Raw genomic sequence first — 121,896 nt, 5'->3', positions numbered from 1 at the left:
ATTAAGCTATTTAAGATTTTAATCAACAGGTGCAGATAAATGACAAATAAGTAAAAACCATAGTAAACAACATATTTTCATATCTGGTAAACTTTATTCTTTTGCACAATGAGCTGCTGACTTCATGAGAGTCATCACTCCATATGTGGCAGATTGTTTTCTAAAAGTCCAACTCTAGACTCTGTTACTGTGTCAGAAAGGTGTTTTAAAACTGATTACTTTCTTATAGAAACACCAAAATTTGATTCCTTTATAAGAATATCAATATTTGTGTGTCTTCTGACATCAAAACATTATTAAAAAATTAACTACTTCAGTGCATTTAATTACAAAGTTGTTTTAGCTTCAACTGTTTCCAAAACTGTTGGATTGAGTTAAAAAAAAGAAGGAAGTCAGAAAACCACCACTTATCTGACTGTATATGTATATATTTGTATTTCCCAAAATTACTCTATGGTTTTGTTTAACACCACATAGTTGTTTATTACATGTGGAGTAAAGTGAATTTATCTTCTCTTTGTGTTTATTCCTACTAAAGTAAAATCTTTGCCAAATAAGCACACGATACTGAGAAGAAAAACACAACATAATGCAACCAACTTAAGCTAAATAAATGATTTATTGTACAAAAGAAAATGACAGTAAATAAACAACAAAAGGCAAAAATAATAATACAGTTATTCATACGCACATCCATTAAACTACAGAGATGGGGTGATTTCCTTTCTTTTTCACTACACAAAGAACAGGTATGAAGGGGAAAAGAGAGAGACAGTTAGAAGCGGCGAACCTGTCCAAAACATGATAAAAGTTAACATTTCGGTCGTATTTACATAGATATTTGTTACTCTCATATATTTATATGAAAACAAAACCAAAACTCTCAGACATACAAGTTTAAAAACACTAAAACAAAACTCTCAACAGCTTTGAACATAGTCAAACCCCAGAGGTGGGCACAGCTATTATTATTATTATTTTTTTTTTTTCCTTTGACCATGCATGACCGTCAGTCACTCTGTTAGCAACTTAGCCTGAACCTGAGAGCAAGGGGACCCTGTGCTTTACGTTGAAATTTTTGGAGGGGATGTGGCTCTTTTATGTGTTTTATGTTCACTCTGATTTTTCTGGAAGAAAAAAAATAATAAAATACTTGAAGACTAAAGTGAGGTAGACAGACTTGGAAATGCATTGTAAGTAATAAATAACCGATCAGTTGATTTTTTATTTATTTATTTTTTAACCACAGCCCCTAAACCAGCCTTTTCCTCCCTTTGAAGTGTTCTAGCATATTCCTGCAATCACAAAGGTTACGGCACATAACTTGTCGTCCTCTACTTTGGCTAACGATCCCTGGATACTCCCATTTTTTTTATTTTTATTTGAATGGCTGCTCTCACTTACAATACACATAAAAGCAAAAAAAATAAAAAATACAAGACAGATGACACGTTAAGTTAACAGTTTTCAATCTTTCTAACACAATAACAAATTAAGGTTGATGGGTGGGCCGTTTCCAGTTAAAGCATTTCCATAGATCCAGACATATATTACACACATGACGAGTGGGAACAGAGGCCTTTAAGGCTGCCGTTACAGTACATCCAGGTTCCAGATCGAATCAAAGTGTGTGGGTGTATGGACAGGCCCCCGCTTCAGACAAAGTCAGGAAAGTCAGTGATGGTATCAAAAAGAAGTGAAAACTTCTCTACTTTATGGTTTATCACCAGAAGCATGAATATTTATTTTATTTTTTATTTTTTTATCCTATACTGTACAAGCTCTCTTGTGCTTGGTAAAACGCAAACAACACTTCAGCTCCTCACGCCATGAACGTCCCATAGTGCAAAATTTATTGTTGGTAAGGTAGAGTGCCCCCCAAAAGGGTTTTTGTAACCCCCTTTTTTTTTTTTTTTAATATATACATATATCATTTATATATAATGTCAGAAGGCTCTCACTTTATCCAACAGCATAGTGCTTTCGTTTTTTTATAACAAAAGGATATCTTTGCTTCGACATCCAGGAGACAAAGACAAGCTTCGAGCATACTAATCTACTCTGTTTAAGCACTAACATTACTTTCTCCATTGTGACGATGACGATGACGTTGACGACGATGATGATGATGATGATGATGATGATGATGATGATGATGATGATGATGATGATGATGATGATGATGATGATGATGGATGGGGGCATTTCAAAATGCAATCCAATATGTTCTCTAAACAAAAGCTGGTTGTAAAGCCAGTATCTTGATTTTTTTCATTTATCATTTTAAAATGTTGCAGAACAGGTGGTTTGTTTATGTTTTTTTTTTAGTGATGGCAGTAATAACAGTTATAATAATTTTTTATAACAGCAGTACTGCTCACTCTAGCACTGAAGAAAAAATGTTAACAACTCAGGGGTAAAGTAGCTAATGCTCTTCTGTCATTTAAGTGTTTTTTTTTTTTCGTACATAGATGCAAACATGTAGAAATAGGTTTAACTTCTAGAAATAATGTGTTTATCAGCTGTTTTACAGTTGTATTTTTCATGAACACCGTGGGCGTGAATGTCACATTGATTTTCACGAATCATTTTCACTTGGCAGGGTGGATCAATTATATAAAAGACAACTTTAGTAAGTTTAAAAACAACAATTGGGTGCACAAATTTACATTTATTGTGAATTTTCTCAGAATTTACTGGCCCTGATATATCCCTACATTAATATTTGATTAAATCTCACTCAGCAAACTGTAGAGAAACTATATTGCTTCCTCTCGCCATAGAGCTTCTGGTAAATATTGGACCCCTCTTCTAAGCAGAATTGGCGGCGCTCATTTAAATTGGTTGTTTTAACCCAGAGTTTAAGCATAATTCATATATTTTCATATATTTTGGTACCAATCCAGAAGCCCAATGTAAGCCTTCTTTGTGTACTGCAGAACCATATTTTATGCGTGTTTTGGATCTTTGTTCTGTTGCACCACTCATTTTCTCCATGTCTCAGCTCTTTGACCCAGTCTGCCTCTGTCAGAGGAACACAAGTCAGAAAACATCAGCACAACCCAGGAAACACGCAAGCTAATTTTAAATGAGGATGCAGGAAGAGCAGCGCCGCCTTTCACAGAGTTTAACATCAACACAGTCTGAAAGGATGCTGACCGAGAAAGAAGCTCCAGGTTTGTCACCTTGAAGCTGAATTTGCTGTCGCCCACATCTTATTTTTGTGAAAGATGAGAAGGTGACTCCAATGACAACATTTTGAGGGGTAAAGGTGATCCTTTCAAAAGTTGAGGAAAAGGTACCGCCTGCAAAGCACGGTGGTGGCAGCATAAAGCCATGGAGTTGTTTCTGGTTCTGGTTCTGGGATAGAGCAGGCTAACTTTAGGTTTTTCAAATGGCTCGAACCGCAATACTGGAATGTAATAAAAATAAAATTAAAATAAATAATAGCTCCACTGATTGTGGTGAGAAGAGTGGTGTGGTTTTCTGCATCTTGATAAGGGATATTCAGCTAAACATTAGTGTGTAAGTACACATTTCACCTATTCATGTACAGAAAATACATGGACAGGTAAAACAAATTAAAACTTTGGCACTTATTTGTGTGTTAATGATCGGAATAATGAACTCCCACGTTTTTATAAGCTCCAAATTAACATGACATCCACACTCATGGTGAGTTCCTCACTGTAAGCAGAACTGTGTAATCGTGTTAATTTCACTGTGTGGTTAAATATCTATCTTTAACCATCTTTACATAAGGAAACAGTGCATTTATGACATGTCTTGGTTTTACAAAACAGAAGTTGACTGATATTTAATGTTGAAAAATCATGATCCTCCAAATCTACACCTACGTTTGCATCTACATGATGTTTTCTTTTTAGACTTCAATGAGTTCAAATATTATCTACTTTTATTGAGACTTTATTTACTTTGGGGGACAGAATTTAACCAGTTTAACCTTTTAGCTTTTATTTATTTCAAGATTACGTTTCAAAGCTATTTGTAGAAATCTTACTCTGGGGTTTTACACAATTATTAGCAGTTAATAATAGTTGGTTTGGTTTTGGGTCTTGACAACTTTCAGATTCTTCTCTAAACATCTATAAACACATTTTGGATTTGTCCAAATTATTATTATTATTATTATTATTATTATTATTATTATTATTATTATTATTATTATTATTATTATTATTATTATTATTATATTTAATGCGGCTACTGAGTTGTTGTAAAAATTTATGAATTGCAAAATGATTATGATCCTGCCCCCTTTTCTCTGCAAACACTTAAATGGATAAAAATATTTTCTGAATGTAAATGTGGAGCTGAAAATTAAATATATTGGAACGGCCCCTAAAAGCGGACGCTGCTTGATGAAATATACTCATGTCACCTGTCAACACATTCCACTAACCTGGACACTTCACAAAGATGCCATTTTAAAAAAATCACAAAACTAACATGTACTGTATAACATAATTTTGCCTCACCCTTTTCTGAGGCTGCTCCACAAGCAGACTCAAATCATTCATAATATACTGTATTTCCATCTTCAGTTCTTTTTTTTTCTTTTTTTTTGATTCTTGTTTTCATTTATAACTTTTTTTTTATACAGTTAGAATCAAATTAATTACTGGAAATAAATGGAAACCCAGCAGGTTGTTTCTGTGGCAGAGCAAAAGTGAAATCTGGTGCCGAGGGGAGAGCTCCGTAGGGGTTTTGGGTGGTTTAATGAGGGCTGAACGTAAGTGTGTGTATCTCCTTCTGCAGCCTAAGAGCACCCACATCGATCCACCACCATCCCTGGGATCTTGCCGTGAATGATCTGCTGCTTGTCGTTGAAGTAAAGCATGTTAATCGGGGACATCTTGGTCGGGGTGCAGCAGGGCCCCGCGGAGCCGCGCGGGTTGGCGTGCTGCACCAGGTGGGTGTGCGGATACTTCTGCATGAACATGTACTCACACTGGCCGGAGCAGTAGTTGGCTTTGTAACGCTTGGGGGCAATGATCCAATCCCAGCCGAACGCCTCGAAGTCCACGGTCAGCGGGTAGCGGCAGCAGCGGGACTCGGTGGAGTGCTCGTCGCAGTCCAACCCGAGGTTCCTCCGAGAGCGCTTGGTGGTCTCAAGGACCTTCACCTCCAGGAACGGCTGCTGGAATCAGGGGGAGGGAGGCAGGGAGGGCATGACAGACAGAATAATGGTTATAAGAGAACAACCGCAAGGTAACATACTAAAGAATGTGGCAAACTGTTGATGTCTCTATGTAGTCTGTGACAGTCGTCCACTGTAGGGCTGAGACATGCATCATGTTAGATACTTCATATCCATAAGTATTGGCTAGCTTTTTGTGCTTAAACCACCTGACCAAACGTCCTAGAGCTCAGCTTGGGTTGCTAGGTGACGGGCTGAGCTTAGCTGGGGATGCTAGGCAACAGGCTGGGCTTCACTGGAGGTTGCTAGGTGAGGGCCACAGCCTTCTGATTTGTTTTTTTATTTTTAAAAACTAAACAAAAAATGCATCTGTCGCTCTGTGGCTGGATTTGACAAAATCCAGCCTCTGTGGCTACAAACAATTGTAGCCACAGAGCTACAATTGTTTGTTTTTTTTTTGTTTAGTTTCTAAGTATTTTAGTTTACAAGTTTTTCCTCAAAATGATCATTTTGCTTCGCACTCTTTTATGCACTTAAAGTTGTTCGATTTCATGCTGCTCATTTACAAACATTGACTCCCTTTTCTGCCCCATTTGTCTTTTATCTGTTGTAAATTTTCTGCCTTCAAAACATATTTCTTTCACTTTCTGCTAAATGAAGCCAGATCTGGCTTGTGCATAATTGTTATAAAAATGTAAATCTCATGGTTTCTCCATGTTTTCCTTTACTCCATCTAAAAAAAAGGATGTGACATTTGAAAATATCTTTTATAAACTAGAATAGTAAGCTGTACAATATATTTGTAAATGCTTTTTTTTGTCCAAATGTGTGATTCCCATTTTTCTGCTAAAAAGTCAAACAGTTAACTAAATATCCTCCTACAGCATCATGCCTGACTATTCAACTCATTTCTTAAGCTTTCAGACAAATGCTAATTAAATAGTGATTGGATAGAGTCTGTTTTAGAAAATCCTTTGTTAAATGTATTGCTAAAATTAGGTTGGAAATGAGTCCCATGTTTGACTGATCAAGAATTAGACATACTGTAGCTGTACATCAGCCTGGCTGCAGGGTCAAAATACTTGTACTAAATAAATACTAAATACTTAGTCAGACCTAAATAAATATAGCACCTGTATGACTATATGAAGTTGGCTAGAAGAGCTAAAAATAAATACAACAAACTGTGAATTAAAGAACTTTGAAATCAACATTTTTTGTAAAGGGTTTCATATTCATTTTTAAGGCTTCAAAACTCCATCAAACCAAAGTGAGTCATTATCCACAAAGAAGCAAAACATGGAGCCGTGGTAAACGTCCCCTGAAGTGCTGCTCGACCAAAATAACTCCAGAAGAACATCAACAGATCATACAGGATCTCACAAAAGACAGAACAACATCTTTCAGACTTTCCTCTGTTAAGTTCAATAATAAGGAAGAGAAGGGGCAGAAATGGCCTCAGTGCAAAGGTCAAAACCATTGATTCCAATCCGAACACAAGGTTCATCTCACATTTACCAATAATTAATCCAAAAGCTGTTGGAAAAACATTCTGAGACTCAGTGAAACACTTATAATCATGCAGGGCAGGAATTTAAAGCAGCACCATCAAGTCCAGCTCTGAAAAGCAAAAATAAAATAAAATAAAATAAAAATATGTATCAGATTGGCTTAGTCAAAGTCCAGACTTAAATCTGATTGAGAAGCTGTGGCATGCTGGAACCAAAACAAACGAAGAGAGAGAGTCAAAACTCGTTCAAAGTCATGTTCATTTCCAAACATTTGATATCAGTTGATGCTGCCAACGAGGGAAAGTCAGACATGTTTACTTTCCTATTGTGCCTGAGGAAACTGATCCCAAAAAATATTTATCACTTAGAAACTACAAGAGCAAAAAAACACAGCACCAAACTCCAGGTGTGAAATCATTCACATGTCTGTCTGGAACAGCCAATAATGAAAACAAGCACAGTGCAACCCATTATTGGACCTGGCAGTGAAACTTCGCACCCATAAGTGGCAAAAGCTTCAGTAGCAGTAAAGTTCAGTCACAGGTCAACGCTGAATCACAAACAAAAACTGGTCCAATTCCACCATCCTCATCAACATGCACTGCAGAAAAACTCCTACCAATAGAAAACAACGGGATTATCCATCTAAAAACAGCAGATTTACTTTTATACATGGAGATTTCTTCCCATTAAACCTTTTAAAAAAATACATTAATTTAAAGATGGTGATGACAAAACTGAAAAACGTGTAATTTTTATAGATAAAATCTCTGAAAAGTGATTCTGATTATCTTAATGGGCTCGTGTATTGAGTATTTTTGAATTATAATCCGATGTAATGTTATTTTAAGGTTAGTATAATAAATGATGAGTCCATCATTTAGATTGATGGTTTCATTTTGCTTCTCATTCTCTTGCTTTTATTTGTTTAAAAAAAACAACTTAAAATGTATTTCCTATTCATTGGCAAAATTGACAAAATGTATAATTTAATCAATTCATGATTTATTTGTTTTTTTTAATAATCTGCTTTAGGGCTGATAGAATAGAATAGAATAGAATAAAATAGAATAGAATAGACTTTATTGATCCCCAAGGGGAAATTGCTTATTTGTTGAAAGCTACTCCATCTTAGGTGATATATACAAAGTTTGATACATATATACAGTATATATATAAGAGTGAATAGTTCAAAATGACTGGATATAAACAAATAAATAAATAAATAAATTAATACATTAATTAATAAATAAATAACAAGCAATCACATGCAATATATTAATTAGTAAATGAGCGCAGAATAAATTTGAATCGATTAGCCCAGACCTGGACATTGTAAAGCCTGACGGCAACAGGCAGAAGTGACTTTCTGTGGCGCTCTGTGGTTCACTTTGGCAAAATGAGTCTCTGATTCAATGGGCACTGACAGAAACTAGCTTTTACCCACACTAATGGCTCACTGTGTATGCTTGAGCTGACCTCTGACCCATAAGGTCATCTGCAGGCTACCATAACCTTGACCTCTGGGAGCAGCGAGCAGATCAAATATTTTACTTCAGCATGTTTGTTTTACAAAGTCTCCTTCTGCCCTCAGTGATTCCAGCTGGGCTGCAGCGCAGCTCTCTGTGATGCATTCAGGAGAGGAAATAAGCTGCTGGGGTGAAGCCATGTCGGCTTGGCTTTTACTGTGGAAAATCACTCAGAAGATCAAGGCGTGTTTGTCTCTTCGTTCTTTTCTGGGTTGTTGTGTTTGGTGATATTATCGTACACACCCTCCTGTGTTTTGGATTTAATTATTGTCTTTGGTTAAGAACAATAAAGCGCACTGCTGTGCGCTCATAGGGCAGCGGTTTATTGGCCAAGACACCAGAGCTGACCTCTAATGTTTTCTGGAGATCTGACCCAAATAACCACTTGGTAAATATTTGGCGTTGCTTAACTAGGGTAAGTGGCCTACATAATTCAACAAAGATGTTGTATTTAACTGTCAGGTTCAGTAACTCGAACTAGATTAATGGCTCACCGATGGCTTTTGCTCAGAGGCCGAAGTTTGAACTCATTTGTGCAGGCCCATTTATCATGCTGGAACCAGAGTTTCACCTTTTATAAAGCAATCTACAAATGCATCCAGCAAAACTAAGATTGTTTTCTTCATTATTCATTTGAGAGGTGAAGCAAAAAAAGAATCTACATGATAAAAAAGAAAAAGGGATTTAAATAGTTTCTATCCTAAACAAAGAATTTGTGATTTCAGTTTGGTCTACTAAGAATTTAAAATAGACTGAAGACTTAATTTATCTTTACAAAATGACAAAACATTTATAAAATAAACCTTTTTCCAAGTTCAAGTCAAGTCTTTTAGCTTAATGTTTCTAACAACCAAAATAAATATTTTGTCATTTGATTCATGCCAATTAGATCACTTAAATTTATGTCAACACAAACATATTCCTACATTTGGGCTGTTTTAAACTACTTTGCATCATTCTGTAATATTCACTAATTTAAATTGTAGAAAAGGGTTTACCATCAAACTACTGGATTGGAAATTATGAGACTAATGTTTGACACACATGAGCCACTGCTATGTGAGGCGGTTGGTAAATTTACACGCTTCAAAAAATTATGCTAAGAATCTAAACAATGTTTTCATATTAAATGTTAACGCTACATAAGAATATCCAATGGTGTCACGACTCACTGGTCAGTAAAACATTTTAATCTAAATAAAATGGCTTTTTTGTTTTATATAATATCAATAGAGTTAAGGGTGGCCATTATGTCAAACCTTTAAAAGAATAAATCAGTGTTTTATTTTTTAATACCTGCTTTCCTTTTATAGGAGAGTTTATAGACTGTGGCTTTATTTCACCCAGGCTACCACTCTCTTGTCTTCAAAGCAAGACGGAGTCTTTGAAATTCAAACTCTAGTCAAATAAAGTGTCTTTAAACGAGAAGGTCCATGACTTAATGTTTTAGAGTACTCCAGCTCAAGTCCAGCCTTGAGTCTTTAAAGCAGTGGTCCCCAAGCTACGGCCCGCGGGCCGGATCCGACCCGCCTCCACGCCACATTCCAGGTCGAATTCTTCGAAGCAATGTCTGTAAGTAGCAGCTTATACTTCAAAACGAGCCTTTATGTTCACATATGAGGAATTCATATGTTACTTTCCCTCAATGGAATATACTAGTCAGTCCCAGTGACCGTTTCACTAACGGTTTTTGCCCATGTGCTTTCTGGGTAAAAATTAATCGAGAAACGCAAAACTTATGTTGCGCGTTTATGTTGAATTTTTGCATTTGTAAACATTTAGTCAATCCACATCTTTAAACTATGCACTCATTAACTGTACATTACAAGATGGAGAATTGAGCTTAATTTAAAATGAAATGACCGTGTGCTGCATGACTTCATGTTGTATTGGTCTGAGAGAACTTAGTGGTCATTATTGTGATGTTACAAATACGAATGTGGATATAAAGCATTAAATCAAACAAGATAATTCACGAGACAATATTTGCATTTTTGTCAGAGCGATAGTCTCTGGTTTTGTTGATTTTTTTTTCACTCTGATTAAACTGGATGGAGGTTTTCAGAGTGTGAACGAGTCCAAATCAAGTCTCCGTTATTTAAAGTCCAAGCACAGATCCAGATAAAGTCTTGAGTATTTATAGAGTGTTGATAAAAGTTGAAATGTATTTTATGAATTAGGCCTCACAGTCTTTCCTGGGATTCAACATCTAAGCTTTCTTTGAGATTGTTTGACATTTTATCGTCATAATATCAGAAATATGTCAGACTGTCCATCTGTCCTTCTGGTTGTCACAAGATAGAAATGAAGATCAAATCATTTAAGTAGTAAATTTGGATTTTCATCATTAATTGCAGTCTAGTCTCATGTGAAAACATATAAGCTCATTAAGAATAACTATAATAATTTACAAGATGAATGCAAATGAGCCATTAATTAAAGATTTATCTTAACCCTTTCATGCATAGTGGTCACTACAGTGGACAGATGTCTAAAAGCCATTTTCTTGTGCTTCTTGTGGATTTTTATGTTATAAATGCACACAGACCTCTGAAGTGGACACTAATGCATCATAAAACACACTATCAACTACTGGCCATCAGCTGCAAATGCAAGAAGTTATTTTTATTAAATCCAATATGGCGGACAGATAAAACAGCATGCCAACCGACCCGGTCCCTCCTTCTACTGTAGACCACACTTGCAGGTAGAAATAAAATATTGTGACATCAGATAACCCCTAAAGAACAATACTACTGATGTATTTTTCAAATAACAACTTTGTATTTGGAGAAAATTACAATTGATCACCTAAAAAAAATATATAAATAAATAAATAAAATAAGTTTTCTCCGGGTACTCCGGTTTCCTCCCACAGTCCAAAAACATGACTGTTAGGTTAATTGGCCTCTCTAAATTGTCCCTAGGTGTGAGAGTGTGTGTGCATGGTTGTTTGTCCTGTGTGTCTCTGTGTTGCCTTGCGACAGACTGGCGACCTGTCCAGGGTGAACCCCGCCTCTCGCCCGAAACGTTAGCTGGAGATAGGCACCAGCAACCCTCCCGACCCCACTGAGGGACAAGGGTGAAAGAAAATGGATGGATGGATGGATAAATAAAATAAATTCTTCTTTACAAAAATTGTTTCCTACCTGTTTTTTTATGCCTTTAGAAAATAAAATAAAAAATTGGAAAAAAAAAAATCCTGACACAAAGGGTCATAATTCATGCATGAAAGGGTTAACTTCTGAGCAGGATGGAGGCTGCCTGTTATTTATATAAAAGTGAGCGGCAGTGAGGCCCCTCCCTGCTGTCCGGCCCTGGGGACAGGTCTGAGGATCCTTACCAGCCCCTCCTCCCCGGGTCGCAGCGAGGTAACGGCCAGGTCATTGCCGCTCTCGTCAAAGGCGTTGATGTCGATTCCCCAGTTGGTGTGGGGCTGCTTGAACCAGTTCTGCAGCACATGCTTGAAGTCGATGCTCTGCCAGTGGCCGGCCCTGGAGTTGAGCTCTATCTTCAGGGAGCGGATGCGGATGTGGCGGCTGCCCTGCTCCGTGACGGGCTTCAGTCGCAGAATCTGCAGGTAGACGGTGGAGGTCTGCTGCAGCGGCCGGAGATACACCCACAGCTGAGCCTTCAGCACCTTGGTGAACATCAGCTTGGGGCTGAACTTGAAGAAGCAGCAGCTGGGCTTCCCGTTCACCTGCACCAGGGGCTCCGCTGCCAAAACGAGAGAGAGACCTGGTTTTAATTGGCAAACTATGATGAAACACTCAAAGTGTAAATTATTATCAAATGGGGCTTGTACAATATCTAATAAAAGCTGATCAGGAGTTATTATTTGGATAATAGGAATCATCATCCATGTAATCTGGCATAGAAAGTTAACCCAGGCTGTTTGCAAACACAAGGGGAGCGTTGATCAGGAAGTCAGCCGAGAGGCGGATGGTGACTCTGGAGGAGCTGCAGAGATTCACAGTTCAGCTGGATCACTATTAGTTCTGCATTTCACTAATTTTAACTTTGTGGAAAACCAGAAAAAGTAATCGTCACCATGCTGGGAACAAAGCAAACATGTGAGGCCGAGTTTAAACTCCTAAGTCTCCATGAATAATGGCATGTCTGTCGGAAAGCTAACACTGCTTTTAATTTAACTCCATCCTCTCAGTGGAACCTCCTCCATGCTTTGGATTTGCTTTTCCTCTGCAGGGACAGGGAGGCTTTTCAACTTTGTTTGAAAATGGAATGAAATGCAGAAAAACTGTTGGTAGGAGCAGCAGAAAACCTGAGACTGTAAGGTTTACCTTTCAGTAGAACAACAGCCCTTAACATGCAGCCAGAGCTGCAGTGTTTTGATCAAAATATGGTCCAGTCAAAGTCCAGACCTGTATCACATTCAGAATCTGCAGCAAGACTTAAAAATTGATGTTTACATATTGTCTCCACATAATCTAAGTCAGCTTAAGTCACTTTGAAAAGGAGAATGGGTAATAATATTCGTCTCTGGATGTGCAAATCAGAAAATAAACACTTTACTCACTTTTTTCTATTTTTTCTTCACAATAGTTCATTGTTTGGCCAAACAGTGCAAAGCAGTACATCATTATGCAACCCAAAACAGCAGAATCCATCCACCCATTTTCTACATTAACCAGTCCATCACAGGACGATAACCAGGGATAAAAAACATCCACACACATAAAACAAATTAGACTTGCAACTAATTCACAACTAACCAGCTTTCATGTTCCCGTAGTGTGAAAGAAAACCGGAGACCATAAAGATATTAAAAACATGGAAACTCCTGCACAGCTGTCTGAGCGACATCCTCCTCTATAAAACTCTGCAGGAACCGTTAACAACGTTGTACGATGCGTTTTTCCCACTGTAGTAGTGTATCTGCTTTTCACTTATAAATGATAAACACAATGCAACCACGAGATCCTCCTCAATAACTGGAACCAACGACAAGATGTGCAAAAAAACCCAGCAATAAAATAAACTATTTTTTGTTAAGCTAGCTTCATTTCACAACGAAATAATCAAGAAATGCAACACAATATTCATCCAGACGGGTTAAAGTCGCATGTTAAAAAATATCAATACAAATATGTTTGTACTTCACGTTTGACTTTTTAAGTTGATTAGAACATGTATGATCTCTTTATCAGTATTTCATAACTTTTCCAGGGCAAAACTGTAATGCAACTCCAGGGTACATTTTGCTCAGTCACTCTTAAAAAATGCAAACGACAAGAACACTTGTTATTAAATTGAAGCCGATGTGTGCAAATCTTAAAATGCTGAGTTGTAACAGTAAGAATTTTTTTTATTTTTACCCAAGCTACAACCAGAGAAATAATTAGAGGTTAAAAACAAATGAAGCAGCGATTTAGTTCCTGTGCTTCCGGTGAGCTGAAAAGGTTTTGTGGACGATTTCATCATCCTATTTTCTGTTTTACTTAAATGCAACAAGTGTGAGATTTCAATCACTAAGAGCAAACAAAAAAAGGAAAAGTATTCGTTTTTGCAGGTTGATATTGTAAAACAGTAATGTATATTATTGAGAATACTATTTATATAAAACGCTATGCAGTATTTTGTCATTTTGCTCACTGGCTGCTGCGTCACAAGTGCACACTGCCTTGTATTTTGGCCCGTTCAGTCGGGGAACATTTGTGATTACTTGAAGGTTGGAAAACAACCATTTGCATATTAAAACAAGAATCAGTAATGGTGGCCAGTGGCCAGATGGTAACCTTCGATTCCCCTGGGTCAGCACTAATGAAATGGACTACCCTGAAATTACATCAAGCAGAAATAAAACATCTTAAGTTTTTTTTTTTTTTTACCATTTTTTCCCCTCCAGTGCCTGCCTTTTGTTGGAAATTAATTAAGGGTGTGAATTAAGAGTTATGCTGGCGGACACTTGAAGTTCACAGATTTATTCCTGTCATGATCCGCGGCTGTGATTTGTGTCAGATCTGCATATGGTTCATTTACATAGACCTCAATCTGATCTAATGTTATCCATCCGTTGAATTCAGACATTCATTTCCATGTAAAGTGTTCGTTTATTTAGGGAAATGTATTCTGTATCTATCTGGTATAATAATGTGGCAACACAGTACAATGGTCTTCTTCTTCTTCGTGTGAGAAGAGGGTGAGTGGAGAGTGGAAGAAGAGCGAAAGAGAGAGCAATTGTATTTCTACATCTTTGACTTTTTTCTTACTGTTTTTTCACTTGGTGTTTATGTTAATTGTTTAGTTGAGATTTTGTGTTAGTTTTGTCACGTTTTTAGGGGTTTTTGTTTGGGTTCGGGTGTGGCCGTCAGGCGTACCTGGCTGGCCGGCGTCTAACGACGCCATGGTGGTTGGTGGTGGTGGGGCTTTCTCCACGCTGACACGGAAGAACGGCGTCAAGGTGGGCGTTCTCCGTGTAGCGTGGAGGAAGTTTGTTTGGCTGTGGGAGAGGTGATTGGACATGGGTCCATAAGGTCTGCGGCTCGCATGAACGGAGCTGTAGTTTTGTTTGTTGAAAAAGAGGAGCAGGCTCAAAAGCTGGTGGAGGTAGGCGTTGCTGTCAACGGCCTGCTTTTACAAGTTTCACCGCTCACTTTACCTTCAACTAGGGTAGCATTATCAAACGTGCCCCCGTTCATTAGTGACGAGTTCTTGATTAGAGAGCTGTCTCGGCACGGTAAGGTGGTGTCACCAATCAGAAAGGTTACGTCAGGGTGTAAATTACCTTTACTGAGGCATGTTGTCTCTCACAGGAGGCAACTGTTTATGTTGTTGAACAGACGCGACGAGGAACTTAACCTGCGTTTTCATGTTAGATTAGATAACTTTGACTATGTGCTTTTCGCAACATCTGCTAGCATGAAATGTTTTGGTTGCGGTCAGGAGGGGCACATTGTAAAAATGTGTCCCGACAGGGCTGGCCCGGCCCCGCCAAGTACGGCGAAGTGAGCAGGAAGAGGCCTGGTGAAGCTGCGGCGGGAGAACCCGCGGTGGTGGTGGAGGGGCCCGCTGTCATGGTGGTGGAACCAGCGGTGGTGGCGGAAGAGTCAGCTACTGGAGAACTGACAGAAGGTATTGTTGAGGGTTCAGTAGTGGACGGTGAGGAAACTGTGAAAATGAGTGTATGTGTGAGAATGGATGGAAGCGCAGTGTTGTGTGGTGATGGGGTGAATGGTGGTGGTGATGGGGCGAATGGTGGTGGTGAGGGTGAAAGTGAAGTGGTAGAGAGGGATGGTGTGCAGGGAGAGCAGCAGGTGGAGGTGAGGGGCGATGAGGAGCAATTGGGGTGTGGAGATCAGGGAGGGAAAGGAGAGGTGCAGGTGGAGGGACAGAACAGTGCAGAGTTGTTTTTTGGAGCTGGAGTGGCAGGAGAGACGGGTGAAACAGAGGAGGCAATGGAACTGGAGGCTTCAGCCCCGTTAAAGAGGCGAAGTAAAAGGAGGAATGTGGTGACTGCTGTACAGTGCCAGCAAGCAGGCCTGCAAGCTGGCTGCAGAGAGGAAGGAGGTGTCGGACAGCAGCGACAATGAGAGCTGGTTCTCTGACAGCAGTGAAATATCTGTCACACAAATGAGTTGCAAAGCACCTAGATACCCTGTAGAGTCTTTTAGAACTTTTTTTAAAAGAAACTAAAGAATTCAGAGGAATAAAAATTGAAAGTTATTTTCCTGATTTAAAATAATTTTATTTCTCAGCAAGGTATCACATCAGGAACAAAGAGGTATCAGGTTTTGCAGACAGAGACGTCTATAGATTAAAGATTGACTAAAGTTAGAAAACAACTTTGATTTAAATGATGCACTGTAGCATTTTATTATTTTTTATAGTCCTTTGGTATTTCGTTTTTAGCTTCTTACCCAATATGGATTCTTTTAAAATAGCATCTTTGAATCTTAACGGGGCGAGGGAGGCTGGAAAACGAGCTTTGATTTATCAGATGTTGAACCAAAAGAAAATCGATGTAATTTACCTGCAAGAAACGCACAGCGATAAACTAATGGAGACAGACTAGGGCAGAGAGTGGAAGGGAGAGGTCCTTTTAAGTCACGGCACCTCCCAGAGTGCAGGCAGTGGCGCAAAAAGTGGGTATGCAGGGTATGCAACGCATAGGGGCGCAGCACCAGAGGGGGCTCCAAAACCCCGTCTGGAGGGGGTGGCGCGCCGATGATGTTTTCCCGTACATTTCTGCGCGCCTTACGCTCCTTCACATCGCGCACATAACGAGGTAAATGTAGCGAGGGGGGGGGGCTGAGTGAGCGTCGCTCCTTCACCCTGACGTTCCTTCCCTCGGTCGGGGGGAGGGGGGAGCGCCGATCTATGTTTTTGCATCCACCTGAATAATGTGTAGTTGCGCCACTGAGTGCAGGGGTGGGCTTCCTCTTTTCTAGAGCGTTCACCCCAAACTCAACAGAAGTAGAACATGTCATTCAGGGGAGGTGTCTTTTAGTTAAGACAAAGTTTGATCGTTTTAGTATAGTTTTTATTAATATTTATGCTCCTATCACCAATGCAGAGAAAGAACTCCACACAGCCCTCCTCAGCATGCAGGGCCAGAAGTCCCCGGGCATTGACGGGCTCACGGTTGAGTTCTACAAGGCCTACTGGGACATTGTGGCAAAAGACCTGCTCGACGTCTACAATGAAAGTCTGTCCACCGGTTCACTCCCCTTGTCCTGCTGCATGGCGGTCATCACCTTGCTGCCCAAAAAGGGTAACCTGCAGGACATCAAGAACTGGCGCCCTGTGTCCCTCCTCTGCACTGACTACAAGATCCTCTCCAAGGCCCTGGCCACTAGGCTGGGGAAAGCTATGGAGCAGGTCATCCACTGGGATCAGACCTATTGTGTCCCCAGCAGGTCCATGGCAGATAAGATCTACCTGATTCGGGACGTTTTGGAGGTCTCCGGTTCATTGGGTTTACAAACTGGCTTGATTTCATTAGATCAAGAAAAGGCATTTGACCGCGTTGAACACGGCTTCCTCTGGAAAACCATGAGGGGGTTTGGGTTCAGCGAGGGTCTCATTGCTAAGATCCAGGTACTATACAGTGACATTGAAAGTGTGCTGAAGATCAACGGTAGCCTATGTACTCCTTTTAGGGTGTGTAGAGGCGTTCGACAGGGCTGCGCGCTCTCGGGGATGCTCTACGCTCTCTCCCTGGAACCCCTCCTCCGGAAAATACGCTCGAGTGTTTATGGTTTGGTTTTACCTGGTTTTAAGAACAATATGGTTTTATCTGCCTACGCTGATGATGTTGTTTTTATAAAAAAATCAGCAAGATGTAAATGTTTTAACCAAGATCACAGAAAAGTTCTCTGCACTGTCTGCTGCGAGGGTGAACTGAGGAAAGAGCGAAGCCCTGGCTGTCGGCGAATGGTCTGCTGGGCTCCCGGTTCTCCCTCAAGGTCTTATTTGGAAAAGAGATGGTTTTAAATATCTTGGTGTGTTTTTAGGCAGTAAAGATATTGTAAATAAAAACTGGGAAATTGTCGAGCAGAAAATAAAAAAAAAATTGTCAAAATGGAGGTGGCTGCACTCCCAGATGTCATACTGGGGCAGAGTGTTGGTTTTAAATAACCTCGTAGCATCACAGCTGTGGCACAAACTCAATGTTTTAGACCCACCACATGGCCTGCTTTCAAAAATACAGTCAGAGATGGTAAATTTTTTTCTGGAACGGTCTACACTGGGTGCCACAGTCTGTGTTGTTTTTATCAAGAGAAGAGGGTGGCCAGGGCCGTGTCCACCTGGCCAGCAGAACAACTTTTCGTCTACAGTTTATTCAGAAATACCTGACAGGATCTCCTGTGTGGAGGGATGTGGCCAGCTGTATCCTCAGACGTGTTAACTTTCTGGGGCTGGATGCTGCTCTGTTTTTAACTGATTTTAGTCTTTTAAAGCTGAAAGGGTTGCCTCAGTTTTATCAGGGTGTTTTTTAAATCCTGTGCTCTTTTTAAATTGGAAAGAGCAAAAACGCATGATTCCCTGCATTGGTTTTTAGAAGAGCCTTTGGTCTGTGGGTCCAGACTGGACATGTGTCGCGGCACAATACCAGGACTGTCGGAGGCGCTGTGCAAGTCCAAGATGACGACCATGAAACATCTGGTGGAGGCAGCTGGACCGGATCTCTCCAGCGCCCAGGCCGTTGCTACTCTGCTGGGGGTCCGGTCCACTAGACTTGTGCAGCGCTTCCTGGACCGCTTGAGGGAGATGATGATGGCCGGGGAGAGGCATCTCCTACATCTCCTTCAGGAACAAAAGGCTTCACCGGATCCGACAGACCCGGTCCCTGATGTGACCCTGAACACCGGCTTTACAAACGACAGCGGTCCCCTACTAGCCAGCAGCGACTCAGATGAGCCTCCAGAGTATGGGTCCCAAAGTACTCTATAAAAACTGTGTCAAAGTCAAAAATGAAAAAACTCTACGAAAAAGACCAGTGTGCGTGTGGGCAGACCGCCTGGGAGGACAGACCCCTCAGTGGAGGACCCTATACAAACCGGCGATAAAAAAACGGACTGGCGACCTCCAATGGAGGATTTTACACGGCGCCATCGCCACCAACTCGTTTTTATCGGTTTTTAGTCCAGGGGTTTTAAATGAGTGTCCTTTCTGTGGTCTGTCTGAGAGTATTTTTCATGCTTTTATTAATTGTAAGAGACTGATGACATTTTTTAGTTTATTGATGAGTGTTTTTAGCTGTTTTGGCATTGTTCTTTATTTATGTATGGACTGCGTTTTAACAAAGCCAACAAACCAAAAGGCCAGATTTAAAATTTTTTAATTGCCGAAGCCAAAATGGCGATTTATTTATCACGAAGAGACAGACTCCAGGCTGGTCCTCGTCTTGATGCCGTGGCTCTGTGGAAGTGCAACGTCAAAGCTAGGCTGGAGTTTTGCTTCCACAGAGCCACTGGGAATATGAGAGCTTTTATACAGCTATGGGGTTTTAACGATGTACTGTGCACCATTTCTAATCAGGGAGAACTAAATTTTAACAAGCTGCTAATGTAAATATTTATTGTTTTTATTTGGTTTTCATTGACCTGATTATTATGTAACAGTTTATTGTCTAAATCATTGTAAATAGACGTTTTGTTAAAAATAAAAAAAAAATCATCTTCTTCTCACAGAACATTTGATTTGGATCAAAACAAACAAAAAAACGAAGAAAACAAAAGCAAAACTGAGCCGTTTATTTTGTAAAGTAGTTGCTTTTGATAATCTCATTAAAAAGCAAAGTGAAATCTGCGCGGATCTGTCAATCACGGTTTAATCCGAGGTTGCTCGGGCAACCTGCAAATGCTTCCTGGGTCAAAAGGTTATTTGGCACCTCAGTCTAGTTAAGAAATGGGATCAGGGGTCAAAACCGTCAGCCTCTTTACATCTCGGGGGTGTCGTGGGGGGGCAGTTCTAACAGCCAGATTGAGTTTGAAGGTCAAGGTCAACCCTATGGCGATGGTAATATGTCTTTCTTCACATCATGCCTGTTCGCTCAAAACCTTTTAAAAAACACAACAGCGTTATTTCAGCCACGTTTTGTTGTTTTGTTTTGATCAGGGAAGAGATTCGCCGGCCAATAGTGGATTGTTTATCAGGACAGAACTCGGCATCCAGCTTTCTTTGGTTGTTTTTTTTTTTTGTTTTTTTTTTAGCTAAACAAGTACTTGAAATACGGGCATCCATTCAGGGATATGAATTCACCACTCTGCACTGAATAAGGGCCAAACCCGGGACAGACGTGGCCCTTCAGCCCCTACCTCCAAGCACAGTCATTAGTGAGTGTAAATTATACAGTGTCTCACGCTGGACAAACAATATGTCAATGTTCTCAAATGTTAGCGGGTTGCTGAGGTCGCGGCAATTAACGTGGCCGGTGTTGTGTTTGTTCATCAGGACAAAAACTGGGAATTAATGATTCTGCAGTTTGCCTTTGGTTTTATACTTTTGGGGACTGGATCGCCTGCAGCTTTGGTCGCTTTCCCCGGGTTTGCAAAAAAAAGAAAAAAGGCAAACGGCGAAGAGACGGAGCGGTTCAGCTCCTTGTGAAGGAGTAACCTGAGAAAGCGGGGCCTGTTTTGTAGTAATCCAATTCAGGTCCCCGGTTATTAAACACACCTGCTCCACATATGAGCTATGTCATGCTAAACAATGACTGCATTGATATGGGAAATCAATTTGTGCCTTTATAGATCCTGTAAACGCACAGGCTGGAGGCACAGATGAATGCCTGCAGCTTAATTACACCCCACATCTTGGCGGCGCATGCCACTCGTGGCAAAAGAGCAACGTTAGCTTGTAAAGAGAACCGGGGGAACATTTGATCCTCACGTCTGAACATGCTCTCTTTTGCCGCAAGAACGTACATTCAGGGGAAAGCCAACTTTTTTATGGCTTAATTTCCTGCTAAATTTGTAAAGTTGCAGCTCAGTACTTTAATGCTTTTATTTGGGCCATTAAGCAGCATGTTCAGCACCACCTGCTGGATCAACATAATCTCTCTTCTGACAGGGGATATAAAACGTTTGCATCATAATTTTTGTGGGCAGCATCAATTATGTACATATAGTCAAAGTTTTGTCCAAAAGTTTCAAAAATGCCAAAAGGCTGAGGTAACTGAGACTGAAGCCAGCACCATAACTATTAACATCATTATTATCATCATTAATTGTATCAATACCAACAAAACAACAAAGGCATACGTCCTGAAAAAAATGTTGCTAATTTGAGGTCCACAAAGCATCAACCTGTGCCCACTGAAGATCTGAAAATTATAATTGTATTAATTAAATCATGAAATAAGACTTTTTTTGATAGCAGCAAACCTCCTTAGAATAGCTTTTTTTTTTTTACTTATGGCATGCATTTGCTTTACTTATTTATTTCAAATTAAAAATGAAATCAAATGAAAAGAAAAAACAATAGGGCTGAGAATGATAGTGGTTATTAACCTGAAAAGGAGAGAAGACTGATGGATACACTTTATGCATTATAAATGCTTAAATGCATTTATAATGCATTTAAGCTAAGCGACTGTTGCTTTTTCAAGGTAGCAGCTGACAGATTATGCAATGCTGAAGCAAAACTACCAGGGCGAGCTAGGAAATAAACACAGAAGCAGCACACTTTGAACTTTCTTTGAAAGAAAGTTCAAAGTTCAACGAGACAAAGATAAACTTTTTGGTGCCTCATTATCACGACTTTTATATCTTGCTATGAGATACTTTTATGTTTAAACAAGATACTTATGGATTACGGCTTCTTAAGGCACAAAGGGATTACTTCTGACTTTTCTAAATAACACTCAAACATCCTGCAAGGTGTTGCTGTGTTACTGTTGTGCTGAAAACAAAAACAAGCAAGATATAAAACTCGTTATAACTAGTTTTATTTTGATAATTTTCCTGCACTTATTTTCTACCTCTGGCAAGTCAACACTTTTGTAATGCTATGCTAACAGGAGCTTAACATGTCATTATTGGTTAAAACTCAAACATTAACATGCTAGCTATGAAGAGTGAACCTTTTCTATACTATAGCTGTATCATATGCTAGCACTGATATCATATGCTAACGTTTGTAATCATATGCTAGCACTGATATCATATGCTAACGTTTGTAATCATATGCTAGCACTGATATCATATGCTAACGCTTGTTATCATATGCCAGCACTGATATCATATGCTAAAGTTTGTTATATGCTAGCACTGACATTATATGCTAACATTTGTAATCATATGCTAGCACTGATATTATATGCTAACGTTTGTAATCATATGCTAGCACTGATATCATATGCTAACGCTTGTTATCATATGCTAGCACTGATATCATATGCTAAAGTTTGTTATATGCTAGCACTGATATTATATGCTAACCTTTGTAATCATATGCTAGCTCTGATATCATATGCTAATGTTTATCACTGCATATTAGCTAGCAGTAGCTAACAACATATAAGCCAACAGTTTGCTGCTATACCAGAGTTTTAATGCTAACGCTAAATGAGGCTAATAATATAAATGTAATAGATTGACTTTTATCTAACAGTTTTCATAGATTTGACAAGTACCTGTCATGTTATAGAGTAAATACAGACTGCAGTTTGAGAATACAATACTGCCGTGATTCAAACTCATTACTCTCATTACTAAATTAATATATCGATGTTCAAACTGTTGTATTTCAACAAAGAAGGGTCTGTAAGCCATTTTAATCAACTTTAAAACAGATTTTTTTTCCATTTCCAGTGCTTTGATTTGCATTATGAAGGTTTGCAAGGTTTGTGGGTCAAGACGCTTTTAGAATTTCTTCAGGCAAAACTCCGGTCCTGTTGGGCCAAACCAGGCATATCAGGTAGAATACTGGGAGTTCAGGAAATCTGAGAGGGTAGTAACAACTTAGACAGATCAGACCAGGCCTCTCTGAAGTCCACAAAGGTCCAGCTAAAACTCTCCTTACTTTGTCACCATATGTCACTCCCTACTTCTATTTCATATCTGTAAATATGTTATTTGTTGCTGATTTGCTTAAACCATACTATGTTTTTTTTGCACCAGTGAAATGCATAAAAATGCTAAAATCTCATGTGAATTATATTTCACTTGCATTTTGTTATCTTAAAACATTACTGGAAACATTATTACGACGACCTTATTCCCATTTGTTTTGGCTTTGATCCTGATTTGGATCAGTTGACAATATGACAGAATGAGACCCATAAGTGATTTCTTCCTGTTAAAGTATTTATCAGTCAGTTTTCCTTAGTGAACCATGAAAATAATACAGAAAGATGAAAGCTACCGAAGCAGATGTTGAAACTTATTCCTGCCAGGCAAGAAATGATGCAATGTCAGCAGCTACAAAAGGAACCAAAACTACAAATGCAAAATGGGGAAACAACCATCAGCTGTGCACTGAGCAGATAATTACTCACACTGTTATCTTTTGACAGGTAAAAAGGACGGGAATGTTCTCAAAATCCCTTCTTTGTGCAGTTAAACACAGCTAAATGTAACACTTTAGTAGCTGAAATCTGTCAGCTTCACTAAGTTATTGCTTCTGATGGATGATTAAAAGCCAAGACAGTTTTATTATAGCAGCCGGCATTCATGTTTAAATGAAAATATATTTTTAAAACTACAATACCAACTTCTGTCAATGTACACTAAATCAGGTAAATCAGGTAAATCCTTACTCTTAACAACACGGCATAAAATCTCAGTAAAAAAGTCAGAGCAAGTCTTCCCCCGACTGCTTTTTCTTTCTTTTCTCCGCCAAAGGAGCCGATTTGTTTGATATTCCTCCTCAAGTGTCTGCAGCCTGCTTCATTGTTGCAGCTGCTTATTTCCCAGTGGTATAATTGCAGCATATGCAGTGCATGAATTTTACTGCCAACACACGGTAGGCCTGCAGGTGGGCCTATCAAACATCTGGTTGACTCCCTGGGTACCTGCGTTCCATAGTTAGCCTCCTATACATGCATGCAAGGGGAGGCATATAGAATATAGGGGTTTTATTCACAGCGCCATCTGTTCGTTTTCATACAATCGCAGCCCATTTAAATGGTTTTAGCTGTAATGTCACTGAGGCGTAGATGAGAACGGAGCCAGTTAAACTGTTAAAAACAGATGGATGGGGGAAGCTGAGTAAAACAATGAATCGGTCAGTTCAAAAAGTGATAAATTCTTTGTTAATTAACTATTAATTAAAGTAGTTTTTTCCACAAGCTTTCTCACAGTTTACGTCACGCTGGCTGTTGCAGGGGCAAAATCTTCTGTTTCTGTCAATGTTTCTCAAGTAACCCAACGAAAACCAAAGAGGAAAATAAATTAGTGTCAGTGTGAATGATGAAGCGACTTCTACGTCAAGTAGATTCACATCTTAGCGCTGCGTTTTCCGCGCAACTGAAGTGCAGCGCGATGCAGTTTGAGCAAAGTTTGCATGACACACGGACACGAAGGGAAACGCCGGGCGAAAACAATCAGCTCAGATGGTGCAGGGAGGGAAACTCTTTTGTGAATGCCCAAATGGATGACGCATAATGGCACAAACCTAGATAGGAGTTTCATTTGCATATATATTTATAATTTCTTTTCTTAATGGGAAATGCAAATGTGCCATTTTGCAGCAAATGTGTGTGTTTGGGACTCTTCTCGTTGAATAAATGTGACTCTAGGGTATCCCCACGCACCTCGGCATATTAATCATCGTGACACGTTCACGACCCTTCTAATAAGACAGGGGCCACGGCAAACCCCCTCAAACATCCCATCCAGCCCCGGCCCCGCTCCCTCTTTGTCTCTCAGCCGGTCCCCAGGGAGCGGAGAGGATGGTGGGGGAGGCCGGGCTCGGGCTGAGGGCGGAGGGGGCGGCGGGGCGCAGGGGCTTGTGTTTGTGTGTGTGTGAGAGAGAGCGTGTGTGTGAAGTTAGACCCCTTCATTCAAAGGTCTCCCTCGGGACAACGGCAGGCACAAGACTCCTATTAGGACTGAGCACGGTAGCCCCCCAGGAGCAACAAAAGACACCTCCTAATGCTCCCTGTTCTAGCTCAGTGAACACGCACACATGGAACCAGGCAGCCCCACATAAACACACAACACACACGGCCTCCAAACTGCTTCGGCGGCGAACACACTCCCCGCTCATTGTTTTTAGTGTTACACATGTTTGCATTATGAGCGCGTTCGCCGGGCAGCGGGACGGGAAGAGCAGTGAAGTGCGATAAGGTGGACAGCTGGACAGCACGAGGCATGCCGGGTGTCACTGCTGCTGTTTGTGTGCGTCCACACATGCATGCCAAACACAATGTGGGTCTGTCGCAGCCAGAACCTCTTACGTACTTTACATATGCTAATAAATGACGAACACTTCCAAATGGTTTTAATTAAGCTGAATTTACTGACAGCACGGCTGAGGAGGCCGTCGGGTTTTAGGAAACGGTGTTTATTTTTTGTCAAATTAACTTAATGTTTTTTTTTTTTACATTTGCATTCAGTTAAACCAGTTTAACCAAGAAGTAAGCAAAAAATAAGATAATTTAGCTAAAACCAGCAGAGTTTTGTCGTGCATATATCTGATCTCTTCTGTGATGTTTGTGCTGCAGTAACAAAACGTGAATTTAATTTTGGTTTCAAATGGCATGCATCTTAATCATGCATGAATTATGATCCTTTGTCTCAGGATTTTCTTTCCAATTTTTTTTTTTTATTTTCTTAAGGCACGAAAAAAGGTAGGAAAAAAGAATTTTGTAAAAAAAAAAAAAATAATATTTTATGTTTTTTAGTTGATCAATTGTAATTTTCTCCAAATACAAAGTTGTTATTTAAAAAATACATCAATAGTATTGTTCTTTAGGGTTATCTGATGTCACAATATTTTTTTTACCCGCCAGAGTAAGAAGGAGAGACCGGGTCAGTCGGCCATATTGGATTTAACAAAAATAACTTCTTGCATTTGCAGCTGATGGCCAGCAGTTGATGGTGTATTTTATGATCCATTAGTGTCCACTTCAGTGGTCTGTGTGCATTTATAACATAAAAATCCAGAAGAAGCACAAGAAAATGGCTTTTAGACAGCTGTCCACTGTAGTGACCACCATGCATGAAAGGGTTAAAACTTCTGCATAACTAGCAACGAATCTCAATCCTGAATTTGATGCAGTTGATCATAAACTAAAAATGAGCAGGCTGTCAACAAAGATCACCTGGCGTTCCTCAGGGCTCTATTCTCAGTCCATATTTATTCATCCTCCACTCGGCTCAGGTCACATGTTGTCCTGATTAAACACAGCTTTAGATTCTTGTGTCGCCACATGACCATAATAAATTACTGAGTCTGTGACTGGAATTACATTTATGACTTTATTTGTCAGAATTTCCTCTAGCTTCCTGCAGAAAACTCAGAAGTCACTGAATTGATTCAACTCCCTCAGATCTTGGGTGTTAACGTTGACTCTAAAATATTAAATTAGTCTTCTGTTATTCAAAACACATTATTGGAATAAACAGTTTCCTGACACATATAAACTGGTAATGCTTTTATTTTCAGTAAGTTAGATTACTAAAACAGCGTCTTTACTTAGTACAAAGGCACTAAGTTTATGTAAAAGTTATGTAATCAGATTTTATTAATGGTTTGATAAAAAAGGACGTCGTCTCATACTGTTCTCAAACACGTGCAGAAAAGTGTTTTCTTGCCATTAAAGGGATCAGGTTCATGTTGGTGTCCAGTTTTCAGCAGGTTTCCTCTGATACTTTTGATCAATAAGTTGCTAGATTTCAATATTTAAGGGCCTCTTTGCCATCACCCTAATCTTTATGGCCAGGTTGCTCCAAAATATTGCAGTCAGAAAGGAGCATGTTGGTTAAAGTTACAGATAGTTTTGAACCTAAATCTGTCAGGAGAATTTATAATTTCTATCCTTACTGATGGCAAATATAATCGCAGTGAATTCATGAAAACATCAGACGTCCATGTAAAAGTCTTTCTGGATCATCAAACGCTGCAAATAACACAGACGCTGCTGACGTCTGAGGTTAAGAGAATCATTATTCTCATTATCAAAGACTGATGGATTTATTTGTTAGTAACGCTTTTGATTTAACATTTCATGTAAGCAGGTTGTTACTTTAAAAATGTGGGTTTTTTTGTGTCTCTATTGAAAAACACAAAAATATAAAAAATAAAAATCTATGTTAACGCATCTATGGGAAGGAACCAGTTACATTTAGACTCACATTTACTTGAGTAACCTTTTGGGAAAAAGTAACTTCTAAGAGTAGATTTACGGCATCGTACTCTCCGCTTTTACTTGAGTAAAATTATTATAAAGTACTTAATCCACATAAAGCAACTTTACTGAAATTAGAAAAAAGATAATTTAGCCAAAACTGCACCGGATGTGGAGAGCTAAATGTTGTTTTAAAGTGAGTATTCTTATTTCTACATGAGTTTTAATGTTTTAATTATGTTTTTCTTTTCTGTTCAGTCATTTGAAGGTTGAATAAATATTCAGTTAACAGGAGATATTGTCACTGGAAACACTTTAGTAACATGTTCTAATAAACCTGCTGCAGGTGTTGGTTTCACTGGGTTTATGTGTTAAAATTTTGATTTTGAAAAGTTTAATTTGTTATTTTGCAGTTGTGTTATTTATCTATGTTATGATTTCATGTTAATCGACAAAATAAAAACATGAATCTTGATTAGATTTCACGATGTTAAAGATATATTTCTTTGTCTGAAATCTATCAGTCTTATAAAAACATCTTTTATCATGAAATATATTTTCATATTTCAATGAAACTTTAGACTTTGCCTCTTTGAAAACATCTTTATTTAAAAAAAAAATACTAAATCCAATGATATTGTCAGTATTTGGGTCACCTTTCTATCAAACACTCTTTAAAATAACCTCTTGAATGACCTCTTTTTAGCTTCTACTGGAGTAAAAACGTGAAAACTGAAAATACGTTGAGGCAGATCTGCCGTTTCTTGAGTTAAATTTTTGGATTCTCTCCCCTCCTCTGGCTCTGGGTCACTTTGACTTTGTTTTTCTCCGGCTCTTTGGCAGATTTGTGTTTTGAAAGCCGCCATTAAACACAGCCGTTACGTAAGCAGCCCTGTGTGCAGCGGGGGACCGTTTGAGAGTCCGGCCTTGTTACTGTACAGCATCGTTTTTACTGGAACTGAGAATCCACAATGGTGTCCATGGTTTTGACACTTTAACGGTCTGGTTCTGCTAAACAGAAACTCTTATTTTAGAGGAACTTTTCAAGCTTGTCACTGGTTACTCAGAGAAACAAACAGATAAGCTTATTTGATGTTTAGCTGGTTTCTTCTGTAAATTACACCCAACAGAGGCGCAGAAACTGTGAACTCAAGTCAACTGCTTTCATCTACAACCAACAATATTTTATTTCTGAATATTGATTTGTCTTGAGTTGTGAGACTGAAAGTCCAATCAGGAAAATTAAAATATTCTGCAGAATTTGCCTTTAAGGAAACTAAAGTCATTCCAAATATTACAGCAAAGCTGTCAACATAAAGTGGAGCTCTACCAAAAATAATTTTAGAGTTTATTACCACAGGATCATCATGCAATATCAGGGTTTATAAAATGAGCCGTCACTCAACAACATGATTATATGACGTCAGATTACGGTGTGTTAACATAGATTAAAATCTCTTTTATTCTATGTTTTCTGAGTTCAGAACACATTAGAAAAAAAAAATTCTTCTCTGTACCAAAATAGGCCTAATTTATGAATGCAACATATTTTATTTTAATAAATCATATTTAAACATTTGTTTTGAAACTAAAGTCATTGATTCTTAAAGAGTAAATCTCCATGGTTGTTGTTGTTTTTGTGACAGACTGACTCAAATGCTGCTGCTGCTAATCCTGGTTATTAGAAGTAACAAAGCAATAAAGTTACATTTATAGATATGCAGATGACACTATCATTTACCACTATGGACTCTTAAATATGTATAAATTAACTGATTATGATTTCTTATAATTGCCTAGCCAGATACAGATTGCAACATAAGTTACAGGAATCTTTCAGATATTTAAAATAAACATAAAAGCCGCATTTAAGTGTTTTATATTTGTCTAAAATGAGAAGAGATCCTTTTTCTTACCTATTACCATCTGGATAGACGCGCACTGAGACCTGCACTGGTTGAATACTAAAAAATCCAACCGTTTTCTGATCAGTGAACTCACCATACCAAAGTATTTATAGGTCAGACTGACAAAAACACTCTTCGGTGTGGAAGTTGTTATTGTGGGAAGAAGACTCAGGTAATTTCAGTATCAGAGAAAAATAACCTTTTTTTTCTTTACAGAGGCTTCTCTGCTTTTCTTTCAGGCTGAAACATTTAAAAAGGGATCGAGACTTTGGTAAATAACAGGAACTGAGGGAATTACATCACAGTTGTTCTGCTCATGAAGAAATTTTATTTGGAAATGTTAACTCAAAGTTAAGGCTCTGATAACTTTATGGGGAATTTTCATGGAGACAGATGTTTAGTTAGTAAAGCTAATTGTGCCAAGAGCTAACACAAGATGCTAAAGACAGTCCGAAATGTCAACTCTGTAATTAGTTGAGATTTCTAAACAAGAATGTTTCAAAACATTCCTGTTTTGGTCCTAATATGTGGGTAACTAATGAGATTAAATCCTTAGGTCTGTTTGGTATTAGTTTGTTTTTATTTGTGCTGAAGTTGAGCAGTCCTGAGGATTTTGTTGTATTTGGAGGCTTATAGCAACGCAAAGCATTTCCATGCGACTCTGAGCTCAGAAAACTTTTATTTCCACATGTTTCCAGATGTTTCCAGCAGCCACTGGGTATCAGAGAAGGTAGACCCTGGACGGGTTCCCAGTCCATCCCAGTAACCAAAGATAACCCACAGATGAATACACAGAACATGCTAACTCCACCCTGAAAGGTGCTAGACTAGGATATGAACCCATGACCTTCCTGTTTAAACATAACAAGGCTATAAATATGTATTAATTTATAGTTGACCTGGAGAAATTTGAACTGGTTAAAACTGATAATGATCCATAGGTGTTTAGATTAATCTCTTGTTTTGACCTTTTCCGGCTTATTTATTCAGATCTACTTTTCATTCCTCTGTGTTTCACTTCCTGGTTTATTATTAGTTGAGTTTCCCTTGTATTGGCGTTTCTTTCCATTTACTCTTTATGTCAGTTTCAGTTTTTTTCCTTACATTTATGGTTTTTCTGTCTCAGGTTCTCTCTTCCTCAGGCTGCCACCATGCTTCCCCTCCCAGCTGTTTCACATCTCCTAATTTCTCTCTGCCTGCTCTGCTTACCTCTGGTTAGTCTCTGGTTTATATCTCTACTCTAAACATTTAAGCCTGGTTATCCTCATTATTCTCTGCTGGTTCCTTCATCGGTTTTCCCTGTGATCTGCATTTCCATTACAAAAGCGTACAAATCTTTGCCTATATTCAGCTAATGTAAAAAAATATTTTGCAATTGTAGTGTTTTGATTAAATCAGGAATGAAAGTTTGTTCACCTGATAAGTCATTAAAAATCCATCTGATAAGTCATTAAAAATCATGACAGCGACAGATGTAAACAGTTGCATGATATATATCCGTATTTCAGTTGTGGTGCCAGCGCTCATCATCCATCAGAGGAGATATCGGCATCTTAATCAGGCGTTGGAGTGACCAGCCAAATGACCAGTCTTAGTGACCAGTCTTACGTATGCGGCATTTTGAGAGAATTGTAGTCACCGATTTTACAGAAGAGTTTTGGATTCAACACTTTCGAATGGCAGCTTTTTATTAACTGTGTTCACCATGAGAGCTCTGGAGGAGACAGCTGCAAACTGTCCAAAAACAAAAACACATCATCGTCGCGCTGCTATTTCCTGCTGTCGTCTTTTTCATGGTTTTTGCAGGTAGAAACATCCGACTGATGATCACATGACTCGTGATGCACAAAGTGTTTCCATTGCAGACATGCATCTGTTTTAATACAGTCAAAATGGAAAACACCACTTCCCAGCACAAAAACTTTATTGAAGAATATGAGGTTTTTCTTTCTCAAAATTGAAACTATGCTCGTAATTCCAATTCTCACCTTCCTGAGGTCTTTGTAAGTTTTTCTGTTTATTATTAAATGTTCACTCTTCCTGTTTGCATCTTCAAACGCATACAGGCCGATTTCCCAAAATCTCTGATTGCTTTTCTTCGACAGCTAAAGAAAAAAGGAAAAGGATGGAAGAAAATTGCTGCAGCTAAAATTCAATTTTTATTCATGACCAGTCTTAGTGACCAGTCTTACGTATGCGGCATTTTGAGAGAATTGTAGTCACCGATTTTACAGAAGAGTTTTGGATTCAACACTTTCGAATGGCAGCTTTTTATTAACTGTGTTCACCATGAGAGCTCTGGTGAACACTACAATTGCAAAATATTTTTTTACATTTACATTAAAAATCATGACAGCGACTGCCAATTTTATATTTGTCTTATTATTTTTACTTAATTTTATTCCCATTTTGTCATTTATCTACCTGTGATGTGTTTGTTGTGAAGCACTTTGGTCAGCTGAGGTTGTTGTAAATGTTTGATATAAATAAACTTTGACTCGACTCGGCGAATCTCCACATGTGGCGCCACAGAAACACAAATTAAACTACATTAAATTGGCCAAATTTCACAATGCACAAGACAATACATTAGATAGATTGCTGGTGTTTGTAATAAAACCGAAGCAGCGGTTCTAGTGAATAAAAAGTGAACACTACGTCTCCCTGGGCACTTTTTTCACATCTCTGAGGATACAAAGGAAACATTGCTGAAGGCACCAAAATCTGTCATGGTGCCAAATGTTTTCTTTGAAGAAAAAAAAAATCAATGCATCACATTGTGCCAAACTTCCCTCTGAGCATTTTCCCCAACAAAATCTCAAAACTCCTTTCTTCTCTTCCTTTGTGCTTAATAAAAAAATCGCATATGAAACTAGTTGAACCTTAAAGAAAGTCCACAGCTGATGAGGAGAAACACAAACACAGGTGGCAGATACAGCGAGAAGCTGCTCCCCCCTGCGCCTCAGAGAAGAGGCTAATTAAATTTTCATGTCGATAATCAGGAGCTAATCCAGCGTTAATTGTGCTTCTCTCCGACGCAGTGGCTCCCTGGTGGGATCCGACGTTATGCCCACGCAGCGTTTCGTTTGCTTAAACGCCTCTTAGATTTAATGGACTCTTCCATAAACTCATCCTCAGCACCTCCTCACTCACGACCACACAGAAGCCTGAGCTCATCCATCAACAATAATCCCTTCAATGATCTCCATTTTATCTTTTCACCACCCTCCTCCTCCTACTTCTCACCCACGTCCCTACAAAGGGCTTAATTACTGGTGTGAAGTAATTATTTTCTTTATTAGTGAAACGTAACATCTGTTTCAGGTCTTTTTAATTGTACCTATAAAACCCGTCCATTATTTCTGTCCCTTTGGGAAAGGCCTGGGCTGCTTGTTGCTCCCTGCGGACTCCCTCTGCTCCTCATTCAATTTAAGCTGACGCTTCCGACACGCAGAGCCGCCGTCGTGAGCTTTCACGCCGACTTCAGAGGAGCTGAGCTGTTATTTCGGAAAAAGAAAACAGGGTATTTCTCCAAGCTCCCCTGAAGGCTTCAGTGTTTTTGGATTTGTCATTAAACTCTAAAGGAGCATATTCCCAAAAGCAGCAGAGAGCCTAAGGGCCGCAGGGAGCGTGGGAATAGAGGAAGGAGTGAGATTCCTGAAGTTCTAGGGAAATTTTGTCCTTTTATTAATAGACTTTGGTCCCTTTGAAATTTTATTAGCCATAAAGTTGACGGTATGTTGTGCGGCTTCTACAGCCCTGCAGAGCCTCTTCGCCTTAAACAAACTGCGTATTTCTCAGAGCGTCCGAGCAATTCAGCTCCAAGGTTTCTCCTGGCCCTCCGCGGAGGGCAGCAGCTACACAAGAGCAGGTGTCATCGTCAAACTGAGACCTCCGTGGAATAAATAAATCTATAAAAACCTCACATAGTCACCGACTTCCAGCAAACACTGACCAGTTAGCCGAGGACCGTCCGGCTTCTGGAGCTCTGTCCTTTTAGCGCTCTCCCTCTTTATTTTTATGGTTCCTGCACCTTCAGGAAATGACCCTTTTATAGGGTCAACACTATAAAAGACTTGTTTTTTTTGGGAGTGGTTAGTGGACGAGTGTGTGTGTGGGGGTATGTGTGTGTGTAGTGGGGGTATAAGTGTTGAAGTTACTACCGGTTCGTCTTTGGTGCCAAAGAAAGAGACCTGATGAGGCTAATAGTCTTCTCGTCCAATATATCACATAGCTGTGAACTCTGTGACCTTTTTTTGTCAATAGGAGAACTTTTCTCTGGAGTGTGTGTGTGAGACCGGGTGGACGGGGCGTGCACGGCTATCCTTGTGTGTCCAACCAAGAGTGCACATGTGGACATCTGCACTGTCATACCTCAACGTGTGTGTTGACGTGCAAGGCAGCTAGCGCACCCAGAGCTTCATCTCTGCTGGGTGGAAAAAGGTTCTTCTAATAGTTTTAATTAAAGTGCATGAGTGAAATTGATAATAATCTACTAAAAAGCATTTGTTACTGAGGTGAGAAGAGACAGGCTTGATGTCTAAACCTCAGTATTTGGTTAAAATCTTTCTTTAAACTGTTACTTACTTGTTATGTTTGGGCTTAGCTAGTTGAATTTGTTAGTTGATCTGTGTAAAAATTATTATGTCACGTAACTAAAAGATGATTCCTGAGCAGGGGAGTTAATAAAACTGTCTACATACATAGAAAGTCCACATTTTGGACAAATGTTTAAAGGTTCAGATACACAAAACATTGCACAAAATGTTCCCCCTTAAAATCTTTTGTCGACACTTTTTGTTACGCTTCTATGTTTCAGATTATCGAGTAATTCACCTGCCATTCACCAGGTATAGCACTGAAATTAAGATTGTTCACTTTCACTAACCTCACCCAGACAGGAAGTGTCTGAACCGAGAAACTACCCAAACAGCACCTGTCTTACAACATGAACCCAGGCTGAACGATGCCAGACAGAAACTCATCATGAAATGATAAACAAACATTGAGTTTAATCAGAAAAGCTTACAAAGCCGTTCCTAAGGCTTCACTGAATGACACAGAGAGCCTTCATCCTCAGTTAGAGAAAACGTTCAACAGTAATGAACCTCGATTCTAAAAATTACAGGAGGAGAGAATCAGCAACTCATCTGGAAGCTCAGAAAAAGAAACCAGGACAACGTCTGAGAGGCGGCAGAGAACTTCATGGCCCATCTCATAGTTGCAAACATCTTCAATGTTTATTAGGAAAATATTTTGTGGATTGGAGAGACAAACGTCTTTTTTTGTTGTTGTTGTTGTTGAAAGGTGTGTATCCTGTTCGTCTTGCATAACATTAAGACGGCGTTTCAGAAAGAGAACATCACGGCAACGGTCAAACATGGTGGTGGCAGTGTGATGGTCTGGGCCAATTTGTTGCTGCAAGATTAGTAAATAGAGCAGCCATAAACTTTAGCAGAAAATCCAGAAGGAGAACGTCAGGCCATCAGTATGTTGCTTTAAGCTCAATCTTAATGTTAAGTTATAATAACGACACAAGGAATCTTAAAGTCCAGATTTAAACCCAGTTCAGATTCTGTGGTGAGTCGTTAAAAAGGCTGCTCATGTCTGATAAAACTAGTTTACTTTTCCACGGAGTGCCAGGTTGGTTTGGAAAGCTTTTTGTTCACTTAATAAACATAAATAACATTTTGATATCTTTGTTTGGTATTGAAATTTGGGCGATAATGTGAAACATGAGTGTAAATGACAAAAAAGCAAAAACAAAAAACCCCCAAAAACAGAAGAAATCTGTAAGGAAGAAGTTTACTTTTTAACAGTTCTGAAATTAAGACTGGAACGTTCATATTTATCCAGAAAATAAATTTGCTCGAAAAAGACAAAAAACATTCTTATTTTTTTGTAACTCCGACTTGACAACAAGAGACATTAAGCGTAAGGATCTCTGTCTGCAGAATGGGAACATTTCTGGTTTATCGCTAACGTTTCAGAGCATTTCGGGAAATCTCACCACAAGCGCATAAACAAAGAGTGACGCGCAAAAGTAGGATGAGGCAAACAAAGTTTTAAGACTGAGTAGGAGTACGAGTTTCTCAAGAAAACAACAAACTAAGCTCCGAGCCCAATTGCACACTTAAATCTTTGCAAATATTTTAGACTGCATGTCAAATTGCAATAAATAGTGTCGCGGTAAACAGCTTAGCAACGAGTGCCTTTTCATGCAGCATGCGAAGCATTTGTTACAGTAAGCTGTAACGAGGAAGATAGTGCACTAAATCCTTCACATGGTACATATAGACTCATTTTTCCATGATATTTAATTAGAAACCAGGAAGCAGGGTCCTGTTCAACCCCCACTCCAGCATCCACGTACCTTGAGTGAATACTAAGAAGCAACTCAGGCACAGGTCCAATTCAGAATGTATTGTGTGAACCCCCATGGCCCATCAAAGGCAGTGTGCACAACCATGAAAGGGTGATTGGGCTGGAGGTGCGCAGGGAATAGTGTTTGAAGTTTTCCTTCTATATCAGAGAAAGAGAAAAAGGCATTTATAATCCTGTGGGATTGCTAATCACCATGGGCTAAAAAAAAAAAAAAAAAAAAAGAAAACAGGGATGCACTCATTCTCTCTTAACTCTTCCACAAGTGCTGGAGGAAAAAGGGTGAAGAAAGAGGAATAAGGAGCTGCGGGGTACTTGCAGGGGAAGGAGGTGGGGGTGGAACAGGAGGGTGGATGCTGGAAACTGAGGTAAACAGAGGAGGAAAGCAAGGGGCCTTAAACATGACCGATTCGTCTGGATGATCTCGGTCATTAGCCTCTCCTGCTGGCATCATTAATGCACAATTAGGAGGCGTCACGTGCGTCGACGAGGCATCAAATCATTTCTAAACACGTCCTGCAAAGGACTCAAGCAGAGACTTCCAATAAAGTCCAATGACAGAAGGTAACGGGTAACGTAAACAACACGAGGGAAATGTAGCGGGAAAAATCCCAATCTACTTCTCATCGAGCCGGAAAAAGACACATAGAGAGACTTAGAGTGTGTACGAAGCAGCTAGCAGCTTGTATTCCTGACAGCTGGAGAGGGATGCCAGCAAGGGAAAATTCCACACAGCATGATGCTGCCATCGGCACTGATTAGAGCTTGTTTTCCTAAAGGGATGCTTCATGTTTTGTTCCAACAACGTTCCCTTTAACTCTGCAGTCATGTTCACTAAATTAGAATATTCAAATGAGGCTCACACGTCAAATTAGAAGCACCTTTTGAAAAATAACGACCTTTAAACGCATTTTAAAGGTTTAATCTGTTGCTTAATGTTTAATGCTCTCTACACTAAACATTGTTTTTTTATTGGAACGATGTACTTATCCTAAATGTTTTTCATTGCCTGCAAGTGAAAAAAAAAATCATTATAATTAACAAAAATAAAGGCTCTAAATAATGCTTTTCACGTGAGTTACTGAAATGAACAAAAACAAAGGCACAAACAAGCCCACCCCCCACAGCACGATGCTGCCACCACCAGAAAACATTCTGACCTTTTAATCCTCCACTTAGACGGATTTCAGAGCAGCTAGCATGTCTTGTTCTCCTGACAGATGAGAAAGGATGCTCATGAGACACCCGATGCCGTTTAGATAGCCGCTCACAAAGGAAAGAATTATAATTGGAAGTGCGTGCGCAGAATATATTACGTGTGTAAATGTTGTTGAGCCCCACGATTTGCCAGGAAAAGGTCACACACTCCCCTCGACCCTAAGTGTTTCGCTCTTTGTGTACTTGAGGTTAAAAGAGAGAGGGAGGGAGGGAGGGAGAGAGAGAGAGAGAGAGAGAGAGAGAGAGAGAGAGAGAGAGAGAGAGAGAGAGAGAGGAGGAAAAAAAACTGCGCCTATAAACTCCGCATTTAAAAGGCAAGTACGACCGATGGGGGGGCCTGCTGCATGACGGGGAACAATGGCAGCTTTTTGGACACACTTTTTCTCACTGCGATGAACAGCAGGGAAACCGGTAGAGGCTCCTATAAAAGACCGATAGAGCACAGCTGTCAGGGTTGAACGGTAATTTTATAAAATGTCTCAGAGGGGCCTGCCTGTGGATTTATGGGAAACTATAAGAGGACGAGCAAATTTCCAGGAGGCAACAATCAGAGGGTCCTTTAAATGGGTGACAACTAAAGATTTTAGCTCGTTTAAAAAAATAAATAAATAAATAAAGATAACAGGATGCAGAGAGGGAGGAAAGTCTTAATGTTGTGATTTCAACGCGCGTTTTCTCTCTGTAAAACATAAACGTGGAAACAAGGAAAAAGTTTGACCCTGACTGCTAAATATTCTGCCCCATCATCATTACCACCATCAGCATCACCATCATAAAAACTAACAGGCCATTTAGGAGCTGTTTGCTCCTGGTTGACGTGGGTCCTGATTATTGATTATTCAGATTTGCACTATTTGACAGCCACCTCTAAGCAAGTTCGCTCGGCTTGTTTTATCAGAAAGCTGCACGCAGCCAGAAGGAATGTAAAAATATGAAGAAAAAAAAATAGAAAAAAGAAAAGAAGGAGCAACTCCGCTGTCCAAGCTGTCCCAGGTCCGTTTTACGCACAAGGACGCACATTTGGAGACTCATTTGCTAAAGCTACTTACGCTCCGAGGCCATGGTGATCACGGACTCCGTCGTTGCGTGGTACTCGTCCTCCTCCATGAACTCGTCCTGGGCCGACGCGTCTCCCTGGAAGTCGTGGTGGTCCAGGAGCTGCTGCAGCGGGGGCGCCTTGGGCAGCAGCTGGTTGACCACCTCCCGGCTGATGTTGGGCGCCTGCTTCAGGCGCAGCTTGCTCAGGATCTGGGACTTGATGGTCTCCAGCCGCAGCACCTTACTTTGCTCCCTCCAAACGCAGGCGGAGCACTCGTGGGAGCCAGCGTCCTCGTCCAGCAGAGACAGCCCCGCGTCCGTGGGCGGCTCGCTGGCAGGAGGCAGCAGCAGATTGGGCTCGTCGCTCCCTGACAGTCCCAGGAAGATGAGCGCCAGTAAGCATGGGAAGAAGTTGTACCTCGGCATGATGATGGAGGAAACTTTTTTTCGCTTCTTTCAGTTGATTTATTCCTCAATATATCCTTTCGGGTCCTTGTCTCAGCCTAAAAAAGCCTCCGAATCATTGACATGCATCTAATCCACAATCAGCCCGAAGTGGGTTGCTTTTTTTTCTTCTTCTTCTTCTTCTTTTCTGCAGCAGGAGGTTCTGAAATAAAGTTTTCAACAAAAAAAAGTGCGTTCCAGTGTGTGACCAGCTCTTTTTGATTGAAAGGTAAATTATCTGCTTGATGAATGCATAGCCAGCTCACTTGCAGCGTGTGATGGTCGCTGTGGGGTCCCCGTGTGCAATGTAGTCCATGGAGGTGTGTGCATGTGCAGAAGTGTCACTGAAAAAAAAATGTGCAAGTGCGGTCAAAAAGGGGCTCTTTATATATCTCAGCAGCTCGGTGTCGTAATCCGTCTCCATTGGCTAAGATTGCAACAAAAGGCTTTTAGGTCTGTCACCAAGTCAAGAGGGACAGAGCGAAGGGAGGGAGGACGCGCTGTTATGGGAGCATAAATGTTTTACAGTTCACTGGCAATGCACCTACATTACAAATATTGGCCAATTAAGGCATTAGAACAACGAGTGGCTCAAGCTCCGCGCTTTGTTGCTTTTTAAATGGAGTGCATTGAATATGAGCTGAATGAATGGGCTTATCTCCAATTCACCAGATCTCATAAATGACATGAACATTTATGGTGCATTTAAAATAAATAAATAAAAACAATCTGCCTTCGCATTCTTCAGTTGTCTCCACCAGTGCATTTTGTGCATTTTGCACATAATGGTTTAATCACGTTAACGGAAAGTGGGGGTATTTATGCAAAAACATTCAATTTAAAGATAAGCACTTAAAATATATATATTTATATATTAACCAGTCTCCAGAAATAGACATATAGGAGGAAATGCTTAATATAATAATAATAATATTTTTTTATAAAATGCATTTAAATGAATAAAAACAACAATAAAAAATTGTTTTTCAGCTCCAAATTATAATAGATTTCTATTACACCCAACCTTGTGAAAATGGCTTTTGTCAGAGAAATATGTTTAGTGTTATAATTGTTTATATCTTGGTGTCTGCGGGTGTTTTTGGTAAAAGTTTCTATTCCAGAAACATTTTACCGCTTTTAACAGTTTCCTTTGCTGCATTTTTGACTCAACACTGACACCTGCTGGTTCAAAGTGACAGCTGCAGCTTCAACGGCTTCGTTTTCACTGCTCTCTTTAGAGCATCATCAAAAAGTTAATTTATTTTTAGTTTTTTAGTTAAAAACATTATATTCGTGCATGATATAGAATCGTTACTCTCAGAAGGAAATATTTCAAGCATTTTAATTATGATTAAAACATAATTCCCCTTTTGAGAAAATTAAAACATCACATAAACAATAAAAAAATACATATATGATACAGAAATGTTAAGTTACAGCTTTTACGGTTATATTTCAGCCACTCATATCTTCTACAAGAAGTGTCTGCCACAGACGATCATTGCTAAAGAAGCTGGATACTCACAGAGAAACACAAGCACAGTATTGGAAAGTTGAGTGAAAGGAAAAAGTGTGATAACTGTATGTTTCAGAGAAAAGTGATTAACTTTCTTTGCTTTTCAGCTGGAAATCAAGGTCTGACAGAAGACTGACGGTTACAATCAAGCTGCGTTTTACTTTTTTTGCTACTTTCTCTCACTACCAAACATACCAAAGCCTGTTTTAATGGTTATGGTATCACTGTGGCTAATTACCCCGCAAACATTCCTGCCCTAAACAGAACATTTACACAGAATGGTCTGGTGCAGGGACCTGCAATCTTTACAACCATAAGAGCAAATTTTGCCTTTGGTTACAAAATTTGTTTAGAACCACAAAAGCAACATGACTCTTTGAAACAAAATAAGTTGTTTTTTAATACGAAAGACTTTAAAGTTGAAAAAAAAATATTCCTAGGTTCAGTGTTCTTCTAATAGATATTACATTTCACAGAACATGACGTTAAAAAGAGAAAGTAGTTTGCAACCTGCAGACAAAACTTCATATAAAATAATATTTCTTACTCTATTAGTGTCACTCCTGGTGAAAATGCTACATTTATATTGCATGAAAACACCAAAGAAATACAGCACAACTCAACATTTTCAAAGTTATTAAGAACCACGTCTAATAAGCCACAGGTTGCAGACCTCTGGTATGGTGGAAGAGATAGACAGTAAACCCCGAAATGCAAATGAGCCCAAAGCCAGTGTTAATCTCAAGAGAACCACCAGCTGATCTCCTCCATACCAAACCGCACTGATGCAGTAATTCATGCAAAAGGAGGCCCAACCAAGCAGTCAGTGACACCAGTAAAGTGATACATTTCTGAAGACTGGGACTCTGTCTTTGCATTTCAGCTGGAAATCAAGGACTGGCAAAAGACTGACGGTTACAATCAATACAGAAATGTTAAGTTACAGCTTTTACGGTTATATTTTTGTTTGCTACTTTTCTGAGGTCGTTGAATTAGCTGTAAAGCCATAGTCAAATAAACTAACACAAAGAAAACACATCACCCAGTCTTTGTAGTACTACTTGTTGAACAAAATGTCAGAAATAAATAAACCTTTTAGTCATTTAATGCATATTTAAGGCGTCAAACTCAACTTACACGTGGTAAACTTGGGCAATAATTAATTTCATCACCCACTCGTCATGTGCTCGCTTGAACTATAAAACAAAGCCCAATTTTAAACCCGCAATCGTAAAGCATTAGAGGAGGCGTGGCGTTTTAAACGGTTTGGTCCCTGTGGCTTCCTGTAGTCAACAGCCTGGGCGTCGCTGCGCTGCTGCTGCGTAGAAACCAAACACCTCACAACAGTCCAGACCAGCGCCAGTAGAGCCGTGGGCGTCTCTTTTATAAAGAAGAACTCGATATAAAGTGTGAAAAAAAAATGCACTCGGCCGCGCTGGACAGCAGTGGTTCTCCGAGGAAGCGGACTGTTTCTCGGGGAATGAGCGAGGATGAGTCCCTGCGCAGCATCATAAAGGAGGTGAGGTCAAAAATCACGGAGACGTCGTTACTGTTTAATGACAGGGCTAAAGCTGCTGTTCAGTGCTACGGTTACAGCCGATTAAAACAATGAAATACGACAAGCTGAGCATTGCGTGCTTATTAGACTGTATGATAAAACAGCAGCTAGCTAAATAAAATATAGTGTTTGGCCTGTAGGCTTCGCGTCACTTCCCCATTACTAGCTAAATTAGCCTGCTGTGTTTTGGTTGAGGATGCTAACTCTTGTGTTTCTTTCAGACGGATAGCTCCTCCAGACGGTTGCCCCGGAGCGACAGCAGGACGGGAACCCTGAGGAAGAGGACTGACAGCCAGGTGGGAGATTCATGCGCTGCCATGGTGTCCTCCACCCGCTATTTGTCATCTTTATCATTGCAACACTAGGATTACAATTACGGAGTGTCAGCAATGTTTTGACACGTTGTAACCTACTTTTAAGCCATATTTAATCCCTTTCTGCATTGTTGGCATCTTCTAAAAATATCCAAACTGTGGTACAGGTTCAAAACAGCTTTTATGTAGTATTTCTTTTTTTATTTATTTTTTAATCGGTATAGAATATATCTATTTCAATTATTAACTGTCTAGAAATAATTCAAAACATCATTAACACTGTATTGTATAAAGCAGGTGTGTCAAACTCAAGGTTAGGGGGCCGAATCCGGCCCACCATAGCTATTTATGTGGCCCTAGAGACCCATATAGAGCTCTCAAGAAAACAATTGTGTGCCTACATATTATATATATATATATTTTTTAGCAAGATTGAGATACATGTTAAACTAAATCCTTGTCCACTGGCATATGAGATTTAGCTCAGTGAAGTCCATTCTGCAAATTTCCTTGCTATGTAACATTGTCACGAATCAAATAAATGCCTTACTACAGGACCTGAGTAAGCCATTTACTCAGGATGGAAATCACAAATAGTCACAATGAATGTTGTGTTGGAGAAGGCATGCATCTAAAATTTGCAGGATAGTTCCTCCTGAGGATTGAACTTTGCCACCCTTGTTCTGCAGTAAAGTGTTAGTGGTATACAGCAAAGTGGAAGTGACTGAGAACAACAGCAACTAAGCCACAAGGTGGTAAGCCACGTAAAGTCACATAGCAGGGACAGCTGGCCGTGAGGAACGTATTTTGCGGAGCTCATCAACTTTCTGTTCAGGCAGATCTCCAAACTTCATGTGGCTTCCAGTTGCTTCCAAACTTTGTAGCACCAAGTACGTTGCAAAATGTCATTTGCTGTAATAACTAGTAGTTGATTGATGAGTGGAGTGGAGGTAGTCACTGAAAGTCAGGAGGTGGAGGTAGAAAACTAAGCTTTTGTCCTCTCACTCTGCCACCTGCAGCTCACTCTGCAGTCCAGACCTTCTCTGTAGGGACGCACCGATTTATTGGCCAGTCGATTTATCGGTGGCGATTTCCCTAATTTTGGGAAATCGGCCGATTTTTACATGTGAAGCTGATCTTAACCACCCATTTTATCTACCTCAGCAAAATATTTAAATCAACCGTTACTTCTGCTCTGCTGTGAGAGAGGTTTCAGTAGCAGACCGGCCCACCGGATCAGGTCTATATGTTTGCAGTTAACAATAGTCATCTCACTGTTGGAAACTTGTCAACTTTCTTGCTACGTTTAGCAACATTTTAGACAAAAAAAAATTGTTATCAGTCAAAATAGGAATTGGCAGGTCAGGAATTTAATAGCTTGGTAATCGGCCAGAAAACTGCAAGCGGTGCATTCCTGCTTCTCTGTGTTTACGTTTTAGTCCAGAGTTGGTTTGGCAGACAATATACAAATAAAGAATAGATTAAAATGAGTTCAATAATTTCCATTCTGATGATTAATATTTGTAATAATCCGTTTTATTTATGGTTTTGGTTGTTGTGTTTTACTTTGGATGTTTAAACGGTTCTCCAGTTCAAGTAATAAAGAAAGAAAATGTTTATTGGTTGCATTATTGTGTCATTATCAATTCATATTTGAAAATGCTCTCAAAACAGCAATATTACTGTTTATCTCAATAATTTCTGGGACAATTTATCGTCTAGGAAAAATTTATCATCGCTACAGGCCGATTTATACAGCTGATTTCTTTTTTCTAATCTGTGTGAACATGTTCTGTAAACTAACAAATATTCTGTATTTCTTTCTTTCAGCAGTCCGACCAGGACCTCTTCATGGGACTCCCAGATATGGTGACTCTTATTCCCACTGACTTAAGAAAAATAAAAGCCGCTTAAAGTTTAACGAGTTAAAAACCTGGAGTGATTCTGAAAACATATTTCTGAACATATGGAGCAACACAAGGCCTCCCTCATAGGGTTGGTCTCCTCTGAGAGCTTGTTGAGCTGTCGCTCTACCTCGGACTGTGGCGTGCGTTCTGCTGAATTCGCCCACACTGATTTGTGATTGCTCTGTGTGTGTGTGTGTGTGTGTGTGCGTGTCGCAGTTGGAGCTGCAGGCCAGCTATGACGAGGCGGTGCAGGAGCTGCGTGGGCTGGAGGTCGAGCGAGAGGCTCTGTTGTTCCAGGTGGACGTCCTGCAGGACTCTCTGGAGGGCGTAGAGGAGCTGCTGGCCGAAGCCCAGAGGGAAGCTGGACAGGCCGGTTTGGTGAGGCCCAGCTTTTGGGTCCTGACTGTATTAAAACAAGCCGCGCGTCGCCTCGTTACACTGGTTTCTCTTTATTTGTAGGCACTGGAACGCGAGAGAGAGGAGAAGAGGAAACTGGAGAGCCTGGTTTGCTCTCTGATGAAGGAGGTGGAGAGATTAAGAGAGGTAAAGCAGGAAGTGAAGGGAGAACTCGATGTAATGTTGGTGAAGTACTGCATTGACAGATAAAGGGTTTGAATATTTAGATGCCTACATGCATAAAAAATATGATTTATTTATGTAAGCAAACACATTTTTTAGTAAAGATTTTGTACAGTGGATGTTTTCAAAGCTTTTTCCAACCACAATTAGGAAGAGACACTGAAGTATATTAAATGCTCTTGAATAAATAGATATAACAACTAGACTGTCCTCTCTATTTATAGATACGTTGGTACAATAAATGACTTTTTTGTCTGTAGAACAACACCGAGTCCTCTAGTCCTGTGTGACTCTCTTCTCTGCAGCTCCACACAAACATTTTCTATAAGATTAAAATCTGGCGCAATTAAATATATCTAGGTTTCTATTCGTGTTATTATTTTCTTGGCATTTTACTGGTTGCTTCTTTTTAAAAATTTTTTATTTTTTTATTCACGGTTTCCCACAGGAACCTTTCTAAGCCTGGTGGTCGGAGTCATTCACTGTCTTCTGTGTATTTGAGTTAAAAATGTTTCAAATTGACAGGAAATTTGAAAATATCACTACTTGGAAGACTTTATTAGCAATATCTAATAAACAAATTTTGCTTAGCCTGGCGGCCCACCAGGCTTATAATATACTGAGGGGGAAACCCTGTTATTTTATTTTCAATCAAACTTAATTTTATTATGTTGTAATTACTGTGGAGCATTTTAGTCAGCTGAGGTTGTCGTAAATGTGCTGCAAAAATAAACTTTGATTTGGTTTGACTACATAAAAGGATTTTTACACACCTTTTTCATTCATATGTACATAATTACTAAATTCTCAGATTTACCTTCTTTAGATGGCAATTTATACAAAGAACTTAAGATTTAAGAGCATTAAAACATACATTGAAGTGACAGCTACTTACTTGAGTGATTTCTCCTCTTCTCAGGAGGCAACCAGCCACTATAAAGAAGAGAGAGACTCCCTGCTGTGCGAACCTTGCAGCACCAAGCTTGCCAACGGCGGGGTGGCGGGTCCAGAGGAAGGGGGACGGGCAGCAGGGGGCGTTCTCACAAAACCACGACGGATGGTCAACCAGCTCCCGGCCCCGCTGCCGTCTCTAGCCCTGGACGGCGTCGTCGACACCGACGGCGTTCTCCAGAGGCCGTACGAAAGCCACCGCCGGGACGGGCGGGATCCGTCTCCTGACAGGAACGACTCGGACAAAAGTGCCTACGAGGATGCGTCCGCCGAGACTCCGGAGCAGGACCGGACCTTTCCCGGGGACGGAGACCTGCCTCACGATTCAGAGGCCAAAGAAAAATGTCCAGCTGACAACAGCCAGACCCGAGACTCCTCCAACCCGGACGGCTGCGTTTTGTCTTAAATTCATCTGAGTTTAAAGGTGAACCTTTTTTTTTTGTTTTTTTCTTTTCTTTTCGTCTGGTAAAATTCAAGAGCTTTTCCTTTATAATTATCATCAGAGAAAACTTTGATCTGAGCTGATTAAATAAATCAAAAACATTTCATCAGCTGCGTTTTACACTGAATGTTTACCGTTTCAGTTGCCCTTTAAGCTAGGTTGCCAAACATTTCCGAAAAAGGCAAGAACGAGCTTTTTCTTTGTCGCACATGAGTCATTCGGTCGTCACGATTTGAACTAAACGGATATTTTTCCTTCGCCGTTATTTATAATTTTGTAACCAAATCGCTGTAGTACATATTCGGTACAAAAAAAAGCTCAGGTTTGCCATGTGAAACCCACAGACTACATTTATATTAGTTGCCAAGAACAATGCCGAAGTCGGCCTTTGCTTCTTTCAACGGGGATAAAGAGGGAAAACTGCTGAGATATTTGTCATCCGGATTTATCTGTATCCAAAACTCTGCAGGAATCCAGACGTGGACTGTTGCTGTTTTGGTTTTACTGTTTCATTTCAAAACAGACCAATTCTTTTTACTTGAAGCAGATTTATGATGTCTGTCTTCGCATGTTATCACACGATGCTAGGCGCGTCATTACTAGGGATTTATAAATTATGGTTAAAAACACCATCTAGATATACTCTTCAGTCTTAAGATATTTTTATACGGTCCCTTTGATATGTTTTTGCTCTGAAAGTTTTTAAAAATATGGTTGCATTTGCACTTTTTTTTTTTCTAAGGTCAGACGTTTGTCAGATTACAACAGCAACAGCATTCCTTTCACAGCCGAATGCGTCCGTTTGAAATGATCCTCTGAAGTGCAGCAGGATAAATGAGTACAGTCTGTCTACATGGAGACAATTACATGTTTGCACTTTTCTGTGGAACTTGCTGTTTGGACGTCTCTTGTTGCTGTAAACTATTTTTACGTCGCATTTCTCTTCAGTGCTTAAGGCAACTGTAAACCGGTCTGTGTCTTTTGTGATGCATGAACACAAACATAGTCACTATTTTATGAACTCATAATGAAATGATTCCTGTACTTTTTGCACGAAGTACTTTAATACATATTATCTAAAATGTCACTTAGCGCACTGTTTGTTTCACGTTTTTCTTTCCAGATCGAGGACAAATTATGAAAGTTTGAAACATATCACGTTAGATTAACGTAAAAATGCTCCTAATGAGACAATACTAATGAATTCATGGATATCGACGGTGCATTCAGCTGCATTTAGCAGTCATGTTGTTGTCAAGCTGCAAAGTATTTGCCTTTGTAATGTTTATGCTCACGCACTAATACTTGAGTGTTTATCGTTCTGGTTGCCAAGATACACAACATAATCAACCAGCTCTGATGCCTTGATGAGGTTTGTCCTTCTTAAAATGTCTGTAAGTGCTGTCTCGTCAGAAACAATCTAGTTCCATCAAATAGACCGTAAAATAAACAATTCCCTGGTTCTGGACGTTGTTTATCAAGAGAAATGGATCCTTTAAATGGTGCCGGCAGACTTTCTGTTCTGAACTATCTTGAAAATACTCTTTTTGTTTGTTGTTGTTTGATTTCAGTACAATGCAAAAAAAACAAGTCCTTACTGTATCTTAATGCCTTTTTTGGGGTTTTAATATTTTTGTCATTTTCTTAGCTTTTAAATGTTTTGCTGTCGAAATAAAGGATGATTTATATGAAAATAAACTGACGTTGATGTGCCGTTTGTGTTTTCAGCTGGAATATTAGAAATACTTTCACGTGAAGCTTGATGGAAGCTTGGAGGCCAAAAAAGGAAACTAAATACGCTGCGTTGATAATAAGTGTTTAGTTAACTTGGCATAAATAATATGAATGATACTGAAAGTAACCCTGTGCAGACTAGTGAGTAATGCAAAATGAGCAAGAAATAAAAACACATTCTCATGAAGATGCTGACAGAATAAATAAACTTTCAGTAAAACCTGTTGTTTCAGCACTTATCCAACAGATGGCAAAGCTGACTCACAGCTTCTTCGCTCTCGGGTTTTGTTTAAATAAATAAATCTTGGTGCCTCGATGGAAACACTTTTATCCCATTTTGAGAATTTAATTGAAAGTTTCTTGTCTGGTATATTTTATTGGCATCCCTGTTGAAAACACATAAATATGCCTGAATTAAAATTATAATCTGAGGCAAAATCTCACTGTTGAACATAAAAGAAATAATAATTTTAGTTTATTAATCAGTTAAGGAGAAACTTCATATCAAAATAATTAGTGGTAAAATTGTTTTTGCCTCAGAAAAGTGTGGAAAAAAAGTCCCACAGTAAAAAAAGAAAAAAAAAAATATTTATTTAAAAAGTTACTTGCTATAAATATCCGATTTTAGCCCAGACTGCACAAGTTTAGCTTTCCTGGGACGGATACTAAGTGGAAAAACATTAAGTCCTGATTTAAGTTTTACACAGAATACGAAGACAAAGACGAGAACTTGTGGAATATTGTTATTTGACCATCAGAGCAGAAGCATAAAAAAATTACAGCATTCCAGGAAACAAACCTCGTAACAACAAACCGTAAAGCACGGAGGTGGAAGTGTCAGGATCTGGGAAGACTTTGCTACAGCAGGACACGTCTACCTCTGAGGACACTGGCACGAGTCCTAATCTTTTCCTAATAGCTGAAAAGTGTGTATTTAAAAAAATAATTTGTTTAATTATTGAAACAAAGCTGAATTTAGATGTTAACCTGTGATTATATAACTTTATTTTCTAAAGATAAAAAAGTTATATTAGACTTCTAAGCATTTCCCAACAGAAAGTTATTATTTTTCTGACATCTTAATTTTTTTGTGTGGCTATGCAAACAGAAAATGACAAATAAAACCAATAAAAAGTTTTAAGTGACTGGAACTGTTAATTTTGCCACCAAACACAGTCAGGAGACGGGGAAATATCCACAGCTGTTAGAAATGTTGCACATTTTTAACACGGGCGCCAATAATTATAGAGCAAACTGCATTCAGAGAATTCAACATTATCATGTGTGAATTTAGCAATAATCTTTCATAAAAAAGTAGGATTGAAACAGTAAAAATGATTCACCATCAAAAGAATAAAATCTGATTTCTTAGTTAAAATAAGGGGTAGAAAACCTTTTGCTGTTAATATTTTAAACACAAAGACTTTGATCAAAACAAGCCTTTCTCTTTCTTCAGGTTCAGCTGTCTCCACTGCGGCAGGCTCACAAACTCGTCTTTGCTCAAACCAAATACGCTGGCGAAGTCGGCGTCTGACAGGTGCTTCTAAAAAAACAAAACCAAACCAAAAAGAAACTGGGCGTAAAGGCCTGCTCTTTGAAGAAACAGAAAATGCTTTGGATGAGTAAAACTCAAAAGCAAAAATGTTTAATATTCAGAGGGATTCATAATAGGAGGATATCTTCATCTTCACGTCTAGGGACTCTTAGGTTCAATACTGAAGCACATTGAGGCTGCTCTAGCTGTCGGTTGCAGCCGGTTGTTTTCCTCCACTAAACTTTCATCTCTGTCTGTTCACCTGACAAGCACCAGCGATCTCACACACCTCTTTCGCGGACGGGTCCACCCCTTCAGGCAGCTCGTTAGGTTGCTTGTTAACCAACAGGTCGGGTGGGAAAGGCTGAAAGGTTTTCTCCGCCTCAGCATTTTCCTCCTGGAAAATAGCAGCGTGCTCAGACTGTGATTCATGATTAGCTCACATCATCAGGGAAATGCATTTTCTTTTTCCTGTGTAGCAGAAAGGAAGATGAATTGCTGTTTTAAAAAAGAAGCACAGTCTTGACTCGTGCTCCTGGCAGCTTGCTAAGCTTCCCTTCTGCTGGACTTTTTCTCATTTCATCACCTTACAGCCACAAACTTCAGTGGGATTTTATCGCAGCACGTAAATGTGAAATGCTGCCATCACAGGGAGCGAGTCTGTCAGCTTTTCACAGCTACACGCTGCGTTTTCTGTCAATTTGGTGTTGCGACTTCGCTCACACTCAGTCAGAATGAATGGAAAACATCTGTGAACTGCTGTATTTAAGTCTGAACTTTTACTAGGCCATTCTAACACCTGCATACATTTTAATCAAAACGGTGCTATTGTAGCTCTGGCTCAGCTGTTATTGTCATTGTCCTGCTAGAAAGTGAGCCTATAAATGATCCAATCAATTCTGTTCCTGTCCCTGCTGAATAAAACAAACTCCACAGCATGATGCTGCCACAACCATATTTTAGGGTGAATAGCAGTGTAATCTTTTCACAACATGCCTAATTTAACATGCTGGCCAAAACGTTTCATCTGATTTGGACGCCTTCATCTACAATTATCACAAAATGAGAAAAAGCTTAAGAGATATAAATACTATTGCTTGTTGCCATATAATCAATACATTCAGGTCTAGATAAAGAAGACTAAATGTTAGTCTTGTCCAAATGAAAACCAAATTATTTGTATTTTCTATTATAATGAATGCATAATAAACTTTAAAAAAGAGATGTTCTCGTTTATGCTGCTAATTTAGTTTAACTGTTGTCATAAATACAGCTGCTACTTCTCTGTTGCACATAAAGTTTTAGAGAAATGATTCAACGTACAGTTTGCAGAACGATGGGTGTCAGGTCTTCTCCCAGCTCTTTCTTCAGTTCTTCATAGCTCTTCCCTCCCTAAAACACAGAAAAAGAAAAAAAATATCCCAATCTATTTTTAGATTTTAAATAGTATTTTTCGGACTATAAGCCACTACTTTTTTCCTATGCTTTGAACCATGCGGCTTGTAGCCCGGTGCGGCTTTTCTGTGGATTTTTCTTCAACCACCAGGGGGAGCTTTAGCAGGAAGTGAATCATTGGAAGTCAAAATTGGAAATCAAAGAATTTTCATTTGGAACAAGGATATGCTAGCAACAGGCACAACAGAGAAATGTTTTCAAACTCATATGATGCAGCTTTTAAGTTGAGGGCCATCGATCTGACAGAACAGGAGGGAAATAGAGCCGCTGCACGTAAGATTGGCATGAACGAAACCATGGTTCGGCTTTAGAGACTGAGGGCTGCGTCCTTAATAGCAGATTTATTAAGGACGCAGCCCTCTGCTGGGTCCTTGAGAGGCGGAGATATCAGCGGCTTATATATTTACGTTTCCAGTTTAAAGAAAAATTGTAGGTGCGGCTTATGGTGAGGTGCGCTCTATGGTCCGCAAAATACGGTAAATGTCATGGCTGTCTGTCGGGCTGCATCTCAGAGACTCACGCTCCACTTTGAGGGATCCCAGGCAGCAAACCAGCCAGTGAAGGTGGGCGGCTCGAAGCCCTGCTTAATCAGGACGATGGGCGTGTCCGGGTCTCTGTCGCCAGGGTGAGTTCGCAGATACTCCTGGCTCGTCACCACAGCTTCTTTACGCTCCACCTCATTCGCCTCTTTGCCAATCCACAGAAACAGCTAAAGGAAAAGAGGGAATTCAAGTCAGCAGAGGTCGATGGAGTGGACGGCTTGTTTGTTAGATGTTCTGCGTCCCACCTGGTCCCAGGTGTCCAGCAGCATGACGTCGCCCTCGCTGAGGTCGTCCTGTGTGAACTGAGCCACCTCACTGACGATGAAGCGCCCCGTTTTGTTGGAGCACTCAAACAGGCGTGGCTCGTGGTCTAAAACCACCTGCTGCAATCTGCAGAAAACCAACGCTTGAAATATGTAACTTTTACAAAAACTGATTCCTACATATTTCTTGAAATAGTCACTGTATTGTGATAGTAAAGAACAATCTGTGAAAAAAAATCAGACTGCTCTGCCTTTTCCCTGTTCTCTGCGCTGTTTCTTGATCAGAAACAACTAATCAGAGCTAGGAGGAGGGTCTTACTGCTGTCAGTCATGCTTGTGTATCCTGCTCACATACTACCCCTTTCTCTCTGCTACACTACAGCTTCTCCCCATCAACAGAGGCTGCCATGACTGTTCAGGGTAGTCAGCAGTACCACCAATGACGGTGGATAAAAGGTTTTTCTGTAAAGGTAAGTTGTTTCTCTGTTATTAGAACATTGAGTAGCAAGTACATGAGCATGATTGACAGTGTCAAGACCTTCTTTCTGGCTCTAATTGGCTGGTTTTGGTTGGAAGTTTCTTCAGATGGCAATAACAGCTCAGGGTGGAGGTGTAGGAGATAGATTTTTTTCTCTGATTATGTATCTCATATAATATTGTCTGCACATGGTGAAAGCTTTAACAAATAGGTAAAAAGACAACAAAATTTTTTAATAAAAGTTTAATCCCCCAGCTTTAAACTTAAGAGCTACAGTTATTCTCCTATTGGAAGTACCACCAACATTTGTCTCATTCTTACCTTTTGCTATTTGCATAAGGAGCTTTCCCCCCAAGCAGCTCCCAGAATTCAACAGGCTCTTGACCCTCAGCCACAATCTCTTCAAAACCTTTCTCTGAGCCGAGGCCGACCACAGAGCTCACCTCCTTTGCCATGGCTCTCTCGTCTCCGCTTGAGCCCTGAAAACACCAGAAAAAGCTTTCAGCGCCGTCCTGAACCCGCCGTACCTTCGCTGTGTCTCTCTCACCTTCCCACACCACAGGTAGATTCCTGTTTGGCTCTTCAGCAGAAACACGTCGTTGGAGTTCAGAGAGGTGGCCAGGGCTGAAACCTCAATGGTTTTCGTGTTGGACGGGTCAGAACCACGAACCTGGAACAGCCTTACTGGAGGCTCCGGCTCTGAGTTCCCATTTCTGGATGTGCCTCCCTGGAAGAAAAAGAAAAGAACTCAGCATAATGATTGGTAGCTAATTAGCTGAGTATATTTTATCACAACACCAAAAAAATGTCATTATAGGAGCCAAATATGTATATTTTTGGGTTTTTGGTCACTAGATGGGGCTGTGGCCTCCAGTATATGAGCCAAGAGGTGACAGGTGTTGAAGCTGGAAGAGCACGCAAGTTTTTGACGCTGTGATGGAGTCATTGTTGACACTGTTGCCGTGTATCCTGGAATAATTGGATTTTGTTCACAAATGGTTTCATATGACTGGAATAAATTCGGAATTGGAACAACGAAGAAGATCTCTGGGATTGACTTTTACACGTAATCATCAGGTAAAACGTCAGTCGCTCAGCGCGTCACAACAAAGCAGCAACGGATCAACGCTTAACCAGTGCAGTATTAAACTGGCTAGTACAGCCGTCTTACGTCGAAGATGACCATTTTCCCTTTGAACATGGCCATGAAGTGTCTCGGTTCCTTCCCCATTGTCACTCTCACTTGGACTGGCTCGTCATTGTACTTCTGATCCAAGTTCACAGCCTGAAACGCCGAAGCGGCCAGCTCATCCTGTGTGGCATGGCGCCCCTTAAGAACACAAAACATAAACCATAAAGTGAAGCAGCTTAATGCTTTTGCATCCTGAAGCCAGGTTATCATGCTCTTACCTGCCACATGTACAGCAGGTAACACTTTCTGTTGTTGACTAAGTAAGTGTACAGGATCAGGTAGCAGTCTCCTCCGTAAAAGTATCCGTACCCCTTAGGGTCCACCGGGGCCAGCTCCAGGTTCTCCACTCGCCACACCTGAGGAGGTCAGAGGTGAAAGAGCAAGCATCAACATGTGTAAGCATGAATAAAAGACAGCGAGATCCTCTCTCCTCAAAGTTCCTCCACCCAGGAGGATCGGATGTACACAAGCAAAAAAAGTAAAACAAAGATATATATACTGTGTCTGAAGTAATGTTTCTTCCAGTATCATAATTATGACGTATTTCTTTAACAACAGGTATTATCTTGAGTTGAAACTTTTTTTTTTTTTGTCAGAGTTTGAGCCAAATGAACAAGATAATGTTTGACTGCTGTTGAGACCTGCACTCTTAGAAATGGCTGTAAATTTACAGGTTTATTTCTTAGAGTGTGATTGATATCAGGATTTAAACTTCCTCTTTTTCTTCTTGTGGAAAAACACGCAGCTTTAACAGTTTCATTGCTGAAGGTCCCGATAAAGACAAAAGAAAATAGATATTTTGTTCTGCTTCCGTTCACTGCCAACTTGATTTACACAAACATTCGTTCATGTGAAATAGTTCTACTAATATCAACGATGTGATACATTGTGATACATTTAAGTGAGTGCTACCTCTACCTGAATACTGTCAAATGTTTCAAATGACAACTTCTATGTTCTTGGAGCAGAAGTTGTCATTTGAAACAACATAAATACAACTTTTCAGTTTTGATTCAATAAAGAACCTATCAGTATTTGTGCATTGCTATCATGACAAATTTTAATTTAATTTCAATGTCTGGCTTTACATTGTGCCTTTGAAGCGTATCAAAGCTGCGGACGCATGTAGGACGCTCTGAAGATGAATTATAAACTGATCCGCAGCTAAAAATGTATATTTTGTCATGTAATTCTGATCTGTACATCTGTCTGAGAAAAGACTATTGGGAAAACAGCTTTTATATTCAGGTATTGTGTCAAAAAAAATGCCTTACTTCAACTTGACCTCCACCATTGTCCACCATTCGCTCCTGAGCAGCGACCTCCGGCATCGAGTGCATCAGGGAGGCATCAAACTTCTCTTGTGTGATGTGAGCTTAAACAAACAAACAAAAAATCACTCCAATGACTGACTGATGTCCGACAAAGCTCATGTCTCTTTCTTCATTCCAAATTATTTTTTCCTCTTGTTAGAATACCAATTTTGCCCCTCGTGTTTGCTTTTCCGAGGCCTTGCGTCTGGTCTTTCACCGTCCACTTCTGGAAGAGCTGCTTGAAGAGAGCGGACTCCGCCCCGTCATTCACTGACTCCACGTTGGTGGTTATTGGGTAGTTTTTCGCTTTGATGAAGTCCTGCAACAGGCAGTCAAACAGAATAGTGGAAATAAAATGGCGAATAATCTAATCCCAGGCTGATGATGTGATGTCACTCACCAAAGCTCTGGACATGGCAGCCTGTCTCTCAGCTTTGTTTGCCTTCTTCCCTTTCCAGACGAAGATCTTACTGCCTCCTTGATCCAGGATGAAACAATCCTGCAGGACATTCAGATGATGATAATTATTATTTCCAACAGTATGAAAGTATGTAAATAACTTGAACAGATCTGTAGGCAAGCAGGAAACAGGTGATGAAATCAGACAGCTTGTTCAAGAACTCTCAAGCAATTCAAGGTTCAGATCTTATAAAGATAATCAGACAGAAACCAGTTCATTAGCTGATGATTTAGCAAATAGTCATTTGAAAGATGTTTCCAATATAGAAGGTTTATTTTTCAAACCAGTTGTAACTCTAGGGGTGCTGATCTGGCATCAGGCAGTTCAAGGTTTTGAAGAAGGTTGTTTTTCTTCCTTACTGAGTCTCAATGATTGTTTTGTATTTGCACTTTAAACTTTCTATATACTGTTCTTTATGGCCCACCTGCAATGAACATTGCAAATTTGCTTGGGCTGCAAACAGAAACACTTAACCAAAACTTAATGCTTAAGTAAGTCATTGGATTGGGGTTGCATTGACTCACGTCATGGGTGAGCAGATCCTGAACCAGAGGGTTTGTAGCGATCTCTGCTACTTTCATCTGACCATCTGCGTCTGACACTCTGAAATGAAAGGGATGAACATAAATAATAACCAAAAAGAGTTTGAGGACAAATAAAATCAGAGATAAGCGAGCAGCTCACTGGTAAAGCGTGAGCTTTCCCTTTGTTTCCTGGTCAACAGTGTCATCGGGCGTCCCTTCTGGCAGGTCGGAGGGTCTTTCACCCAGAGCGTTCTTCATGACCTCCATGTTCTGAGGAGAACTGCTCTCTGCGTCGCCCTCGATCACTCTGATCTCCGCCCGGCCTCCTCGCTCTCTGTCCCGGATGTCTTTGGCCAGCATCATGCCCTGAGAAAGTGAAGATACAACAAATGCTTACAGCTTTAGTATTTTTTAAAAGGCAAACTGTTATCATTATGCCATTGCAATTTTTGTTTTTTGTTTTTTACTCCAAGCTGTTGTATCAGCAGTAATTAATCACACATTTGGTCTAACAGACTCTGGGAAAACATTGTTTCAATTAAATGGACTTTAAATGATCGGATGTGGAGTCCCTGACTGAAATCACTTCCAAATAACTTTTATTGGTATTGTGTCTTTGATGTGATGCAGATCAGTTTCAGGGTCTATTAAAGAGGGGGGATTGGGTAAAATTGACTTCTTTTAGCTTTATATTGTGCTATAATGTTATTCCCTGATCAAAAACACACTCTGATTCTTTCATGCATGGTTGAGAAATCCTTTAATCTCCCTTGGCAGCCACTTGGAGGCGCCTAGACGCTTAGTCTCACAAAGTCTCACAAAGCTGCAGTCTATCTTGGAGCTTACGCCTCACAGAGTACCCCTGCCACAAGCTTTCCCCACTCAGCTCCATCAGACTAGCGGCAGCAGCAATTAGCAAACACCTGGTTGAGCTGCACATCTGAGTTACTTCTACAAATTACTTCTCAGCGAAAGACTAATAATAAAGGCTGTTAACGGCATGATTAAAAGTATTGTCATGACGAACTGAAGGTGGAGTGTCAGAGTAGGAGTATCTTAAAGAGACAGTAGCCCAATTTTAAGGTGTTAATTTGCAAAATCCAATTTTTTTGCGTCATGTTTAATATGTGGCATTTTTATAACAACCGAAGGTAACAGAGCTATTTGATTGTGCTATGAAATGCCACAAAATGCCACAAAATGCCTCGAAAATGCATAATTCTGCCCCTTTTAATATTTTGGGAAGAAAGACCTTTCTTTACCCCACAGTCTTGGTGTTCATCACCAAACATATATCATCAAAACACCAGGGAGAAAATGGAAAAAAATAAACCTATGGCTCAAACTAAATAACTAAATGTGTTACGTTTATTTGTTCACGTTGCATTCATTTTTCTTGCTTCCTGCTTGTTTTGCGTTCCTGATCAGCATCTTGGTACTAAAATGAATAAAAGCAACTAGTTGTTTGCATTTATTTGTATTTTGGAGTTCTGGCTGTAAAAACTGGAAGAATTTGCACAACCCCCAAGTTTCCCAGCACTATCATAGAAAACATAAGTCCTTAGCTGTGCAGTTTGACACCTCTCTTAACATTGCTAATGTAGTTCAGCTGCATGGCCTGGATAGAGACTGATGCGGATGTGCAACCATGCAGCGATGCAAATTTTTTACAGTGACTATTGGAATGAATTGGAGATGTGAGCGGTGTTTAGTTAGTGGGGCAATTATTGTAAAATAGGGTGTGGGTTTGTTTCTCTATGAACTGAATTCATGGTATATCTGATTTACAATATATTTATGAGTCCAATGTGTCTAATAGAGGACTTATTCAGTCAGAAAGCCTCACCTTAAGCCTTTCCTGAGTGTTGCTCTTTGGACCGTTCCACTGGACGATGGTCTTGCCAAGGTCTAACAAAAACACATCTCCAAGGTTGAAGCTCTTCCAGCTCATCTCCACCTAAACCACAAAGAAAATAATAAAATTACTGTTTTTACTTAAAATAACACTTGCATTAGTGTTAATACCCCTTGATTTTATCCACATTTTGCAAACACATAATTCAATGTGTTGCATTGGAATAGCGTGCGACAGACCAACGGGAAGCAGAAATTACAGCACTGTTCACAAATTTGGCCCTCATGGAAGAGTGGCGAGACAAAAGCTCTTGTGGAAAAAAAGCTATAAATACTTTCCGACATGCAGGAAACTTGGAGGAAAATGTATTCTGGTCAGATGAGACCTGAATTTAACCTTTTGGCCCAGATGCAAAGCACTGTGTGTTGAGGAAGTTTAACTTTACACATGATCTTGAATAAATTATTTGCGCAGTGAAGCAGTGGGAACTTTGTACTATGACGACGCTTTTAGTTTTAACAGAGATGGGGAACCTGTTCAGAGCTCATGAGAAGGTTGATGGGGCTAAATGCATCCCAATCCATGAAGAAAACCTGCTGGATGCTGCAAAAAGGTTCATACTTCCACATGGACAACACAAAATATATTTTGTGTTTCTGGTCAGCATCCTGGTACTAAAATAATTCATGCGGAAAAATGGCCCAGTCAAAGTACAGACATGAATCCAATTCAGAATCCATGTCAAAACTTGACAATTGATATGCACTGAAGCTATCCATACAATTTAACCAAACTTTTAGCTAGTTTTCAAAGAATGGACCTGCAGTTAATAAAGTATTATGACTCCTGTACCTAGGCCTGTCACGATAACAAATTTTGCTGAGCGATCAATTGTCTAAAAAATTATTGCGACAAACGATAATATTGTTTCAAGACCTCTTGACACTGATTTAATGGAAATGACGTAATAATGCATGTGATTTCCTGCCATAGACAGATACACTTTATTTTCAAAAGAACACATAACACTGGAACTGATAAACTAAATAAACAAAACAACCAAAAATAAAATGGATTCTCAGTCTCCATTAACAAAAACCGTACTTGAATAAAAACTAAACAACATAAAGCCAAAGTGGAAATAAATACTGCATTCAACAAAGGAGTCCAGATTATGAAGTCTGTATACTATATTCCCCTTCAGTAATCACTAGATTTAAATAGAGAAGATGAGCACATCCGACTACCTAATGCAGTAGTTCATACTACACAATTTTTTTGCTTTCCCCTTACGACAATTTTAGATCGTTGGCCGATCTGAGATTGTCGCTGGTGATTTCATAACCGATCATCCTGTAGTGTATTGTGTGTTACGGTAGATCGTCGTGGCCTCTCCGATCTAAATCAGGGGTTTTCCCCGACTGGGAGCTTAACGCTGAATGTGACAGGTAGCCAATCAGAAAGCGCGGATTCTCCTCCGTGTTTTCTGAGGGGAAATTAGGAGGGGAATCCCAAACAGCTGACATGGCGCAACCCAAAATCCAGCGGACATTGGAGATATGTGGAAACAACATTAATGTTAATTCAACATTTCGTGCAAAGAATATAGAAATGACAAGGGGAGGAGTTGGAGCCAAATTGCTACCGCAGTTGATAAACCCGGTAAGTTTTCAGCTGTTCTTTCTTAACGTGACATAAATAGGTTAGAATGATTTCCATTCAGTCAGGACTTCACGCTGACTCTAGCCACGTGCATCACAGGTAGATTCTAGTAAAGTACTAATTAATGTAGCCCTTATTTTGTGCCCATGTGGCTGGACACCACACACGATCGAACCCGATCGAACCGTTAGGATTTCTGTCGGCTATTGTTTGATCTCTCAAGTCTTGAAAATGGGCTGACAACTAGTGTCGTGTGCGCTGGACATTACACTAAGGAAATGAGGAAGGGAGGGTCAGTGGAGAGCACCGGAGGTGAGCCTTTTTTCATTCAGTGTCATCAACAGAAAGAAAAAAAGACAGGCAGAGACGATAAAGCCGATAATTAAAATGAGGTCGATAGGTTTAATTTATCGTGCGATTAATTGATTTATCGTTTATCGCGACAGGCCTACCTGTACCATTTTACTTCCACTTTGCAAGTAAATGTGACTTTGTGATGATCTGTTATATAACATCCCTGAGGTTTGAGGCTCTAATGTGACAAAATGTGGAAAAAAGCTTCAAGGGATCGGAATATTTTTGCATCTGTGCGACTGGAAAACGTGGCTCACCTCTTTGGCAATTATCCTTTTCTTTCCTTTCACATGAAGCAGTCTCTCAATGTCGTACGTATTGGTTTCAGTGTGCCGCATGCCGCTTGCAATGCCTCCTTTCTTATAGCTAAGCAAAACAGAAAAATACAATTTATGGTGTACTTCACTTAAAGGTTCACTGTACGAACATCTTTCACTCACATTATTCCACTTTTGAAGTATCCCTTGAACGTATCCGACTCGTTGTGCTGAACCTCTCTGTACTGAATTGGAGAGGAGCCTAGGAAATCATCCAGCTGTATGGTGTACACAGCAGCTGCACCCTGCTCATCCTGGCTGGACTCTGAGCCGATCCAGAAGTGGATGTTGTAACTTAAAGAGCTTTTCAGCTTCTGCGTCTGGAGAAAGACAAAAGTGCAGAATCTGTGTGTGCATTAGCACAGATGGAGAAGGAATGGCTAAGAGGATCATGCAGACAGTTTAGCAGTAAAACCTTTTGATAATTTTTATATGCTTAAACGGGTAATTATTCTACATCTGAGACTTACAAACAGAAGTACATAGCAGTCACCCTCGAAAAAGTTCCCAAAGGACTTCTCAGGAACTTGAACCAGCTCCATTTTCTGTTGCACAGAGAGAAATTAAAACTTTTACTTTTGGGTTCATCACTACCTCTGTAATAAAAAGTGAAATAAAATCCAATCACCTCAACTCTCCAGATTATAATCCCTGGGCTGCGAGTCACTGCTCTGAACGTGTAGTCCATGATGCTTCGGCGCTCTCAGCTTTGCTTTTCTGGAAAATGAGAGAAAAGAACAGAAGCATTATTTAACACACAAATTCTCATTTGTAGCTTTTGATACTGGAAGTTAACAAACACTACATGCCGTGTAATCTTGAATGAAGAAGAGATTGTGGTGTCTTCATCTGATCATCTAGGGGATGATTTCCTGTCTGATCACAAGAGAGCCACAGTTGTTACTCATACATTTCTTGTGATAGATTTGCCTACTTTTGCATTTTTGGGGCCATCATGGTGCTCTGCCCAATCACACAGAGAGATACAAGCCCATGTAGGCAAATGTGGTGAACAGGAAAAAGCACTGACTCATATTCAAATGCACCCATAGTAGTACTTATTAACTACATTATGTCTCTTTGAACCATGAGAAGCACGCTTACTGCAGTTATTGAAGCACAATAATTAGTTAGAAGTTGTATTTTACAAAACAATAATCATACTGTACCTGCAGCATGTCAGCTTTGCAGTATAACTGACTCTTGATTTGAGTTCAGTTCAGTTTATTTATGTAGCTCCATTTCACAATAAATGTAATCTCAAGACACTTTATAAAATAATTATATTAGTTCAATTACCCTTAAATTCCATTTGTTCAATAAACTGATATCAGTGTGAAAGAATCTACAGTATGGACTACAGCATACATCTTGGATGTATTTTCATATCCTGCAAAATGAAACAACTGTAACTATTTCAAGGAATACAGAAATTAACACTGTTGGAAAAACAAGTGCATTACACAAATCTGTCCTTTATTTAATAGGGACAGGAAGAAAATAAATCACCCATAAGTACATCTAAACATGATGATGGGAGCATCAGTCTGAGGAAATTATTTTCTTCAGGACGGACACAGAAGCTAATATGTTAATATGACTGACCTAAATACAGGTCAATACTGGGAGAAAACCAGTTCCAGGTTCCAAGAGACTTAGGTCTGCTTCAGAGACTCATCTTCTAACAGGATAATAACCCTAAAGCTGCAGTCAAAGCTGTGATAAAATGGCTTTGATCAAAGCATATAATAATGTTAGACCAGCCCACTCAAATCACATAAAATCCCAATAAAAAAAAACATTGAAGGATGTGGCTGAAATGCAATAAACTGTGGAAAAATAAGCAATTTTGCAGGACACTAAGGCTTTTGGGAGTGGGTCTGTATGTTTATGTAGATGCAATATTTAGATCCTGCTATGCAAATGAAAGGAAGATAAAGCATCCATGTCATGTCGCCAGTGTGTGTTGAGTGACAAGGAAGGTTTGAAACACAAAAAGCAGCCTACTGAGAGCGACCGAAGCTTTCTGGAAACACCATGAGAGTAACATAAAAATGTATGTTGTGTAATTTTACATATCTCTCCATTGTTCCTCAGTTAGTAAAAAATAAATGGTTAGTAAGTTTTATTGTTCAGTCAGATGCTAGAAAAGTGATTCAGCTGAATGTAATTAGCATAGGTAAACATGTAGAAGGATTGTTTAGTGAAAGCAGTTCATATGATCTGTAGATGTCAGCAGACTTTTTGTACTGACTCCCTGGAAAGCAAAAAAAAAAAACACTTTAAAAGGAATGATGTACTTATTGGCTGAACTTTATACTAACAAACAGCTACTGCTCCCTTCTGGCCTGGCTGTTGACTATCTGCTTGGATAACTGTAGTACACACAGCATAATCTGTGCTAGCTTTCTTCCAATATATAAAGGATTGTATAAGAACATGTTTCCTCATTGGCTTCAGTGTTGGGCACCGTTAAAGTATTGGTCTAATTTTAGGTTAGAGAAGTTTTTGTTTGTTGAGTCTATATCCAAAAGATTTTTCTTTCTTTTTTTTCTTTACCTAAAACAACTTTAGATTCAACATTTTCACATTGGTTCATTAGAATGCCACCTTATAAACCTCTATACCACTTTTGTTTTTGCATTACATGGTTATTCAAATAGAATGATGTGGTTATTAACACTGAGGGACAATGAGTTGGGGGTGAGGGAACATTTCTGGATGCAAAGTGATACTAAAGTCAGAGACATTTTGTGTCATAAAGTTAGAAACATCTTGTGTAAATCTTGGGAAACCAGAGCAACCCACACTCATCAGGGCTCTGAATAAGTACAGTTCACAGTGGTGGTTCACCAGCCTTTTATTATTCCCCATGAAGTGGCAGGTACTGGTTGCTATAGCAACCCACTAGAGCTAACTGAGTTGAGGGTTTTTTCTAACTCCGACGATGTGAGACCATAAAAGTTCTGGACCTGAAGTAGAGGACAAATACGTGGAACCTGAGCATAAAGGACGATAAGGAAAAGCAGTGAGGACACAACACGCATAAAAATAGAATTTATTGTTAAAAAAGAATGACACCTTGATGTGTCTCTCTATGCATGTTATCTCTATGCATTTGTTAGCATACTGAGCGTAGAAACTGGAGTACATGAATAAATGTTTGTGAGTTTTATTTTGTGTACTGAGAAATTTCACCTCTGTTACATGTGGTATAATCCAGCTTTCCATCGTTTTTGGTTCATTTATTTACTCCTCCCAGTGATATTTACACGCCAAGAATGAAATTTCCTATTCTGCAGCTGTAGCTAAACAGGTCAATACAGCTGAATTGACTGGGGGTGAATTTTCTGGGTGTGGCTGACAGTTAGAGATCTAATGTAATCTTTCCTGGAAAACGGATTAGCAGAAAAAAAAATCTTTGTGCAATAAAAAAAAATTAATTAAAACAGCATCAAAACAGTGTTTGCACTCAAATGGATTGCATTGGTTCTCTTTACAGAAACATGCAAAGTAATTCCATTGTACTTCATATGTAATGACATGAAGACTGCTTTGCTTTGCAAAATCCAGTCACCACCTCTGACACACGGGGCGTGGTCAGTGTTTGGTTTCATGAACAACAAACCTTTTGTGGTCTTCATCCTTTACCTCCTCTCTCTACGGCAGAATAACAGCTGCTACATCTCCTTTTATGGATCTTACCTGAAAGCTGCGTAACATATTTAAAACATCCCAGATCCTGTAAGTAGCACATGTGTAGATGCTCCATCGACACAAGAACACAAGTACAACAGAGTAAATGAAACCTTTTGGAAAATGACTGTTTGGTGATATAATCTGGCTCTTGTTTGGGAGCGTGAGCCTGTAATTACAGAGAAGATCAGAGCCTGTTTTGAAGATCTGTTTTCTTTTTCTCCTTTAGAGTCTGTTTTACTGAGAGCAACTGAGATTTTCAATGATTTTAAAAGTTATTAAAGACATAGGTATTTCAAAATTGATGAAAAGTTAAGAAAACATCAACAAAAACATCCTGGTCGTGTGTTTTAGTATAGCAGAACAGAAATGCTGCACATCAATGAAAAAACATTATACTTACAGTGAAACATGGGGGTGGCGCATCATGCTCCAGGGTTATTTTTATTAGTTAGTGGATCTGAAGCTTTTGTGAAGTGGGATAAAGTTGTGGACAGTCCCGATTACCAGTCAGTTTTGACTCAAACTTTCACAAGCCTGCTGGAAAACTGAAAATGAAGATAGTTTGAAACAAAATAATGCGTTCAGAAGAGCAAAATCCAGGTTGTGGAGTATCCACGCCAGAGTTCCCAGTAATATCTGACTAAAAATCTGAACATTTACCTGGGAAGGGCAGTCCTCACACTCTGATGGATTTGGAGAAATTTAGATAGAGGTCAAATGTTTCTGAGTGAGGATGTTGCATGAAGATTAAAAGACAGTTAAATCAAAAAAGGTGTTCAACACTGTATCAAAGTGTGTATATGCAAATAGCTTACTGCACCTTTCAGCTTCCAGAGCAAAAAAAATGTTGAATGATTTATCAGGGTCTCATGTTTTTACATCCGCAATAAGTGTTTTAAGAGAGTAGTGCACACTTTTCTGTACCAGTGCTAGCAAATATTCAAATATTCTGACTTTATATAGCAACACTTCTGAGGATCTTAAAATCAAGACACGACATTCAATTGAATTAATCGACAACCAGAAAATTGCTAATAATTAAGGACTGATAGAATTAAATCTACGCCATCAGTATAATGGGAACTATGTCTGTTAACAGCCGGTGGTTTGATTACTTTGGGAATCACATATTGGAAATATGTTGTTTTGAGGAATTTGGTCATGAGTATTACACATTTTTCTGATTATGGGTCAAAACTACTGAGAATTGGTTTAATAATAATCTAAATGTGACACACTAATACCTACATTATTCACAAACTGGCTCTTTTTCATAAAAAAAATTGCATGAAGAGTTTAGTTAGAAATTCCCAAATGATCTGCATTTACATACAAATGATAGCAATGCACATAATGTGGGAGGTGTTTATTGTGAAAGCTCAACAAAGCTTGAGTTGTGTACTGCATCTCAGTCAAAGATTTGTCAGATCCTGAAAACGGTTCATCAAGTAACATCAATGGCAATAATATGCTGGATTTTCTAGCTTACAAAATTCACTTCAGATAACCTAAAAAGGGAGAAAAAGACACTGCAAATATTTGAAATAATAAACGATCTTTGGTCAGGTATGACTTGTATAAACCCTTTTTAAAGTACTGGGTTACTTCATTCGGCTCAGATTTCCAGCTTCTTCTTCATGGACAGCTTGTAGAGGATTTGGTAGCCATCATCCCAGGCGTAGAGCAGCTGCTCCTGAGGATTGTACTTCAGGCTGGCGTGAAAGCCGTAGCGCTTTGGAAAGTAAACCAGAGGCGCTTCCTCGTTAGTCACCAGGTCATTCACGTCAAACACACACTGCACTCGCGAGCGGCCAGGCTGCTTGGTGTTATACACCACATACAGGGTGCCGCAGATGATGAAGGCCGTCTCTGCGTTCTCCCTTGGGCAGTTCGTGTCCCACATCTGCTCGACATCCAGGGACTTGCTGTCCATCTTAGCCATGGAGATGTGCCTCTCGTTCTGCCTTGTGGCGTAGATGGCCCACAGGCCCTCCTCGTCCACAGCCAGGTCCATCACCGTCTCCGGGTTCAAGCCGTACACAGGAACATGATCCTGCACTGGAAAGACCACGCTGTCTGTAATAGACTTATTTTTTGTGTCAAATTTGACCACCTTTATCTCCTCTTCCTGGTTTACGTAATACACGTGGTTGTTGTAGACCACATGTCCGGTTCCCTTCCAGGACGAGGGAATCTTCAGGTCGGTGGACAGAGAAAAGCCCGCCGAGCGAGTGAAGTCCTGAACCGTGGCAAACTCGTTGATGGTGTCCTCGGCTGTCCCATTGAAGATGTAGACCTTCCCAGAAGCTCCGCCCGTGTCTTTGGTCCACATCCCCTTTGGCCCTCCAACCCTCTTCAGGATCTTCATGGCTTTAATGCTGGAGATCATATCACTGCAGTCTGTAAAAGACATGAGGGACAGCCTTTACACAAATAGTTATAATTTTCTAATGCTTTGACATTTTTAAACAGTGTAAAAACTCATTGTAGTTTTTGTGTCCTGCCTTCCTGTAGCTCTTCAATTAACCAGGAACCTTTGTCAGGATCGTCTTTGTGGACTTCTCTTTTACTTTCAACACCATCCACAGGAAGATGAGTATTCAAAAGAGACATCAAGTCAACATTTCATGTAATATCATCCATAGCTTTTTGACCAATAGATCACAAGCTTTGCAGGCGGACACAACCATTTCAGCAGCGCTCTCCACCAGCACTGGAGCACCACAAGGGTGTGTACTAAGCACCTTTCTTTACACATACTGCACAAACAGCTGCATTAGTCCTTTACCAACCACCTTATTCCTCAAATACTCCAGTTTTTGTTTGTTCTTTCTTTAATTCTATTTTGCTCCGGACATCCCTAAAAAGTAGATGTTTAATTCACCCCAATAGTCACATATTTCTATCTACACTCACCATTTTCTAAATATATATTTTGTTAAATTTGTCGGTTTCATGACAATATATCTTCCATAACTGTAGAAATGAGATATTTCTCCAAATTCTCTAATATAATTTGGCTGAATTTTGTGTTAAAGTTTGGATTTTGAAAGGTAATTTCTATTGTCAAAACTTCTACAAAAAAAAAAAAACTGAATAAAAATCTGAAAATCACCGTCCATTGTTTTATGGGACGTGGGAGAAAGTGAGGCGCTGGTTTCTCACTCTCACACCTGCTGGTCAGAAGAACAGGAATCACCATGGCAACCTGGCACCAGGCCTTTTGCCCCAACAGCAGAAGAGCTCAAGGTTACTCTTCAAAATAAGAGCCCTCCAGATTAATAATAAGTTTAAACTAAACATTTAAAAAGTATTAGTTTAGGATTTAAAAAATACAAAATAAAACAACAAATACTCTTCATAATAACAGACTTACTAGTACATGTATTTGTTAGATTAAATAGTTTTTCTCTTTGGCCTCAACCTAGAATAAAGTTCACAAATACTCTTAAAAAAAGCCTCAATATTTAGTCACATTGGTAATGAAGCAAAACCAATGGCAAGTGTAATTTTGGCCTTTTAAATTGAATGACATGATATAAGAACTGCATTTTTATCTGAACTTTGATGGAAAAAAAAACAAGTATTCAGGTTTACCAGTTATTAGGAGTTCGATTCTCTACCAGCACATCTCACCTGTGAGTTTGAAGTATTTGCCCTTCTGCTTCTCCTTAACCAGAGTCACCTGCTGCTCTATCAGCTTGTCGTCCACGTCCACGCACGGCTGAGCCCCGTTCTGCGTCTCCAGGTAGTCCAGTTCCCGTTCGACCCGGTCAACCCGCGTCCCCACTCCGTCCAGAGTCGTCCTCAGGGTTTCTTTCTCTTTGTCAAGACTCTCCAGCTGAGAAACCATCTGCTGCTTCAGCTCCCGCAGCTCGGAGGCATAGCGTGTGGTCTGCTCTTGCCACAGAGAGATTCTGTCCTGTTGTAAACAAAGCTGATTAGAGCAGCCTCAGTCTAACCGCAACTTCTCAAGATGTTTATTTTATACTGCAACTAAAATAGTGTTTGCTTTAAATTACTCAAGCCCACAATTTTCTGTGGCCTTAGAGGCATCCTTTAATCAGGAAGGACCCACACATAGCAAGCACCTACCCTGCCTGACTGTCTTCCAGGAAAATGGTCTGAGATCTTTTTGTCGAAGCTTTTCTGTAAAATATTTTGTGAACGATCGTTTTTGCCAATAACGACAGAATTTGCTGCATGGGAGGACAAATTTTGGCTCGTCCTTCTTTGCAAAATCGTTTTCATTCAGCCACTTTAGAGAATAAGCACAACCTGTTTAGAGTCCGGTCAAAGCATCTGAGTTAGCTTCAAGTCCAGACTTTGACTAGGCCACTCCAAAAACTCCAGATCACTCAGACCTGAGAATGAGCTTAAGGTCACAAACTTTTCTTTAGGATTTTCTGGAAGAGAGCAAAACTCAATCAGTTACAGCAGGCAGTAAAGGTCCATCATGTTTGACTTATCTGAAATTACTGGGTTAGCTATACATCACACACGCACACACACACGCACACACACACACACACACACAACTTTCAAAAAGATCCCTATTAGTTAAGTGAGTTAGCAGAATAAGTTTCCAAAATGCCAAGACAATCAAAATGTTTTCTTTTTGAATAGCAGCTTTCTTATAGTTAAATCATGAACACTGACCTTACCTGAGCCAAGTGATGCCTTTAGTGTTCAGGACGTTGATCTGTTTCTATTTAAGACCTCCTGAGTGAGTCAACAATGTTCTTTTGTAGTAATTTTAATCGGCAGACCACTCCTTGGAGGGTTCACCACTTTCATTCATAAGCCTCAAAATGAGGCTTGCTAGTCTTAAATCTTTAGAAGTGGATGGTTAACTCTTTCCTGACTGATTTATTTCTTCTGTGTTGATGAATTTCTTCAGATCAGAGGACGGCGCTTTGCTTTTAAAGCTCTTCTAGCCGGGCTATATAGGTGAATAGATTGAAGTGATTTCTTAATTCAACAGGTCAGGTACATACTTGAAATTGAACTCTGCTTTCAATAAAAATCTGAGTATTTATCAATATTTTGGGAGACAAAGTGTCTTGGATACTTCTTTTTTTCTTGAATTAAATCATAATTTGACAACTGCTGTTCTGTATTTAATCAGGTATATTTGCTTGATTTTTTTATAATTATTATTTGAAACAAAATCTGCAAAACTTTTTTGTATCGCACTAAATCCTGCACACGTTCGCTGTGATGAACAACTGGAGCTTCATCCTTCTTAATGCATTTATCCAGAATCATGTAATTTATAGAAACGTAATTTTTTTTTTTTGTCATCACATTGTCTGCAGTTAGAGCTGCAGACTCGCACAAAAAGAAGCTCACGGTTCACATCAGTGCAACTGATCTGTATTCCCAACATTTTCCCCAGGATTTGCCCACATCTGCATTCCATTGCATCAGTTCCCGAAAGTTTCCTCTGCGGGGGAAAACTCTGGCACTGGGGACTCGACAGGAAGAGAAAACGTCTTACCTCAATTGCAAGGAGCCTCCGTTCCAAGTAGTCAATAAGAGCTTGGTGCTGAGCAGTAGCAGAGTAAACCAAAGCAAGCAACAGCGCGAATCCTCTCATTTTGTTGCAGCACAGAAACCTTTGAGCTACAGCAAAAACCTGACTGGACGTCAGAGAGTGTGAGGGAACCAGCAGACTCCCAGAGGTGGGCTGGAATGTTTTACTTAGCTGCCTGGGAGGAGCCACTGCCATATGGTGGTGGAGGCACCGGACAATACTCCTCACTCTACGGTCTTATCTTGTTTGGTGATCTTGGAAGAAAAATGACAGCGGAGCATTTTTTTAAATGAACGTTGGCGTTTGGCTTTAGGGGTGCCGGACCCTTCTTCTGTTTTAAACATTCGGTTTTAAAGAGGCTCAAAGCCAGAAGTTATGTAAGAGAACAGAGGAAAAAATGTGAAGTGCTGCTCTCCTCTGTTAAGACAGAGAAACCAAGATGCTGGAAATTCAATTTAGAAGGAAATGCATGTCATATTGTAATGTCTTTAACAAACTGCATTATAATGTCATGTTGTAATGTCTTTAACAAACTATCTGCACTCTTTATTAAAGCACACACAGCACCTTAACATTTTTCTCAGTAAAGATATTTCAAATGAGGCTTTGGACACATAATTAACAGTAACATTGGAACAATACACACTTAGAGAAATTAAAAAAGATAGGTCAATAAATGATGTGGTAAAGTGGATTAACTGTTGAACACAACCACTGAGACTGATTAGCAGAAAAGCCTTAATTGCTCATCAACTTCAAGACGTCTGGAGAAACTAGTCGCATGTAGCTCAGGTGTGACTTTTGGTACGTTTTATCCACACAAACAGTCTTCATATCTCAAAGGTCAGAGTCTGGAGAGTAGCTGGTTCGCTACAGCAGATTAATTTTCCCAAACAGAGCGTCCCCCGCAGCTCAATGCTGCCACTGCTGTGTTCCCATATGGGGATGGTGTGTGAAATGTACAAGCGTTTTGCATTTTATTTTAGACTAATGTGACTAGAGCGTATTTTTTTCCCATGTTTTCTATATTTCCTACATGCTTTGTGGAAAACTTTGAGACTCTTCAGGACTTTGTAACTCTTCCACAAAGGCCAAACCTGAGGATTGTTTAATCCATGACTGTCCTGCCAACAGATCCTCCCACCTGGTCGAGTATCTCTGCAGTTTTTGGGTGTTTCTCTGACTGTTCTCTAACCTTCGGTGCCTTCAAGTAACAGCTGCATTTATACCGAGATAAAGCTACAAATATTTCTACTCAGGTGATTTCCGAAAGGAAGTATTTGATTGGATTTATTGGAAATAACTTAATGACATGAGAGATAAGTGGGATGAATACAAAAGGTCGCACTTTTCACATTTTTATTTTTGCAGTTGTAATGTGACAAAGTTAAAAAACAATCTTAAGGGTTAATACTTTTGGAAGGCACTATTAATTATAATATTTTGTACATAATCGTACAAACTTGCTGAATAGCAAACCTTTTATTCCAATATCCTTCAAGTGTCAGCAAAAATGCTTAAGCTTCTGCTTATGAAAGTGAATGTAAAAATAAGGTTTTAATTAGATATAGCTTATTGCATTTGCCAGATTTTTGACATGCACATTTAACAGCTCGAATCTCTCCAACACAACCAGCAGTTATCTGAACAAGTTTATTTTTTACAACTGTATATAAACAACATGTATAAAATTTGTGCATTAGGCTTGAATAAAATCTAAAATAAGAACAATGCAACGCAAAGTTTAATTCTGTAAAATGACAGTGAACTACTGTAAATCAGAACCTTAGTCTCAAACAAAGAGCTTTAAAACCACTTCAAGATCGTTTGCATGGAACTGCAAGAAGAGAAAAGTCGACCCGGAGGGCAGCTGGTGCGACCCGGAGTTTTTTAAAGCACCAGATTGTTGTGCTGAGAGCCATCTCTCTCTTTCTCTCTCTCCTCCTCTCAGGGATACAGAAAAATTTACTTTATTTGCACAGTCCCACAAATTCCTCAATTTAATTTGACTCTAATCAAACAAACTAAACTCAAACATCCAAAAGTTACTTACATTTAAACGGGGGAAGCTCAAGAGCAGTCACTGTTCTGGCCTGAACGTCATCAAAGAACACCTTGAATCATTAATAACAGATCAAATACGGCAGCTGTGCATAAACATGCCCAGTAAAATGAGAAATGACGGGTAAACCCTTGGAACCATAACAGCAGGACGTCCATCCGGCTACGTAAAGGCTGCGTTTAGATACTGAGGGGCCCTTCGGCTCCTGTAGTGTCCAGGTTCTCTGTCCGTTGCAGGCACAGGACTGAAGCGGGGCAGGCGGTCCTTATTGCTTCGACGTTACGCCGATTCCAATCAGCCTGGTGCTTTGCACAGATCACAGTCTGAGATGAGGAATTGGCATGGAGACGTCCCGGAAGAACCGATGTACAAGTGCATTTTTGGCAGAAATCCTCTTGTTTGGGTCATAGTTCAGCATTTCCTAAAAAAAAAAAAATATATAGAAAGATGAGTCCATTATGTATCAGTATTTCTCTTTACATTGCTTTTTTTAAACAAGTGAAAATGTTCTCACTGCCAGCAGCTCTCTCCCGTCCTCATCGAGAAGAGGCACCACCTTGGCCAAGTCCTGCCGAGCCCACTTGGGGAAGGAGGGCTTGTAGTCGGGCATCGATGTGACTCCGGGCCACACGGTTTCATCTGGCGTTCCCAACGTACGGAAGATTCTGAACAACTGGTCTATCTCCGAGTCACCGGGGAACAACGCCCTCCTGGTGACCTGAGGACCCAGAGAGACCGTGCTGCCGATTAGAGACCACTCCTGCTTTGTTAGACATTTACTGTGGGAATTCTCACGTTACCATTTCTGCAAAGATGCACCCCAGGCTCCAGATGTCAACAGCTGTGGAGTAATATTTGCAGCCCAGGAGAATTTCTGGCGCTCTGTACCAAAGTGTGACGACCTGGAAAATACAGAAAAACACAGTTTCTTCCAGTAAGAGACCAAGACTTGGAGACACACTGAACGGAATACTGGAGATATTTTCCAGATTTCACACAGCTTTTTTTTTTTCTTTCTGAGCAACATTATAAGAAGTCAGAATAGCATTTAGAGCATTTTTGTAGCCTTCTTTTCATAGTCGTTTTTATTTACAAATCAGCCTGTCACAATAAACAATAAATCAATGAATCGCATGATAAATTAAAAGAAGCTCAATAATTTTCATTTGCTCGATTTATCGTTTTTCTCTTCTCTTTCTCTTTTTACCAAAAACTGAATGATAAAAGTCTTCAGTCTGGTGCTTTGGTCTCAACTATTTTTTTAATAAAACATGTCTTTTGCATTCAATTAATGTGAATACTAAAACTTAAACATCCCCTAAGAGAAAGTACCCTCTGCTTACTCTATTTCTGTGATTAACAAAATCCGTCATGTAAATCAGAGCAACTTTGTTGTACTCTGTTCAGTCTTCCTGTCTGAAACTCTTTCACTCTTCTGCAGGCTGAATGAATAGCAAATATGCCTCAACATACCATAGAAAAATTGTTTCTAAACCGCTTCTTAAATCGCCATGGTTACTTTGTCTTTACTTTTGAAAGAGCCGGTATGACATGGAAATAATTTATCTCTAGCGTCAACACTATCGGGGAACTTGAACTAGGAGTAACTTGTGGTTTGTTCAAAAGCTGGATGTGAGGAAAAAAGAATAAAACAAAGACTACCACCACCTTACCTCGTGTGTGTAAGTGCGAACGGGAACGCCGAAGGCTCTGGCGAGGCCGAAGTCCGCCAGCTTGATCTCTCCTTGGGCGTTGATGAGGAGGTTCTGGGGCTTCAGGTCTCGATGCAGAACTCTGTGAGAGTGGCAGAAGGCCAGGCCTTGCAGCAGCTGGAAGAGATAGCTCTAAAACAGAGAGACAACCATGACAGATAAGCACACACTCACACAAAAAACGTTATTCATGCCACCAGGAAAGTACTAAGACAAACATGAAGCTATGATTACCTTAACCAAAGGCAGCGGGATGCCAGTGACTGAGGAGGAGTCCATGAACTTCTTCAGATCTTGATGGAGGAACTCAAAAACGAGGTAAAGTTTGTTCTCGGTGTGGATCACATCTCGCAGCCTAAAAGAGCATAAGAAAAGAGGCTGGTTATAAATCTAAAGAGGCAAACGGCATAATCAGAACATGTGTTCTGCTAAAATGTTATAAACTTACTTGACAATATTTGGATGGCTGAGTTCTTTAAGAAGGGAAATTTCTCGGATGGCTGTGCTGGGAACGCCCTCCGTTTCCCTGGATACAAAGGAAAGAAGAGTTATCGCCGCTTGCTCTCTGCGCTCATTCACAGCACATAGGATAACGATTATAAGACACCTAGTTTAAAAATTACTACAGGAAAACAAACACCTGGGGAACACAGACGCCCAAACATAATATACTGTTGTTTTTTTAAATTCTGAGCATCAGTGCTTGTTTTCCAATAGTGAGCATCAGCTTGCTGATATTGCTGGTTATGTGGCATTTCCTGGTGGACTGTTGCGCTAATTTTGGACAGTAAAACTCAGTGGACCACCATCTGAAAATGTACATGGATTGGCTCCCCAAATCGTAACAGACGGTGGAAAACTCGTACTGGATCTCATGTAGCTTGGATTCTGTGCCAAGTTGCATATTCTACACGCTTGGATTTCCAAACGAAATCAAAACCTGACTTTCATCTAAAAAAAACAAAAGACAAAAAAACCAGTGAGTGAACCAGTGAGTAACAGTCCAATCATTTTTCTGATTAGCCCTGATAAGATGCTTCTGATGTGTGTGGATCACGGTGCTTCTTGACGCACTTATTACAGCCGCAGTGAAAATGATTAATCCCCCCCAATCTTTTGAATAGGCTGTGCTTCACAATCCACTCAAGGTTAGGTAATCCCTTTACCTTGAGCAGGTTTTTCCAGTCACAGTTTTTCCTGATTTACAGCATCAATATAAAGTAAGTTATACGTGTTCATTTCAAGATGAACACGTGAAAAAAAAAAATACTACGTGCTTTGTTATTAATCAACATGTATGAGTTGCACTTTAGTGATATTTTAGTTTAATGAGCGAGAACTGTAAAATTTATGATATAACAAGTTATACTTTTAAGTTTCAGGAAACACGGACGAATGTGTGCGTGTCTTATTACAGCATCATTTTGATGCATTATATTTTGCGTAGGTTTTTGTTTGTTCATTATTAGTTTATGGAGGAGTGTATCTAAAGCTAAGGTAAAGAAACTCCTGAGTTCATTTTTCCTGTAAAGAGTTAGCTGATGACAATCTTCCAAGAGGTATAAACATCCAAACGTTGAATAAAACCTGTTATGTCAAAAACGTAAACATTTGCTTCCCTAACTCATAACCTACTGAATCAACAGTGAGTTACTTACGTGTCCAATCTGATTTTCTTCAGAGCAACAGTTTCTCCTGTCACTTTGTTCTTGGCCTTGTAAACCACTCCGTACGTCCCTTCTCCTATTTTCTCCACCTTTTGAAACGTATCCATATTGAAGGTAAAAACCCGGCAGGACTTTGTTGAGGGGTTAGCAGCCTAGCACGACCGCTCTCTTTGTGTCGGAGCTAACGGCTACAGGGACAGACGTTAGGGCACAACGCGGGGACCGACAGACTGCTACTCCGGCTGCTTCCGTCATTCAAGCCGGGAACGCTTCAACGAGAAGATGGGGTCGAGAAGAGAGTCTTTCGGGTACAAGCACAACTAACGAAAACGAAAGAAACTAACATGTGTACTCTCCGTTGATGGACCAACGTAAATCTAAGTGTTGGCGCGGCGGTTGCTCCTCAGAAGAAGCCACTACCGAACCAACACAACAGCGTTTCCCGCGTTGTGCTGGGTGCGTTCGATTATGTGTCCGGGGCACACCGGATATTTCAGATGAGTAATATTCTCACGGTTATTTTACTACTTTTCCCATAGAGCCCTTTCTTCGAAACGTTACCAATGACGTTATCGATTTCCAGTCTGTTAAATACAAAATAAATTGATTTGAAATGTAGCTTAAATACTTTGTTTTGTTCCAAATAGCTTCTGAGCGGGTAAACGCAGGTATGCACAGCCAACAGACCCCGAAGGTCACATGGTAAAAATTCGGTGACGTTGTACATGACGTAGTTAATGTGGGAGGAGAAAGTCTCTATCACACAAAATTAATAATAATAATAATAATAATAATAATAATAATAATAAGAAGAAGAAGAAGAAGAAGAAGAAGAAGAAGAAGAAGAAGAATATGGTCATAATGATATATAATAATATTAATATTATTATTTATATAATAATAATCATAATCATCATTGTTATATTACTATATTTTTACAAAATAATATAATTATAAAAATATTACTAAAATTATTATTATTAATAATAATAATAATAATAATAATAATAATAATAATAATAATAATAATAATAACTTTATTGTCTAAATATATATTGAGGTGAAGTGAAGCCGATGGTGTGTCAGTAGCTTCAACAAGAGAGAATTCATAGGAAGAGTCAGTAACGCCCTCTACTGGCATTTATCTGGTTGGTATACAAATTTGTTTTGAGTGAGTGTGAGTGAATCATCAGTGGAAAACTAAAGTTTCACATAATGGCTTCCTCTGATCATGTGAGCGTCTGGTGTTCATCCAAGCCAGGGGCTGGATTAAACATTTACAAAGGCTTGGTAAGAAGAAACAAAAACTGAATGGGTGCATCCTGTCGCACAGCACGCTTGAGCTTAAAGACCAACAAAGCAACCTGACAGATACCAAACCAGGGAAAACGTTGACATTAGCATTTTGTTCTCATTCTTTTTATCTCTCCACTGTAGTGAGAAAATTTCACTCTGAAGATACAAACAGCTTTGTTTTCTACCATAAAGCTTAGTTTCAGCTTTAAGAGCTTTATTTAAGGTCAACAAGAAAATTAATCAGCCTAGAAGACTGAAAGTGTGGAGAACGGGGATAACGGCCACTGTGTCTCCTCTGAAAAACATTGATTTAACCTGTGAAACCATGGAATTTAAGACATTCTTTGGCACTCAAAGAATCTGGCTCTCTCTGTTCACACATAGAAAGTATTCACAACAATGCTGCACATGATCAAAGGCCAGAGGCTTAACACAATCAAACGACTGAAAAGGTTGTTTCAGAGTAGCAAACCATAAACTGTTTCAATTTACTCTCAGGTTTTCCTTCTGATTTCACATACTTCAGTGGTGTTGATCCCTAAGAAAACTCTTTAACATAATCACAGTACCTTGAAAAAATATTAGCGCCCCTTAAACCGTTTTTCTATTTAGAATAGTTACAACCAGAAAGTCTTTTTTTAGTGATGCCCCAACAGAAAGTAGTTCAGTAAAGCAAAATAGCAAATAAACGGCATTGATGTCAAAATTCTGCATGAATAAAACATTAAACAGTTTTATGTGCATTTGTATTCGGCCCCCTTCACTCTCATGCCCCAAAATAAAATCCACCATCTCCATTCAAATGTCTGTTAATTAGTAAAAAGTCCGTTAAATTTATTCACAGTATAAATCAGGGTAGCTGCTCAGAACAGAGGGGCAAACCCACAAAGAAAACCTGCTAGAGGCATAAAAAAATACCTAAATAAAAGCATTTTCATGTGTTGAATGGGAACAGAACAAAATCTAAAATCTAGAAATTGATGTTTGCAGGCACTCTTGATCCAGCCTGGCTGAGCTTGAGCTGTTTACAAATAAATATTTCAAAACATTTCAACTTTGTGTATTAATTTTTTGGGTGTTTGCTTGTTGTTACATAAAATCCAACTAGACATCTTGAAAGCTTGTGGCTATAAAATAGCAAAAAGTTTATGGAGTATGAATACTTCTGCAGGATACTGAATATGTAATCTAGATAAATGATGTAAAGGTCTGAATTTCCTCATTCGTTTCCACAGAGCCAGTTTTCTCGTGCCGTTCTCGGTTTTGTGAAATATTTAGAAATCTGGAGTTGCTGTGAGAAATGACGTCCCACCTGGGTGGTAAAACACAGAGAAAACGCTGAATGAATTCTGCAGAGCCTGTGAGCCGGTGGGCCTTAATGGTTCTGCCCAGACAGCTTTATCGACCAGGTTTCAGACAGCAGTCCTACATTTCCTTTCACTTGTTTTCACTGTCAATGAAAAGCCTGGTCTGAACTCCAGTTTCATCAAAACTTTCGCTGAACAAATAAAGTCATCTTGCTTAATTAGACAGCAAATTGTAACTGATGCTCGAACCGCCTTCTGCTTTGGGTTTTTATTTTCACAAAATGTATGAAATATCATTGCTTAGATAATACAAAGCTTGGATAATAAAAAGAAAAGGAGCTAAAGGTTGACTATTTGTGGTATGTTGAGTCAGGTGCTCTTTGGGGTGGGGGATTTATTTCCTCTTGATCGCAGTTGTGAGCACATGAGGGGTCACATGCAGTGCAGCCTGAACAGCCTCAGAGGCATGAGACATCACTGGGAAAACCACCAGCAACTGGGATAAAACATCTTAGAGTGATTCTAGAATTATGCTAGGATAAAGTAATTCATCAAAAAGTAAAAAAGTTATGCTGATAATGAAAATAAATGTATGTTTTAATTGAATAACATATGCTTTGAATCTTAATCGATCAGAAAATGACAGATTTGGGGGTTTTGCCGCAACGTGTTTTGGATTGTTGTCTGTACAAAACCGCAGTGGTGCATCCCATTGGTTTGGCAGCTACCATGTGTCAATTAGCATGGTAGCTGCCACTGGTTCACCGCTGTTCTTTCTTTCATACACTTCTACACGGCTGCAGAATCGAAGATTTAAAAAAGTAGAAATACGACATGAAAAATCTAATCATTTTCTTTCTTTTAGTCGTTAGTCACTAAAAATGGATTTAGATGTTTTAAAAAAAAAATCACTGCATCCAACAATAACAGTATTTATTTTTAAAGATGCACCAATCCCCTTTTTTCACTAATGATACAGATATCTGAGCTTTAGCGTCAGCTAGAAAATCAGCGCTGAATTGACGTAAAACGTTTCTTTTCTTTAAACGCAGACATAAACGTACTGAATTACAGGTTGCAGCAGTTCAGCACACTTAAATACACGAGTAGCTTCACAAGCTTGGTCAAACATGTTAAAACAGCACAACTTTAATGTGCTCAGTCAGTGCAATTAGGAGCAAAACGGCCAATGTAAAATAAATAATAAAGAAACAGCAACTGACAAAAACAATAAAACAATAAGTTGACTGGTCAAACATGTAAAAAAAAAAAAGAATTAATATCAGTACTGGAATTATTACAGATGTCAATTAGGTCGGTGCATCTGTAGTTACTTTTTTAGTCTAAACAAAACAAAAGTTTAAACAAAAGCTATCATTTAACCTGTTCAGTTACATAACTTTAAATTCACCCAACTTGTATTCTTAATAAAAACGTTTGAATTCTCTGGAATGATCTGTGCGTGTCTTTGTTGCATCAAGAGTGGGTTTCCTCAGCTGCATCAGCCGGAGGTTAACAGTAGGATGAGGAGGAGAGGCGAAGGAAATAAAAGGATGCTATTGAATGGGCATCCACACTAGGATCTTGTGATTTCCATGCACACATGGTAAGAAGGTCATATCTTAGCTGAGGAATGACTTGGGCTTTGCTCACAGGCGTCATGCACACATTGTTTTCCCAGTAAATACCTCAGGACATTCACTTTTATTTATTGGAATGCATTTATTTGCTTTCTTTATGTGTAAGCTGTTGCTTCAAAAATGACCCAAACGATTTCAAAAAAATAATACGGATGGTATTTTATGCTAAAACAAATGCACACAACGTGTACAGCGACAACATGTGGGAATATGAAGTAAAATAAAACAAGTTTTGAGAAGAAACTAATGCAAACAGAGCCTCACAGAAAGGGGGTGGATCCAGACCACTGACTCCTCAGTGATGTCAGACGTGAGAACAGATTTTATGGTAATTCAGGTTCGGGATCCATCTTAAAACCAGTGAGGGAGGCGTTTGTGGGTCCTGTTTGGGAGTCGTGTTGGGATTCAGGACGACAGGGTGAGGATCTGGGTTCGGAGAAAAAAAACCCCAAAAAAACTACCAACGCAGGGATGAAGACTCTGGTGCTACTCCTACTGGCTTTCACATCAGCCATGGCGATTAGTGAGTATACCTGAAATTAAAGACAACAAAACGTATGCAAGTATTTCTGCGTGAGTCTTTATTTTTTTGTTTTGTTTGCTAATGGTTTCTAACAACGCGTCATTCTGTTTGATTCACTGTTAGTTTTTTATGGCTTGGACCTGTAATTGAACAGCCAACAGACTGACTTCTTATTTCACGCATGTTTCATGGTAACACAAGTTGAACTTTGTTTAAAAGTGAGAGGATAGATAAACATTTATATGCCAATTTTATGACATTAAAAGATTTCCTTTCGATTTAAATCTGGATTTCTGAATAATTTCTGCATCCTAAAGTCCATCAAAACTGTGATGGATCTCAGAAATGACCTTCATGTTAATGAAAGATAACGTAAAAGTCACTTGTTATTTTTTAAAGAGAGTTTTGTTTATCTGAAAACTAGTAGTTTGGAGCAAGTTTGGACAAAAGTGTGTCTGGGAGCCCTCATACCTCACACTGGGATTACTGGTTCTGCTCCTGCTCAGCTGAAAGTCACATGAAAGGGATTGAGGGGGATTGTGGGTCGTGTGACTGCCGCTTCTGAGAACCCTCACCTTCATCTCGACCACCAATGAAACATCTTATTTTGTTACCTCATCTTCACTTTAAATACTTTCTGGACAACTGAAAACAAACTAAATCAATGATTTTTCTTTGCCTTAGACGTTTCTTACTTACGTAATGGTTGAGGGGATTTTTAAAAATAAATTAGTGATACTTTTGCAGGACGAAGAAGCCAGTTCACACGTTTCAAGTCCTGGAACTCTCGGATTTATCCGGTGTGGCAAGATGGAGACGCAAGGTTCAGAAACTGTTGGTCCGGTGAGACTCACTTAGATTCTCTCTCCTTAAATACTGTCCATCCATCCATCCATCCATCCATCCATCCATCCATCCATCCATCCATCCATCCATCCATCCATCCATCCATCCATCCATCCATCCATCCATCCATCCATCCATCCATCCATCCATCCATCCATCCATCCATCCATGTTGGCCATGCCTTAGATTTTAATATATAGTTTAATATATTTATGTTTTACAGGTGGTAACGTGACCTTTGACCTTAAAAACGATGCACCCACCCTGACGGGAGCAAAAGCAACTTTCACCATCAACCTTAACTTCCCCCCAAACCAGACGGTGCTGCCTGACGGACAGGTGGTGTGGGCGCGCAACTGCACCATCAACGGTAAGAAGCAAATAAAAATAGTTGTGATGCTGTTAATAGGATCAAAATTTAATTATTTCCCTTCAGCATGTAGAGTTTATTATGTCTGGCCTTGTGATTGTGTGGTGAATGTGGCGGCTGTTGTTGCTCAGGCCGTGAGTATCAGGAGGGCCAGGCCGTTTATCCGGACAGAGGCGACGAGTGGACCGGAGTTTTCCCTGACGGCTCGCCTTTCAACAGGAGTCAGAACAGGAAACCGCGCTACGTGTTTGTGTGGAAGACGTTGGGTAAACCACCATGAGTCTGCTGGAAACTCAGATTAGCTTTTATTTATTCTGCTCTTCTTGTGCAACTTTCACGCTGTGATGAATCCTCTAGAGTGCAACTTTAAATCTTTAAAAGTGAAATTGTTTTCCTTCCTTCTACTTTAAAATGTTTAATCTCCACCAGGAAAGCAGGAAAATATTTACTATAATATACAGCTCTGGAAAAGTGAGGAGTCCACTGCACTGAACCCCATTGAAAACCTAATGTTTTTTTCCACCAAATGTTGATTTCTGATCTCTTCCTGAGTTAAAACATTAGTGCTGTTGTTTCTAAATGAACATGAACTTGTTTTCTTGAGGTCTGAAAGAACTGCATCTTTTGACCGTTTTTCATTTTCTGCAAATAAATACTAAATATTTTGTTTGGAAGTTCAGAGACATGTTGTCAATAGTTCATAGAATAAAAGAACAATGTTCATTTTACTCAAACATATAAATATACAGAGTACAATCATAGAATCTGATTATTTTGAAGATATTTCTTATGTCCTTCCAGAGTTGTATCTTGTTTCAGGGTTTTTCTTTAGTCTTACAAGTCTTCTGATGAAATAAGTAAATTAAGTTAAATCTGAAAACACAATTTTTTTTATCCCTTTCAGTGAAAATGCAGCACCAGCCTTAATTTAGCGAATAAAGATTTTTCACTCTTATTTAAAATATAATTTAATGACATTAATACAGAGTGCTGTGAAAGTTTAAATCAGCTCTTGTAATATTTTGTTTGTAAGGAACCAAACATTCTCATACATTTTTTAAGTGATCTCTGGTTTGCTTTGGATCGTCCTCATTTTTATCTTTGTATTTCAGGGCGTTACTGGCAGGTGGCAGATGGACCGTCCTCCTCCCTCACCATTGGGACGGACGGCATCTCACTGGGTTCCTACAATATGGAGCTGGTCATCTACCACTGCCGTGGGAGGGACAGGTTCATCCCCCTCGGCTACGCCTCGTCAACCTTCACCATCACAGGTTCTTCAGAACAATTTCCACAATCTACCGTATAAGTATAAATAATAAATACTACCAACCTGTGTAACATAACATCTCTAAATGCTTTACTTTGTCTTTAGACCAGGTTCCATTCAGTCTATCCCTTTCTCAAGTCAATGATGTCAATCAAAATGACCAGAACTTCATCCAGAACCAAGCCATCGCCTTCACTGTAGCGCTCCACGATCCCAGCCAGTACCTGAACAGCGCCGACATCAGGTTCAGCTGGGACTTTGGGGACAACAGCGGGACGCTCATGTCCAGAGAGCACACGGTCACACACACATACCTGTCAGTAGGAGCCTTCAGACCTCAGGTGGTTCTGATGGCGAGCATTCCCTGTGGAAACCCCACAGCTGGTAAGACCTTACGCTCATCATGTAACGGAACGGTATTATGTAAAATCAACTTTTTAAAACTCTATATCATGATTTAAAGTTATGTAGTGTTGCTTTGATTTTTTTCAAGCATGTTTCATAAATCATTTAATCTCTGGCAGCCTTTCAGGACACTTGCTCTTACAAACACTTGCTCCTCCAAACCGAGCTTCTGCCTACCCCGTGACTCCCCCACTCAGCCCCTCTAGACTAGCGGCAGCAGCAATTAACAAACATCTGATGAACTCAGCCCAGAATGGTTGTAAACGGCATAATGAGAAGCGTTGCTGTGCTGAAGGCGGAGTGTCTGAAAGAGCAGGAGCTTCTTAAAGAGACAGAGGCCCAATTTCGAGACCTTAACTTGCAAAGTCAAATTTCTCTAAAAATGATGTTTGATGTGCAGCATTTTTTATAACAACTGAAGGTAACATAGTTGCTTGATTGTGTTTTAAATGGGACTATCTGCTTGGAAAAGACATAATAGTTCCTCTTTAAAGGGTCACCATACATGTGTTTCTTTATTTTAAAGATAACTGGGTTTGCACTTTTCCTTCCAGTTGCTCCCATCGATGCCTCAGCTGGTCCAGCTGTAGTCGTTGTGACCTCCTCTCCTGCACCAGCTGCTGCAGCCGAAGGTGAGGATGCTACAGCTCTGGATGTTACTGCGGCAGACGCCACTCCTCTTGACACCGCTGATGATGGAGAAGCAGCCGCTGATACCGACACCGTGGCCGTGGAGGCTGCCTCCGTGGCTCCAGCAGGAGTAGATGCCGCTGTTGTTCCAGCAGAGCAGGATCCTGCCGACACAGGCGATGCTGCTGGAGTGGAGACGGAGGCTGCAGCTGGAGAGGTGGCCACTGTTGCCCCTGCAGCAGAGGAACCGGTAGTGGTGGAAGCTGCTGCAGAAGATGCCACTGAGGCAGCTGTGGAGGCTGTTCCTGCTGCTGATGCTGCTGCTGCTGCTGTCCCTGCCGCAGAAGGAGAAGAAGCTGCAGAGGTTGCTGATGCTCCCACTGTTGCACCTGTGGTTGATGCCGCTGTGCAGGAGGAAGCCGAGGCGGCTGAACCCGCCTCTGTGGCCCCAGTAGTTGTTCAAGACGGAACCGAAGTCCCTGCTGCTGCTGTTGACAACGTTGTCGCTGCCGCTGCTGCCACTGAGGCCACGGCAGCAGAAGAAGCCGCAGCTGACACTGAGGCTGAAGTTCAGGAAACCGAAAATGCAGCTGCAGCAACTGTGGCTGCTGCAGGTGATGATTTTCTATAAATTCATACAAATACAACACATATTAAAAAGTCGACCTGTGATCTTTTATGGGACTGCAATAATAACCCCCTTTATTTTTCACTGGGGGAACAAGCAGCGGAAGCAGAAGCTGTTCCTGATGAGGGTGAAGTTCAAGCTGAGGTGGAGGCAGATCCAGCGCAGGTTGTCCTAGTCGTGGCCAAAAGACAGGCCCCAGCAGAAAACTGCATAATCGACCGCTACGGCTCCCTCACTACATCTGTAGATGTTGTTCGTAAGTCTCTTCGTGCAGTTCACACGACACTACTGTGTTACTAATAACAAACTCAATAGTTTGTCCTTTGACCCTGCAGAGGGAATTGATAGTGTAGAGATTGTTCAGATGTCCAACGTCGTATCGATGGCGACTGAGCTGGATCAGAACGCCGTGGATGTCACCATTTCCTGTCAGGGAAGGTTGGTGCAAACTTTCAACACGTAATTTAAAACACATAATAAATAATGCAGGTAATCGTCCGTTTGTCTGTTTCAAAAAGACAAAATCTTTTACTTACTTTGTCGTTTACTTAAAAACGTGCTGTAGCTAAAAGATGAACAGCATGAAAACTGGAAGTGTTGCAATCATGACATCTAAAGCTTTTTTACACCCTTTTTAAGGTGTAATTTCTTGTTTAATAATTAGTATGGCAATGCTTTGACAATGTATTCAAGCAACAGGAGCTGCTCAGAGTAAATTAAGATAGATGGAGCTAAATAAAGGTCAAAGCCTGATAGATAGTGCAGGTGACTTTAGACCGACTGAGCAACAACATGACTTTGCTGTTGCTCAATATAAGAGTTTAGAGTTAAAAAAATAAATTGTACATTTTTTTTATTTCGACAAAAATATTAAATGCATAGAAGTTTATTGTTTTAATGAGACAAAAATGTTCCAGAGTTATGGTCAGTCCTCCTGGGTCACTGATAGAATGAACAATTATCTTAACATCATATTATAGCTATTATTCTCATACCAAAGTGTTTTTCCTCACACTTATTTTTCTGTAGCTTGCCCAGTGAAGTGTGCACGGTCATCTCTGATGCTGACTGTGTCACACCAGTTCAGACCGTCTGCGGCGCAGCCTCGCCCTCTCCAGACTGTCAGATGATTCTCCGCCAGTTCTTCAATGAGACAGGCTTGTTCTGCCTCAACGTCTCCCTGATTAATGACGTCAGCCTGGCTGTGGCCAGCGCCAGAGTCAATGTGGCAGTGGGTGAGCATCAGGAAAAACCATGAGCCGCTACTAAAATTACTTCTGAATGTTGTTTAATTTCATTTGTGAAATATGATTCAATTTGTTTCAGCCTCTGGTGGTTCCCCAGCTGGAACTGCAGCCACTGTACTGGGAGTTATGGCTCTCGCCTGTGTTGTTTGTTGTATTGGTTTGATGTACAGGTGAGTGATTAAGATCCAAAATGTATCAGACAACAATAATTATTCATTTATAGAAAGATTTTATTTTTTCCCTTTGAGCTAATTTAGGGGATGTCCTGATTATTTTCTTATTCTGGATGAAAATCAATATCATTTAATACTTGATAAAGTATTAATTAAGCAGAGCCATGACATTAATGACTTTAAAAACATACACAGTAAAAGAATACAGCATATTTGCTCTTTCCTTTTATCTTGTTGTTTTGTTGTATTTCCTTCTAATTCATGTAAAGCACTTTGAATCGCTTTGTTGTTGAAAATATAATATATAAATATGTTTACCTTATCTTACCTTACATTATCTACATTAGTTTTCTGATTTTGCCCTCAAATCAGAAAATAATTATTTACTTTAAACCAGTTGAAGGAAATGCTAAGCTAATGTTAGCATGTTTTTATATGACTCATTGATAATTTGGCTTGAGCCAAATTTTATTGTGTATCTAATTAATTTGTTTTCCTTTTACTTTTGCTATTTCTGCTGTGTACATGAGCAGAACAGATGACCTGACACAGACAGGCTGCAGCAGCCAATTCAGTCCCTCTGTCACTGTGAACATTATTGTAAAGGGTGACTCTCACAGCAGCCATTTCCATGAACAACAGTAATTTCCTACAGTCAGTATTAGCCACTCCATTAAACATACATCCCAAAAAACATGCTCTGGTATGGAGCTAGCACTTTCAATACACAATATTTTTAAAATGTCGAGTTTCGCATGGGGGGCATGCTTTATTAATAGTACACAATACAGGAAGACATATCTCTCTTTATTTCATTTCGTTTCCCACATGAACCGACATTGCCTGTGTTTCTGAACAGACGGTTCAAGCAGTACCAGCCGCTGACGGAGGAGCGCGGTGCCGGTAATGGCGGCAGCTTCGTGACGTCGGTGCCGCTGCTGCTGTGGAACCTGCTGAGCCGACAGTCACCGGGCGAAAGCCGCCCGTTGCTTCAGGGAAGGATTGTCTAAAAACGATCACCAGTTCATGTACCCGACATGTACATACTGTGCTAACGCGCAGGCCTCACATATGTGACACCAGTTAGTAAATCATTTGTAGAAAAAAAACAAAGCAAAACAAAAGAGAAACAACTTCAAATTTTATGGACCCATCTTCATGAATAACAATCAGGTGTCTTTTCTGTAATATGGAAAGTTATTTATTTGTCCTGCAACATCTTATAAATGTCACTTGTAGTTAAAACAAGAAGTTTAATCTGTGGCCTACTTATTTTAACCTGCTAACAAATCAGTTTTTATTCATTTTACTTCTAAACAAAGTTTGTTACAGAAAGTATTAACTGTGCCACCCCAAAGCTAATAAAAATGAAAGTTTGTCACCATTATTTGTTTCTTTAATGCTTTTTAATTAAGTTTCTGTGTAAATTGACGGCTTAGAAAAATCACACCTGAAAGGAGTAATGGGCTTTACCTCACATCAAAGTCTTGCTATTGAAATTTTACAACCAAACTCTTGCGATTTATTTAGAAGAGCGCTCACAGTGCTGCAAGCAACAAACTAGTTCAATTTGTGAAATGATAAATAGCCTTTCACTCATGATTACACAAATGAGGATTAGTTTTTACATTGACTGGTGCAGAGCAGAACTAAAATCAATGGGAACAGGATCAGCGTTCAATTTGAAGTTGACTTCAAGCCTGGAAAAAGCAAGGAAACCCTAAAAGCGTTCTGATCCTTTTTTCTGGATTCTTGGTCTAAAAATATGCATATTTTTAACCACAAATCAACAAAAAGCAGTAATATATATATATATATATATATATATATATATATATATATATATATATATATATATATATATATATATATATATATATATATATATATATATTAGAGATGTGCCCATCAGGTTTTTTCCTGCCAATACCGATCACCCATGAGGACCGATCACCGATACCGATCACATAATTATTATTATTTTTTTTTTTTATTATAAACACTACCGGTTACATTAAGTGGAAAAAGGAACCATGAATTCACCTTAATTTAGACAAAAACTTGTTTTTAATAACTTTTTCTGATCGTCATGCTAATCCGGGTGAGTGTTTGTAGCTGTGCGCTGCTTTACCTGCTATCTGATCCTCCATATGTCTTTTTTACTGCAGTGAGCCTTGATGTAGCCAAACTCCGTCAAGTATGGCATTGTTTTTATGTCGTATTAGCTTCGTTGTGTTGATGCATTTTGACGTGCTTCATCCCACGTGCTTCAATTTTCCGCAGCAACACGCAAACTTCCCCATTCACTCACTTCCACATTGCTTAGGATTTGTTGCTGCGCGTTTGCGCAGAGTGAAGGAAAGAAGAGACCAGCTGCACAGGCAGGCTGCGAAATGAAATGATGAAAAGCTTCACATATATATATATATATATATATATATATATATATATATATATATATATATATATATATATATATATATATATATATATATATATGACTCATCTCAAATTTGGCTATATATATATATATTTAGCAGACCTGTCCTCAGAGGACAGGTAGTGAGTTAAGTCCAAGTAATTTGACGTTACAAATGTGCAGCATTTGAGTCATTTCCCTAATGGCAGCTAATAATATCCAACAACATGCAACATTTACCCAGAATGCTCAATAACAATAAAACAAAATAAATCCTATAAAACAAATAGCTGCCCAATGGTTGCTATATGCTAAAAAGAAAAGTTATCTCATATTTTTGAAGGAAAAGATAATTTGAGTTTTAAACTGAAACTTTTCTAACTTGCTGTAGCAGATAACTGTGCTGCAGGACCTGCTTTTCTAGTAGCTTTTCAATAATAACAAGTATATATTATTATTATTTTATTTATTTATTTATTTATTTATTTATTTATTTATTTACGCCCCTTTATTTGCTTCGGGCTTCATGTCTCTTTAAGCTGTAATATCCATCAGTCATCACTAGAGGGGAAGAGGGTCTTCATTCTTGTTTGTCAAACAAAGATGTATAACTTTATGATTTAAAATGATCTATAAAATGTTTTTACCTTTAAAGAGTTTTTTATATACATTTTTTAATTGAATTAACTATTTAACTATACTGAATTCTGTTGTTTTCCTGTGATCTAGAAGATCTGCATGTATTTTATGGCACACTAAGTAAATATTTATTGATACTAAATGATAAATACATTTACTTTTTACCATTCCATATAAAACATGTGAAAAATGTATTAAACTATGTATAAAACTACATCAGGGTAATGTTTTCTACACATTAGGCATGTACTTCACCACAGTAACTCTTGGTGTTTTAAAGCATTAAAATATTAAAGATAATTTTATTTCACAATAAGTAACTTAAAAGAAAAATTAAAAAAAAACAAAGATATGGTATTTTTAGCAATATTGTAAGGAATTACACAATTAGCAGTGAGATATTAAGCAGGAATTAGTTTAATGGAGAATCGTAGTACTTAAAAGTTTATTTGAGCTGAATGTGCAATAAAATATTTCTTAGTGTGATCTGTTATTGACTTTAAGCAGATTTATGATAACGTTATAGACCGCTTATAACTTATAGAGCAACAATGCACAATGTCCGATGACACACTGCAGTGCAGGAATAAAACTGACGTCACTGCAGCAAAATATTTAATGGAAGCAGTTTTGGCCTCGGCTCACTGGTGGAAACAAAGAAGCAGAGCAACGAGGAAGTAAAAACTGATTTTTCAAAACATAAATTTAAAAGAAAATTATGTATTTTACCTTTTCAATCATGTTGTCTTATCATTTATTTCCATATTTTCCAGGTAGGAAGGGTTCCAGTAATAATATAATAAGAGATGAATCACTTTACTCGACGTAAAGAAGCACTTACATCAGCATGTTATTAATGTGTTCAGCTTTCCTCTGTGTTCCTTAATTTCTTTTTACTTACAGTACACGTGAATCTCCACTCAACATACTTGTGGAACCCTGCAGTACTCCATTACAGTAATTGTCTAACAAGGCCATCCATCACTCTCAGCTATTACCACGTCTCTCTGCCATGCATGGATTAAAAACGGTTCAGCCGTCTCTGTTCACCTCTGACTCCACAACAGCCCTTCTGGGAGGCCATCCTTTCTCTTCTCACAGATAGTAGATGATCTCTCCGCCTCAGCTAAAGCATCCATGCAGCTTTTAGTAGGTCAGTGTCACACAGAGCCGCCGTCATTAATAACAGGGCGAGCTGGAGCACAGAGGAAAGACGTAAAATGTGTTGTTCTGTTGTTATTTTATATACTTTTGGAAAATGTCGGGTTTCTGCAGCGGCCAAATTTGAGATGAGTCAGATAGAGGACATCTCCCCGGAAGCGCTCATTAATCTGAGCGACTTTTGCAGCTCGCCACTCCCTGGCAACAGATCTGAAAGGGATGTAATTACCTTCATCTGTCCCCCGCCCTGCAGAAACCTTCACTACAATGGAGGCCGTAGCAGCACTGCTTCAAGCACACTGCAAAAGTATTCATACCCTTTAAACTTTTCCAAAAACCTCAGCTTATGCCACGGAAATATAATGTGCTCAACTAATACAAAGCATCAAGCGGAGGGAAATTATATATGGTCATGTTTCTGTGATACCAGAGTAACTAGTTACAATTACTTTTTTGAAAAAAAATTACTTTTAGGAATACTTTTTCTCTTAAAAGTACTTTTTACTTTTAAGTATCTCTGCTCTTACTTGAGTCAAATATCTGGATTCTCTACCCACTGAATGAAAAACAAACATGTTTTAACCAAAAATTTACTGGACAAAGACACAGACCAAGTTTCAATTGTTTTCTTATTGAAAGAAACTGATTTTGAAAAAAAATATTTTACCTCATTTTATTACTTTTTTGTTACACATATGTATTATTGTCATTTTGGTACTTAAAATACCAACATTTCCACTTAATTTTATATTGTGATCTGTCTGATGATGTAATTTTTAAATATTAAGTGATGGATAATTTGATCACTTACTCAGTATTTGAGTATATTTTTACCAAATACTTTTTCACCCTTACTTTAGTAATTTATTGAATGACTACTTTTTACTTTTACTAGAGTAAAAATACTTTTGAAGTAGTGCTACTTTTACTTGAGTAAAATTTGAAAACATGATACCCGTAAATAAAACTCAACATAACCACCTGCCTTATCGTGACATTAACAATGTGAGTAGTGAAGCATATAAAGTATACATACACTCTTCATGGACATATATCACACATACTTTAGGCTAAAATCAGCCTTTTTCAAAGTGTGGTCTCCTGTCCACTGGTGTTCCGCGGACGCCCCCTTGTAGTAGGCGGGGTACTACATGTAAACAGCCGTTTATTTGCCGTTACTTTAGCTCAAAGTGCTAGGCTACAGTTAGCTTAGCAAAGGATTGTGCTAAAAAATAGTAATGGATAAACGGGTTAAGACCGGGTCACTAAAAATAAATCCTTTAGATAGTGAAGCCTGAAGTTTCCCAGGGTGAGTTGCAGAACTTTTACTTGTTTTTGAACACTATTGCGACACCTAACATGCTACATGCATGCAGATCTCGGTCTGTCGCTGTGCTGAATGCGGTATGACGGTGAAGCAGTGAACAGAGCTGAGCCCCACACGGACTAACTGCATCTTAACACCTAAAATAAAATTATTTAAGTTGTACTATTTACTGGCTGAAAGAAAATGTTTGTTTTTGCTAATGCAAGGCAAGTCTATTTTATTTTTATTATGCTTCTTGTCGGTACTTCTGCAGCGGAACTCATATTATTTCCACGGGAGGCTCTGGACTCTTCATCATCATTTGTGCCTCGTGAATACATCGTTGCAGAAGTATTAACTTACTTATGAAAATATATAGGAGATAGGAGATATTATCAATTTAACTGGTAGTCACGCTGCCTTGCTCTGTGGCCAAACACACAGAGAACGAAAAGAAGCAGGGAGGCTCCGCCTTTATTGTCTTAATAAGCGCGTAACCTTCCGCTTCACAAAGTAGTGCCAATACAAATACAATAGTGGCAAGCATCGTATTCAACACTTCTAAATTACAAATAGACCTAACTATCATTGGTGCACTCAACACTTGTAGTAAATAACTTTTTTTTTAAGCTCCATATGTTTTCTATCATTGGAAAGCGTAGAATTCACACGTTCAGAATCTGTAAATGACCTCAAAATGACTAGAGTAGATGTGTTCATGGTTTTATAGAGGCCAGTCACATTTACAAAACAGCCCCACCCTTCTCATTAGGAGGAACCAAGACAATGAGTTAATGGACTGCTCTTTGAATTTCACGTTGTATATATTAAGATGTTGTGTTATTGGAGGAGGTAATTTCAGGTTGGGTGGTCCATGAGTGTTTTTTAAATGGGTTAAGTGGTTCTTGACCTGAAAAAGTTTGAGAAACACAGACTTAAAGAAATGTTGAACTTTTCTATCAAAATATATTGAATGTGATTCAAGAGAACTGGCTACACAAGTTTGAATATCTTCTGAATTTTCTCTACCCGAATCGGGAATTGTGCATTCTTATATATAGGAATTCACTCATTAGTATTTGGAAAAATAGTCTCTTGGGAAGAATTTTGTTTTGTGGTTTTAACAAAACTGTGGTACGATTCTGGTTAGAAATCTTCAGAATGGTAAAGCTTATTTAAATTAGTTTGCACTGAATTTTGCGCTCATTTAAGAAGCTTAATGTTAGTCTTCAGAAAAGTCTTAAATTAGCAGGACATACATGTATATAATAGATGTATTATGACTGGGATTGCATCAACTACAAAAATGGAAAAGAGTAAAAGAAAAACACAATGCAACAAAAAAGTCATGAAACAAAGTGGGAACAAAACCACACAGTTTTCAACAAATACCTCTAGAAATTCTGACAGATTTGGGTTTGAATAATGATCTAGAAATTACATTTGCAAATCAACTTAAGTATCCAGCATCACTGATGCTTAAGCAGATGTAATCTTCCTTTGCATTTGACTCCCAATCCATTATTACAGAGAAATATTAAGTTTCATCTTTGCCCCACAATAAAATCTTCCTTTTATCTTACTTTATCTTGTGACTGATGTATCTAAATTTCTGTTTGTATATAAAACCTAACACACACACACACGCACACACACACACACACACACACACACACACACACACACACACACACACACACACACACACACACACACACACACACACGCACACACATACACACACACACATACACACACTGTGCTCAGTGTATTGAAATGATCACAGATATTTCACTCGACCGTGTCAAATTACCTGAATTGGATTCCTTGCTCCTGTGGGATTTCTAAGACAAGCAGGGGGATCATTTGCTAATGGTGGCATCTGGCCGGGGTTGGTGTTAGTGACACAAGCCGCTAGGTTATTTTTTGTTGTTTTGCTTGCATGTAGGTTTATGTTCCTGGAGTGTGCATTGCTAAACAAGGACATGGAAACTCAGATGGCCTTAACAATGATGAAAAACCCATCAGAGATGCTATAAAGGCAGGCTGGAGGAAGTGAGGTTCTGCCCTGTTCAGACAGAGCAGTCGGAGGGGGAGGGAAAGAGAGGAGAGAGTTACTGAGCATAAAGCAGGTTGATTAGATTACAGAGCAATGTCTAACAGGCCATTTGTTAGACAGAGAAACAGACCTGGGCTGTGGCTGCCATGCAGAGGGGAGAGAAGTGTGCATGCATGTGTTGGAGTTAGAATAAGAAATAACCAGATTTTTTTAAATTCAACTACAAATTTGCAACTTTATCATAGCAATCATCCAAATGCATGTGAACAGGTTAAGTTTGGAAATACGACAGAGCTTAAGTGCATGAAGCATCAATTGGGACACAAAGGGAGGAAATCGCCACACCCAGTCGACACGGAGCATGCTCTGTATGACATCAACTAAGACTGTCTGCAAAAAAAACCCATCTCACTCCGGAAGGTGAGCAAATGTAAAATCGGTCATCTACATTCATGCTTCACATGGCTGTAAATAACAGACATTCAGTAAAATCGTCAATGGCTCATTTTAAACTCTCTGTTCTGGTGCAAATGACTTTTATCATCGCGACCATCAAGTCTCATGAATAAACAATGCCGGCATGATTTCCAAGTTCCCACTGGGTTTTTAAGAAGTGCACTCTTAGAGGAAGAAGAAAAGACGCCTCGTTCTCAGGCGTCAAGGGGGAAATATTAATGATTAAATGGTCATTTTGAAGAAACATTTGGAAACAGAGATGGCTACAGACCTGCAGAGACTCTGCTCAGGAACAGAGAGCAAAGTGATGGTGGAGTCAGACTCTCTGCAGTCTTTACTTCGGTGGTTGTGTCTGCACAGGAAGGCGGGTTATGGGTTTGGTTCAGCCCTGCGGTCCATTAGGGCGATCAGTCCTGCCTGACCTGGTTGGGTTCAACTTCCTTTTTCCAACGGAAGCTTTTCTAAGAATTTGGTTCTGAAGACTGAGCTCTACCGGGACGTTTAGAGACATTTAGACAATTATTATAATAACTGTTCTGGAAAAAAAATATTGTGCAAATTAAATTTGATTTATACACTGTCTGCTATTTTGTAAAAAAAATAAAAATAAAAAGAGAAAAAAAAGCAATATTTGCATAAAAACATACAAAAGGAACTGATAAAAGCCCCTTTTGTGTAGGGAGGTGTGTTAGATCAGCATTATCGTCTCCATCAGTACCTCTGATGTTAACCTTTTTTAAGCTTATGTTGATCTTTATTTCTATCTGATCCTTTATTCCATGTTTTTAAGCATGTTAAGATCATTGTACAAAAATAGACGTCTTTTGCATCCCTTGTTTATGTGGGTTATTTTATACTTCTGTCATCTTCAAAATAAATAAATAAGTAAATAAATGTGTTTTTGGAGAAAAGGGTGTTGGCTATGTTTGATTTGTTTTTCACAGTGTCCAAAGAGCAGAGAAATATATATAGTATCAGTAGAAATATGGGTTATTTGCCATGATAGCAATATTAATATTGAATATCAGTATAGGCCCATATATTCATGTTGATTAATCTCTCCTTTTCTATTACTCCTATTATGAACATAATTGCTCGTTTCTGTTTAATTTTAGCTCTAAAGAGACACTTGGGAGGAGCCACATGCGCCTTTAGGGCCACCGGATGCAGACCCCGTTTTAAATGAACTAAGTTCATTTTGCAGAATAAATAATCAAATCTAGCACAGAGGAATCGTCTCAGATGGAGAGGTTCAAATAAAGGTGACATTTTCTGCTGGCACATCTCATAAAATCCTAATAAAACACTTTAAGTTTCTGACTTTAGCTCAATAAAATGTGGAAAAGCTGAAAGGTTTGAATACTTTTGCAAGGCGCCTTGCTTATAACTAAAACTGGTTTGTTTAATGTCACTGAGCGTGTAATGACAGCAGCCACCGCCTGTTTCTGGTGTCGTCCTCGCATCCTGCCCCGACATGAACTCATTGAACTAGACACCCACAGCCGACCCCGCGCGCAAATGGACTTAATGGTCTGAAAACGCCAGTCCTGACTGGGATTACTGGACATGGAGCTTTTTCCAAAGGCGTAAAATAACTGCAGAGTCATGGCGCCGACCCAGACGGCCGGAATATCAATAAAGTATTCCATTACTGTAAAAGGAGAGTCCGACACAGAGGCGAGAGGCAGGGAGACAAATGGACGGGGAGGAAAAAAGAATCAAATAAAAGTCCAGGAGAATCAGTACAGGTTAGGATTTCAAATCCCTTATTGCCAGGCATTAAGCAACGAGTGCATATGTATATGATGGGGAAAAAAAGAAGATAAAACTAACCAGCTAATCTGCTGGAAAAGTGACAATGAGGGCATCAATATGTGATTCAGGGAAAAGACAAAGTTAAATCTGGCTTAGAGCAAAATTATCTGATGAAAAGGATGGAGAAGTGATGATAAAAATCTAGTTTGCAGGGGCAGGAAGGAGAGAGGCAGGTCCTGTCTGCGAGGGCAGGGAGTGGCCAAAGCATGCATGGTGATGAGGGATGGAGAGAGGAAGGCTGGATGTGGGTGGGGTGAGGACAGCTGAGGGAGGGGTGAGGGCATAAAAACCTCCAGCTCTCCTCAGTCTGATGTCCTGTTGCTTCAGGAGCATCTCAGAGCCTCCACTTCTTCCCTCCTTTCTCTGCGGCAGAGAGAACCAGCGCAACCATGAGCCACTCTTCGGTGACCTCCACTTCCTACAGGCGCACCTTTGGAAGCCCTCACCCCATCTCCCTGTCCTCCTACTCTCCCGTTTCCTCTCGTCTTCCCATGTCCGGAGGCCGCTACGGCCGCTCGGCTTCGCCCGCCGTGGCCGCCCGCTCCACCACCTACCACCAACAGCGGTCCCGTCCCGCCCCCCAGGTCCAGCGCCTCTCCTACGACAAGGTGGACTTCACCCTGGCCGAGGCCATCAACCAGGAGTTCCTGGCCACGCGCAGCAACGAGAAGGCCGAGCTGCAGGAGCTCAACGACCGCTTCGCCAGCTTCATCGAGAAGGTGCGCTACCTGGAGCAGCAGAACGGGGCCCTGACGCAGGAGTTGAACCAATTCAAGGGCCAGTACCAGCACGGCCAGCCCAACCGGGCCTCCGAGCTGTTCCAGGAGGAGCTGAGGGAGCTGAGGCGCCAGCTGGACGCGGTCGGCAAGGAGAGGGACCAGTACCAGCTGGAGAGGGACAACCTGGCCGAAGACCTGTCCCTGATCAAGCAGAGGTTGGTATGAAAGTGACGCACACTGACAGGCCGCTGCATCCCACAGCGTTATGCTGCCACCATCACACACATTCGGTTTCTGTGAGCGTTAGGAGACAAACAGATAGAGAGCAGAGTCATCTTCCACTTTGCTGTTGGTGTTTTAGGGCGTGGCGCTCTGGCAGCAACCCGATGCAGGACGCTGCAGCGCATGAGGAGCTCAGACTGCAGCCATGTACGATGAAAATACGTTTTTACTGAAGTAGAGACCCACAGAAAACAATAATAATGTATTTCAGTTTTCTTAGGGATAGCATCTGCTTAAATGACTCAAGTTGTATATTTTTAATAAAATATTCAACTGTGATGATTTAATCAGTTGCAATAAACCCACATTGTCCTCCGTCTTAGCTCTCTTTTCTATTATCATTACTTTCCAGGCTCACTATGAGGATTTTAGCATCTCAGCAAAATCAATCCAAGGGCAGTGAAACACCATCCAGCAAGCCAAATGTATTAATAGCCTGCAGAATCTGGATGCATTATGCTTAAAATGTAGTCACAAACCAATTGTCACATCCTTTGACATGGAGGTTTGGCTCATATTACGGTGGCGGCGATTTGTGCAGCTCTAAATTTTTACCAGATCAAAACCCGGCGTTGTGGAGTGACTGAGGGCGGAGGGAGGGACTGGTCACAGGGTGGGGCCAGCTGAGGGACAGGAAGGGGCAAGAAGAAAAAGGGAGAGGAGACGAGACGAAGGTAAAAAAAAAAAAATGGAGTTCAGAAAGAATAGCATCAGGAAAAAAATCAATGTGACTCAATAACTCCATTAGTTTTGTTCCAGTGTCCTTCTGCTGGGACGGTGCCAGACAGCCCATTAGGACAAAAACGGCCCCGTGAAGCACAGCATGAATAAAAGATGAGAGCCGAGGGACGGCTAATACTTTATGTCCACCTCTACACCTCGACACACACGCTCCTAATAAGTCAGAAACTGAAAAAAACCTCCTCAAGACACTCCCGCCTGCAGGACCATTACCATAATTGGATGAGGCTGAAATTGAATGAAACACTTTCTCTTTCATTTAATTTAACATGGACATTGGACAAAAGCACTATAATTTTATAATATAATATACTTTTTTTTTGCAGTACCACAGAAATGTTATATTGAAATAATCTTTTGGGATTCCAGACAACAATGAGTGTGTGTATATGCAGCCTAATTCGGTTTGTGGCTCTGACCTCAGTGAACTGCAGACAAGCCGCATTAGTTCAACAAAGCACCTGGTGGTCCCAGTGGGCTCGCTCCCAAAATGCTTTTAGCAGGGCGGTGAATTACCAGATTGATCCAGGAAGCTTTTCGCCATCTGATGCCCTGGCACCACCTTTGACAGGAAGGTTCACACAGTCAAAAAGCTTTTACACCACTCTCCCTTTCTTAAGAAAGAAATTACAATTAGATTTTAGGGCCCTGGAGGAATCTATTTAATGTTTTGAATTATTATTTTTTTTTTTTCTGCTTGCAGGTTGGATGAAGAAGCCCAGAAGAGGGCGGACGCTGAAAGTAATCTGGTTGCCTTCCGCAAGGTAAACACAGAGGTCGTTTGATGAGGATTATTGAATTCTTTTCAGGGTTTATCGTGTCAGATAACAGGCTGAACGCTCCTGAAGCATGTTTCACCTCCAACACTTCCATGCTAACGTCACAATAATATGACAGGGAGAAATCTAACATGGTGTTAAATTATAAATTCAAATACGGATTCAGAGAATCTGCATCACAGCTTTCCAACCTAGAAGCACTGAGTCAAAAAGGGAGCAAATAGCTTAAGAGTTAGCTGCCTTTTAAAAAAATATATGTATGGAAGTAAAATATTTTTATAAAGACTAAATAAATACAAGCACTTTCTTAATGTTAAAGTTCAGCATCAAATAAGAGACTTCTGATACACCACACGCATTCATGATTTAAAAACATCCACAATCTAACAGTTCAGCTAAAAAAAAAAGTAATCTGTTTTTACTCCTGAATTACACAAACAAATTCGGTAATTTGGAAAAGAAGTTTTCAGATAAGAAGCACATAGACGGTAAAATTAAATTTGCTGCAGAGGGCCAGAGAGTCAGCAAAGTAAAGGCAACAGCACTTCAGAATAACAATACTCAAATAAAATAAAACAATAGGATGCAGAAAATTGTTTCTTTTTTGTTAATTTTTTTGTAAAAATATAACAGAACCACAGTCCTCAGCTAGGGCATGAAATATACTAAAGCTCCTGTTAGCTTCTAGAGTTTCATTCTCACACTTTAACGTGCTTTTTTTCTTGTGAAACAACCAGGATGTGGATGACGCTACGTTGTCCCGTCTGGAGCTGGAGAGGAAGATTGAATCTCTCATGGATGAGATTGAATTCCTGAAGAAACTCCATGATGAAGTAAGCGACGCTTCTTCTGATCCACTGGAGAAAAGTACTTTCATGGTATTTGTGCAATCTTGGAGTACAAATAAATAAAAATCACTCCGAGTTACACTAATTTCTAACTAAACCCTAAATTAACTATTTTAAAATATTTGCTGCCAGAACTGGACCATTACTACCCAAGATATTATATAATCGACATGAAGTAGAAAATACTTATCAGTTCTTATACTTTAGTCTTCACTTTCAGGTGAATTTTTCTGTCTTAGTGCATAAAAAGCATGTGGTAATGTCCCTTTTTATTGCTTAGAATTTGAAAATTAGGTTTTTGAAGCTGTGTTATATCACCACATTCCTTCCACAACTCACCTTGTGTTTGTTTGCTTCAACCTGTGACGTCACACATAAAGTAGAGGTGAACATTTTTGACACAATGCAATAAAAACACGCAGTAACTTGATAAAAAAAAATACCTATCAGTGTCCAGACTTTTCAAACTTTCAAACATATAATTTTATGTGCTTTTGTTCCTGCATCTGTGTTGGAAAATTACTTTGGAAAACACAGCGCTGTTTCAGGAGACACAGCGCCTCCTACAGGCCGAAGGAGGATAACAGGCAACAATTTCTACTTTTGACAATAGGAAAGATAAGATGAAAGTTTTCAAAATTAGCGTTTTGTATTTTTATACAAAAATTAAAAACACGTTATTTTTAGTCAGTGGGAATGAGCGCCCCCTTGTGGTAACGTTCACATTTAACTCATGAACACATTTCTGTTCACAGAGGTGAATGATGATGACCGAGCTTACTGTCTGGTTCACATTAAATGATTATGTTCCTTTATTTTAAAGGGTTATTTCTTGTTTTTAAAAGTTGTCTGAGATGTTGGTCAGACCTCAATTCAGTTATTTTACAGCAAAAAGAGAAACTATAAAATACAATTTGAGATTAAGAATCCTTTGTTCTGTTTGTAAAAGCACTCACAAAAGTATTTTTCAATGCTTTCTTGATATTAGGAGCATCTTAGATTGAGATATCTAGTCATACCAGGTATCTCATCCATAGACATTTTACTGTGTCTATGGAGGCTTTAAAAGGAAGCTTGAAAAATGGGATTCTTAGTGTTTTATATTGTAGAAATCAATCTGCCATCCATCAAATTAAGTAATATATAATATGGCAATTTTGTTTTAGTTGTGACTGTTTCTGATAACATGTACTGAATTAAAAGATGTTTTGCACATGGGCGTGTGCGATATCGCAGGAATCAACTCTGATCTGTACCTGAATCCATTTGTTTTGAATGCTTCCCTTGCAGGAGATTCAAGATGTGCAAGTGAGTGTCCAAACCCATCAGCTGAAGATGGAGGTGGACAACAGCTCCAGGCCGGACCTGACCGGCGCTCTGAGGGACATCAGGGCGCAGTATGAAACCATCGCCATGAAGAACATGCAGGAGTCTGAGGAGTGGTACAAGTCCAAGGTGGGGTACACAAACGCACAGATACACTGAAATGCTCGTTAGTTTACACTGTGTCAAGTATTTTTAGTCTAGTTTCAAGTGCATATATATTAGTAAACTTGAAATAAGACAAAATAACAGAAGTAAAGTTTATAGGAACTTGTTTTAAATCATGCTTATCATTAAAAAAAAAGATTATTTCACTTATCACCAGACAAGTGAAATAATCTGTCAGTGGAACTAGTACTATTTCATCCATATTAAGGAATTACTGACTTAAAATAAGCTCCTATATCTTGCTGAAAAGCTACTTGTAAGTTAGGCTTGTCTTATTTTAAGTGAACTGAGATATTTTCACTATAAATACTTGGTAGTATTTTGTGTTTCCGCAGGGTAGGTTTGTGTGCTTAATTTTTTTTCTTTTTCTGGCAGTTTGCGGACCTGACTGAGTCTGCAAAGCGCAACACTGACGCTCTGAGGCAGGCCAAGCAGGACGCCAGTGAGTCCCGGAGGCAGATCCAGGCTCTAAACTGTGAAACTGACGCCTTGAAGAACACAGTAAGAGCAAACGCAGATCCTGGCTTCTACATGTAAATCCATTATTCCTTTTTGCTTAAAGCCGCTGCTCCTCTCCTCTGTTTCCAGAACGAAGCTCTGCTGAGGCAGATGCGTGAAATGGAGGACCAGTTTGGCGTCGAGATCGGCAACTACCAGGACAATGTAGGCAGACTGGAGGACGAGATCCGCCACCTGAAGGAGGAGATGGCGCGCCACCTCCGGGAGTACCAAGACCTCCTCAACGTCAAAATGGCCCTGGACATTGAGATTGCCACTTACCGCAAGCTGCTGGAAGGAGAGGAGAGCAGGTGGAGCTGAAAACCTTTCATATCTTAACTATGGGCACAATATTCAACATTTAGACTGCATATTTTATAATAAAAACATTTTTACCTCACAGGATTTCTATTCCAATCCTCAACGTCGGTATGAGCAACCACTTTGGTGATCGAGGTAAGACGCTTTTCGCTCTTCAAGCTAGATTAGATTAACAGTTGAAATCTAATCAGGACGAATTTCTTGTTTAGATGCAAATTATTTTGTGATCAGAAAAAAAAAAGTATTTTAAAAATGTATATTTTTTGAAACTGAAATTACAAAATGATGGCAACGTTTTTAAGCTGACGTTTGCGTAGCCTTGTATTCATTGGTTTAATTTTATTGTTTTCAAAGCAGCTACTTGTTCATCTCAGAAGGAAGATTTCCTGCCGCACTACTTTACGGGTTAGATCAGAAAATCAAACTATATTGGGCAAACTTTCACTTTTTTTCCTAACCCAGCTATTTAAAACCCATTTTCTTACTCTAAGCAGCCTCTTTGTAGTTTATCAGGTCTCTGTGTGATTGGTGGTTTGTTCTTCAACTTATCAGTTCTTGTCTTTGCTGCAAAGCTCCATCTAAATGTAAATTCTTACACCATGTGTACAGCTCTGGAAAAAATTAAGAGAGCACTTAAAATGATCAGTTTCTCTGATTTGACTCTTTATAGGTATATGTTGAGTAAAATGAACATTGTTCTTCTATTTTATGAGCTACTGACAACATGTCTCCGAAATTCCAGGCAACAATTTAGTATTTATTTGCAGAAAATGACAAAAAAAAAGATGCAGTGCTTTCAGAGCTCAAATAATGCAAAGAAAACAAGTTCATATTCATTCAGAAACAACAAAACTAATGTTTTAACTCAGGAAGAGTTCGGAAATCAACATTTGGTGGAATAACTTGCAGGTTTTCAATTGGGTTCAGTGCAGTGAGCTCTTCATTTTTTCCAGAGCTGTTTATAAAAATGAAATATTACGACAGCAGCTTTATGTCGCTCTTGGGTCTCACTGTCTTTACAGACTATGAAAGAGCTCCGGACACTCACGGCAAAAAAACTGTGGTGATAAAGACCGTGGAGACTCGAGATGGAGAGGTAGAAGGATTTATGACATAATCTGACGATTGGATTCTGAAAATCCACATTTCTGAATGTGTGCTTTCTTCACCAGGTGGTGAAGGAATCCAGGAGGGAGAAGGAGAGCGACTCGGGAAAAACCGACAAGGACGAGTAAATGTAAACTGTGATGATGGATGCCGTGCCATCATAGAAACAAAACAAAGTGAAAAAAGTAGAAAATAATAATTCTGGCAAATTTAGTTTTCATTTCCATTAGTTAGGCTGTGTGTCATTGTCTAGCAATGTGCTGTCTCAGCATAGGTGCCGCGTTGGATGAATCCCTTTGGACAGAGTCACTTTGGTGCTATGGAAGCGATTGATGAGTTGTTCAAATCCACTTCACTACTGTACCACTCGAGGCCTTGATTTACAGTTCAGTCCTGTGGAAAACTGGACAACCGTGCATTTACAGCAGTGAAGTGAAGTACTGACTGAAACGGGTGGCTTAGATAGGAGATATTTGTAGCTGGAGTTATAACGTATGTATGCCTTATAGTAACAAACCTGCTGACACTGCCCTCTGGCCAACACACCTTAAAACACAAACGGAGATTATTTAAAACCGTTGGCTTTTGTTTTAGAAGCTTTGCTATCCTCTCACTGTTCAATAACGTGGATTAGTTCATGAACACGCAAGACGGAAAGAAAAAAAACGCTGACACTGAAAGTATGTCCGACTACACTTCTGCAGAATGTGCTTTTCAATGATGTGTGACTGGCACGAATAACAAAAGAATATGAATGTGCAAATAAATATAACTGGAACAAATGTTTGTTGTTTGTGTCCTTGAACACTTTTAAAATATGAGCTATTTTACTATATGTTTTTAGTATCCTTTAGTTAGAGTTAAAGAGGATTTAGAGAGCAGGGTGAAAAGGGAATATTACAAGTTAATTAACTGCTTCTTATTTTTTGTGATTTTGGGTCATAACTTTAACATATTTAGAAATATAGATTACCACCAGAGTTTCAGGTTTAAACATGCTTAATCTGAATATGTTTTCCTTTTGTGTGATTAATGGGCTTGATGGGTGGAATCAAGGGCGTAGGAGCAAGTTTATCATTGGGGGGGACACATATCGGAAACTTGAAAGATCCGTAAATAGCTTGAGCAAAAATGTCAAACAATGGTGTCATCAACGTGTTACTCTAATCTGACCCCTTGTAACGAGTAATCTAACGTGTTACTATTTACAATCCAATAATCAGATTAAAATTACGTATCCATTTGTGATTATTTTTAGAAAACACATATTGTTGCTTTCTTTTTCCTTGGGGAGATACGTTTCATATGTAACACCAGCGACACAAACGTAAACGATGGAGGGAAAAGAGATGCACATTTTCTAGCTGATGAATTTTTCTTTGAGTGATCAAATTACTCTTTCAAAGTAACTATCCCATCCATGGCAATAAACTAACTACACTATATATCATATGTGTGTAGACCTGTCACAATAACAAATTTTGATTTTTGATAAACAATATTATTGTTGTTTTTAGACCATTTTTAAGTAATAATTGTTAATGGCATAATTATAATGCAAGAACACAATCTGAAAGATCAGTAAACTTTAAATTATAATGAACATTTAACACTGCAATTGGAAGGCCTTTCAAATATCCAAAATAAATTAACAAAACGACAAATAAAATGAATTTTGAAATCTTTGTAAATAAAATTTTCCTTCAACGAAAAGTTTAGCTGAGACCAAAGCACCAACCTGAAAGCTTTTATCATACAGTTTTTTGTAGAAAAAGAGAGGAATAAAAAGAGAAGAGATAAATCATGCCAATGGAAATTATTGAATTTGTTTTAATTTATCATGAGCACGGAGCTCGGTTCATTGTGCGCGTTGAAGCGGACACGCAGCGGCACGAGCTGACGCCGCCGCATGCGCAGCGTGTCTCAGCGCCTCGTGCATCTCTGGATCTTTGCAACTCGGTGCGGATCACGCGCGCCGCTCTCCCAGGCGGCTCCAATGTAAACCTTAACTATAAACGCCATACCGCTGTCTTGGCTCAAAAACGCGAACTGTTACAACCGCGACTATAACTCAGCCAAATGAGATGAAAGCTCGGCGGCTGGGCTGGTACAGTTTATAATCAGTTAACTCACACATTGTGATTAACATTAGAGTTGCTACCTGTAACTATCCTGGCTCCCTGGCTGGGCTGGCAGTTTTGGCGGGTCTGAATCGCTGCCAACAAAAAACTCCGCTTCATCTCCAAGACGACGAACAAAATGTGTGTCCAGTTTTTGGCTTTTCCTTGCTCTCTTTTTTCCATCCTTCTCACTTTGCCGCTCCATGGAGCTCCACTCCATTTCAAAAGAGCAGAAGAAATCCTATGTTTTTTGAACAATAACAATTTTTGCTGATAATCTGTTGCTAAGAGATGAGTGTGTTTACTGGTAACCAAGTGCCACGGAGTGAACTTCAGATTTTTGCTTTTGCGAAATTTGCCAACGGTAAATGTCTTGTATCTAATCAGGTAAGCATCATTTCGAAAGAGTTTATGTTTTATAAACTCTATAACTTATTAACTTGGTGTTAAGAGATAAGCTTTTTTTTCTGGTAACGAACTGCCACGAAGTCTAAATCGAGATTTTTATTTTTGTGTTGAATGTGTGTATATTTGCCACTAATTACAAAAAAATTAACTTTTCTGCAAAATTCACCAACTGCACAATTCTTGTTAGTGTAAAATAAGTGGTATTTCAAAAGAGCGGGAGAAACATTATATTTTTTAATCAATAAGATTTTTTGTTGCTACGCTGTTAATCTGTTGCTAAGAGATGATCGCGTTTTCTGGTAACCAAGTTCCATAAAGTAAACATCTGAGAGAAAGCAGAAGAAATCCTATGTTTTTTGAACAATAACAATTTTTGTTGCTAATCTGTTGCTAAGAGATGAGTGTGTTTACTGGTAACCAAGTGCCACAAAGTTCCACAAAGTAAACATCTGATTTTCACTTTTGCAATATGTACCAACGATAAACTTCTTGTATCTAAACTGATAAGCAGTATTTTGAAAGAGATACATTTTTTATAAATATATTACTTATTAATTTGGTGTTAAGAGATAAGTAGGGGTTTTTTCTGGTAACGAACTGCCATGAAGTCTAAATCGAGATTTTTATTTTTGTGTTGAATTTGTGTTTTATAATATATATACCACTAATGACAAAAAGAATTACATTTTCTGAAAAATTCACCAACTACACAATTGTTAACAAGTATAAAAGAAGTGGTATTACAAAAGAGCAGAAGAAATATGTTTTTTGAACAAAAGCAATATTTGTTATTAATCTGTTGCTAAGAGATGAGTGTGTTTACTGGTAACCAAGTGCCACGAAGTGAACTTGAGATTTTTACTTTCGCAAAAGTTAAAATCAAAAAGCAGAGCACAAACATTTCTAATGTAACTATTGCCCACATTAAAAGTAGGCTTTTTCCTAAAATAAGCTTTTTGGCTATTTTATTTATTTATTAACCATGTTTAGCACACTGAATGGAGGAAGTCAATGTAAGACAACATGCTAGTTATAGCCCACATGCCACTGGCTGCATTTAGGCTAATATTACCATTATTCGATCTTGATATTGCCTAATGTTTTGTGATACCAAGTATAGGCTACAGAACAAAGACAGAAATATTTACAGAAAGAGATGTTTAAGCAGAATCATTGGAAAGGCAGAAATGAGAAAAAAAAACACCATTTATCTTAAATTAGTAGAACTGGCTTTAACTCTTGAGTTAAAGGAATTCTATTAAAAATAAGAAACACCTGCTTTAAAAGCAGACTTAAAATGTTCCTTTCTGTGAGCACCCTATGTATCATCTGATATTGTTCGGACAGGTTCAGATCTGATATCACTTGCCTTGTTAAATTTCCTGTTCCTAAGTTCTCTGACGAGGCCCAGAAATTTGATAACGAGTCAGATTTCTAAGTTTTAAAATGTTATCAGAAAGGTAGAAAGTTTGCAAATTATTTTCCTTACACTTTACAGTTATGCAGCACTTTGTGTTGATCTGAAGTAATCATCTTTGTTATAAAATATCTTGGAATTTGTGGCTGCAGCATTGCAAATGCTAGAAATAGTTATGGGATGTGAGCACTTCTGCACATCATGGTGCTTGTTAGAGAGCCCTACATATTGTATGTTTATGTTATTTCTCTCAGTTACTCAACATATACTGTTACAGAAATTCACAGTTTCAGTGTTGGGGTCACATTGTATTTGGGAAACGTTTGATAGTTGTGCACATAAGAAAAAAATTATGTAGTTTACTGCTATGGTGAAACGCTAGTTAAAATCAAACCTACTTGGAGATACTCAGACAATGTGTATATATTTATTCATATTTATATAAATTCCCTTCTCACGCTTCCGCAGGTGGACTCTTTCATCCTCTGAGCTTGGGTCCTCTACCAGAGGCCTGGGAGCTTGAAGGTTCTGCTCAGTATCTTGGCTGTGCCTAGAACCTGACATTTCCGGACTGGGATGTCTGATGCTGTTCCTGGGATCTGTTTTAGCCACTGCTCCAGTTTGGGGGTGACTGCCCCGAGGGCGCCGATGACCACAGGCACTACCACAGGTCCCTACGCTCCTCGTCTACAGGATTCACTCTGTAGACGCAGAGTGAATCCTAGCAACCTGCGGCCTCTTTGCCGGGAGCACCGGATGCCACCTGATGGTGTAGACCCGCCGATTTCTGCCGGGATCAGTTTGGTAAATGCGAGGTCGCTGACAAATAAAACTTTCATCATTAGGGATTTTTTTTCCTCTTATTGATTGGATGTTTTATTAACAGAATCATGGACAAGTGGTTTGGTGACTCCAGCATTTTTAATGAACTTGTACCGCGGAACTGCGGCTATTTTAATGCTCCAAAGATGTCAGGGTCCTGTGGAGGAATAGTGACTTTTTAAAAGCAGTTTTACTTGTAAACAGTTGCCTCTGGCCTCGTTTAGTAGCTTTGAGATCAGCCTATTTGAACTCGGTAGCTCTCACACTGTGCTGTGTGCGGCAGTCTATCGGCCACCGAAGTACAACAAAAACTTTATAAATGACTTTTCTGATTTCCTGGCTGATATCATGTCAAGGTATGACCGAGTTCTCATTGTTGGTGATTTTAATATTCATGTCTGTCGTCCTACTTCACCTATGGCTCAGTCATTTCTTAATGTTACCGATTCTTTTAATTTCGTGCAGTCTGACTGGTGCTATCCATGAGCATGGTCACAGTCTTGATCTGGTTTTATCTTACGGTCTACCAGTTTGTAATTTAGTGATTGGTGACTCATTATCTTCAGACCATATGCCTGTTTTATTTGAGGTAACGCTGTCCTGTGCTAAAGCTAAAGCATGTGCTGCAGCTCGGTTCTATCGTGTTCTTAACCCTTCTACTGCTGGTCAGTTTTCTTTTGTTTTTAATCAATTTATTGGTGTATAAAGTGCTTCATAAATAAAGTTGGTATGGGATGGTATGGTACTGTGGTCTTCACCTTTCAGGCCTTTTCCAGTTCCTCTCTGAGGCCCTGGTATTTCTCCAGTTTCTCGTGCTCCTTTTTCCTGATGTTGTAATCACTTGGTATTGCTACATCCACCACAACGGCTTTCCTCTGTTGTTTATCCACCACCACAATGTCCGGTTGGTTCGCCATTACCATTTTGTCTGTCTGGATCTGGAAGTCCCACAGGATCTTAGCTCGGTTATTCTCCACCACCTTTGGGGGTGTTTCCCACTTTGATCTTCCAGTCCATATTCTGCAGATGTTCCTGTACACTATGCCTGCCACATGGTTATGTCATTCCATGTACGCTTTCCCTGCTAGCATCTTGCACCTGCCGTTATGTGCTGGCCTCCTTGCACAACCTACACCTTGGGTCTTGTCTGGTGTGGTAGATCTGAGCCTCTATTGCTCTGGTGTTTAAGGCCTGTTCCTGTGCAGCCACGATGAGTGCCTCTGTGCTGTCCGTGAGTCCAGCTTTTTCCACCCATTGGTAGGATTTCCTGATATCAGCTACTTCAGTTATTTGTCGGTGGTACATCCCATGTAGGGGCTTGTCTTCCCATGATGGTACCTCCAGCACCTCGTCCTCTGTTCCCCATTGTCTGAGACATTTATTGAGCACATCGTCGGTTGAGACCTTGTCCTTGGTGTATTTATGGATCTTGGATGTTTCATCCTGGACAGTGGCTCTCATACTCACTAGTCCTCTGCCTCTTTCCTTGCGGCTAGTCTCAGGGTGCTGGATTTGGGGTGGGACCCTCCATGCATGGTTAGTAGCTTCTGAGTCTTAACATCCGTGGTGTTCATCTCCTCCTTTGGCCAGCTAATTATTTATTTATGTATTTATTTTTATTTCTAACAGACAGAAAAGACAATCAAGAAAGAAAAAAATAAAATAAAATAGAATGAAACAGACTACAGAAATAAGAGGTAAAACAAATTATTATGCCCAAGTGACAAGCAAATTTTATATTTTCTGTTTGAAAAGGAGCAGGTAGAAGATGTAATATCTTATAATGTCCTGCCCCTTTCATACTTATCAATTTATAATCAATTAACTGTCAAAACATCAAAACGAGACAACTTGTTTCCATTTTACATGACATTTAATGATGTTCCATTATTTAAAAAGTATTTATATCATCAATAGTATTTACAGACTTTAAAACAGTCATCTTATAGAACATTTTGCAATAAGCTCCTTTTTAATCAGTTTTTTAAGCTGGTTTATATTTCTACTTTTTTGAACTCATCATTCAATCCATTCTATACATTCCTGCAGGGTCTCTGATTACTGGTAAGGCGTAGCCGTTTATTGCACTGATCTTGTTCTTGCCATTGAGTTGGCTTCTCAGTACTTGCCTTACTCGTTGGAGGTATTTGGCTGTGGCTCCTTTCCTTGTGACTTCATTCAGGTTGCCATTTGCTTGTGGTATTACCAGGTACTTGTAACTGTCCTCAATGTCTGCTATTGTTCCTTCTGGGAGTGAGATCCCTTCTGTGTGGATGACCTTCCCTCCATCCGACCACACTTTTCTAGTCCGAATGACATCCCAATGTCAGTGCTGTAGATCCTGGTGGTGTGTATTAGTGAGTCGATGTCTCGCTCGCTCTTGGCGTACAGCTTAATGTCATCCATGTAGAGGAGGGTTAGGGTAACATTAATGGTGGCCCCATTCTTGAGTCGGTATCCGTAGCCAGTCTTGTTGGTGATTTGGCTGAGGGGGTTCAGATGCAGAACAGCAGTGGACACTTGTGCAAGTGGTTTGCAGTTTGCATGCATTATATATAAATAAAAAAAATAAATAAATAAACAAAACTGCAACTGCAAACCAATTATGCAAGTGGTTTGCAGTATATATTAAAAAAAAAATAAATAAATAAATAAAAAACTGCCCTGCGACAGACTGGCGACCTGTCCAGGGTGGCGACCTGTCCAGGGTGTACCCGCCTCTCGCCCGGAACGTTAGCTGGAGATAGGCACCAGCAACCCTCCCAACCCCACTAAGGGACAAGGGAGTAAGAAAATGGATGGATGGATAAAAAACTGCAACTGCAAACCAATTGTGCAGTTTGCAATATATATATTAAAAAAATAAATTAATTAAAAAAATAAAAATAAATAAATAAACCTGCAACTGCAAACCACTTGCACAAGTGTTAATCAAATGGGGCAGAAATCAAAAACTCTGGAAAGAATCATAATTCTTTCCAGGAAACTCTCTGCCCCCACTGCTGTTCTGCATAGGTCTGAATCCCCTCAGCCAAATCATCAACGCGAGCCATCCCGTCCTTCCAAACAGACTCCAGGATGGTGGCTCATGGGATCCTCCCGGTCAGAGCCGTCATGCACTCCCACAACATCTGCCCCCGACCCGGAGTCGGTTAGGCAACTTCTGTGGGAGTGCAGCGCTGCTGTGGACCTGTGGGAAAAGGCCGGCTCCTTGCAATTCCCATACTTGCCAGCAAGGGAGGTCCTCGACACGCAGCTAGTGCTGCACGGGGTGAGCCACCGGAAAACGTAAAAAAAGACTTCATGGAGATGTGGTTCTCCCTAGCCACCATATGGACCTCCAGAAACCTGCTGGTAAGCAGGCGCAGGCAGATGCCCCCTCGTGGCTGTGATCCGAATGGTGGCAACAAGAAGAAAAACATACAGAGCTACAGGTGACACGCCTGTAGCTCAAGGACACAGCCACAAAGAAGAATCGCCTGCACCTCTTTGGACGAAGGAGTCGGCGCTCCACGGACAGAGGTCCCAGCAGCAGCGGCCTGGCTCTCCGGGTGAGGCAGGCGGGAAGGAGCAATGGGGGAGGAAAGCCCCTCTGAGCACCATCGCTGTTTGGAAGAATGGGATGGCTCCAAACTTCAACCAGACTGGCCACGGATACCGACTCAAGAATGCAGCCACCAAAAGTCTCCTCCTCTACATGGATGGCATCAAGCTGTACGCCAAGAGCGAGCGAGACATCGACTCACTGATCCGCACCACCAGGACCTACAGCACTGAGATTGGGATGTCATTTGGACTAGAGAACTGTGGCGGATGGAGGGAACGTCATCCACACAGAAGGGGTCTCACTCCCAGAAGGAACAATAGCAGACATGCAGGACAGTTACAAGTACCTGGGAATACCACAAGCAAATGGCAACCTGAATGAGGTCACAAGGAAAGGAGCCACAGCCAAATACGAGGGGGTACCCAAAAGTTTCCAGAATGACGCTGCTGCACGCGCAGTTTTCGTAGTACACGATTCTGCCGCTAGGCATTTGTTCAACCACGCCTTCTCAATCATTTCATTTCATTTATTTATTTATATCGAACAGACATTAAAAACAGTCAAAAAAGAACAAGAAAACAAAATAGAATGAGACAAACTTAAGAAATAAAATGTAAAACAAATTATTTTGCCCATGTGACATGCAATTTTATATTTTCTGTTCGAAAAGGAGCAGGTAGAAGATACATCTTATAATATCCTGCCCCTTTCATACTTGTCAATGTATTATCAATTAACTTTCAGAACATCAACAAGAGACAACTTGTTTCCATTTTTCATTATGTTTAACTATGTACAATTATTTTAAGTACTATTTATATAATCATTTACATTATAACCTATTAAACATGTTATATAGCAAATTTTGAAATGAGTTCTGCTTTAATCAATTTTTAAAATTGGTTTACATTTGTAATTTTTTTAATCTCATCATTCAATCCATTCCAAACATTTACTCCACACACAGATAAACAAAAACTCTTCCTGGTTGTTCTAATATGTTGTTTTTTAAAATATCCTTCACCTCTTAAATCATAACCACCCTCTCTGTCACCAAACATTTCCTGGTATATTGTGTGGAAGTTTTTGATTTCGGACCTTAAACATGAATTGTGTAGTTTTAAATTAGACCAGGTCCCAGAATTTCAGTGTATTTGATAAATAACTGGTTTGTGCGTTCCCAGTATCCCACTTTATGTAGTATACGGATTGATTTTTTTTGTAAGACGTATAATGGCTGTAAATTTGTTTTGTATGTATTCCCCCAAACTTCCACACCGCTTTTTTCCGGAGCCGGAAGCAAAACTTCACAGCCGCGTTGTGAAGCCGAAAAAAGCGGTTGATCATAAATTGCCATTTCACCATTTTTAAAGCGGGTGAACCACGAGTAAACTTGAGCTTGAAATATAGCGTCATCCTTGTAAGCGGTCTTCAACATTTGAATGGTTTCCGATGCTTTTTTTCCCGAGCAGGAAGCAAAGCTTAAGCCGCGCGCTGATCATAGAACTTCTCCATGAAGAAAAACGACGGCTGGACAAAACAGCTCTTACAAGAAAATTCACTGCGGGTAGATGAAACCTTCCACATCAACGCCGCTTGGCACACTGATTGAGAAGGCGTGGTTGAACAAATACCTAGAGGCAGAATAGTATACTACAAAAACTGCGCGTGCAGCAGCGTCATTCTGGAAACTTTTGGGTACCTCCAACGAATAAGGCAAGTCCTGAGAAGCCAGCTTAATGGCAAGAACAAGATCCATGCGATAAACAGCTACTCACCAGAGTAATCAGAGACCCTGCAGGAATAATCAGCTGGCCAAAGGAGGAGATGAAGACCACCGATGTTAAGACACTCGGAAACTACTGACCATGCATGGAGGGTTCCACCCCAAATCCAGCATTCTAACTAAACACGAGTCATAGGGAAGGTAAATAAGGCAGGTGATTCCTTGAGTTTTCTAAATTGAGGGAACCAAACCTTTTTGGAATCCTAAAGACCTTTATTGGAAATAACAAACTGTTCCACAAACAGGAGCCATAATACTGGATGGATAATAAATGACTAAAACTATATGATCACGTAAAAGGTTAAAATAAGATTCATAAATATATATGTATAGAAAACAACAAGGAAAATGACAAAACAAACCCTAATTGATTTCTATTTGCTTTTTCTCTTTCTCTCTGTCTGAGCCTCGCGCGGTGCATCTGACCTCTGACCTCTGACCTCAACTCCTCCCATCTGTCCTCCCATGGACCAGATGATGTCCCTCCTACAAAACCAGCCGATGAAAATGATCGAGAAGATCTGGAGGATCAAGAAGACAGAAAATACCTCCATCACCTCCAGGGGACAACTGTCAGTCTCCTGACTGGCATTTGGACTGAAAACTGTGTGAGACTGAGCTTTAACAACCTCCGCTGGTCTGCTGTCCAGTATCAGCGTAGAGGAACAAAAGCTAAACATGCTTCAGAGCTGTGAGAGAAGACGACTCTGAACTGTTGACGCTTGTTTCATCTGTGGACAACATGGACATTTCCTGAGGGACGATCTGGACAACCCAAAGATCCAACGACAAAACCAGATGGACTGACAGGAAGCCGGAGGAAAGAGACGGGGGAGGATTTGGCTGCAGCAACGCCGAGACCAAGTGGGGGAGAGGGGCGAGAAGGAAGGAACAACCTGAATCCACATCAACCACTGTGAAGGACGACCTGTCTGTAATGTCCATCTAGATCACGACTTTAAATCTGAAACAACAGAGCAACAGAGTGAGCAACAAAACTTCACTCTACCAAGTATCAAGTTCTTCAACTTTTGACACCAAAGAGGACAACGTCCAGAGCAACAGCTAGTTTGGATGTTTCTGAAAGGCTCTCCACTCAAAAAGCTATTGCTGGTCCACTGTCGAGTGACCGAAGCAGAGAGTGAAGATTTATACTTTTATGACAGGAGGTAACAAATCCTCCTGAGCAGACAGGCGATCAGTGTTCCTGCTTCTACGCTTTACCTACTTTCCAGATGGAAAATCTGTGCTTTCTTGTTGGGTTTTGAATGGACACTTATCTATACCTTCACTGCACTAATGTAATTTTTTTGTTTTGTTGGGTTTCCTAGAAAATACATGAAATTGGGTAGCTTAATTATGATCATTCTTGGTTGTTTGACTCCTAAGGATGTTTAAGAGTTTAGAAATTCATTCTTCCAGACATAAGAGAAGTCAATTTAAAATTAACTTTAATGTGTGTAAAAGACTCATATGTTGTCTCTGCCTGGCAGAGCTTTCCATCCAGAATTGCTTTATGATTGATTGTCCTACAAGCTCTCTGTATTGTGCATAATTCATAAATAAACCTGATTGAGTGATTTTACCTGAACAATGCTTGGTAAGTTTTTTTTTCTACAGCAATTGACAAAAACATTAAAGGCACTCAAGTAAAAGGTGTGGCAGTTTTAGCTAATGTTGGACCCATGAGCCCATGCTAACATTAGCATATTAGCCTGCAAAGACTTTTATGTGTCATCTTTTCAAAGAAAAATTTACCTGTAACCATATATGCGAGTAGTAAAGGCATACATGGCACATGAAAACCTTCAAAGAAGCTCTGTTTCTTCCAATGGAAGCTTCCCGCACTTTACTGCGCATGCTGAGCTGAAGCATTCACTCCAGTGACAAAAATAGTCAAATCCAGTTTACTCAAAATAATCTAGTCTTATACTTTTCTCAGGCCAAACATGTACATTGCTCACATTACTTGAGTTGAATAAACAATTTAGTGAGACTTGAGTAAAGCATACAAACCTAATTTAAGTAAGAATAGGTATTGCCTTTTAGAGTGTTCTAGGCAAGGGCGTAGGAACGAGTCTGTCATTGGGGGGGGATGCATATCGGAAACCTGACAGATCAGTAAATAGCTTGAGCAGAAATGTCAAACAATCATGCCATCGAGACATCAGTAATGTGTTACTCTAATCTGACCCTTGTTTCAGTAACAAGTATTCTAACAGATTACTATTTACAATCCAATAATCAGGATTCCAGGATGAACACTCACTTTAGCATTTGCCTCACAACTAGCAAGCTACACTCTGGTAGCACAGACAGGCTACCAGATTCTGATATCTTATTGGTCAAAAGACATTTGATTATTGGTCAAAATGCACTGATATAAATTGACTTGCAGTTGAACTGGTTCTACTTCTTTCCAAAACCAAAGTAAAAAACAAATAATAAAATAGGACTCGGCAGTTTTAAACTCAATACAGCAGTTTGACCAAAAAAAATAAAATCTAAAAAACAAGTATTGTTCTTCTTGAACAACTCTCTACATCAGTGCAAAATAAATAAAAAGGATACTTTTCACGTCTAACAGACACCTTAGCTCCTCACTGTTAACTCAGTCTCACTTTCCAGCCCTAAATTCAGTAACTTACCAAACATGAGCCATAAAAAACATTGAAGCAAAAAGCCTAAATGTTTTTATTCTCCTGTCATTTTTAGCCGCAAACATTTAACTAAAATATCTACAGATATGTGATTCTGTCTCTGCTTCCCTCTGACTCTCTGGAGCCTGATGTTCCTGCATGGATTCATGGATTTACGACAGACACTACAGTAATGTACAGTGTCAGAATGTGAACTAAATATAAAAAGTATGTTTTTATCATACAGAATGATGATAAAATTTAAACAACTTAATTTTCAGACGTATACATTATTATACATCTCAACTCTATTTACTTTGTAGCAAAAATTTTCACTAAATTATTTTTTAAACCTCTCCTCAAGCACTTTTCTAATTGTCTCCTGTAATTAATATAATTTTTTTAATATAATTAATATAATTAATTAATATAAATTTTATATCTTCACACTCTGAAACCCCACCTGGCTCTCCTATGTCTTCCCTGAGCTGCTCCTCTCATAATAAAATAGTTTAGTTTGTTTAAAAATTAAAAACAGTTCATACATATTTCAATAAACTAAATTAAGATCTCACCAGAGCTTCTTCACCTTTCTTCAACATTATTCTAGCACTGCTGTTCTCCTAAATATCTAAATAATATAATATAATATAATATAATATAATATAATATAATATAATATAATATAATATAATATAATATAATATAATATAATATAATATAATATATAAATACACGTTAAGTGGTCAAGTATGATCAGGTGTTACTCACTGTAAATAATAACCCGCTTCCTACGCCTATGGGTGGAGTTGATGTGTGGTTTAGAATGGGGGATGTTCAGGGGGAACTGCTTGCCCAGGGCGCCATCCATGAAAGGACCGCCACTGCTCCAGACTGAGAGTCGTGACGTCAGGTTCAAAGTAAAACTGCAGAAAATAAACAAAATTAGAAATGCCAGATTACTTTGACATGTTCACAATTAATTAAATATATGTCCGTTTTTTTAACTTGTGTGAAAAAGAAATACAAGTGTTCAACACTAAATCGTCTCATTTTTTATAATCTTGAGGTTGGCTTATGTTTCCCTCGGGCAAAACTGATAAGGAGACACATTACATCAAAGTAAACATAAACTCTGTAGTAAATAAAAGTGCGGCGGCGCTTTCAAATGTGGAGAGTCAGCCCATTATCTAATTTAATCAAGCTATTTTAAGTACAGTCGTCAAACTTTATATTTTTTATGTATCACAGAATACCCGCGGAGCCTGAAATACCAAACTCAGGGCAGAGAAGCACAGACAAAGTGACGAAGCTCCACTTCCGCTTTCTGAGTTTTCGCTCTCTGTTGGCGCGGAACTTGTGTCCGACTAGAAAAACAGCAGGTCGATAATAACTTTATAACCGGAGGAAACTTCAAACTTATCCACTGACTGGTTATAAATTCAAACTCTGGAGCCGAATAAAACCCGAAAGAGGTTCTTGGTATGTTATTTTTTTCGACTGCGTCTAAGTAACTAATTTATTTTGGAGACATATTTGTTATGTTGTAAGCTAACCTCTCTAACTACACTATACAATGGTAGAAAGTGTGAAATGTTCGTTTTATTTCTCTATAGAAATTATAACCGTAAGATAGTTTGCTGTTGATGTCTTTATTAATTAGCTCCGACTTTTTTTTTCTTCATTTAAGTCATATTTGCGGAGCGCATAGAATATAAAAATCCTTTATTGTCCAACTCGGTAAACCAGGTGTACCAGCAGGAAGTTTGAGGTAAATGTAACCATGCATATTTAAGCTAAGGTAAGGATGTAGTAAAAGAAAAATAATAATAAGAAAGGGTATTGTGCATTTAGAAATAACAGTAAAACATTACCTGAAAACAAGTCAGAGCAGAAACATTCCCATTGTTCCAAGTATATGTTTATTTTAAATAAAAATATAAAAGGCAGTTATGTACCTATCAACAAACAATAACTGAATGTATCTGATCCAGCTCTGTAGTTATAATAGAGAGACTTTTCAGATTGTTTTTAATACCAAGGACTATAACACATAAAGTAGAGGAAAAATATTTCTTGCTTTTGTACTTTTGATATTAGCACTTTGAAATCCATCAGAAAAGGAAAGAATAACGAGAGTCCCTAACCTGAATATGTTATTAAACTCAAAATCATGCCTCAAACTGCATGTTGTTGTCTGATGCATTTATAGATCCAGTTTAGGGGAAATAGACTGACTATTAATCACAAATTAATCTTTGAATAAAACACACAACATGACGTTCTTTTTTTCTAATCATTCTTCTGGATTCATCAGGTTGGCTGATGGTGCATAAACCCATTCAGGATGAACTGTGAGCTTTTGGCAACATGCAGCGCTCTGGGTTACCTAGAGGGAGACAGTTATCACAAGGAGCCTGACTGTTTGGGTGAGTAACTCAATAACTCAAACATTTAACAAAATGGCCGTTCTCTGATCTTGATCGGCTTTCCTTAAACTTTTTCCCCTCTGGTACAGAGAGCGTTAAAGACCTGATCCGGTATTTACGTCATGAAGATGACACTCGTGATGTTCGGCAGCAGCTCGGCGACAGCCAGATTGTCCAAAACGACCTACTACCAATTATCGTTCAGTACAGACAAGACAAAACCTTGTTTGATGCCTGCATCAGGTATGACTCTCGACGCAGCTTTACTGGTGTGGTAATATCTATATTTGTGTTTACAGTGTATTGGATCGCACAGAAATGTGGTGTTAGATTGGTTTTTATCCTGTTGTCTCGTTTCAGGCTCATGGTTAACCTCACCCAGCCTGCCATGCTGTGTTTTGGTAAAATCCCAGATGATCCAGTGTTCAGGCAACACTTCATGCAAGTCACATCTCATTTGCAGGCCTACAAAGAGGTATTTTTATAACATTGCGTTGTAAACTCTGAGTACATTGTCCTCTAATTAAACCTCAGTAACTTGAATTGTTAGGTTTTAGTCTTTACTATATTTTTGCACTTTGTTTCTGTTTCAAGGCTTTTGCCAGTGAGAAGGTGTTTGGGATTTTAAGTGAGACTTTGTACAACCTCCTTCAACTGGTAAGTCGGTAGAAAAATCTTTGCATACAAATTGAAAATCTCAATTTTTATCTCATAATAACCACAAACTTCAGTGGTTTTGTAGGGATTTTGTGTAAAAGACCAACACAAGGTAGTGCGCATCTGTGAAGTCCAAGAAAAATACATTCTTTTCTGTTTTTATATAAATAAAAATCCAAAAACCATAGCAAACATTCAGAAGTAAGAAGAGTCAATGTTTGTCTAATTTATTTTTGACAAAAGTGAACAAACAGCATCGTAAAAATGTGGTGACATGCGTCACCCCAAGCTTTGAACATTTCATAAAGCGATATGTGATCCATAATGTTGTAGTGGAAGAATTAATGCTAACAAGACACGACTGTCCTCTTAAACCGACAGACTAGACAAGGAGAAGTTTAATCGAAAGGGACAATAATCTGCGATAAATCCAGGATTAGACTTGTTCCTAAACATAAACATACAGCTAGAGCTGGAATGGTTTAGATCAAATCATATTCATGTTAAATGGCCTAATCAAAGTTCAGTCTGATGAAGGCAGTTGCTTGTACTGGATTTTATTTAGCGTTATCAAAGCAAAGGGACCTGAGAGACGACAGAACACATAATATGCATTTTCAGATTTTTATTTGTAAAGGAATGAATTTCTTTAAATGTTGTTATTGTGCTCCACTTTGAATTGATCTGTCATATAAAATCACAATAAAATTCACTGAAGCCTCAGTTTGTAGCTTGAAAAATGTAGAAAAAGTTAAAGGAAGGTAAAAACTCTTGCAGGACTTTAAAATGAAAACATTTTTGTATTTTCAATAATAAGACAGTTCCGTTCTGTGATGGTTTTTACTGCTTTTCCTGCTGCACCTTCACTCATCCAGGATTGGGAGCAAAGACAGGACGAGGACAACCTGCTGATCGAGAGGATTTTACTGCTGGTCAGAAACGTTCTTCATGTGCCAGCAGATCCCTGTGAAGAGAAGGTTTGACTGACAGCTGATCCTTTACTCTTCACTTCACCGTTCCTCTCTCGTCGTCTAACCTGTGGTCGTCTCTCTGCTGACAGAAGGTGGACGATGACGCCAGCGTACATGACCGGGTGCTGTGGGCCGTTCACATGAGCGGCTTTGACGACCTGGTCAAGTTTCTGGCGTCTGCTCAGAGCGAGCAGCAGTGGAGCATGCACGTGCTGGAAATTATCTCCCTCATGTTCAGAGACCAGGTGAGGCATTGAAAGCCTCTCCGCCTTTTCACTCATGGATCTCCAGGTGAGCTCAATATGACGCGTTGTGAATTTTGCAGACTCCCGAAGTGCTGGTGAGCGCCGGTCATGCTCGCTCCGCCGAGGAGAAGCAGAGAGACGCTGAGGAGCTGGAGGCGCTGAGGCAGAAAGAGCAGGCGGAGAGACGCTCTCGCACGCTGCAGAGAGGAACCAGGTAAAGACGAGCAGCGATAAAAGTATCCAGGTGACTGAAAGTTGATCAGGTTATTCCCCCGCTTTATTAGACGTCTTTCAATTGAAAACTTTTCTATGTCTTCATTTTCTAAATGAAGAGAGTGAAACATTTGATGCTCTTCATTTCCAGTTTAGTATAAATCAGATTAGAGTCAAACTCTTTGATGCGTCATAATCATTTTAAATTGGATTTAAAACGTCTGACTCCATTTAAGATCTTTCAGGACATTTACCAAGCAAACGTTTCGTTGTCAATGTTTGCTTTGTGACTTTTAAGAACTGAAATAAAACCGGAAAGCAATGGCCTGAAATATATTACTGTGTTAGTGAATTTGTTTTTATTTTTAAATTAATTTATGGACATTAATTCACTTTCCGATAATATAATGATTTATTGAGAGGCACTGTGGTTTATCTTCATGCACTTGGAAGCAATGCGCTTGTAGAAATAACATTAAGATTCATTAAACACAATCAGTTACTTGTATGCAAAAACAATAATTTATATCTTTAAGTCTTAGTTAATGTGTTTTCCATGCAGGTGGTACAGCACAAGATCAGGACTTTATTTTCAAAATTTGTCATATTGTTTACAATTAACCTTTATTTTCCAGACACTTGGCTTCCTTTACCATATTCTAAGGATCTTTAGATTTACTGTAGCTCATATTTTTAATGAGATTTGAGTTTTGTGTTGCGTTTTCTTCCAGACATTCTCGCTTCGGCGGATCTTTTGTGGTTCAAGGCCTGAAAGCGATCGGGGAGAAGGACGTGATCTATCACCGAAATCTAAACAATGTGAGTCATCGACCATGCAAGCCATCTCCTCTGCAGTGAGATGAGAAGACAACAGCTCACGTCTTTGGTTTCGACCTTGTAGTTCAAACATTACACTCACGACCTGGGAAAAGCAGTGAGGCGTGTCCCTAAGAGAAACCGGCAAGCCCAGGACTGCAGGGACAAGCGACGCTCGGCGCTAAACGTTCGGCTCTTCCTGCGGGAGTTCTGCGTGGACTTCCTGGAGAACTGCTACAACCGACTCATGTACCTCGTTAAGGTCGGTGAGGAGACACACGTTTCACTTCCACATGATGATGGCACAGTTGATCCCTGCGGTGAACTGAGAAACTTTTAACTTGTTTGGAGCACAGCAGAGGTGTTATTGCCTTATTTTTGCTACATTGAAATTACAAATTAAAACATGAAGACATCGTGATTCCTGAACAAAAATATACATATCTACTTTCGCTTTATTTTATAAAAAAAAAAAAAACATTTCAATGATTCACACTGTTATTTATATCTTTGACTTTTCCAGGAAAGTCTAATCCGCGAACAAACGCAGCAACATGACGAGACCTATTACCTCTGGGCGCTCAGCTTCTTCATGGCCTTCAACCGTGACAACGGTTTCCGTGCCGACTTCGTCTCAGAGACCATGTCCATTCGTACGTTTCACTTCATTGAACGCAACATTACCAATTACTATGAAATGTTGCTAACGGACCGCAAAGAGGCCACATCCTGGTCCCGCAGGTAAAACCAGCTGGACAGATCACAAAAAAATTACAAATTCACGACGAATTATCAGATTTTTTTTTTTCTCACGTGTTCAAACCTTTTGTTGTTTTTAGGATGCATCTGGCTCTGAAGGCGTATCAGGAACTTCTGCTAACCGTGAACGAAATGGACCGCTCTGCTGACGAAGGCATCCGTCAGAGCTCTAACGTCATTAAAAGTGAGATGCTGCTCAGTCAGATTAGGAGGGCAGGTGTACGAACACGCGTTTTTAAAATCACAATAGATCATAATTACATTTAGATGTAGTATGCTTTTCTTACAACTTTGTATAACACAGAGTACTTTACAAAAATTAGAAGCAAGCTTCCACTCTGCCAAAAACCAAAATAATAGCAAAAAATAGCAAGAAGCTAAAATGTTAAATGTGTCATTGTAGACCAGATAAAATGCTATCATTTTTCTATGATTTATCTACATTGTAGCACATATGAACAAAATAAAATGAGAACAGTTATTAAAATATTTCTAAAATTAATCAAATTAACATCGGCTAAAATTATGCATCAATGTTATTTGTATTTAAATGAATAAACATGATAAAATAAATCAAATATAAATATTTCTCATCTTAAACCTAATTTAAAAGTCATCTGTCGGCATAATGTGTCATTAACTCCTTTTTTCTGAGTTTATGGATGTTATATAAAAAAAAATTATTCTTGTTTTTGCTGTCTGGCAGATCATAAAATTAGTGAAGACTGTTAATTTGACCAAACAATTAATAACAAATGTGAAGCTCAGTATTTATTATGGAAGATGACACAATTACACATAATCGGGCTGAACTCTGACCACAAGATGGCAGCAAATTGCTTTAAATTTGGCCTTTACTGTGTGTGAAATATGCATCAACCGGATTTGGTGGGGCATCATTTAGAGCACCTAAACAGGTGAATTTGTGGCAGTGGTCTAACGGTGGTTAAAACTGTAGAAAAAAAGCTAAATTGATACATTTTGTAAACTTGGCAGCATTCTCAGCCTTGCTTTGTCTTTTACTGTTTACTGATATCTGAAATCTCCTCACAAAGGCAACATCTTCTACCTGACGGAGTACAGAGAGATTTTCCTGACCTTGCTGAGGAAGTACGACGAAACCAAGCAGCCTCTCTCCTACCTCAAAGACCTGGTGGAGTCAACGCATCTCTTCTTACGAATGCTGGAGCGCTTCTGCAAAGGCCGGAAGAACTTGATCGTTCAGGCGAGTTGATCGTTGCTCCTGGTGGTTTCCTGGATAGCTTGGCGCATCTTTGAGGTGCCAATGTTTTCATCCTTCATGTGTTCAGAGGAAGAAGGTGAGGCGGAGGAAGTCTCAGGCTAAAAAGAAGCAGCCGGCTCAGGAGACGAGTCCAGAGGTGCTGGAGGAAACTTGGAAGGCTGTTGAGGAAGAGCTGAGGGCGACTGAGTTTCAGGTTGGTGCCAGGACTGGCCTCCAGAGGGAGCAGCAGCCAAACGCTAATCTGTTTACAATCAGTCCAGTTTTCTGACAAAATGAGCCACTAAACATGCTAACTGGTTTTAGCTGTCGGCGTCGTTGACTGAAAGCATCGTTCCTTTTGACGCTGCGTCAGAAACGCCTCTGGAGGAGCAGCGAACTGAGGCCATGGTTCGGGTGCAGGATGCTCTGCTGGCCCGACTGGGACCTGAAGCTCTGGCGCTGCTGCGGGCCGCCAGGTCTGGACCACATCCATGTTTCACCAGCCATAAACTGATCGACGATTCAGTCTATGAAGCAAACTTTAACTAGTTTTTGTTTTTTCATTTTAAAGCGACATAAAGACAAGCAGCTAGTTGTTGTTTTTAAGACTTCAAATAATCTAAATAAACTAAACGTTAACAAACTTTGCTGAACAATAGATTGTTCCAATAGTTATTTCATGAAGTTGCAATTTGTTTATTTTGAGAGGATTTTTGAAATAATATATGGATAATAGCATAATGATGCACGTTTGTGCTTTCAAAGATCAATAGAATTTAATTTTGTAAAAAAAAAAAAAATTCATATTTACAAGATATTTAAAAAAAAAACCCCAAAAGAAAACAACCAAAACCATAACTAAAATGGATTATGAAGTTTCTGTAAACAAAATTGCCCTTCAAAAACTATTAAATTGTCAGAGTGGAAATTATTAATCTAATTTTTAATTCATCGTTTGATAAATCGATTATTGCAACAGACTTAATTATCACAATATTATTTAAACTTTCTTTTCAACCAGAAAGGCATCCATTTACGTAACCGAGTGTATTTTATTTCTGCCCGGTTCAGGGAAGTCTGGCCAGATGGTGACGTGTTCGGCTCATCTGACGTTGAACCAGAAGAAGAACTGGATCTTCTCAAGCAGATCTTCCAAGCCAACCTGCCGAGTGAGCTTTTAACGGCACGTTTCTCCCTGTTTTCACATGTGCTCTTCTTTTAATTTAACTTGTGTTTTTGCGTATCAGGGCCTCCTCCTGAGACGGTTGCTGAGGACGACGATGAAGGAGCAGAGCTGGAA

At 39.5% G+C, this 121,896-nt stretch overlaps 8 protein-coding genes and 1 long non-coding RNA gene across 13 annotated transcripts in view; 5 read left to right on the top strand and 4 right to left on the bottom strand.

Moving 5' to 3' along the window:
- Nucleotides 1-600: 600 nt before the first annotated feature.
- LOC103465311 (growth/differentiation factor 11) lies at nucleotides 601-38,696 on the bottom strand. Of its 2 annotated transcripts, none has more exons than XM_008409998.3 (3): nucleotides 37,511-38,696; nucleotides 11,545-11,918; nucleotides 601-5,161 (listed from the first exon to the last, which is right to left on the bottom strand). In XM_008409998.3, exons 1-3 carry the CDS (start codon nucleotides 37,923-37,925, stop codon nucleotides 4,781-4,783), a joined length of 1,170 nt encoding a protein of 389 aa, XP_008408220.1. In that variant the 5' UTR covers nucleotides 37,926-38,696; the 3' UTR covers nucleotides 601-4,780. The 2 variants fall into 2 exon arrangements, with proteins under 2 accessions (XP_008408220.1, XP_008408221.1); XM_008409999.3 differs by having other exon boundaries at nucleotides 601-5,158.
- A 2,039-nt stretch (nucleotides 38,697-40,735) lies between these two features.
- On the top strand, nucleotides 40,736-45,316 carry LOC103465312 (uncharacterized). 2 transcript variants are annotated; one of them, XM_017305009.2, is made up of 6 exons: nucleotides 40,736-40,978; nucleotides 41,239-41,313; nucleotides 43,165-43,200; nucleotides 43,455-43,616; nucleotides 43,698-43,781; nucleotides 44,737-45,316. In XM_017305009.2, exons 1-6 carry the CDS (start codon nucleotides 40,880-40,882, stop codon nucleotides 45,172-45,174), a joined length of 894 nt encoding a protein of 297 aa, XP_017160498.2. In that variant the 5' UTR covers nucleotides 40,736-40,879; the 3' UTR covers nucleotides 45,175-45,316. The 2 variants fall into 2 exon arrangements, with proteins under 2 accessions (XP_017160498.2, XP_008408222.2); XM_008410000.3 differs by having other exon boundaries at nucleotides 40,737-40,978; nucleotides 43,162-43,200.
- A 2,355-nt stretch (nucleotides 45,317-47,671) lies between these two features.
- On the bottom strand, nucleotides 47,672-59,806 carry avil (advillin). Its single transcript, XM_008410001.3, has 20 exons — nucleotides 59,703-59,806; nucleotides 59,522-59,610; nucleotides 59,364-59,438; nucleotides 59,017-59,213; nucleotides 58,834-58,942; nucleotides 56,552-56,662; nucleotides 54,866-55,071; nucleotides 54,706-54,784; nucleotides 54,122-54,220; nucleotides 53,887-54,040; nucleotides 53,683-53,783; nucleotides 52,627-52,764; nucleotides 52,388-52,546; nucleotides 51,764-51,943; nucleotides 51,538-51,695; nucleotides 50,721-50,865; nucleotides 50,454-50,642; nucleotides 49,802-49,870; nucleotides 48,768-48,875; nucleotides 47,672-48,487 (listed from the first exon to the last, which is right to left on the bottom strand). The coding sequence occupies exons 2-20, from the start codon at nucleotides 59,579-59,581 to the stop codon at nucleotides 48,374-48,376; spliced, it is 2,451 nt and encodes an 816-aa protein (XP_008408223.1). The 5' UTR covers nucleotides 59,582-59,610; nucleotides 59,703-59,806; the 3' UTR covers nucleotides 47,672-48,373.
- A 4,137-nt stretch (nucleotides 59,807-63,943) lies between these two features.
- olfml3b (olfactomedin-like 3b) lies at nucleotides 63,944-68,391 on the bottom strand. Its single transcript, XM_008410002.3, has 3 exons — nucleotides 68,093-68,391; nucleotides 66,229-66,514; nucleotides 63,944-64,992 (listed from the first exon to the last, which is right to left on the bottom strand). Exons 1-3 carry the CDS (start codon nucleotides 68,321-68,323, stop codon nucleotides 64,208-64,210), a joined length of 1,302 nt encoding a protein of 433 aa, XP_008408224.1. The 5' UTR covers nucleotides 68,324-68,391; the 3' UTR covers nucleotides 63,944-64,207.
- Nucleotides 68,392-69,767: 1,376 nt separating this feature from the next.
- Nucleotides 69,768-74,230, bottom strand: cdk2 (cyclin dependent kinase 2). Its single transcript, XM_008410003.3, has 7 exons — nucleotides 73,561-74,230; nucleotides 72,351-72,428; nucleotides 72,137-72,257; nucleotides 71,864-72,034; nucleotides 70,991-71,092; nucleotides 70,705-70,908; nucleotides 69,768-70,611 (listed from the first exon to the last, which is right to left on the bottom strand). The coding sequence occupies exons 1-7, from the start codon at nucleotides 73,674-73,676 to the stop codon at nucleotides 70,507-70,509; spliced, it is 897 nt and encodes a 298-aa protein (XP_008408225.1). The 5' UTR covers nucleotides 73,677-74,230; the 3' UTR covers nucleotides 69,768-70,506.
- A 3,933-nt stretch (nucleotides 74,231-78,163) lies between these two features.
- On the top strand, nucleotides 78,164-85,291 carry pmela (premelanosome protein a). 2 transcript variants are annotated; one of them, XM_008410005.2, is made up of 12 exons: nucleotides 78,164-78,335; nucleotides 79,083-79,178; nucleotides 79,405-79,551; nucleotides 79,683-79,817; nucleotides 80,664-80,825; nucleotides 80,927-81,205; nucleotides 81,781-82,470; nucleotides 82,585-82,740; nucleotides 82,820-82,922; nucleotides 83,514-83,719; nucleotides 83,811-83,901; nucleotides 84,764-85,291. In XM_008410005.2, the coding sequence occupies exons 1-12, from the start codon at nucleotides 78,284-78,286 to the stop codon at nucleotides 84,912-84,914; spliced, it is 2,268 nt and encodes a 755-aa protein (XP_008408227.1). In that variant the 5' UTR covers nucleotides 78,164-78,283; the 3' UTR covers nucleotides 84,915-85,291. The 2 variants fall into 2 exon arrangements, with proteins under 2 accessions (XP_008408227.1, XP_008408226.1); XM_008410004.2 differs by having other exon boundaries at nucleotides 78,165-78,335; nucleotides 82,582-82,740.
- Nucleotides 85,292-89,332: 4,041 nt separating this feature from the next.
- prph (peripherin) lies at nucleotides 89,333-101,327 on the top strand. Its single transcript, XM_008410006.3, has 10 exons — nucleotides 89,333-89,432; nucleotides 94,132-94,693; nucleotides 96,205-96,265; nucleotides 97,018-97,113; nucleotides 98,419-98,583; nucleotides 98,995-99,120; nucleotides 99,208-99,428; nucleotides 99,521-99,573; nucleotides 100,461-100,534; nucleotides 100,611-101,327. Exons 2-10 carry the CDS (start codon nucleotides 94,149-94,151, stop codon nucleotides 100,671-100,673), a joined length of 1,404 nt encoding a protein of 467 aa, XP_008408228.2. The 5' UTR covers nucleotides 89,333-89,432; nucleotides 94,132-94,148; the 3' UTR covers nucleotides 100,674-101,327.
- A 1,621-nt stretch (nucleotides 101,328-102,948) lies between these two features.
- LOC145551719 (uncharacterized) lies at nucleotides 102,949-105,336 on the top strand. The gene is made up of 2 exons (XR_014087609.1): nucleotides 102,949-103,052; nucleotides 104,959-105,336. It is a non-coding gene; the product is annotated as an uncharacterized LOC145551719 (long non-coding RNA).
- Nucleotides 105,337-114,364: 9,028 nt separating this feature from the next.
- timeless (timeless circadian clock) overlaps nucleotides 114,365-121,896 on the top strand; it is a 13,852-nt gene continuing 6,320 nt past the window's right edge. Inside the window, exons 1-17 of one of the 2 annotated variants that reach the window (XM_017304615.2) lie at nucleotides 114,365-114,766; nucleotides 115,602-115,713; nucleotides 115,803-115,956; nucleotides 116,074-116,188; nucleotides 116,308-116,370; nucleotides 117,246-117,347; nucleotides 117,431-117,586; nucleotides 117,667-117,800; nucleotides 118,531-118,618; nucleotides 118,701-118,877; nucleotides 119,139-119,356; nucleotides 119,455-119,558; nucleotides 120,430-120,599; nucleotides 120,685-120,810; nucleotides 120,921-121,072; nucleotides 121,668-121,765; nucleotides 121,844-121,896. The exon at nucleotides 121,844-121,896 is cut by the window's right edge and continues 65 nt beyond it. In XM_017304615.2, the coding sequence (XP_017160104.2) occupies nucleotides 115,632-115,713; nucleotides 115,803-115,956; nucleotides 116,074-116,188; nucleotides 116,308-116,370; nucleotides 117,246-117,347; nucleotides 117,431-117,586; nucleotides 117,667-117,800; nucleotides 118,531-118,618; nucleotides 118,701-118,877; nucleotides 119,139-119,356; nucleotides 119,455-119,558; nucleotides 120,430-120,599; nucleotides 120,685-120,810; nucleotides 120,921-121,072; nucleotides 121,668-121,765; nucleotides 121,844-121,896 (1,992 nt within the window). In that variant the 5' untranslated portion in view covers nucleotides 114,365-114,766; nucleotides 115,602-115,631. Of the gene's footprint in view, nucleotides 114,767-115,601; nucleotides 115,714-115,802; nucleotides 115,957-116,073; nucleotides 116,189-116,307; nucleotides 116,371-117,245; nucleotides 117,348-117,430; nucleotides 117,587-117,666; nucleotides 117,801-118,530; nucleotides 118,619-118,700; nucleotides 118,878-119,138; nucleotides 119,357-119,454; nucleotides 119,559-120,429; nucleotides 120,600-120,684; nucleotides 120,811-120,920; nucleotides 121,073-121,667; nucleotides 121,766-121,843 lie in introns of those variants that run through there. The other variant, XM_081607248.1, reaches the window with a different exon arrangement.

Source organism: Poecilia reticulata, chromosome 5, assembly GCF_904066995.2.
Source record: "Poecilia reticulata chromosome 5, P_reticulata-male-v2, whole genome shotgun sequence".
Classification (NCBI taxonomy): domain Eukaryota; kingdom Metazoa; phylum Chordata; class Actinopteri; order Cyprinodontiformes; family Poeciliidae; genus Poecilia; species Poecilia reticulata.
Note: the sequence above shows the minus strand (reverse complement) of the source record. Positions and strands in the feature narration are given on the sequence as shown.

Coding starts and splice junctions, on each gene's coding strand:
- LOC103465311 (XM_008409998.3), bottom strand. CDS start 37,925: ATGCCGAGGTACAACTTCTTCCCATGCTTACTGGCGCTCATCTTCCTG. Junction 11,919..37,510: donor GATCACCATGGCCTCGGAGC/GTAAGTAGCTTT, acceptor TCGTTTTGGCAG/CGGAGCCCCTGGTGCAGGTG. Junction 5,162..11,544: donor GACCCGGGGAGGAGGGGCTG/GTAAGGATCCTC, acceptor CCCTGATTCCAG/CAGCCGTTCCTGGAGGTGAA.
- LOC103465312 (XM_008410000.3), top strand. CDS start 40,880: ATGCACTCGGCCGCGCTGGACAGCAGTGGTTCTCCGAGGAAGCGGACT. Junction 40,979..41,238: donor TGCGCAGCATCATAAAGGAG/GTGAGGTCAAAA, acceptor TGTTTCTTTCAG/ACGGATAGCTCCTCCAGACG. Junction 43,201..43,454: donor TCATGGGACTCCCAGATATG/GTGACTCTTATT, acceptor TGCGTGTCGCAG/TTGGAGCTGCAGGCCAGCTA.
- avil (XM_008410001.3), bottom strand. CDS start 59,581: ATGGACTACACGTTCAGAGCAGTGACTCGCAGCCCAGGGATTATAATC. Junction 50,866..51,537: donor CCTTATGCAAATAGCAAAAG/GTAAGAATGAGA, acceptor GGTTTTCTGCAG/ATTGCAGCAGGTGGTTTTAG. Junction 48,488..48,767: donor TGGACCCGTCCGCGAAAGAG/GTGTGTGAGATC, acceptor TTGTTTTTTTAG/AAGCACCTGTCAGACGCCGA.
- olfml3b (XM_008410002.3), bottom strand. CDS start 68,323: ATGGCAGTGGCTCCTCCCAGGCAGCTAAGTAAAACATTCCAGCCCACC. Junction 66,515..68,092: donor GGAGGCTCCTTGCAATTGAG/GTAAGACGTTTT, acceptor TGTTTACAACAG/GACAGAATCTCTCTGTGGCA. Junction 64,993..66,228: donor CAAATACTTCAAACTCACAG/GTGAGATGTGCT, acceptor TGTCTTTTACAG/ACTGCAGTGATATGATCTCC.
- cdk2 (XM_008410003.3), bottom strand. CDS start 73,676: ATGGATACGTTTCAAAAGGTGGAGAAAATAGGAGAAGGGACGTACGGA. Junction 72,429..73,560: donor AAGAAAATCAGATTGGACAC/GTAAGTAACTCA, acceptor CTTTGTATCCAG/GGAAACGGAGGGCGTTCCCA. Junction 70,612..70,704: donor ACGGGAGAGAGCTGCTGGCA/GTGAGAACATTT, acceptor TTTTTTTTTTAG/GAAATGCTGAACTATGACCC.
- pmela (XM_008410004.2), top strand. CDS start 78,284: ATGAAGACTCTGGTGCTACTCCTACTGGCTTTCACATCAGCCATGGCG. Junction 78,336..79,082: donor CACATCAGCCATGGCGATTA/GTGAGTATACCT, acceptor ATACTTTTGCAG/GACGAAGAAGCCAGTTCACA. Junction 83,720..83,810: donor CAGAGTCAATGTGGCAGTGG/GTGAGCATCAGG, acceptor AATTTGTTTCAG/CCTCTGGTGGTTCCCCAGCT.
- prph (XM_008410006.3), top strand. CDS start 94,149: ATGAGCCACTCTTCGGTGACCTCCACTTCCTACAGGCGCACCTTTGGA. Junction 99,121..99,207: donor CTGACGCCTTGAAGAACACA/GTAAGAGCAAAC, acceptor CTCTGTTTCCAG/AACGAAGCTCTGCTGAGGCA. Junction 99,574..100,460: donor CAACCACTTTGGTGATCGAG/GTAAGACGCTTT, acceptor CTGTCTTTACAG/ACTATGAAAGAGCTCCGGAC.